The 106,665-nt window shown below is 43.9% G+C and overlaps 4 protein-coding genes and 1 pseudogene across 9 annotated transcripts; 4 read left to right on the forward strand and 1 right to left on the reverse strand.

Moving 5' to 3' along the window:
- The first annotated feature begins 11,968 nt into the window (after positions 1–11,968).
- Positions 11,969–24,298, forward strand: LOC311139381 (extracellular matrix protein 1-like). Its single transcript, XM_084174250.1, has 10 exons — positions 11,969–12,294; positions 13,062–13,118; positions 13,210–13,278; positions 14,050–14,118; positions 14,241–14,578; positions 14,924–15,129; positions 21,344–21,620; positions 21,925–22,136; positions 23,296–23,383; positions 23,609–24,298. Exons 1-10 carry the CDS (start codon positions 12,225–12,227, stop codon positions 23,795–23,797), a joined length of 1,575 nt encoding a protein of 524 aa, XP_084030376.1. The 5' UTR covers positions 11,969–12,224; the 3' UTR covers positions 23,798–24,298.
- Positions 24,299–25,381: 1,083 nt separating this feature from the next.
- LOC311139380 (phosphatidylinositol 4-phosphate 5-kinase type-1 alpha-like) lies at positions 25,382–58,062 on the forward strand. Of its 2 annotated transcripts, XM_084174249.1 has the most exons (16): positions 25,382–25,448; positions 36,661–36,695; positions 46,599–46,682; positions 46,911–47,041; positions 50,409–50,526; positions 50,685–50,837; positions 51,516–51,815; positions 51,908–52,143; positions 52,256–52,339; positions 52,776–52,824; positions 52,979–53,063; positions 53,181–53,351; positions 53,502–53,634; positions 53,746–53,811; positions 53,917–53,954; positions 54,103–58,062. In XM_084174249.1, the coding sequence occupies exons 1-16, from the start codon at positions 25,403–25,405 to the stop codon at positions 54,186–54,188; spliced, it is 1,815 nt and encodes a 604-aa protein (XP_084030375.1). In that variant the 5' UTR covers positions 25,382–25,402; the 3' UTR covers positions 54,189–58,062. The 2 variants fall into 2 exon arrangements, with proteins under 2 accessions (XP_084030375.1, XP_084030374.1); XM_084174248.1 differs by having other exon boundaries at positions 25,399–25,448; positions 53,917–54,189.
- A 541-nt stretch (positions 58,063–58,603) lies between these two features.
- Positions 58,604–62,750, forward strand: LOC311140732 (26S proteasome non-ATPase regulatory subunit 4-like). 2 transcript variants are annotated; one of them, XM_084175939.1, is made up of 10 exons: positions 58,604–58,655; positions 60,109–60,249; positions 60,402–60,516; positions 60,598–60,684; positions 60,815–60,883; positions 60,976–61,191; positions 61,350–61,458; positions 61,997–62,128; positions 62,210–62,262; positions 62,383–62,750. In XM_084175939.1, the coding sequence occupies exons 1-10, from the start codon at positions 58,630–58,632 to the stop codon at positions 62,557–62,559; spliced, it is 1,125 nt and encodes a 374-aa protein (XP_084032065.1). In that variant the 5' UTR covers positions 58,604–58,629; the 3' UTR covers positions 62,560–62,750. The 2 variants fall into 2 exon arrangements, with proteins under 2 accessions (XP_084032065.1, XP_084032066.1); XM_084175940.1 differs by having other exon boundaries at positions 62,213–62,262.
- A 487-nt stretch (positions 62,751–63,237) lies between these two features.
- Positions 63,238–74,635, forward strand: LOC311140680 (zinc finger protein 687a-like). 3 transcript variants are annotated; one of them, XR_014614173.1, is made up of 12 exons: positions 63,238–63,273; positions 64,106–66,212; positions 66,765–67,020; positions 67,314–67,555; positions 67,690–67,874; positions 70,141–70,317; positions 70,400–70,562; positions 70,742–70,999; positions 71,141–71,501; positions 71,592–71,704; positions 72,131–72,224; positions 72,331–74,635. XR_014614173.1 is itself a non-coding variant. In XM_084175856.1 (11 exons), exons 2-11 carry the CDS (start codon positions 64,122–64,124, stop codon positions 72,997–72,999), a joined length of 4,251 nt encoding a protein of 1,416 aa, XP_084031982.1. In that variant the 5' UTR covers positions 63,238–63,273; positions 64,106–64,121; the 3' UTR covers positions 73,000–74,635. The 3 variants fall into 3 exon arrangements, 2 of the variants coding, with proteins under 2 accessions (XP_084031982.1, XP_084031983.1); XM_084175856.1 differs by lacking the exon at positions 71,141–71,501 and having other exon boundaries at positions 72,328–74,635; XM_084175857.1 differs by lacking the exon at positions 71,141–71,501.
- A 15-nt stretch (positions 74,636–74,650) lies between these two features.
- LOC311139334 (otoancorin-like) lies at positions 74,651–84,262 on the reverse strand (annotated as a pseudogene). Its single transcript, XR_014615489.1, has 16 exons — positions 84,037–84,262; positions 82,906–83,030; positions 82,645–82,787; positions 82,008–82,116; positions 80,315–80,539; positions 79,387–79,435; positions 79,038–79,144; positions 78,353–78,495; positions 77,987–78,122; positions 77,113–77,298; positions 76,922–77,012; positions 76,445–76,735; positions 76,038–76,174; positions 75,807–75,904; positions 75,474–75,666; positions 74,651–75,214 (listed from the first exon to the last, which is right to left on the reverse strand). The product of XR_014615489.1 is annotated as an otoancorin-like (transcript).
- Positions 84,263–106,665: the final 22,403 nt, after the last annotated feature.

Raw genomic sequence — 106,665 nt, forward strand, 5'->3', positions numbered from 1 at the left:
GCGTGATCCTCATCCAATACTACTACCACCGACATCACAGACTGAACCCAACCAAGGCGATATAGCACAGTTACAGAGCTCAGCAGGACCCTATGAACACTCAGTCTGGGCCCAGGAGGGGGCGGCAGAGGACAGGACGAACTCTGGAGGTGCCATGATGGAAGACTAGTTGAACAAGCTAGACTCTGCCCAGAACTGTTGAGTGAGGCTCACGGGCCCACACATGAGGGGAAGTTTAAGACCCTCCAAAAGGTTTCATACATCTGGTGGCACCCTCACATGACAGAAACTGTAGACAGGTTTTCAAAATGGGTAGAGGCAATTCCTACAGAAAACTACAGAAATAGAGGATGATAGGTCAGTCATTAAGTGGCTACAAACTAAGTTAATACCCAGATATGGTATACCAAGGCAGATAAGATCTGACAACCACACGTTTTAGTAACAAAACATCTGAGAGAGGTGGAGGTAAGGTTCGGAATCATGCACAGATTCGGTTCAGTAACATCCACAGTCCCAGGGACTCGTGGAACGCGCCAACCTAGCCAAGGGAGGGAGGTCATATGCCCGCCCTTGATATACAACAGATAGAAATGACTGATTATGATATGAAATTGACAGAGCTTTCTGCAGCACTCTCTTCTCAGGTGCGGAAGGTCCAGAAGAGGGGGAGCTGTCAGGAAGTACGCTGCCACTGAAGGTAAAGGTGGGAGACTGGGTGAGGGTAAAAGTCCACAAGAGAAAGTGGCTGGAACCCAGGTGGACTGGACCGTACGAAGTGAAGGAGGTTACTTCACACTCAGTCCAGGTCAGAGGTAAATCAGGCGCACCCTGGCACCATCTAACACATTGCACACCAGCCCCCACTCCTTCTACAACACTGACAAAAGTCAGGGCTGATTTGAGCAGCCAAAACCAATTTGACACCAAAATGAAGGTTCCCTTATGGGTAAAAGAACCTCGACCAGGTAGAAGGAGAAATCTTTTGCCATCGCACCCACTCCAAACGAACAAGCTCAAATCTACCCCCTTTTAGGGGAAGATGAAATAGAATTTGAACAACAGCTTTGATGTATTTAATCGTGCACTAGAGGGGGACTAACATTCTTTAATTAACTAGCCATATAATTAGTATGCTAGAGGGGGATGGTTGAATGTTTTTTTACCATTGCATTATGCGTTATCATGTTTTGTTTTCTTTCCTGCATTATTGTTTTTATTTTAAGACTGATTCAACTATGCTTAATGCCAACATAATTAATGGATCACGTCTGGGAGACGTGAAGAGGGGGATTTGTCGTAGTAAATATAATTGGTCATAGATTGGTCTGACTAAAATGTTGTGCAAAGACCCATTTGGAGCCTGTTTTCAATAAATGCTGTTTTAGGTCAGAGAACAAAGGACAGGGGGGGAACACAATATATCTCACCAGATGACCTAGTCTTGCAGGAATGCGATAATAGGACAACACCCCCTCTCCGGCCATAAACCACCAGATACTCCCCACCATTTTCTTTTGACACACACCAATATTTCATTTCTTACGCACACTCATTCTCAGGCCTCACGAGTTCCCTGGACACACACAAGACATTTCATTTGCACGCACACTCATTCTCAACTCCCCTGTCTACTGGTCGGGTGCCAAGGGCAGAGGACTCTGCCGTGCACCAATGGGGCATCTGCTCTGGACAGAGCAGACCCGCCTCCTACGCCTCGGGAACCAATCAAGGGACTAGAAGAAGGACCCCTTCCTTTATGTTACATTGTATAAAGTAATGCTGTAAACTCTGTTTATTCATCCTTCTCAGCTGACACTAATAGAGTGCTATATGATTAGGTCCATGCATGTTAATTAGCAGGATCCCATGCATGTTAGCTAACAGTAACAGATATCTCTGTGTTTAATAAACTGCCTTTTGCTTAAGCAAATTCCTCTCTGTCTAGCGTCGATGGTTTTGTACTTCCTCTCCTAATTATGTGTTCACCAACACTAGCCACTGGAGGACAACAACACAACAAGATGAAACAATTCAAGTTGTTTCTGTCAATGACATTTGGCTCTGGATGTGTTTGGTGTGACGCCAAATCCAAACTGGCTTCCTTTACACTTTTTTTGGTGTGCCAGGACCATTCATGGTTGTGCTCACTCAGTTTAGCTCAGTTTGGCTATTATTTTATACTTGTTTTATCAAGGGCCAAATGCTTGCTGGCTTCCCTTGCATTTGATGCTACACATACAGAGAGGCGCTGTTTCGCTCCCTCCAATGCTTTTCCAGTGTGATACTTTCAGCCTCTTGCGAAATTAAGGACAATGATGTATTTATTTTATTGGTCCATTTTTGGGAGAAGCCTGGCGTCCATTGTGAGAGATTTATTATTTTTATAATTGATGGGATGACTAACTTAGAAAGAATGCATTCTTGACTGGGCTAATGTAGGTTGTGTCACCTGGCAAGCTGTGATTGATGTGAAGAGCTGTTTTAGGGGGTAATATGAGATAAGGATTTGTGTCTCCAAATGCTAGACTATACTGGTTCTTTGTGATCTGTGAACCATCCTTGGACGTAGGAATGGTGTCTAGGGGAGCTGGCTCTTCTCACTGTGACAGGTTGTTGTGACTGGTTCTTTGTGATCTGTGAACCATCCTTGGACGTAGGAATGGTGTCTAGGGGAGCTAGCTCTTCTCACTATGACAGGTTGTTATGATAAACGTATGCCTGGTAACAGAAGAGGCGGGGAACAGCCGGTGCACCAACGGATTGGCTGAGTAAGTCTAAACCACGCTCAAGTCTCTACTCTGATTGGCCAGCAGAGAGGTGGGAAACTCTCTCTGTAAGAGTATTTGAAGAACAATCTGAAACAATGGATTTAGTTCTCTGTCTGCCCTGCGAGGTTTTTCAGTGAGCCCGTATACGAACCAACATACTTATCATACATACATTTTGCATATAATAAATTTAGCTTGGATTGAAGATCTCTTGATTCTTATTTCAATACCAGATTTGAATTACGCAATTTCTAACAATTGGTGACACCCGACGTGATCTGGTAGTAGAACTTCGCTGGAATTCATCCAGCCAATTGGACAATCGCTGTCTTCGAACCGTGTGTTTCACAAAGTGCCCGGGCTTCTAAAAAGGTAAGCAAACACCTATTGTAATATAACTAAAGTTTTGCACATTGGCTTTATCCAAATTAATTTTGTGAAGCACCTGTTTGATGTAAGTGAACTCTATTACTCTATAAATAACGATTATAGATTGCTAATTCGATTTGATAAAATACCATGCAAATGTTTGATAATTGTGATGGTTAAAACCCATGGGAGGTGCGAGCTATGGTTAGACAACCATAGGAGGTACCTTTAAAAAACGGTGCGAGCTATGGATAGAAAATCCATAGGAGGTACCTTTAAAAAACGGTGCGAGCTATGGATAGAAAATCCATAGGAGGTACCTTTAAAAAACGGTGCGAGCTATGGTTAGAGATCCATAGGAGGTACTTTAAATTAGAGTGTTACTGTATGCATGAGGGTGTGAATGATAATGTACCTTGATGAAAAACCAATTAGGGATAAAAAATAAATTATAAAAACGTATGTGAACTATTCAAACTGTATAATTTGGGGATAACTGTTGGGTTTGTGGTTGCTTAAACCATATAACCCATTAAAAACAATTGGGAACATAAAGCTAAAGTGATGAATTGTGTGACTGAACTGAAACGTTTGAGCTGATATGATTGAAATTTGATGTTTGGTGTTTGACATAGCATAAAACTGCTTTTGAATAGTTGTGTCGAAGCAATTCGGTTTATTATTTGATTTGATGTTTGATGTTTGACATAGCATAATACTGGTTTTAGGTGCTTGGTTTAGGCTATTTGGTTTATTATTTGATTTAACGTATGATGTTTGACCCTGCAAAATACTGGTTAAATAATTAGACCGAAATAATTCGGTTTATCGTTGAGATATAGATATGCACCGACTTTGACTAATTAGGTGGGAATAATTTGATTTGGATGAATGGACTGGAGTACTTTGAATAACGGCAGAATATTGAAAACATTAAAACGAGAAATAGCTCCTCATAAAGCCTGTTCCCCCTGGACAAGAAAAAGGTAGAGTTGCGAGGGGAGGGGCTGGAGAGAGCGAAAGTGTGGCTTTTGGAGCCAGGAAAGACTGGGAGTTGGCTGGGAACGCCACACGGGGTGATTATTTGAGAGGTGCAAGTGGGTTTCTGACGGGAGATGTTCTGAACTTGCTCACCCGAACGTAGACGTGCGTCATGGGTGAGAGAGTAGAGAATATTTACGTTTGCATTTTTGGTAATTTGGCAGACGCTCTTGTCCAGAGCGATTTATGGGAGCAATTGGGGTTGAGTGCCTTGCTCGAGGGCACATCGGCAGATTTTTCGCCTGGTCGGCTCGGGGATTGGAACCGGCGACCTCTCGGTTGTTGGAGCGGCGCTATTGGTCACTAAACTGCCTGCCGCCACATATGAGTTTAAGATTGTGGCGTTGTTGGATCATGTGATGGTGGAATAAACTGACCATAAGTAATGTTGTTTTAGACGTAATGTATAATATAGTACAAACCAAATGGAGGGTTAAATTGAACTAATTATCATGGTAGAGCTAACGTAGTACAGTGAGGGAACTTCATTTTGTGTTAGAGGGTAAGATGAGAAATCATTGTAATATGCTATTGGTGGAAATCTATTTATCATTTCAAGGCATGGAGTAACAATCTGCATTTATGAGTGTAAATTCCACTGCTGATGTGTTGATTGAATGGGTACGATGGAGTATTTGGTTTGGTAATGTTGAATGGACTATTTGTAGCGTGTTTTGGGGTTAAATAGAAAAACTCACTTATTCAATAGGGAATGGGTGGAGAGAGAGTTTTTACGTGTATTAAAAGTTGCATAAGATAGCTTTAGTAATATTCTAGATAGGTCTATGAAAATATGTTACAAGTACGAATGACATTATTTCCTAAGAAGGAAGATTGTAGGGAAGTTTCCCGCGCCTCCCCCATAATGTAGGAAGGAGCAGGAGAGGGGGAGGAGATGTAAGAGACAGGACATAGTTCAGATGGTAGGAATGTCATTAAGTGTATGCTGATCAACGATAGCAAGTATTTGTTTTATTAATTAGGGCCTAATCAGAGAGAACAGTTAAAGAAATTGAATAGCGAACTGAAATGGGTTAGCGGGAAAATACAAAATAGTTGGACAATTTTAGAACGATAATTTATTTTGGTTAGGATGAAAGTATGCATTGGCTGTTGTGCTGGGGAAATAGCGCCAGCCTGTGGTGGGTTCTGGATTGGTGAAATTGGGGGGACAGGAACAAAAGAAGGGGAGACAGATTTTCCTAGGGGGTTGAACAAATAATTGATAATGGATCATTTGAGATGAGATCACATTTAGCAGAGTTAGGGTAATCAATTAAATAATCATTGTATACTCGAGGAATTTTGAGTGGTTTAATGGATTAGTTATGAGGAATTAGATTGATACAAACAATTATTGATGGGTTAAGACTGGGGATATCTGTATCATGTTTTGTGTGTACTACCATCTTTAGATTATAACCAGGAGAAAGAGATTAGCTCATCTCAGTTAGGCAGTATTTAGGTCATAAAAGTGAGCTACCAAATTAAGTGAGGCCTGGCTATTTGTGGTTGTTGTTTTTCAAATTGGGTTAAAATGGGTTCACAGAGCCTGAGGCTGTACAGAGAAAGGTGGAGCCCCCATGTTGCCCTAGTGAAAGAACATTCAGAGGAATGGTTATCACTAGGTAAATGGATAAAACAGGGGGAAAACATTACTGACTGGCAGAATACACCAAATGGGGATCAGTATGGCCACTCCACTGGGAGATATAGAAGAAAGTTAAATTGGAGAGCAAAAACCCTGCCCGGGGTCCACTTGGAGATAAGTTTTAACGGATGACAGGAAGAGATTTTCTTAACTCAGGAACAGGAGGCTGAGTTAGCAGCAATTCCGTTCAAATTATGGTCACAAGGACCAGCCGATGTAGGACTAATTAAGGGGGTAGCTCCAGTACAAGTGATTCCTCGATCCGATAATAGACCATAACAAAAGCAATATCCTATGAAACCAGAAGTAATAAAAGGGATAACACCTACATTTGAGCATTTACTTAAGGGAGGGGTGATAATTCCTGGAGATGAGGCACAATGCAACTCTCCAGTATTTCCTGTTAAAAAGGCGGCACCTAGCGCCGACTGGAGGATGGTCATGGACTTGCAGGGGGTTAATAGAAATATAATTCCCAGCGCTCCATGTGTACCAGATCCACATACATTGCTGAACCAATTGAAACCAGAGAACTCCTATTTTACAGTGATAGATTTAGCTAATGCTTTCTTTAGTATCCCAGTTCATCCGGATAGTCAGGGGTGGTTTGGCTTTACTTTTCAGGGAAGGAAATGGACTTACGCTAGGATGCCTCAAGGCTACTCGGAAAGTCTTACAATCTTAGCCCAGGCTATAACTAGGAATTTGGGAAAGTTTGAACCTAGGGAAGGAAGCCAAATGTTAGTTTATGTAGATGACATTCTATTGGCTAATCCCACTCAGGAGGGATGTAAGAGGGATACAATCCAATTGTTAACCTTCCTGGCAGAACAGGGACACAAAGTGAGCAAAAAGAAACTTCAACTTTGGCAGAGCGAGGTCATTTACCTAGGACACACTATAACTCAGGAGGGGCGAATGTTAAACTCATCCAGGAAAACTGCTATACTTGAAGCGCCAAAACCGTTAAACAAAAAACAAATGATGAGCTTTTTGGTAATGATAAACTGCTGTAAAGCTTGGGTACTCCATTATGTACTGCATACGGGTAAATTAAGTGATCTTATCTATGGGAAGGCAATGGTAGCCCATGGTAAAATAATTTGGAACTCTAAGGAGGCATACATACATCAGGGATGTTATCCAAATGGTAGAGAGTAAAGAGGGATATGACATTGGTCCTGATTTAAAGATGATGAGGGTTTTTTGGTGGGCTATTAGATATAACTGGGTTAATCATGAACATAGATATTTTTATTCTTTGTTGCTAGACAGAAGACTTAGGTGACCTAAATATGGACTTGTCATGTCGTACAATCAGTCTTCAGGTCAAGCCCGGGAGAGCCTGGGTAGAACAGAGTTTGAACTAAACATAAGTGTTTTTACAAGATAAGAGATTGATGATTGGATTACTAATTGATTCTGAACTGGATGAAAGTCGAATTTAGCTGCCATAAAAGACAAAGGAAGTGAGAGGAGCAATAAAGAAGCAAAAGACAATCTCAAAAATGAAAGGCATGGCAATTGGATGATAAATTACCTAAGGGATGATTTAGGAAGGTGGTAATATTGATACATGGGCAAATCATGTGTCAAAAAGGGGGAGTGATAGGATTAAATAATAAATATATATGAAGGAGAGGACAAAATACTTAAAAAAATATATATATAGAAATTGAGAGCTCAACATGTATGTGTGAAGATAGTTTATTAACCACACCCGTATGTCAGAGGTTTTGTGCCCCACAGGTGAACTAAAGGAGAAGGTGACCCACTCTATCTCACCAGGAGACTGGGTGTGGATCCAGTCCCTAAAAGAAGAAAAACTGGAAGCAGGCCTGTTGGGAAGGGCCCTACCAAGTCCTATTAGATCCACCTGGGTGCATGTCACACACTGCAAAAAGGTAAACCCAGTTACACCTGATGAACAAACACAGAGTTAGGAGAAAGAACCGATCACCATTAGGGCTCGGGGGTTGGCTCCTTAACGAAGATTCCCTTACCCTGTCTGATCATCCCTGTGTGAATTCGGTAGAAGGTGAAGCAATGGGTTGGCGTCTGACATGTTCTCAGGGCGAGGGTGGGGATTCACAGGTCTCCTGACGGTAGGTAGCTGTCTGATTGTGGGGGCCATATTCCTAACACACTCAGACCCTCCTGATCAGCCAGAAGTAGTAGTTAACCTAACACAAGTTGATAAAATAATACCTGAGCACAGTCTACGAAGGCATAGGAGACAGCTAGATGTAGGGAAAGGGGAAGTACTAGGGACTTTAGGGAAGGACATCACCATATGTATGTCACCATGTACAGTGAGGAAAAAAAGTATTTAGTCAGCCACCAATTGTGCAAGTTCTCCCACTTAAAAAGATGAGAGGGGCCTGTCATTTTCATCATAGGTACACGTCAACTATGACAGACAAATTGAGAAAAACAAATCCAGAAAATCACATTGTAGGATTTTTTATGAATTTATTTGCAAATTATGGTGGAAAATAAGTATTTGGTCACCTACAAACAAGCAAGATTTCTGGCTCTCACAGACCTGTAACTTCTTCTTTAAGAGGCTCCTCTGTCCTCCACTCGTTACCTGTATTAATGGCACCTGTTTGAACTTGTTATCAGTATAAAAGACACCTGTCCTCAACCTCAAACAGTCACACTCCAAACTCCACTATGGTCAAGACCAAAGAGCTGTCAAGGGACACCAGAAACAAAATTGTAGACCTGCACCAGGCTGGGAAGACTGAATCTGCAATAGGTAAGCAGCTTGGTTTGAAGAAATCAACTGTGGGAGCAATTATTAGGAAATGGAAGACATACAAGACCACTGATAATCTCCCTCGATCTGGGGCTCCACGCAAGATCTCACCCCGTGGGGTCAAAATGATCACAAGAACGGTGAGCAAAAATCCCAGAACCACACGGGGGGACCTCGTGAATGACCTGCAGAGAGCTGGGACCAAAGTAACAAAGCCTACCATCAGTAACACACTACGCCGCCAGGGACTCAAATCCTGCATTGCCAGACGTGTCCCCCTGCTTAAGCCAGTACATGTCCAGGCCCGTCTGAAGTTTGCTAGAGTGCATTTGGATGATCCAGAAGAGGATTGGGAGAATGTCATATGGTCAGATGAAACCAAAATATAACTTTTTGGTAAAAACTCAACTCATCGTGTTTGGAGGACAAAGAATGCTGAGTTGCATCCAAAGAACACCATACCTACTGTGAAGCATGGGGGTGGAAACTTCATGCTTTGGGGCTGTTTTTCTGCAAAGGGACCAGGACGACTGATCCATGTAAAGGAAAGAATGAATGGGGCCATGTATCGTGAGATTTTGAGTGAAAACCTCCTTCCATCAGCAAGGGCATTGAAGATGAAACGTGGCTGGGTCTTTCAGCATGACAATGATCCCAAACACACCGCCCGGGCAACGAAGGAGTGGCTTCGTAAGAAGCATTTCAAGGTCCTGGAGTGGCCTAGCCAGTCTCCAGATCTCAACCCCATAGAAAATCTTTGGAGAGAGTTGAAAGTCCATGTTACCCAGCGACAGCCCCAAAACATCACTGCTCTAGAGGAGATATGCATGGAGGAATGGGCCAAAATACCAGCAACAGTGTGTGAAAACCTTGTGAAGACTTACAGAAAACATTTGACCTGTGTCATTGCCAACAAAGGGTATATAACAAAGTATTGAGAAACTTTGGTTATTGACCAAATACTTATTTTCCACCATAATTTGCAAATAAATTCATAAAAAATCCTACAATGTGATTTTCTGGATTTTTTTTCTCAATTTGTCTTTCATAGTTGACGTGTACCTATGATGAAAATTACAGGCCTCTCTCATCTTTTTAAGTGGGAGAACTTGCACAATTGGTGGCTGACTAAATACTTTTTTTTCCCCACTGTACATCCTGGGACTATGTAGTTGCTCATACCGAGCGGGGGGATATGTTAATCTCCATACACAGTTTAGGGACAGGTGTAGTATTGTGAAAGTAGGGAATTACCAGAAATGGCAGTGCGACCCATAGAAGGGTAGGTACTGTCTGAAAGTCTGAAGTACGCAAAAACAGGTTTATCCTCCATGCAAGCCACCTGGGAATGTGGTGAAAGAGTCTTGTAGTAACTTGAACTATCTGTATCCCCCGATAACAAAGTCATTCCGACCTAGGTTGCCTACGTTTGAAGTCTCAGGGGGTTCTAATTGTTTTTCTAGGACTAGTAAGATAGGATACAGAGTAGGGCATCTTAGCTCCTGCTCCCACACAGAGAATATCACAACTAAAAGAGAACATGACTAATCTCTCCTCTTTGTTGCAGCCAGAGGATTTTAGGAGCCAAAACCAGGCCCGTGCTGACATCTGATGGTTGTGTGGTGATAACTGATTGTGAACTCACCTACATATGTAAACAATCAAACGTGTCAGAGACTGGTGAGTTGTCACATACAAAGTAGGACCTCCTCCCAGGATCCTTTGATGAAAGGATAGATATATTGATGGGATAGGAGTATCTCGAGGGGTTCCAGAACAATTCAAAGCTAGGAATCAGATCGCATCTGAGTTTGAATCAAGTCTTTTTTGGTGGTCAACAATTAATAAAAACGTAGATTGGATGAATTATATTTACTATAACCAGCAAAGATTTATAAACCACACTCTTGATGCAATAAAGGGATTAGCTGAGCAGACAGCGGCAACTAGCTTAATGACATGGCAGAATAGAATAGCTTTAGATATGCTTTTGGCTGAGCGGGGCGGAGTTTGTGTTCTGTTTGGATATATGTGCTGTATTTTCATCCTCAAACAATATAGCACCGGATGGGTCCGTGACAAAAGAGCTTCAGGGGAGTAACTACGCTGACGAACGAACTGGCTGAGAAATCTGGTATTGATAGCTCCATAAACGGTTGGTTTGATAACATATTTGGTAAATGGAAAACTATTGTTGTAACTATTCTGGGTGAAGTTATAGCTTCTATGGGTATACCTGTTCTTTGTGGATGTTGTCTTATTTCCTGTGTCTGAGGTTTGGTGAGAAAGGAGATGGGGAAGGTGGTTTCCCAACAGATGGTGAGATACGGCCCAATCCTGGACTCCAACCAAGGAATGGAGGATATGACCTACCAGGCTTGGTGGAGTGACACTAGAGGGTGTCTAAAGGGGGCCAAAATGTACTTCTCTGTTTGTGTTTTATGTTTTAATAATCGTATGTTTTGTGTTCTATTAATCCTGTGTTTTATGCTTTATTAATCAAGTTAACCATGTGAATGTTTGTCTTTCCTTATGTGATGGTTTGAAGTTCTTTGATGACTGGTAACAATTTGCAAGTTGGGTGTAGATGGACTGAGGGTTTTTATTTTTTAGTATCATTATGGCCTATTAATAAAAGTGTGATTCTTTTTGTTTGTATTGTATTATAATGAATGACACCCTGTGTTTTCTTATTTTTTGAATCACACCCTAGGGGGTGTGAAAAGGGGGATTGTGAGAGATTTATTATTTTTATAATTGATGGGATGACTAACTTAGAAAGAATGCATTCTTGACTGGGCTAATGTAGGTTGTGTCACCTGGCAAGCTGTGGTTGATGTGAAGAGCTGTTTTAGGGGGTAAAATGAGATAAGGATTTGTGTCTCCAAATGCTAGACTATACTGGTTCTTTGTGATCTGTGAACCATCCTTGGACGTAGGAATGGTGTCTAGGGGAGCTAGCTCTTCTCACTATGACAGGTTGTTATGATAAATGTATGCCTGGTAACAGAAGAGGCAGGGAACAGCCAGTGCACCAACGGATTGGCTGAGTAAGTCTAAACCACGCTCAAGTCTCTACTCTGATTGGCCAGCAGAGAGGTGGGAAACTCTCTCTGTAAGAGTATTTGAAGAACAATCTGAAACAATGGATTTAGTTCTCTGTCTGCCCTGCGAGGTTTTTCAGTGAGCCCATATACGAACCAACATACTTATCATACATACATTTTGCATATAATAAATTTAGCTTGGATTGAAGATCTCTTGATTCTTATTTCAATACCAGATTTGAATTACGCAATTTCTAACACCAACCATGAATACACGCCACTGCTGACTCATGGCAGAAAACGTCCCTCCCTTTTTTCCCTCCAATCACAAAAAAACATACATGTATTTATGCCCTCTCACGGCTCTCACACACTCATTCTCTGTTTCATACCACACCAAAAGGACTTAACGGTTTGAAAAGGAAGGACCTTGATTTGACGCTCCAGCTGTCGTTTGTCCAGTCGTTTCCTGAACTTGACGTGGCTTTGGAACGACTTTGCGAAACACAGGGAAAGAGAGTTTGAGGAAACTGTCCTGTGAAAGAGGACAAGGATATCGGACACCTTCCGTGTCAGTACTCGAAATGGGTTGGTCTTGGGTTCTAGCCTGCTCGTGTGTATTAGTGCTGGGGTGCGCGTCCGCGGCATCTGAAGGTTTGTAGCCTACAAGGTTGTTGATTTGCATGTAATCATCTGTTCTTGCTATCCTTGTTTTATGTCCTGGTATGTGTTTATGGCTCCCCTTCTGTTCGTGCATGTTCTGTTAGAAGTGAAGAAAAACATTATTTGTTGGACGTGATACATTCCATTAATCCAGTTTAGTGTGGAACAACTTTGTCCAAGTCTACTAACAGTATAACTATTATTCTAGGCGGAACAAACATCAAGACTAGGGAATTCACACCATGTTAATTAAAGGTGCAATATGCAGAAGTCGTTCGGCAATTTCCTGGTTGCTAAAATTCTAATAGCCTAATTTCAGTTTGTGACAAAACAAGCAATGTATGTATAGTGTACTGTAGATAATCATTGGACCATCGAAACCGCTATGAAATACCTTTTCAATAACCAAAAATATTTGTATTTTCAGCTGTTTGAAGCTGGTATACAAAACCAGAAGCAAAAATGTAACTTAAGAAATAGGAATCATAGAAATAGCGCACATACAACAGATCTTCCGCTTCTTAGACTTGCTTTCAATGAGAATAACAGATCTATAAGTCACATTTCTATGTGAATTGGGTCACCCAAAAAGTTACATATTACCTTTATGTGTTCTGATTTCATGATTTCCAAAAATCTAGGTGGTAGACAACAGTACTGACATCACATGGTCAGAGTTTGATGGCTTATGTAACCAGTGTGTGTGTGCGCCTATCTCTGTTTTTATGTCTGTTTACATTCTCTCATCCCTTCCACAGATAAGCCTGACATGTTACAGAGAGAGGCCACCTTTGACCTAGAGGAGCTCCTGCAAGGTTAGTGTGACATGTACTGTATATATACGTGTGTTTGTGTTTGTGTGTGTTTCAATGCGGTCAAAGTGCTGTGTGTATATCTGTCTTCCAGGGGCGAGTCAGCTGGAGACTGATATGACCCAGAGGGAGGTGGAGTTTGGGGGACCCCAGGAACCCAAAGGTGATTGTATTATAACCATAACTAACTAACCCATAGCTGAGTGTGTATTGTTCTAACCATGACTAACTGAAACCCATAGGTGAGTGTGTTCTAACTGTAATCCATAGGTGTGTGTTCTAACCATTACTAACTGTAACCCATAGGTGAGTGTGTTCTAACTGTAATCCATAGGTGTGTGTTCTAACTGTAACCCATAGGTGAGTGTGTTCTGACCATAACTAACTGTAACCCATAGGTGAGTGTGTTCTAACTGTAACCCATAGGTGTGTGTTCTAACCGTTACTAACTGTAACCCATAGGTGAGTGTGTTTTAACCATAAATACCTGTAACCCATAGGTGAGTGTGTTTTAACCATAAATACCTGTAACCCATAGGTGAGTGTGTTTTAACCATAACTAACTGTAACCCATAGGTGAGTTTGTTCAAACTGTAACCCATAGGTGAGTGTGTTCAAACTGTAACCCATAGGTGAGTGTGTTCAAACTGTAACCCATAGGTGAGTGTGTTCAAACTGTAACCCATAGGTGAGTGTGTTCTAACTGTAACTCATAGGTGAGTGTGTTTTGTTCTATCCAGCCCATTCACGGATCTATCAGTGTTAATGAAAGAAAGGAGAGGAGAGCAGGAAAGTATTCCAAAGTATTTGGGACACATCCTCTCCTATGTCCATGTGTGCCATACCATTCTGCCATGTAATTAATACAGTGTAGGCACATGACATGTTATCAGTGTATGGCTGTCAGTGCTAACCCCTGTCTGTCACTGTGTAGAGTTTCCTGGCATTCTGCAGAGAGAGGTCCATCTGACGCCTCACCTGCTCAAAGTCCTCATGGAGAGAGGTGGGTGGTGATGCCGTCCCTGCTGGTATACTTAATATCACACAGCCAATGGAGTATGGCATGTGTGTGTTGTATCCTGTGTGAGGAGGTACAGTAACAGAAGTGTGTGTGTGTGTTCATAGCTGACTTAGACATGACCCAGAGGGAGGTCACCCTGCACCTGGACACAGACTTTATACCGGGAGATCGGCCAATGGCTGGGCCTCGCTCGTTTGGGGATTCCCGCCCCAGTGTCCTCTTCCCCCCCGGCCAGCCCTCCCCTAATAACCTTCAGGCCATCTGTCTCCATAGCAGCCGTCGTCCCCGGTACCCTATCCACTCCCTCCCCCAGAACGGCTTCGGCTACCTTCGTCGTCAAGGTGATGCCGTCAACCGGGTAGAGTCCTGGTACAGCGCATGTTGCCATGGGAACGGGACACAGCAGGTCCAGGAAGTGACGCTGTGCTGCGTTACACAGGCGGTGAGTGATTCTGTGGCAACGTTGGATTCTATCCTGTCACATTCTGTCCTGTTGTGTTCTGTTTTGGTCCGTTCATTCCTAGTGTACCAACAGAACTTCCTTTTACGTGCACAGATGCAGTAGTGATAAGGACAGAGGATGCCTAGGGAAGATGAGACTCAGGAGAAGGAAAGCTCAGACAGACACAACAGATCAGCCTTGGCTTCTATCTGTGTAGCTGTGTAGAGGGGAAGGCCTTTATGAGTCAGGCCCTTGAAGGCTAAATCTGTACCTTCACCATTTTAGGCCTTCCTTTATCTCTATTTTTCATGTGTGAATTTATGTGTTTGTGTATGTTGCCTACAGTGGGAGCAGACCCTGTCCACATTCTGTGCTGATGAGTTCTCAGTGAAGACAAGCCACTACCACTGCTGCAAGAAAGAGGGCGGGGCCAGACTGCGCTGTTTCCATAGCCAAACCCCAAACCCCAACTACCTGCCGACCACCCAGGGGGCAGGCTCCTCCCCCATACCTGAACCTGGCTTCACCTTTAACCCCAAAACATGTCACAAGTAAGGAGAGAGAGAGAGAGGTTTACTTTAGGTTTAGGGCTGTTATGGTAGCGGTATTACCGCCACACTGGCGGTCACGAGTCATGACTGCAGTCAAATTCCACGTGACCATTTAGTCACGGTAACTAGGCTTCTCTAAAACTGCGCTCTGATGGTGCTGATGGTCATTAATAGCCTAACTGCCTGTTGCTAATGGGCTGGTACTCAGCACTCTATTTCCCCTCTAATCACTCTGACATCAACGCAAATCTAATCGAAAATCTAATCAAACACTTCATGAGTGGCCATGAGCTCATGTTGCGCAACATTCCTATAGGCTATGCAATTGCGTGAGAAAACTAGTTTTGATGGCCTCTATTAAAAAGAGGAGGATCCCATCAACTTTCTATAGGCTAGGCCTACTATATTTATTTCTCAACTTTCCTAATATTAAGCACATTGCTTCGCTTTACATCAGGAGTATAGCCTACCTGGCTGGCATGAAAATGAACCATGGGAAAAGCGTCCTCCATTCGCTATTTAAGTGCATAGATGACATGTATTTTCCCTATTCCGATAGGTGCATGATAATAGTCCATTCTAAATCAAAACTAATTTCACACATATATTATTTAGTATCTCTAAAGACAAGATTAAAATAGTCTGATGGGTGACAATATTATCACTTGTTAATGATGCCCAGCATGTGCAGTAAGGCAAGAAACAGTGCATGCCTTTTTTTGTGTAACTTCAAATCATAGAGGCACACGTCATGTAGCCTAGCCCATAGGCCTATATGTTTTGATAAGGTTTGTATTATAACTAACGTGGTAAAAGAACTCCAAACACAGCCTACAGGCCTAGAACCCCTGGAACGGTAAGAGCACCTACAGCGCGTAGTGAAACGTGTGTTCTTATAAACCCAGTCATTGTGCAGTTGCGTGTGAAAACAGAGTTTTGACTGGCCACTATTTAAAAGAGGATCCCAGCTTTCTTGTGCTGCTATATTTCTGGCTCAATTCTTAATTAAGCACAGTGATCCGCTTTACAACCGTTGTAGCCTAACTGGCATACATAGGCAGTGCGTGATGTTCAAGTTTGGGGAAGATAATTTTCACCATAAAAATGTACCTTTATAATAAAGCATTACATTCTTATGTAAGATAGCCTACTATTGGAAATGTGATGAGTAGATTGGATAGTCATAATTTAGGCTAATAATATAACTCAATCATTGTTTGCAAAAAAATACTGTTCAATGCATGGCTAAGCGTGTATAGCGTAGAGTATGCCTAGGCTAGATCAGATAGGCCTACGTTTCTTCTTTCTTTGAATGGGAAAAATGTGACCTTTTTTATAAACACATTTCATGCAGTTCTACTACACTTTATATATGACTGGAGACATTAGCAGAATCTTTTTTTTAATAGGACAAATGAAAGGGTAGCCTATTCTGTTGACCGTGACAAAAATATCAAATAGAAACGATATTGTCCATATAATAGGCCTACAAGAAGGGGAGACACAAATAGAATATGATGTCCATCTAAACGGGAGGAGGAAATTATTGTCCAAAAACAAACTTTTAATGCACAGTGCGCACTCACCGGGGATATTGCTGATGCTCCCGGCTGGTGCCAATAAGATAGGCTATACTGTTGTTCGCTCAATTAAATTTAGAATTTTGATAACTAAAAGACAGATTATTCCTTTCATTGTCTTCTCTTTACAGCAATAACCATTTGCTTTCCAAACTGTTTTCCCGCAATTGTATTTTGAAATATTGCGATATGCCTGGCTTGGCCTCTACTTTTCACAGATACAGTACCAGTCAAAAGTTTAGACACAACTACTCATTCAAGGGTTTTTCTTTATTTTTACTATTTTCTACATTGTAGAATAATAGTGAAGAGATCAAAACTATGAAATAACACATACGGAATCATGTAGTAACAAAATAAGTGTTAAACAATTCAAAATATATTTAAATTTGAGATTCCTCAAAGTAGCCACCCTTTTCCTTGACAGCTTTGCACACTCTTGGAATTCTCTCAACCAGCTTCATGAGGTAGTCACCTGGAATTCATTTCAATTAACAGGTGTGCCTTGTTAAAAGTTAATTTATGGAATTTCTTTCCTTAATGCGTTTGAGCCAATCAGTTGTGTTGTGACAAGGTAGGGGTGGTATACAGAAGATAGCCCTATTTGGTAAAAGACCAAGTCCATATCATGGCAAGAACAGCTCAAATAAGCAAAGAGAAACGACAGTCCATCATTACTGTAAGACATGAAGGTCAGTCAATCCGGAAAATTTCAAGAACTTTGAAAGTTTCTTCAAGTGCAGTCGCAAAAACCATCAAGCACTATGATGAAACTGGCTCTCATGAGGACCACCACAGGAATGGAAGACCCAGAGTTACCTCTGCTGCAGAGGATAAGTTAATTAGAGTTACCAGCCTCAGAAATTGCAGTCCAAATAAATGCTTCACAGAGATCAACATCAACATCAACTGTTCAGAGGAGACTGTGTGAATCAGGCCTTCATGGTCGAATTGCTGCAAAGAAACCACTACTAAAGGACACCAATAAGAAGAAGAAACACGAGCAACGGACATTAGACCGGTGGAAATCTGTCCTTTGGTCTAATGAGTCCAAATTTGGTTCCAACCGCCGTGTCTTTGTGAGACGCAGAGTAGGTGAACGGATTATCTCTGCATGTGTGGTTCCCACCATGAAGCATCGAGGAGGAGGTGTGATGATGTGGGGGTGCTTTGCTGGTGACACTATCAGTGATTTATTTAGAATTCAAGGCACACGTAACCAGCATGGCTACCACAGCATTCTGCAGTGATATCCCATCTGGTTTGAGCTTAGTGGGACTATCATTTGTTTTTCAACAGGACAATGACCCAACACACCTCCAGGCTGTGTAAGGGCTATTTGACCAAGAAGGAGAGTGATGGAGTGCTGCATCAGATGACCTGGCCTCCACAATCACCTGACCTTAACCCAATTGAGATGGTTTGGGATGAGTTGGACCGCAGAGTGAAGGAAAAGCAGCCAACAAGTGCTCAGCATATGTGGGAACTCCTTCAAGACTGTGGAAAAGCATTCCAGGTGAAGCTGGTTGAGAGAATGCCAAGAGTGTGCAAAGCTGTCATCAAGGCAAAGGGTGGCTAATTTGAAGAATCTCAAATATAAAATATATTTTGATTTGTTTAACACTTTTTTGGTTACTACATGATTCCATATGTGTTATTTAATAGTTTTTATGTTTTCACTATTATTCTACAATGTAGAAAATAGTAAAAATAAGAAACCCTTGAATGAGTAGGTGTGTCCAAACTTTTGACAGGTACTGTAGACGCAACTCAACAATAACCTGCCCAAATTGCGCGCTGCCTTTCCTTCCGACTGTAGGCAATGCTATTTAAAACAATCCACAACTAACTTTTTTTTCAGAAGCTAAATCTCCTCTGTGGCCAAATCATGCTTGAGGAGCCTTTTTTGAATGATTTTAACATATTTCTGTATAGACAGGAGTAGGCTATATAATTTGGGCAATTTAATCCAATTGACTTTAGGAAAAGCTTCCCCTAGCCTTATGGATGCGCTGCCTATGCATTTTAAAAACATAACTGCACGTAACCGCCATTCGTTATTCGAGTGCAGGCTACGGATGACATTCATTTTTTATGTGGACCATTCTAATCAAAAGTAATTTCACACATATATTAGTAGGCTATATGTAAAGACCAGATTAAATTGAGAATAGTCTGATGGGTGAGAATATTATCAAGTGCTTGTCAAATTGTGAATGAGAGACTGATGAAGTGTGTGCAGCCTGCGCAAGAAACAGAGCAGAGCGCATGCCTTTCATGTGACTTTTTTCAAATCATCATTAGTCGCATCATGCAGCCTGTAATCATGCAGAATGTATTAAACATCAAAACATATAGCCTAACATTTGTATCACAACTAAAGTTGCATAAACAACTAATTAAGCATACAGGAGGACCTGTTTCTTAGTTAACCGCTCAACTCAGAATAGCTGCATGTGCACAGTCCCTTGGAAATCGTTTGAAGAAAATATCCTTTCTATTTTATTCAGCTATGTTCAATTGTATTCTTCATACTATAAAATAATGCCACGGAATTCTATACAAATCTTTTCTGCTAAATGAACTAGTGTAGCCCACAGCCATATGGCATAGCCAGATCAGGGCCTAACATGAGGACAACTCAGAGTATGCTATTCTGTTCTTCTGAAATAGACTACATTTTCTTCATATCATGTTTCTTTAAACCTGTCTAAAATAAATAATGGATTTATTGTGATGGATTTATTAGACTTTTTTTTATGTAGATGTTCCAAAGGTCTGCATCAGTGGCTTGTAGGGTATGCGTGGAAGCCAGGAGATGCTAAACGTGTTTATGTACAGTTGAAGTCGGAAGTTTACATACACTTAGGTTGGAGTCATTAAAACTAGTTTTTCAACCACTCCACAAATTTCTTGTTATCAAACTATCGTTTTGGCAAGTCGGTAAGGACATCTACTTTGTGCATGACACAAGTTATTTTTCCAACAATTGTTTACAGACAGATTATTTCACTTATAATTTAATGTATCACAATTCCAGTGGGTGAGAAGTTTACATACACTAAGTTGACTGTGCCTTTAAACAGCTTGGAAAATTCCAGAAAATGATGTCATGGCTTTTGAAGCTTCTGATAGGCTAATTGACATCATTTGAGTCAATTGGATGTGAACCTGTGGATGTATTTCAAGGCCTACCTTCAAACTCAGTGCCTCTTGCTTGACATCATGGGAAAATCAAAAGACATCAGCCAAGACCTCAGAAAATAAATTGTAGACCTCCACAAGTCTGGTTCATCCTTGGGAGCAATTTCCAAACGCCTGAAGGTACCACGTTCATCTGTACAAACAATAGTACGCAAGTATAAACACCATGGGACCACACAGCTGTCATACCGCTCAGGAAGGAGATGCGTTCGGTCTCCTAGAGATGAACGTACTTTGGTGCGAAAAGTGCAAATCAATCCCAGAACAACAGCAAAGGACCTTGTGAAGATGCTGGAGGAAACAGGTACAAAAGTATCTATATTCACAGTAAAACAAGTCCTATATCGACATAACCTGAAAGGCCGCTCAGCAAGGAAGAAGCCACTGCTCCAAAACTGCCATAAAAAACCCAGACTACGGTTTGCAACTGCACATGGGGACAAAGATTGTACCTTTAGGAGAAATGTCTTCTGGTCTGATGAAACAAAAATAGAACTGTTTGGCCATAATGACCATCGTTATGTTTGGAGGAAAAAGGGGTAGGCTTGCAAGCCGAAGAACACCATCCCAACCGTGAAGCACAGGGGTGGCAGCATCATGCTGTGGGGGTGCTTTGCTGCAGGAGGGACTGGTGCACTTCACAAAATAGATGGCATCATAAGGAAGGAAAATTATGTGGATATATTGAAGCAACATCTCAAGACATCAGTCAGGAAGTTAAAACTTGGTCGCAAATGGGTCTTCCAAATGGACAATGACCCCAAGCATACTTCCAAAGTTGTGGCAAAATGGCTTAAGGACAACAAAGTCAAGGTATTGGAGTGGCCATCACAAAGCCCTGACCTCAATCCTATAGAAAATGTGTGGGCAGAACTGAAAAAGCGTGTGCGAGCAAGGAGGCCTACAAACCTGACTCAGTTACACCAGCTCTGTTGGGAGGAATGGGCCAAAATTCACCCAACCTATTGTGGAAGGCTACCCGAAACGTTTGACCCAAGTTAAACAATTTTAAAGGCAATGCTACCAAATACTAATTGAGTATATATAAACTTCTGACCCACTGGGAATGTGATGAAAGAAATAAAAGCTGAAATAAATAATTATCTCTACTATTATTCTGACATTTCACATTCTTAAAATAAAGTGGTGATCCTAACTGACCTAAGACAGTGAATTTTTACTAGGATTAAATGTCAGGAATTGTAAAAGACTGTTGAAATGTATTTGGCTAAGATGTATGTAAACTTCCGACTTCAACTGTAGGCCTAATTAACTGTAAATTACTGTGAGACTGGCAGTTATTTGCATGACAATCACTGGCTGACAAAATTTCATGACCACAACAGCCCTAGTTTAGGGTTAGTGTTAGGTTCAAATTGACCTTATTTATGGCAACTAATGACTAAATGTATTGTGTCCTTTCCTCCCAGGTCCCAGCCCGGTCCGCGTGCTGTCAGAGGGAATAAGTCCCTCCAAGCTACTCCCAGAGACTCTGACATCAGCTTCCCCCCTGGACGCCCCACTTCCGACAACATCGGATTGGTCTGCTGCCTACACAACGACCGCCCCCTCTACACCACCAAGTGCCTGCCACGTACAGGCTATGGCTGGCTGGCCCGTCAATCAAAGACTGTGAACCGGCTGGAGAGAGGGTTCAAGCACTGCTGTAAGGGACAGAAGGATGTGCTACCCTGTGCTGAGGGAAAGGTAAGAAGCATGATGTGTGTGTGATATGGCCTGCCTACCTGCACTTGTCAATGTGGGAAAAATAAGGATCCCATTCATACCTACACTGAAGAAGGCTGCTAAACCAAAACATCTGTATAATCTATCCTCTATACAGTGAAAAATAATACAATGTTTTTTTTTAGGTATCTTTTTGTGTGCATATCTATAATTTTTTTTGCAGGCATTAAGGTTCTCCCCTGGCATTCAGAGTGCAGAACAAGTTTAGATGTACATTACGAGTGTTGATCAAATCAAGTGTTTACATCTCTCCCCTCTCTCTTAGTGGCGTGAGGTGCTTGACAGGTTTTGTGGGGAAGAGCAGAAGGGGAGGCCTCACAACTCCTCCTGTTGTGATGTGGGAGAGGGTGAGGAGAGGTACACCTGTTTCTCCTCCCGTGCCCCTCATCCAGACTATGACCGAGAGCTCCCCTCTGCCACACCACAGACCCACACCCTCGGACACATCTGTGAAACATACAAGATCATCAAGAAGAAGTAAGGGTGTTTGTTTAGGATTATTGTGTGTGAGTGTGTGCTTAATTTGACCTTTTTCCTCCTCAGTCACGTTTATGCTGCCCAGCCTGATTGTTTATCTTTATGGGTGACAGAACCAGAGCTTTCAGAAACGTTTCACTGTAGTTAATGGTGACTAGCTAGGGTTCCATCCAATTGGCGACAGATTAAAAATATGCACATTTTCCAACCAGTGGTGTGTTTCCACCTAACTGACTTGTTGCAGATTTTTGTAGTGCACACTAAATGCATTTTTTCGCATAAGATTTCATGTACCGAATAAAAATCTAAAGTTCAATGTGTTTCCATCCCATTTCCAACTACTGATAGTTTTGTCACAAAAACGGTTGCTGTAAATAGCAAATGTGCCCACTCTGGTCTTGGCACATGCGCTCTAGCCAACAGCTAGCAGATACAATGCGGGTAGGCTAGTCTAGATGATGAGATTATTATGGAGAACAGCGAGAATATTTTTATTTTTCAAACGGCAGTCAAGCATCGATCATCATGTCACCAGAGTAAGACCCTCGATATTTATTGGAAAGGAGCATCAAGCATCACCGTGCACTTTCACCACCCTGTGAAGTTTCATCATAATTTATTTAATCTTTAGCCTAATAAACAGCATAGTTTAGTGAGTCGTAGTGGAAGGACCACACACCATATCATCGCGTGACTACAAGTTAACTTCGATATGATGGTTATTATATCAATATTTGCGCATAAAGGCGTTTCCACTGCCATTTTTCACATAATTAATTTTACAGACAAAAATATCCCACCATGTCAAACGAACAAATTATTTGTCGGTATTTATAAAATGTTACCAAAACTTCCAGTTTCCATCACATCTGTCGTGATTTTGTTTTATACGGTATGACCTTACTTGCATAAAAACTGTGGATGGAAACGTGGTTAATGACATTAAAGTTTCAGAGTTGCATTGTATCAAAGACCATTACCAAAAGTTTAAAAACAATAGTATACAATAACTTTCACAAGTAGCTTATTACAGCAGCTAGTTTGATCCAGGGACGTTTGTACATTTCTGTGTAACAAAGCCTTTTGACTGATTGATTTGATTATGGAGGAAAACAAAGATGTACGCATACTGAGATGATCTCACAATCTGCTCTCTCAGATTCCCTGTGGCTCTCCCTGTCCAGAACATAGTGGACCAATGCTGCCCCCTGCCAGCAGACCAGAGAACTGCATGTGTTAAGGACGAGGTGAGTTCAACGCTTAATAATACAGGTTCACACAGAAAACCCCATATCTCATATTAACCAGGTTGTCCCATTAGGATAAAATTAACATGATTGGCCATCAAGTGTCTACAGGATCTTAGAGTTAAGTTTGTTATAAACTATTTTTTTTTTTTTTAGATTGTAGCTCTAAGCATGTTGCATGCCTTTTGATATTGTTGGTTTCATAACTTCTCTTTGTGAACCCAGCTAGTGATGCTGGCGTTTAGCCGCTGTATTGAGAGGAAGCCCTCCTCCTCCACTGGCTTGCAGACGTCCTTCCCTTCCTCCTCCATCTGCCAGGACGCCCCTATATGCCTCTCCAGCCTGCTCATGAATGCCATTGCCAAGGCAACCAAGTCCCCACACCTCAGAAAGAGGAAATGCCCCCTCGCCTGATTTTCTTTTTTTTACTCTGATGGCAGTGGACCAATCCGAATTGGCGGTCAGGGGATTTGTGCAGTAATCACTAGATGACCATGCTAGAAAGGATATAATTGGCTAATGCTGAAGAACTGTTGAGCAAGTGCATGATTTAGTCAAACAGGGGTTAGTGTGGGTAGAAGTAAGTATAATGCTAGGGTTTGTGGTTAAATAACGTAATTTATAGTCAAAGTGCCATTTATTCCATATTTTCTAGCATGGCCAGATGACAATCAATTAATGTATGCTATCAGAGTGCACATAATATGCCAGTATTACTGTCAGTGTCTGTCATTAAGAGGGTGTTATAATGTTAGAACACCTGGAGAGCTGATATCTGCTTTACGAATCAAATCACTTATTTTTATATTCATGTTTCAGGTTTGTTAGTTGTATTTTTCATATAGCTCCAGAACTGCTAGTCCAGTTCTCCTGTTCTATTTCTAACATTTGAAATAAATATTTGAAGCACTGCCAGTTATTGTAATTTGTAGTCATATGACACTTGCACAACATTGAAAATGTCAAATTATTATTTGAATAAACTGTGAAATGTTGATAGAAGTTAACTTTATGTAATAGTGACTGTTTGACTGACATTTATCCACCAAGTTAGTGCAGTAGAACTTGCATTAATAGAGCAGATAGGGTCGTCACTAGCTGGCACAACCACGAAGTCTATCCCAAAGCCCGGCAGATGGCAATATTGAGTCGTTTCATTTTACCGTCCAAAAGGCATGGTATGAAGCCGTCTATATACACTCGTCTCCCCAGTGGACCGGTTCGTACATTAAACATCCTCCATTCAGGCTGCAAAGGCATCGATTTCCTCCTTAATTTGATTTAATGGCGAGAAGGCAGAAAAAACGGGGAAAATATGTGCTTTCTTTATAAAAAAAAAAACACTATTTTCCACCACCATGTTAGTGGCAAGGAATGCTAGTCCCAGATGTTTCATATTGCGTTCAGCCAATCAGGTTGCAGAAGTCTGTATACCACCACCCTTAGCAGCGTTGGCGGATGTTTCTGGTTTTCAGGGACACGGTTAAAAAATACTAACTTCCGTTTTCCATGAAAAACAGAGGTGGGGACTCCGCTCAGGCGTCTTTTAGGCCTACTATGTTAGTTTACCCCTGGCTGAACTGGGAGCGCAACATCAGGAACTAGCATTAGCTACTCTAGCATGGCGGTGGAAAATGGTGTTTCATAAAGAAAGTATGCATATTTTCCCTGTTTTGTTCTCTCCACCTTCTCGCCATTAACTATATTTAAGGAGGAAATGTATACCTTTGCAGCCTGAATGAGAATGTTTTATCTACGAACCGGTCCACGGGGTATACACAGTCATAAACCCTCATATTTCTACAATTTATCTTCTTAAAATTTTATTTTAAACAACCGTAACCACACTGCTAACCTTATGTCTAACCATAACCTTAAATAAAAACCAAAAAGCACATTTTGATTTTCTAACATTTTTACGATATAGCCAATTTTGACTGCTGCTGGACAATCTACTTGCTGGTAGATACGGATACCAAAGATGTGTTTAATATCTGTTCCGATAACGGCCAATCCAAAATGGCGACCGCCGTTCCAGTTGATTCGGGATCGACTGCTCCAACAGGTATCTACAATAACACATTTACGTCTCTCCGTGAAGTAGTTTGCACGAAAATGCGATCTAATTAACGTAGCTACATATTCAGCACCGCCTGTAACGGAATATGTTTTTTTGTTGTCTTAATTCAACTGACTCAATTTCTCCGTTCTGTTTGAGCTAGCTAGCTAACGTTATCACAGTTTGCTAACGTCAACAATCGGATCAGATGGATTGCGCTATAGCTAGCTAACTAGGTATCTTAACGTTACCAGTTAACGTTGTAAGCTTGAAATTGGGTCCTGGGCGTTATGGTGTTGCTAGTAGTAAGGGCTGCTAGTAGTAAGGGCTTGCGATTTTCAATCAGATGTAGCTAGCTAACGTTAACTATCTCGCTCTTGAATGGGGCAAATTCTCTCCAACTCCAGCAATTATAACTACAGTAGTTAGCTAACTTACTCCCTCTGTTAGCTATTTGCTAACAGTGGGCCTTTGTGTTGATATTTTGTAATATTTGTCGCATCGAGTAGTAGGACAAAACACCTGTTAATTGTTGCAAGTTAGCTAACTAGCCAACCCAAGGAACTGAGACTAGCCAGTAAAGTTGGTTGCTAACTATTGTGTGTTGCCTATTTATTTGTAATGCCAACACAATTGTTTTCGTGGATAGAATGTGGTGGTCGCGTCTATGTTGTTGACGCAGTAATGTTTTTCTGCAGCTTTTGGACTCATGACAACAGGCAGTCACGCACATCCAATCAATTAGGCGAAGTAACGTTAGTTTAGGGTGGAATGGATACAGATTTGGTTTCCATGGGAGATAATGAGCAATAGTCCGAGTAATATAGGCCTATGTGGTTGAGGAAGAACCTACTGTCCTGTCATAATTCCAACACATTTACAGAGAACTTTACTGGAAGTCACAGAGTATAAAAGGAATTCATGGGGCGTCCTGACTAGCGCTGGGCGATAAGGACAAAAATCCATATTGCGATAAATTGCCAGAATTGATGCGAGAACGATACGTTTATAACAATGTTAACCACCGTTTTTTTTGTATCATCATTTAAACTACTACTGCTAGTTTTATGGTTGTAGCCATCAATTGTCCCATTAACAATCACCAATATTAGCTCATTAATTTCATTTAAAACTTAGTTTCTCTATTATAGGCAATTTATCCTAAGGAAAGATATCAGCAAAATGCCTGCGATAAGTGATTATGGTCGGTGTCGATTTTCGGTTTATCGCCCCAGCCCTAGTCCTGACTGAGTTGGTTTTTGGTTGTGGTCACATTATTCACTTGTCCAGAATCAGTTGATATCAGAGGTTATGCTGTGAACAGTGATGCTGGGTCAGGAAAGGAGAGTCTTCTCTATCTTTCTAATCCTGGTCTAGTATAGGCTCTTATCAGCTTTACTATGGTGTTTGTTACAGTTGCTCTTCCCTTGGTACTGTAGTAGCTAGCCAGTTTGAGTCAGGTCATGAGAATAGGTCTGTTTTGGTCCCGCAATAACAAGCCTGATTGCTTTATGGGGATCTAAGTCTGAATACAGGGCTGTGAACTAAGCCAATTAACACAAACGCAAATGATACAGGGTGATCTCTGTCTATATATAAGCTCATAAATTGGGCCAATAACCAGCACATTTACTCTACTTTGTCAGACAAAAATAGGGGAGTGTCCCATATTATTGCTCTACATGCATGCTACAGTGCAGGCTAACAGCCAACATGTGTTGTGAACTGAACTGAGATGTGTTTAGGACACACGCACCCTCATTGTAACTGTGGAAATGTTTGGACACAATGTCGAACTGGGATGTTATCGAAATCCTACTTTTAAAAACAAGCAATTTTTCTTAAACAAAGCGCTGCTTGTTTCTAGATCTCTGTAGCCTATGGTCCATATAGGCTAATTTAGAGGTGAGCAATGTGATTGAAACCTAATTTGGTTGTATGCATGCCTTGTTCATGTGTAACTGGTTGTGGTGGTTCTGTATCTTACTCCACAGACATTAGGACTCAATTCTGGAGGAGAGCCTTGCAGAGAGGTACCTGCATGGGGTTGCAGTGTGTGTGTGAGCGAGTGGCTGAGCGTGTACTTAGTTCCTGTGAGTGCCTCTTCCAGGCATTACAGGACCTTGTGGCATTTGAGCAAGCAAAGGGTGTGTGGACCGAATAGAGGCTTGGTTAAGAGTTGCTTTCTATTGTGTGTGCGTGTGTGCTTTCTATTGTGTGTGCGTGCAATGCATTACGCAGTGAAATGGCTACGACATAGCTTACCAAGACAAGATGCATCTCCACTCCCTGAGCTAACTAATCCTTATGGAGTTTGTTCAAGCAATGTGCATTGGTTTAATTGATTGATTTGATCCATCTCACAATTTGAATAGGCCTAGCCTAATGTCTCAGACAAATAGCATATTAGACTGTTTCCTGTTTCGCTCTCAGTATCCCACCATTACATCACTCGCATTATATATTTTCAGGAGGTCTCCCTCCTCTTGCCTCTCACTGTCCTCAACATTACTCTGACCTGCCCACAATATTACAATAACAGCAGACACGTTTTTTCCCAACTGTTTGTAATATCACTATGTTGAAAGTCAGAAATAGCAGTTGCTATTGGTCATAGGCCTGAAGTTCTCTTGGAGTGGGCGAGAAGGTGAATCTCACACATGCACACAATTTTAGAGGGCGAATCCTTTTGTGAGGAGCACATTTTTCAAGCATTGTTATGACTATGTGAAAACAACATTGAGAAAATTCCAGACATATTTTGCTTCTGGGTTTTTCTATGTTGGCATGTTTGTCGCACAAATAGCAATGTTTTAAAATAGGCTATGGGCTGTTATCTCTTGTGCTGGATAAAGTTGGGCCTGGGGTCTGCAGGGTCGAATTTAATCTTAGATAGGATTGGTAATGAGCACATCCCTACCAAAAAGGAAGATGGCAACTCGGTGAGTCACAGGAAAAGTCCCAAAGCTTAGTTTGGGTGATGGAAAAAGTTTAGTCATTGGCTCTGGTAGAGAGGACCCAGTGGTCTAGACACAGTATTAGACTGGGGTTATGTCTGGCAGAGACCGACGTATAGTGGTCTAGACACAGTATCAGACTGGGGTTATGTCTGGCAGAGACCGACGTATAGTGGTCTAGACACAGTATCAGACTGGGGTTATGTCTGGCAGAGACCGACGTATAGTGGTCTAGACACAGTATCAGACTGGGGTTATGTCTGGCAGAGACCGACGTATAGTGGTCTAGACACAGTATCAGACTGGGGTTATGTCTGGCAGAGACCGACGTACAGTGGTCTAGACACAGTATCAGACTGGGGTTATGTCTGGCAGAGACCGACGTATAGTGGTCTAGACACAGTATCAGACTGGGGTTATGTCTGGCAGAGACCGACGTACAGTGGTCTAGACACAGTATTAGACTGGGGTTATGTCTGGCAGAGACCGACGTATAGTGGTCTAGACACAGTATCAGACTGGGGTTATGTCTGGCAGAGACCGACGTACAGTGGTCTAGACACAGTATCAGACTGGGGTTATGTCTGGCAGAGACCGACGTACAGTGGTCTAGACACAGTATCAGACTGGGGTTATGTCTGGCAGAGACCGACGTATAGTGGTCTAGACACAGTATCAGACTGGGGTTATGTCTGGCAGAGACCGACGTACAGTGGTCTAGACACAGTATCAGACTGGGGTTATGTCTGGCAGAGACCGACGTATAGTGGTCTAGACACAGTATCAGACTGGGGTTATGTCTGGCAGAGACCGACGTACAGTGGTCTAGACACAGTATCAGACTGGGGTTATGTCTGGCAGAGACCGACGTACAGTGGTCTAGACACAGTATCAGACTGGGGTTATGTCTGGCAGAGACCGACGTATAGTGGTCTAGACACAGTATCAGACTGGGGTTATGTCTGGCAGAGACCGACGTATAGTGGTCTAGACACAGTATCAGACTGGGGTTATGTCTGGCAGAGACCGACGTACAGTGGCTTGCGAAAGTATTCACCCCCTTGGCATTTTTCCTATTTTGTTGCCTTACAACCTGTAATTAAAATTGATTTTTGGGGGGTTTGTATAATTTGATTTACACAACATGCCTACCACTTTGAAGATGCAAAATATGCTTTATTGTGAAACAAACAAGAAATAAGACAAAAAAACAGAACTTGAGCGTGCATAACTATTCAACCCCCCCAAAGTCAATACTTTGTAGAGCCTCCTTTTGCAGCAATTACAGCTGCAAGTCTCTTGGGGTATGTCTCTATAAGCTTAGCACATCTAGCTACTGGGATTTTTGCCCTTTCTTCAAGGCAAAACTGCTCCAGCTCCTTCAAGTTGGATGGGTTCCGCTGGTGTACAGCAATCTTTAAGTCATACCACATATTCTCAATTGAATTGAGGTCTGGGCTTTGACTAGGCCATTCCAAGACATTTAAATGTTTAAACCACTCGAGTGTTGCTTTAGCAGTATGCTTAGGGTCATTGTCCTGCTGGAAGGTGAACCTCTGTCCCAGTCTCAAATCTCTGGAAGACTGAAACAGGTTTCCCTCAAGAATTTCCCTGTATTTAGCGCCATCCATCATTCCCTCAATTCTGACCAGTTTCCCAGTCCCTGCTGATGGAAAAACATCCCCACAGCATGATGCTGCCACCACCATGCTTCACTGTGGGGATGGTGTTCTCGGGGTGATGAGAGGTGTTGGGTTTGTGCCAGACATAGCATTTTCCTTGGTGGCCAAAAAGCTCAATTTTAGTGTCATCTGACCAGAGTACCTTCTTCCATATGTTTGGGGAGTCTCCCACATGCCTTTTGGCGAACACCAAACGTGTTTGCTTATTTCTTTCTTTAAGCAATGTTTTTTTTTCTGGCCGCTCTTCTGTAAAGCCCAGCTCTGTGGAGTGAATGGCTTAAAGTGGTCCTATGGACAGATACTCCGATCTCCGCTGTGGAGCTTTGCAGCTCCTTCAGGGTTATCTTTCGTCTCTTTGTTGCCTCTCTTTGTTGCCTCTCCTTGCCTGGTCCGTGAGTTTTGGTGGGCGGCCCTCTCTTGGCAGGTTTGTTGTGGTGCCATATTCTTTCCATTTCTTTAATAATGGATTTAATGGTGCACGGTGGGATGTTCAAAGTTTCAGATATTTTTTTATAACCCAACCCTGATCTGTACTTCTCCACAACTTTGTCCCTGACCTGTTTGGAGAGCTCCTTGGTCTTCATGGTGCCATTTGCTTGGTGGTGCCCCTTGCTTAGTGGTGTTTCAGACTCTGGGGCCTTTCAGAACAGGTGTGTATATATACTGAGATCATGTGACAGATCATGTGACACTTAGATTGCACACAGGTGGACTTTATTTAACTAATTATGTGACTTCTGAAGGTAATTGGTTGCACCAGATCTTATTTAGGGGCTTCATAGCAAAGGGGGTGAATGCATATGCAGTATTTATTTTTTAGAATGTTTTGAAACAAGTTATTCTTTTCATTTCACTTTACCAATTTGGGCTATTTTGTGTATGTCCAGTACATGAAATTCAAATAAAAATCCACATTTACAGGTTGTAATTCAACTAAATAGGAAAAACGTCAAGGGGGATGAATACTTTTGCAAGGCACTGTATGTCCCTGTGTTGATGCCAGGAGTTCTCTCGTAATTTCCTCTCACCACCCTGGTCTTTCCCTGTATCCGGTTTTCCCCATTAAACCTAATTCCAGGCTATGTCCACTCATCGCTCTGTTTGTGTGTCTGTCTTTTTGACTGTGTGTGTGTGGTGTGTTATGCAGCGAGTGGTCAGTTAACTTGTTGCCCTGCAGCTGCTCTATGCTCTCACAGTATTTGCTCTGTGGTAGACTGTCTGGGAGGGAATGTCTGCTGTAATACTATACTGTCTGGAGATGGACCTACATACAGTGCAGAGGTACTAAGTAACAGATAGGCGGTCGGTAACCTTAGTAACTGCAAGCTACAACATTAGCTGTTTTTAGAATTTATGGAGAACCGTCATACAAATGCAATGCATCCTGAGCAGTGACTGAATTGCAGGGGTTCCCCTAGATTGTTTTAGGCTCGAGGCAAAGGCCCCACCGCAACAGCGTCCAGGGCAGGCTGACATGGAAGCAACATTAGAGGGAGAAGTGGTGGGTAAATCTAGAGCAGAATGTGTATTGTGAATGGGAGCAGCAGTTAGCCTAGGCCTAGCCATTCTTGTGGCTGTGTAGGTCTAACCATTAATTTTTAAAAGTTTTTATTTAACCTTTATTTAACTAGGCAAGTCAGTTACAGATGATCTCAAGGCAGCTGGGACCATAGTCACCAAGAAAACAATTGGTAACACACTATGCCGTGAAGGACTGAAATCCTGCAGCGCCCGCAAGGTTCCCCTGCTCAAGAAAGCACATATACAGGCCCGTCTGAAGTTTGCCAATGAACATCTGAATGATTCAGAGGAGAACTGGGTGAAAGTGTTGTGGTCAGATGAGACCAAAATCGAGCTCTTTGGCATCAACTCAACTCGCCGTGTTTGGAGGAGAAGGAATGCTGCCTATGACCCCAAGAACACCATCCCCACTGTCCAACATGGAGGTGGAAACATTATGCTTTGGGGGTGTTTTTCTGCTAAGGGGACAGGACAACTTCACCGCATCAAAGGGACGATGGACGGGGCCATGTACCGTCAAATCTTGGGTGAGAACCTCCTTCCCTCAGCCAGGGCATTGAAAATGGGTTGTGGATGGGTATTCTAGCATGATAATTAAGGCTGAACGATTTTGGAAAATAATCTAATTGCGATTTTTTGCCCCCAATATTGCGATTGCGATTTAATATGCGATTTAATTTATTTATCCTTTTTCCCCTACAAAACATAATGAATGATTTAAATATGACCAACACAATAGTATATACATTTAGTGTGAAATGTTCTTTCCCATAGGCTGGGTCTATTTGTTAGAATTAAATTCAAACATGTATGACTTGAAATAAATGACATTTTTATTGAACTGCTCATTACAGAAACATCTGTGGCTTTGCCACTGTGCATTTAAATAATTTAAACAAAGGCATGAACTTTGTAAACACTGTGTGCAAAAGGTACAGTCTTAAGAAAAAAATAATTTTAAATTGTATGTATCTTACTGCTCCCAAGTCAGTAACATTTCACACAACTGAAACAAGGAATTTGCTTTGAAAATATTTTGTAAAATCAAAGTAAATAAAGTTATAAATAAAAAATGAGAAATGCACTTTTAATTTAGACAAACTATTTTTTATAAACGATTTGAATATTATAATATAAAATAGATGAGCCTCACTTATCTCAAGTACACAACAATAACACACCACACAGACTAAAGTTCACTACGAGTATGGCACTGCCAGCCATACTTATCCAACAGTTCTGTTCTCAGTGGCTCACAGGTTTTTTGCTAAGAAAACCAGAATATTGACTTTTTCTGGCTTCAAGGATGAGCGAGTGCAAGTCACAATATTCCCTCCTGTGCTAAAAAGACGCTCTGAGGGAGCGCTTGTAGCAGGTACACAAAGATACTTGCGTGCCATGGTGCACAACTGTGGGTAGCTGATCTTGTGCACCCTCCACCAAGCCAATGGATCATCTTCTCCATCAATGGTAGGAGTCATCAGGTAATTGTTTATCTCTGCCTCTGCGACATCTTCAAGATTTACAGGCAAAGAAGGAGAGGCTGAACTGGTCTTGAAAAAACTGCCAAGAGACCTCTTCGTCTTTTCCCCCAAGGACTGTGCACTTTGAGGCATCTGAACAGTTTCAGTACGAGACCTCTTCTCCTATTAGATGAAAACAACAGCCATTAGTTTTCCAGTTAGATTTTACAGAAAATTTTTGTTTTTGTGAAATACATAATTATTTACCCAATGATATGTACGTTGTGCCAAGTCTACTATCTCTGTCTTCAGACGAGTCTTGATAGCAGGGATGTTGTCTGTACTGATGTACTGTATTTTGAACCTAGGGTCCAGGAAACAGGCAACATCCAAAAGCTCCTGGATGTTTGGGTCTCCATATTTGTTATTGAGGTATGCTAGGACTTTGGTTTTTATTGATTTAGTCAGGTCAGTGTCCTCAGCATCTTCAGCCAGGACTGATGTGGCAAAAAGGTGGAGAACTGGCTTGAGGTAGGAGATGCTTACATACTCCTCTCCAGAAAGAGCATCAGTAAACTCCAGTAGAGGATGCAGTGCCTTGTGAATCGACTCCAACACGTCAATATCCTGCCAGGTTGGGATAAGGGAGCGTGCATATCGATCTCCAGACAATACCTGAGAAATGGCTTTGGCCTGTTCAAGCACTCTGGCAATCATCATTTCTTTAGAACCCCATCTTGTTGGGCACTCCGTTATGAGGTTGTGCTCAGGGAGTTTGAGCTCTCTCTGTGCCTCCGTCAGGGCTGCTTTCTTCTTCCAACTGTGGGAAAAGTGCCCCACCAGCTTCCTGCACAGTGCTGTTGCCCTTGACACTCTGTCATCTTTGAGTGCATTTTCTAAAAGAAATAAAAAGTAGTGTATTACACACAATTTGAGTTTTGATACAAGGCTCTCACTATTACACACTCAAATTAGCTGTAATTCTGAAATACACACATCCACAACACATCCTCTCTCTCTCTCTCAATTCAAAGGGTCTTTATTTGCATGTCAATTCTCTCTCTCTTTCTCTCTCTCTCTCTCTCATAAACACTAAAAAAACATGTAAAAAACAAAAACAAGAAAAGAAAAAAAATGCAGGTGGGCATTCCACCACAGACAGACATATGATATAAGCAAGTAAAATGAATTTACATATTAGAAAAGGAGTGGAAGTATGAATTTATTTAATCCCATCCGATTTATATAATATCATTTATATATATTTGTATATTCAGCTTTACTAATCGACGCATCTCTCTCTCTCGCACTCGCGCACACACACACACACACACACACACACACACACACACACACACACACACACACGATAACTTACCAATGGCAAGATGTAATCTGTGGCCAAAACATTGGAGCCTCGTCCATTCATTAAGCCGCGCAGCAAGCACCATATTCGACGCGTTGTCCGTCGTGATGCAGACGTGATTCTCCTCGTGGAGATCCCAGCTGACAAGCCCTTCTCTCAGGCCGGCTGCAATATTTTCCCCTGTGTGATCGTCTGGGAAGTAGGTAGTTTGTAGGCAGCGAGCTCGGAGGTTGAAATCTTCATCAATAAAATGGACTGTAAGACTCTGGTACGGCTCAGCTGTGCGGCTTGACCACATATCAGTAGTGCTAGCAAAAAACTCCACCGTTTTAAGTTCCGCGGCGACTTTCTCTTTGCACTTTTTGTACAGCTCCGGTATGGCAGTCTGACTGAAGTATGTGCGGGAGGGTATACTGTAACGTTTATCAAGCGTATGTATTAATGCCATGAACCCAGGCTTGGTCACCGTGCTGAGAGGCATCATATCTTTGGCTATGAACTCGGTTATTGTCCAAGTGATTTCTCCGTGCCGTTTTGAATTACGTTCATACGGAGTGACACTTTCGAACATTTCTGTCAGTGATCCCTGTCTTGAGGTATTTGGCTTGTCTCGCGCACTGATGCTCGGCATTTTGGTCATACAACTGTCATGCATTGATTTGTGGTATTTTTTTAAGTGCTGAAACAGGTTTGTAGTGTTACCCCGTGAAGTAGCAATCGGAGCACGGCATGCTCTGCACAACACCTGACGCTGCTCAGCATCTTCTTTTTTAAAACCAAAATAGTTCCACACCACCGACGTGCTGTTCCTCTTCGATATTAAAGTATCAGCTGTGTCAGTTTCTGACTGTTCCGTCGAGCAAGAGGCCATTGCGCTGGACAGCATGAAAAGTCGCGTCACGTGACCACCTCAAATCGCGCACGTTGCGATTAGAAAATCGCGTTCAGTCAAATCGCGATATTATCGCGAATGCAATTAATCGTTCAGCCCTAATGATAATGACCCAAAACACATGGCCAAGGCAACAAAGGAGTGGCTCAAGAAGAAGCACATTAAGGTCCTGGAGTGGCCTAGCCAGTCTCCAGACCTTATTCCCATAGAAGATCTGTGGAGGGAGCTGAAGGTTCGAGTTGCCAAACGTCAGGCTCGAAACCTTAATGACTTGGAGAAGATCTGCAAAGAGGAGTGGGACAAAATCCCTCCTGAGATGTGTGCAAACCTAGTGGCCAACTACAAGAAACGTCTGACCTCTGTGATTGCCAACAAGGGTTTTGCCACCAAGTACTAAGTCATGTTTTGCAGAGGGATCAAAGACTTATTACCCTCATTAAAATGCAAATCAATTTATAAATTTTTTGACATGTGTTTTTCTGGATTTTTTTGTTGTTATTCTGTCTCTCACTGTTCAAATAAACCTACCATTAAAATTAAAGACTGATCATTTCTTTGTCAGTGGGCAAACGTACAAAATCAGCAGGGGATCAAATACTTTTTTCCCTCACTGTAAGTCCAAATTCTTATTTACAATGATGGCCTACACCGGCCAAACCTGGACGACGCTGAGCCAATTGTTCGTCGCCCTATGGGACTCCCAATCACGGCCGGTTGTGATACAGCCTGGAATCGAACCAGGGGGTCTGTAGTGACGCCTCAAGCACTGAAATGCAGTGCTTTAGACCGCTGCGCCACTTGGGAGCCTGGCAACCATGGCTCGGCATCTGTGGAAAATAACACGAATGACTGCTGTATTTGTAATTAACCAAGAGTGGTTGTCAAGCATTTACTGCGACAAATTTGTATTCAAATCAAAATTACACTGAAGTTTATTAGGTTTTTCTTATGAGCATTTTGTGCATGGAGTGGAAAGACTGCAATTAAGCAATTTGGTCAGACACTAGTTTTGGGGGATTTTACGATTGCATCGTCGATGGTGATGACATCGTGATGTCAAACGATAGTGTCAGTCCAGACATTGCACATCGCTATCAGACACTTTAATACGGGTTCCTTCTTCCATAAACTACTATACTATGTGACGATGAATGAATCACTACAGCTGGCCGACATGACTCCAGCTATGTGAAATTAGCTTGGTTCTGTCGGTAACTGTTAGATTCTAAGAGGAGGACTGAGGTGTGCAAGAATAGGTCCATCACTACTCTCTAATATGTTTTCCTTTCTCCTCCTTTTCTCTCTCTCTCTCCCCCCCCCCCCCCCCCCCCCCCCAGGGTCCAGTGGGTCTCGGAAAATGGCATCTCCAGAGGTAAGACAGACAGACACCATCCCTGACTCACTAAACCACTGATTACAGTACTCTGCTGATGATGCTGGAGCCCTGTTGATAAAACTGTGTTTTCCACTACCTTTAGCTTTAGGGAACAGTGTGTGTATTTACACAACTTTCTAGAACCCGGTGAAGATGTGTTGTATATCACCTGTCTGTCTGTGTCCTCTCCCTAGACACAGGCTATGTGGAAAGGGAGGGGGGAGGGGGAACTGGTTTTGATGGTTTCTGTGTATCAATGGCAGATGTTTACCTTTTTAAGCTGTGTGTCATAAAACCAAACAATGGAGAGAACAATATGACACTGAAACTTGTTTTAATGGAGTCAAACACACACAACTCTACAGTGCATTTTTAGTTTCTTAATACCCTTTATTTCTCCTTATGCTCTCTCTCTCTCTCTTCTTGTCTCTCTCTCTCTCTTCTTGTCTCTCTCTCTCTCTCTTCTTGTCTCTCTCTCTCCTTGTCTCTCTCTCTCTCATTGGAGTGCATGCTGGAAGTGAGTCGTGAAGCAGGAGTGATTTGTGAGAGCGACTGGAATTATTTTCACTCTATTGGGTTTTGGTGTGTGTATATATATATATATATATATATATATATATATAGATAGATAGATAGATAGATAGATAGATAGATAGATAGATAGATAGATAGATAGATATACAGTGGGGGAAAAAAGTATTTAGTCAGCCACACAACAAGCAAGATTTCTGGCTCTCACAGACCTGTAACTTCTTCTTTAAGAGGCTCCTCTGTCCTCCACTCGTTACCTGTATTAATGGCACCTGTTTGAACTTGTTATCAGTATAAAAGACACCTGTCCACAACCTCAAACAGTCACACTCCAAACTCCACTATGGCCAAGACCAAAGAGCTGTCAAAGGACACCAGAAACTAAATTGTAGACCTGCACCAGGCTGGGAAGACTGAATCTGCAATAGGTAAGCAGCTTGGTTTGAAGAAATCAACTGTGGGAGCAATTATTAGGAAATGGAAGACATACAAGACCACTGATAATCTCCCTCGATCTGGGGCTCCACGCAAGATCTCACCCCATGGGGTCAAAATGACCCTGCTTAAGCCAGTACATGTCCAGGCCCGTCTGAAGTTTGCTAGAGTGCATTTGGATGATCCAGAAGAGGATTGGGAGAACGTCATATGGTCAAATGAAACCAAAATATAACTTTTTGGTCAAAACTCAACTCGTCGTGTTTGGAGGACAAAGAATGCTGAGTTGCATCCAAAGAACACCATACCTACTGTGAAGCATGGGGGTGGAAACATGCTTTGGGGCTGTTTTTCTGCAAAGGGACCAGGACGACTGATCCGTGTAAAGCAAAGAATGAATGGGGCTATGTATCGTGAGATTTTGAGTGAAAACCTCCTTCCATCAGCAAGGGCATTGAAGATTAAACGTGGCTGGGTCTTTCAGCATGACAATGATCCCAAACACCCCGCCCGGGCAACGAAGGAGTGGCTTCGTAAGAAGCATTTCAAGGTCCTGGAGTGGCCTAGCCAGTCTCCAGATCTCAACCCCAAAGAAAATCTTTGGAGGGAGTTGAAAGTCCGTGTTGCCCAGCGACAGCCCCAAAACATCACTGCTCTAGAGGAGATCTGCATGGAGGAATGGGCCAAAATACCAGCAACAGTGTGTGAAAACCTTGTGAAGACATACAGAAAACGTTTGACCTGTGTCATTGCCAACAAAGGGTATATAACAAAGTATTGAGAAACTTTAGTTATTGACCAAATACTTATTTTCCACCATAATTTGCAAATAAATTCATAAAAAATCCTACAATGTGATTTTCTGGATTTGTTTTTCTCATTTTGTCTGTCATAGTTGACGTGTACCTATGAAGAAAATTACAGGCCGCTCTCATCTTTTTAAGTGGGAGAACTTGCACAATTGGTGGCTGACTAAATACTTTATTTCCCCACTGTAGATATATAGTTTAGTTTAGTTGTTTTAAGGTTATCTTGTCTAACTATCACTAAGCACGTATATGGGTGGTGGGATCGTTGAGGTTGTTTTTTGCAAGGGCACAACCAGCGGGTGGGGCTGGTTGCAATGGCCACTCGCGGAAGTTTGGAGTTTGAAAAACGTAGTCGCCGGCATGGAGTAAAGATTCCTGCTGCGGCCGGGTGTTCAGTGGAAGAATGTAGCTTGGCAGTGGGTGCTATCATTGGGTATGATAGCATCAAATCAGCCTCAAGGATGAATAGCGCTGTAGTGATATTCTTAGATTCCATTGAAAAGGTGAATACGATAGTTGAGAGTGGTGTTGTGTTGCGGGAGACACAGACACCGGTATTTCCGCTTATGAATCCGGCGAAGAAAGTTATACTTTCTAACGTGCCACCATTTGTTAGAGATGAAGTGTTGGCGCGAGAGTTATCTCGTCATGGTCAAATTGTATCTACAATAAAGAAGGTTAATTTTGGATGCAAATATCCTTTGCTGAAACATGTCGTGTCTCATAGGAGACAAGTGCATATGATTTTAAAGAAGGACACTGACGAATTGAATTTAGCATTCAGTTTTAAGATTGATGGATTTGATTATGTCTTCTACGCTTCTACTGAATCAATGAAATGCTTTGGCTGTGGAAGAGAGGGGCATTTGGTACGTAATTGTCCCGAGAACGAGCGCGCAGTGTCTGGTAGCAGCTCTAGTGCTGGTGCAGCTAATGCACCACCGCGAAGGGATGAACATGCTAAGGGTGCGGGTGCTGGGGAAGGGAGGAGGTGGGCAGATGTGGTTGGAAAAGTAGGAGAGGAAGGCAGTTTGGATACGGGGGCAATTGTGGTAGATCAGAACAAAGGAGAGGAAAAAGTCGGTGAGATTGCGACTGCCGTCGCTGAGGTGGTGCTGGAAAATGAAATTGGAGGTCAAGAGGAGGTTGAAATAATGGAAAAGGAAGCAGCTGTTTTCAAAGTACCAAGGAGTAAGAGGAAGAATGTAAGGGGTGGTGAAGGGTCTAATTCCAAGAGGAAGGTAGAGATTGATAAATCAGTTGAAGATAAATAGGTTGTAGAGATGGTGGAGTTTTCTTCTGGGGAGGATAGCGAGAGTGTGTCATCTGATGCGTCACAACAAAATAGTGAGATAAATGGGGTGGAAGGGAGGTATGGGATTGAGAAGGTACGTCAATTTCTGAAGTTGACAAAAGGGAAGAAATATATGCAGGATTATAATGTAACAGATTTTTTCCCTGAAAGTGAATTGTTTATTGAATCAGCAATTTTTCTGATGTCAAAAATAACAGGGGGAGGTTTGACAAGCCCTGAAATTGCTCAAGAAAGTGGTCACGAGAGTGATAAGTGATGGAAATTCTAAAGAAAATGAAAGAGTTCAGTCGCAGCTTTAACTCTGTAAAGAGATGTGGTTTATGTGTCTTCCTCTGTACTTTTTCCATCCATGAGCAGTTTTAACATTTCTTCTTTAAACGTAAATGGGGCAAGAGACGTTAAAAAAAGAGCCATAGTGTATGAGTTAATTAGGGGAAAGGGAAGTGACATACATTTTCTACAAGAAACGCATAGTAATATGGGAAATTAAGTTATGTGGCAACAGGAGTGGGGGGGGTGGGGGACAGTGGTGTGTAGTCATAAAAACTCCAAAAGTGGGGGTGTGACCACCTTGTTCTCAAAAGGGTTTTTGCCTTTGTCATATGAGGTTGAAGAGGTAGTTGAGGGGAGGTTATTAAAAGTTAGAGCAAGGTATGAAAACATCACTATGTGTCTGATAAAGGTATATGCCCCAGTGGTGGCAGTTGAGAGTGTATGTTTTTTAGAGACATTATCAAATACCATTTGAGAAATGTAATAATGAAGATTATTTATTTATTGCTGGGGATTTTAACTGCACAGTCAGTGATTTAGATAGAAATCACAAAGAACCTCATATAGCCTCAAGGACTTTTTTTAAACGCCTCATTGTAACACATGAACTGTGTGATATTTGGCGGAGTCAACATGGAGGCACGAGAGAGTACACCTGGGCGCATGTGAGAGAACACCATCTCTATGGCCAGGTTAGATAGGTTTTATTGTTTTGAGCATCAATCTCGGGTCTGTAAATCAAGTGTGATAACCCCAGTGGGATTTTCTGATCATTGTTTAATAACAGAGGTGGTGTTCATTAACTATGTAAAACCCAAAAGCGCATACTGGCATTTTAATATAACTTTATTGAGTGATGCTCACTTCTGGAAATGTTTTAGTTTTTTCTGGGAGAGGTGGAGGTCTCAAAAGGCCAGTTTTGTATCCCTTCAACAGTGGCGGGATATAGGGAAAATCCAGATTCAACAATTATGTAATCAATACACGAGGAATGTCACCAAGGATATCACCAGATCAATGAAAGCACTAGAGACTGAAATAGTGGAACTCATGACGTTGGTTGAGACCACAGGAGATCGAGGCCATACTCAGGCCCTGAAGAGGAAAGAAGCTGCATTGGCAGACCTGCTGGGTATCAGAGCACAGGGGGCATTGGTGAGAAGTACGTTTCAGGGAATCTCTGAAATGGATGCCTCATCCACATTTTTCTTTGGTTTAGAGAAAAAGAATGGACAAAGAAGAATTATTCATTGTCTCAAATCAGCTGTTGGACAGGAGCTCACTAGCCCTAGTGAAATTAGAAAGAGGGCAGTAGAGTTCTATGCTGAGCTCTACAAGTGTGAGTACAAAGAGGATAAAACAGTGACACCGCAGTTCCTTGATGTGCTCCCACAGGTGGCTGCAGACGCTCAGGTTGAGCTAGAGCAACCATTGTCTTTGCAGGAGCTATACACTGCATTAAAAGGCATGGAAAATGGAAGGGTACCAGGCATTGATGGGCTTCCCGTTGACGAAGTCTTTTTGGGCTATGTTGGGAGAGGATTGGCTAGGATTGGCTAGCAGAGCTGAATCCAGGCTCTGTCGTAGCCGGTCGCGACCGGGAGACCCATGGGGTGGCGCACAATTGGCCCAGCGTCGTCCAGGGTAGGGGAGGGAATGGCCGGCAGGGATGTAGCTCAGTTGGTAGAGCATGGCGTTTGCAATGCCAGGGTTGTGGGTTCGTTTCCCACGGGGGGCCAGTATAAAAAATTATGTATGCACTCACTAACTGTAAGTCACTCTGGATAAGAGCGTCTGCTAAATGACGTCAATGTAAATGCAGTAGTTAATGATAGTTTAACCGGAGGGTTACTACCAATAAGCTGCAGAAGGGCTGTCCTCACCCTACTGCCCAAAAAGGGTGACCCTAGGGAGGTGAAGAACTGGAGGTCGGTGGCTTTATTGTGCACTGATTATAAGCAAGGGTGCACATAACTGGTACGCAGGTACGCAAGAGCGACAAAAATCAGGAATGCGTAATGCCACTTGTGTTACTACGCGCCTTTGCGTACTTGACCGATCTTCTCATCTAACCTTACACATGACATGTTGCTTGTCAACTACTGTCAGGGATGTCCAAAAAGCAACAGACATTAAGCAAGTCTTTTGCGTTTCGCCACCTACAAAGAAACGCCAACTGGAGCCAGAGCCGAATAATTAATTTTTTGGGAAAAGTGGCTCCAAGATGTGCAGTGGCTTGACGCTAACGATGAGCGCACTGAAATGTGGTGCAAGATTTTCCTCTCAAATCCACATCTAGCAGACAAAACAGGTGCATTTTATAAAGGCTCAAAGAATTTCAACCATCCTTTATTTGACAAACATGAAAAGAGCAAGGAGCACACGAATGTGGCGCAAGCCATTGCTAAACAAGCTAGCCGAGAAGAAATGTCCAGTCGCCCACTTGCCAGATGGCGAGACAAGCTGAATGAAGAACAGCGGCAAGCTCTGTTTAATATTTTTCTCCTCGCCTTCCATAAAGCTAAACACGCACGTCCCATGTCTTCCTATTCTGAGGATGTTCCTTTACTGAAGCGGCTAGGAGTAAATGTTGGAGGTGCATATCATTCACGTGAAGGGGGCACACGGATCATGCAGAGCATCGCTCACACCATCAGCGGGGAGTTACGAGCCAAGTTGCAGTCTGCTGAATTTTGAGGGCTGCTTTTTGATGGATCTGAGGACATCACAAAAACTGAGCAGGAAATCGTTTACATTGTGTCTGTGTCCAGCAACGGAGAGTTTACTTCGTCCAACAACGGCTTCTACCCCAAGCCATAAGACTCCTGAACTGCTAATCATGGCTACCCGGACTATTTGCACTGCCCCCCCCCACCCCATCTTTTTACGCTGCTGCTACTCTGTTAATTATTTATGCATAGTCACTTTAACTCTACCCACATGTACAGTGGGGGAAAAAAGTATTTAGTCAGCCACCAATTGTGCAAGTTCTCCCACTTAAAAATATGAGAGAGGCCTGTAATTTTCATCATAGGTACACGTCAACTATGACAGACAAAATGAGGGGAAAAAATCCAGAAAATCACATTGTAGGATTTTTTATGAATTTATTTGCAAATTATGGTGGAAAATAAGTATTTGGTCACCTACAAACAAGCAAGATTTCTGGCTCTCACAGACCTGTAACGTCTTCTTTAAGAGGCTCCTCTGTCCTCCACTCGTTACATGTATTAATGGCACCTGTTTGAACTTGTTATCAGTATAAAAGACACCTGTCCACAACCTCAAACAGTCACACTCCAAACTCCACTGTGGCCAAGACCAAAGAGCTGTCAAAGGACACCAGAAACAAAATTGTAGACCTGCACCAGGCTGGGAAGACTGAATCTGCAATAGGTAAGCAGCTTGGTTTGAAGAAATCAACTGTGGGAGCAATTATTAGGAAATGGAAGACATACAAGACCACTGATAATCTCCCTCGATCTGGGGCTCCACGCAAGATCTCACCCCGTGGGGTCAAAATGATCACAAGAACGGTGAGCAAAAATCCCAGAACCACACGGGGGAACCTAGTGAATGACCTGCAGAGAGCTGGGACCAAAGTAACAAAGCCTACCATCAGTAACACACTACGCCGCCAGGGACTCAAATCCTGCCGTGCCAGACGTGTCCCCCTGCTTAAGCCAGTACATGTCCAGGCCCGTCTGAAGTTTGCTAGAGTGCATTTGGATGATCCAGAAGAGGATTGGGAGAATGTCATATGGTCAGATGAAACCAAAATATAACTTTTTGGTAAAAACTAAACTCGTCGTGTATGGAGGACAAAGAATGCTGAGTTGAGAACACCACACCTACTGTGAAGCATGGGGGTGGAAACATCATGCTTTGGGGCTGTTTTTCTGCAAAGGGACCAGGACGACTGATCCGTGTAAAGGAAAGAATGAATGGGATTTTGTATCGTGAGATTTTGAGTGAAAACCTCATTCCATCAGCAAGGTCATTGAAGATGAAACGTGGCTGGGTCTTTCAGCATGACAATGATCCCAACACACCGCCCGGGCAACGAAGGAGTGGCTTCGTAAGAAGCATTTCAAGGTCCTGGAGTGGCCTAGCCAGTCTCCAGATCTCAACCCCATAGAAAATCTTTGGAGGGAGTTGAAAGTCTGTGTTGCCCAGCGACAGCCCCAAAACATCACTGCTCTAGAGGAGATCTGCTTGGAGGAATGGGCCAAAATACCAGCAACAGTGTGTGAAAACCTTGTGAAGACTTACAGAAAACGTTTGACCTGTGTCATTGCCAACAAAGGGTATATAACAAAGTATTGAGAATTTTGTTATTGACCAAATACTTATTTTCCACCATAATTTGCAAATAAATTCATTAAAAATCCTACAATGTGATTTTCTGGAATTTCTTTTCTCATTTTGTCTGTCATAGTTGACGTGTACCTATGATGAAAATTACAGGCCTCTCATCTTTTTAAGTGGGAGAATTTGCACAATTGGTGGCTGACTAAATACTTTTTTCCCCCACTGTACATATTACTTCAACTACCTCAACTAGCCGGTGCCCCCACACATTGACTCTGCACCGGTACCCCCTTGTATATATAGCCTCCCTACTGTTATTTTATTTTACTTCTGCTCTTTTTTTCTCAACACTTTTTTGTTGTTTTATTTGACTTTTTTATTAAAAATAAATGCACTGTTGGTTAAGGGCTGTAAGTAAGCATTTCACTGTAATGTCTGCACCTGTTGTATTCGGCGCATGTGGCCAATAAAATTTGATTTGATTTGAAATGGTGGAAGTGAGGATGAGGAGATGGCGTTGGTTGTTATCTCGTATGTCATATAGGGGGCGCACTATTATAGTAAACAATGTGATTGCCTCTGCACTGTGGCATCTGTTGTCAGTTTTAGAGCCACCATCTGGCCTTCTGGCTAAGATACTGGCGATTGTTGTAGATTTCTTTTGGGATAAATATCATTGGGTTCCACAAAGTGTTTTGTATTTGTCAAAAGAGGAGGGGGGACAAGGTCTTGTACATCTTGCTAGTAGGGCTGCTGCTTTCCGGTTTCAGTTTATTCAAAGGTTGCTTTATGGACCGGAAAATGTGGTTTGGAGAGGGGTGGCAGGTCTTGTATTACAGCAGGTTGGGGGATTAGGTTTAAAGAAGGCTTTATTTTTGGTTGATAGTAGCCAGATTTCTAGGGAGGGAGTACCTCCGTTTTACAGAGGCCTTCTTAGGGTGTGGAGCATAATGAAGGTGTCCAGATGAACTTCAGCGGAGTCAGTGCAATGGCTGTTGGAGGAACCTCTGGTGTATGGGGCAAGACTGGATTGTACAACTGCAGCTGTTCCACATTTCTCCAAGATTCTGGTGAAGGGCAAAATCATCACCTTAAAACTGTTAATGGCCATGGCTGGGCCCGCCTTAATGGATGGAAGACGGGTGGCTGAACATTTGGGGGTGAGGTCAGAAAGGATTGTCGGACAACTGCTGGGAAGCTGCAGGAAGGCTCTGTCAGCAGAAGAGTGGGGTATGCTGAATAGTCACAAGAAGAAGGTACAAGATGAAAACGTCTCATTTCCAAAACTAGGGAATTACACCCAATATCCCAGAGTCAGAAAGAAAGGCGTTATTATTGGATTTGAGAGGGTTGGAAGAGGTGGGTTTGGATGAGGTGAATGGGAAAGACTTAAATAGGGGGTGTGTCAAGGTGTTGAATAAAGATACATTAGAAAAAACAAAAGACACACCATGGAGGGTAAAATTGGGCATTGATGACAAGGTAAAGCCAGCATGGAGAGCACTGTACAAGCCACCGTTACAAAAGGGTACTGGGGATATGCAATGGAGGGTTTTGCATGGCATCATTGCAGTTAATGCTTTTGTATCTGTTATTAACTCAGATGTTGGAGATGGATGTCCTTTTTGTAATTTAAGAGAAACAATTTTTCACTGTTTTATGGAGTGTGAGAGGATAAAAGCTCTCTTGGAAATGCTGGAGTCTTTGTTTAAAGCTGTAGGGGATATTTTCAATAACACTGTTTTTATTTTGGGGTTTCAATATAGTAAGCAACAGAAAAGAAAATGTCAACTGTTACATTTTATTTTGGGACAAGCTAAGATGTCAATTTTTCTGAGTAGGAAACATAAGATAGAAACGGGATATGGGCAGGATGTAAGATGTGTTTTTTAAAGGATTAGTGAAAGCGAGAATAAAAGTGGATTTTTAGTTCTTCTCGGCTGTGAAAGATCGCCCATTGTTTTTTTTTTTTATTTTTTATTTAGGAATTACATTTGTTGTTTCATTTCTGAAAAGGCATTGTGCCATTATTAATGTTAACACTTGAGTATAAAATAAAGGTTTTATAAAAACTCAACTCTCTCTCTCTCTCTCTCTCTCTCTCTCTCTCTCTCTCTCTCTCTCTCTCTCTCTCTCTCTCTCTCTCTCTCTCTCTCTCTCTCTCTCTCTCTCTTCCTGTCTGTCTCTCTGTGTGTGTCTCTCTCTCTCTCTCTCTCTCTCTCTCAGATGCCTGGATCCAGTCAGAGTATGAAGAAGACCATTGGACACAGAGGAGTTGAGACTAACACTGGAGAGACCACCTATAAAAAGGTCAGTATGGGGTCAACACACACAAACCCACTGTGTGTGCTAAAATTACCCGTAGCCTGAAACCCTTCCCCGTCCACGCCTAATGATGAATCGCAGAATGTAATGTACACAAGCATTTGAGAGTCATAGATTAATTATATAATGAGAATTCCTCAGACACAATTAATTTATCAATCTCTCTTGACAACCATCCATTTCTCCATTTATCTCTTCCACTTGCCCCTCCAGACCACGTCGTCAGCCCTGAAAGGAGCCATCCAGCTGGGCATCACTCACACTGTGGGCAGTCTGAGTCAGAAGGCAGAGAGGGACGTTCTCATGCAGGACTTTGTGGTGGTCGAGAGCATCTTCTTCCCCAGGTTAGACGTGTGTGTGTCTGTGTCACTGGCGTAGTACACATCCTTTTCCCCCTCATCAATCTACACACAATACCCCATAATGACAAAGCAAAAACAGGTTTTTAGAAATGTTTGCAAATTTATAAAAAAAATAAAAAACTGAAATCACATTTACGTAAGTATTCAGACCCTTTACTCAGTACTTTGTTGAAGCACCTTTGGCAGCGATTACAGCCTCGAGTCTTCTTGGGTACAACGCTACAAGCTTGGCACATCTGTATTTTGGGAGTTTCTCCAATTCTTCTCTGCAGATCCTCTCAAGCTCTGTCAGGTTGGATGGGGAGTGTCGCTACACAGCTATTTTCAGGTCTCTCCAGAAATGTTAGATCGGGTTCAAGTCCGGACTCTGGCTGGGCCACTCACGGCCATTCAGAGACTTGTCCTGAAGGCACTCCTGCGTTGTCTTGGCTGTGTGCTTAGGGTCGTTGTCCTGTTGGAAGGTGAACCTTCGCCCCAGTCTGAGGTCCTGAGTGCTCTGGAGCAGGTTTTCATCAAGGATCTCGCTGTACTTTGCTCCGTTCATCTTTGCCTTGATCCTGACTAGTCTCCCAGTCCCTGCCGCTGAAAGACATCCCCACAGCATGATGCTGCCACCACCATGCTTCACCGTAGGGGTGGTGCCAGGTTTCCTCCAGATGTGATGCTTGGCATTCAGGCCAAAAAGTTCAATCTTGGTTTCATCAGACCAGAGAATCTTGTTTCTCATGGTCTGAGAGTCTTTAGGTGCCTTTTGGCAAACTCCAAGCGGGCTTTCATGTGCGTTTTACTGAGGAGTGGCTTCCGTCTGGCCACTCTACCATAAAGGCCTGATTGGTGGAGTGCTGCAGAGATGGTTGTCCTTCTGGAATATTCTCCCATCTCTACAGAGGAACTCTGGAGCTCTGACCAAGGCCCTTCTCCCCCAATTGCTCAGTTTGGCTGGGGTGGCCAGCTCTAGGAAGAGTCTTGGTGGTTCCAAACTTCTTCCATTTAAGAATGATGGAGGCCACTGTTCTTGGGGACCTTCAATGCTGCAGAAATGTGTTGGTACCCTTCCCCAGATCTGTGCCTCGACACAATCCTGCCTTGGAGCTCTACGGACAATTCCTTCGAGCTCATGGCTTTGTTTTTTGCACTGACATGCACTGTCAACTGTGGGACCTTATATAGACAGGTGTGTGCCTTTCCAAATCATGTCCAATCAATTGAATTTACCACAGGTGGACTCCAATCAATTTGTAGAAACATCTCAAGGATGATCAATGTAAACAGGATGCACCTGAGCTCAATTTAGAGTCTCATAGCTTACAGTGGGGAAAAAATGTATTTAGTCAGCCACCAATTGTGCAAGTTCTCCCACTTAAAAAGATGAGAGAGGCCTGTAATTTTCATCATAGGTACACGTCAACTATGACAGACAAATTTAAGAAAATGTTTTCCAGAAAATCACATTGTAGGATTTTTAATGAATTTATTTGCAAATTATGGTGGAAAATAAGTATTTGGTCACCTACAAACAAGCAAGATTTCTGGCTCTCACAGACCTGTAACGTCTTCTTTAAGAGGCTCCTCTGTCCTCCAGTCGTTACCTGTATTAATGGCACCTGTTTGAACTTGTTATCAGTATAAAATACACCTGTCCACAACCTCAAACAGTCACACTCCAAACTCCACTATGGCCAAGACCGTAGAGCTGTCAAAGGACACCAGAAACAAAATTGTAGACCTGCACCAGGCTGGGAAGACTGAATCTGCAATAGGTAAGCAGCTTGGTTTGAAGAAATCAACTGTGGGAGCAATTATTAGGAAATGGAAGACATACAAGACCACTGATAATCTCCCTCGATCTGGGGCTCCACGCAAGATCTCACCCCGTGGGGTCAAAATGATCACAAGAACGGTGAGCAAAAATCCCAGAACCACACGGGGGGACCTAGTGAATGACCTGCAGAGAGCTGTGACCAAAGTAACAAAGCCTACCATCAGTAACACACTACGCCGCTAGGGACTCAAATCCTGCAGTGCCAGACGTGTCCCCCTGCTTAAGCCAGTACATGTCCAGGCCCGTCTGAAGTTTGCTAGAGTGCATTTGGATGATCCAGAAGAGGATTGGGAGAATGTCATATGGTCAGATGAAACCAAAATATAACTTTTTGGTAAAAACTCAACTCGTCGTGTTTGGAGGACAAAGAATGCTGAGTTGCATCCAAAGAACACCATACCTACTGTGAAGCATGGGGGTGGAAACATCATGCTTTGGGGCTGTTTTTCTGCAAAGGGACCAGGACGACTGATCCGTGTAAAGGAAAGAATGAATGGGGCCATGTATCGTGAGATTTTGAGTGAAAACCTCCTTCCATCAGCAAGGGCATTGAAGATGAAACGTGGCTGGGTCTTTCAGCATGACAATGATCCCAAACACACCGCCCGGGCAACGAAGGAGTGGCTTCGTAAGAAGCATTTCAAGGTCCTGGAGTGGCCTAGCCAGTCTCCAGATCTCAACCCCATAGAAAATATTTGGAGGGAGTTGAAAGTCCGTGTTGCCCAGCGACAGCCCCAAAACATCACTGCTCTAGAGGAGATCTGCATGGAGGAATGGGCCAAAATACCAGCAACAGTGTGTGAAAACCTTGTGAAGACTTACAGAAAACGTTTGACCTGTGTCATTGCCAACAAAGGGTATATAACAAAGTATTGAGAAACTTTTGTTATTGACCAAATACTTATTTCCCACCATAATTTGCAAATAAATTCATTAAAAATCCTACTATGTGATTTTCAGGATTTTTTTTCTCATTTTGTCTGTCATAGTTGACGTGTACCTATGATGAAAATTACAGGCCTCTCTCATCTTTTTAAGTGGGAGAACTTGCACAATTGGTGGCTGACTAAATACTTTTTTTCCCCACTGTATGTAAATACGTTTTTTTTTTTACTTTTTAGAAATGTGCAAAAATTTATAAAAACCTGTTTTTCGCTTTGTCGTTATGGGGTATTGTGTGAGGGGAAAAAAATATATTATATCAATTTTAGAATAAGGCTGTAACGTAACACAATTTGGAAGAAGTCAAGGGGTCTGAATACTTTCTGGAGGGGGTCCCCCTAGATAGTATATGAACAAGTCATAAACCATGAAATAAATTGTTATAATTACAGGAAACTAAAACATTTTCTCTCAGCCTCATGGCAAAATGTGTAAAATAGCATAAGATTAGCTAGAAAATGGAAAAAAATTCTAAACTGTTGGACACCATTGGTCTGGGTGTGTCCATCTTGCATCTATGCTTGAGAGAAGTCTTCCTGTATTCAGCGCTCATTAACCCCCCCCCTCTCGCTCTGTCTGTCTCAGTGAGGGCAGTAACCTGACACCTGCCCACCACTACAGTGACTTCAGGTTTAAGACATACGCCCCCATCGCCTTCCGCTACTTCAGAGAACTCTTTGGCATCCGGCCAGACGACTACCTGGTCAGTAGACTACAAAGATTTCCTTAATTGAATCTGGTTGGGTTGGTTTGGTTTTGATTGGTTGTGTCTGGTTGTAGTTCTCTATGGTCAGGATGGTTGATTGGTCTTGTCTGGTTGTAGTTCTGTGGTCAGGATGCTAACTAACTCCTATCCTACAGTACTCTCTGTGTAACGATGGCCTGATAGAGCTGTCTAACTCCGGGGCCAGTGGCTCTCTCTTCTACGTGTCCAGTGATGATGAGTTCATTATCAAGACGGTGCAGCACAAAGAGGCTGAGTTTCTCCAGAAGCTACTACCAGGATACTTCATGGTGAGATATTGAAGGAGCAGGGGGAGGATACTTCATGGTGAGATATTGAAGGGGGGGTAATACTTAATGGTGAGATATTGAAGGGGGGGGGTGTAATACTTCATGGTGAGATGTTGAAGGAGGAGGATACTTCATGGAGAGATATTGAAGGAGGGGGGAAGGATACTTAATGGAGAGATATTGATGGGGGGTAATACTTCATGGTGAGATATTGAGGGGGGGAGGACACTTCATGGTGAGATATTGAAGGAGGAGGATACTTCATGGAGCGATATTGAAGGAGGAGGATACTTAATGGAGAGATATTATAGGGGGGAGGATACTTCGTGTAGAGATTGAAGGAGGAGGATACTTCATGGAGAGATATTGAAGGAGGGAGAGGATACTTCATGTAGAGATATTGAAGGAGGAGGATACTTCATGGAGAGATATTGAAGGAGGAGGATACTTCATGGAAAGATATTGAAGGAGGAGGATACTTAATGGAAAGATATTGAAGGAGGAGAGGGAAGATACTGTCTGTGGTGGCCTGTGTGTTTTAGTGTTTATATAATACCTAACTGTCTTGTCTTTTCCTCTCTCCCCCCCAATCTCTCCTCACTTCTCCTTTCTACCCCTCCCTTCTTTCCCCGCTTTCCACCCTCCCCCCTTCTCTCCCTCCATCCAACCCCTCTGTAGAACCTGAATCAGAACAAGCGGACCCTGCTTCCTAAGTTCTACGGTCTGTACTGCATCCAGGCGGGAGGGAAGAACATCCGCCTGGTGGTGATGAACAACCTGCTGCCCCGCGTGGTCCACATGCACCTCAAGTACGACATGAAGGGTTCCACCTATAAGAGACGGGCCTCAGCCAAGGAGAGGGAGAAGACTTTTCCTACCTATAAAGACCTGGACTTCATCCAGGACCTGCCTGATGGAATGCTGCTGGAGCCGGACAACTACAACGCCCTTAGCAAGACCATCCAGAGAGACTGCCTGGTGGGAGGGAGGGAGGGTGTGTGTGTTCTGTTTGTGTATGTGCTGTTTGGGTGTACTGTATAGTAACTCTTATGCGTTTGTGTGTTCTCCAGCTCCTGCAGAGTTTTAAGATCATGGACTACAGTCTGCTGGTGGGGATCCATAACCTGGAGCAGGCTAGTAGGGAGCGGGAGCGAGGAGGGGGGCAGGTGGGGGACAGTGGTGGGTCAGAGGGGGCGGTGACCCCAGACCAGCGACGACCCCAGGCCCAGAAGAGTCTATACTGCACAGCCATGGAGTCTATACAGGGAGAGGCCCGCGGGAAGGGGGCCCTGGAGTCTGAGGACCAGTGAGTCAATCAATACATCACACGATATTACTTTGGGAAAAGTGCCAACTTTCACATAAAATTATGATTTGTTGATGGTGATTGGTTGGTGTGGTGTATGATGTCATTTCAGTATGGGCGGGATCCCAGCCAGGAACTCTAAAGGAGAGAGGTTGCTGGTCTTTATCGGCATCATCGACATTCTGCAGTCCTACAGGTAGGTGCTTGTTTCTTTGTTTGTGTGTGCGTTCTTGTGTACAGACTACATACAATTTCACATAGTTAATATAATGATACAGTACTCAATGTATTGGGACAGTGACACATTTCTTGTTTTACTCTAGCACTTTGGATTTGAAATGATACAATGTAAGTACCCTCAAAATAAAGTTGACAGTCTGCACTTTAACCTCATAGTCATTGTATCATTTCTAATGCAAAGTGCTGGAGTACAGAGCCTAAACAACAACAAAATGGTCAATGTCCCAATACTTTTGGAGCTCACTGTATATACCATTAGCAGATGAATTTATCCAATGCGACTTAGTCATGCGTGCTTATATTTTACGTATGGATGGTCCCAGGAGTCGAACCAACTATCCTGGCGCCATGCTTTACCAACTGAGCTGTGTTCACCAAGACTGTTTTTTCAGGTTCATCAAGAAGTTGGAGCACTCATGGAAGGCCCTCGTCCATGATGGGGTAAGATCCTACACACACACACACACACACACACACACACACACTATACCTGTAGTACATTATGAAAGATGCCACAGATGCAGGTGTCAGATCTGCCACTGCTTATGTCAGGCCTATGTCAGGTTATAGCTGGTTTATTCCTTTTCCTCTGTAGGATACAGTGTCGGTGCACAGACCAGGCTTCTACGCTGAGCGCTTCCAACAATTCATGTGTAACACAGTGTTCAAGAAGATCCCATGTAAGACTGCTGTGTGCTTGTGTATTTTCTGTTTCAATATTGACTTTTATGATATAACGTGCTGTCGTTATTTATTGTTATATTGTTCTCTCCACCCCCCCCATCCCCACCCCTCAGTGAAGCTCTCCCCGTCTAAGAAGTCTCGTGGTGGGGGTCCGGGGGGTCTGAGGAGAGCTCCTACCCTGGGAGGCCCCACCCCCCACTCCCACGCTGCTGGACAGTCTGTGGTGGACCCCCGACTCGTCTACCACTCCCACTTCAACAGGGCTGACGCAGATGGAGACAGCGGTGAGTGAACAGTTAACACAAACATGGATTGTATGTTTGATCAGAGGTCAAGGTGGACCAGAGCTACATGAAGTGCCTATGGACAAGGGGTTAGGGGTGGACTTGGAATTGGGCTATTAGTTTCCCTCTTTACTCCCTCTTTCTGTTCAGGCATGCAGTCGGGCAGGCCAGACCTGGTGCCAAGAACCCCTCCCCTGGCGGGAGGGTCAGGGGATGCAGAGGCCAACCTCTCTACGTCCTCATTAGGAAGCACAGGACTCACCACCTCCTCTCCTCCGCTACGGTAACACATCCCTCCATCACCTCTCCTCTCTTCCCCTCTCCTCCACAAAGTAAGTCCTCCTCCTCAAGTCACCCAGTTCATGTGTTTCTCTCTCTCTCTCTCTCTCTGTAGGTCAGTAGGGGTTGAGGTGCATAGAGCAGTAACAAGCACAGACCAAGACCACGGTGCCTCCCACAGGTACACAAAGGAATTACACCATTGACTCGCATGTATTCCCATTTACATGAACACACACTATACACACACATACCCTTATCAATCTTCTCTCTCTCTGTCTCTCAGTATGGGGGCGGAAGTGAAAGAATCAGGTGATCAGTCAGGTAATGAAGATGCCATCTCACTATCAGACATCGTCCCAGAGACCAACATCTGCTAAATCTGGCCCAATCCTCTTCCTCCTCTTCTTAAGATCTTCACTATGGTGTTTCCCATAGCTCACTGGCCTCCCTCCCTGTCTGTCCCCAACAGTAACAACTGATCTGGAGTCATCTGAGGAAAAGGTGATTTTGGAACCAAGGAGGTGGGTGGAAGAGAGAGCGAGAGGGGGAGAGTAATCCTCCATCCTGACTCCTCTTTCGATCCATCCCTCGAGGTTTGGAATGTACTTCAGGCTGGCTGAACGGGATGGGGGGGTTGAGAAGTGAAAGAGGGAGAGGGTGAGTGACTGACTGAGTGCCAGCGAGAGGAGCAAAGAGAAAGAGAGAGTGTGTATGTGTGAGGTGGGGGTGGTTGTCTGAAGGCTTGGTCAGCCAGACAGACACAGTGCTGCTAGAAACCCATCTCTAACTAAGTTACAGGAGTCTCTGTGTCACTAAACCCACTTAAACTGTCCCACCGATCACAAAGTCTGAAGGGGAGAGGGATGTGGGCTCAGACACCCCTGTATCGACAGTGTGGAGGAGGAACACCATGCTCTATATCACACTCTGGTTTTTACATTTTAGTCATTTTTAGCAGACGCTCTTATCCAGAGCGACTTACAGTTAGTGAGTGCATACATTTTCATACTGGCCCCCCGTGGGAAACGAACCCACAACCCTGGCGTTGCAAACGCCAAGCTCTACCAACTGAGCTACACAGGGTTGTTCTGTGTTACTGTGTGCATTCCTTCTTGTGGAAAGTCTAAGTGGGTTCAGTTTTCAGTGACTCAGAGCATAATATCTCATATATTATCATTCTACATCTCTCCACCCCCTCCTCTCTCCACACAGCCAGGAGATGGGAGGGAAACAGGAGAATCATCTCTATGTAGTGTTTTATACTTTTTATTATGACTACACTTTTACTGCTATGGACAGAACATATGTTTTCATCACACAGACCTTCTATTCATTTAGATTATGGATGTATACAGTGGCTGACTGACTGAATTTGGGAGCTGGAATGTACAGGCCAGAGCTATAGGTAGGCTATACTCCACAGGAGGTTGGTGGCACTTTAATTGGGGAGGACGGGTTCGTGGTAATGGCTGGAGCGGAATGAGTGGGATGGTATCAAATACATCAAACACATGGTTTGATGCCATTCCATTCTCACCGTTCCAGCCATTATTATGAGCCGTCCTCCCCTCAGCAGCCTCCACTGCTATACACAGTGTTGTATATGTGTCTATTGCTCTGGTACTGTCTGATGGGGAGGCTCTGTCTGTCACTCTGTCTCCATGGTTATCCTGGAATCTTCCTATCTGATGAGACCACATGTGCTATAGTGATCAAGGTTTAAAGAGGACATAAAATAAGGTTTAAAAAACACCAGCAAATCAGCGCCAAGTGATTTTAATTTGAGAAATCTGTTCCAAAGTATTCCTATGCATAATAGAGAGATATGTGATTGTAAGCAAGGTTTGAAATTGTTTTAGTCAAATATTATCTCTTTGGGCTTCTTGCAGTCAATTTGCACTCAACACATTATTTGTAATTATGTTCTGGCCCCCTGACCATCCGCTCAAGAAAGAAATTGGCCCACGGCTGAATCTAGTTGATGATTCCTTGAATAGAGGCTCCCCACACCAGAGAAGAGACAGCGAGGAGTAGTAACAGAAGGACAGGACAGTGACATGACCACACTAACACTAGCTGCCTCTCACTCACCGTCTTCCTTTTTATATCTGTGCCTTTGTGTCTGTCTGGTGCTAGTCTTGCTGAGCTGTGAGACGTGTTTGTGTCTCTCTTGTGTTTTTGTTTTCTTTAATGTCCCGTTACACACACATTCAAACTCTTGTTTGAGTCTGTTGTTTTTATATTCACACTGCCAATCAAAAGTATCTTTGAAAGAAAATTTGACCAATCAACCGGCAGGGTTGAAAGGAATAAGCGAGCGTTTATTGCACACTCCACACTCATGCCTTTTTCGGTCTTCGTATGGCGGTTCACAGTTCCATCACATTCATTCACATCCAGCCATTTAGACTGTTTTGTACACATAATGATTATATTAAGTGATCTTCAAGCAATGGTAATTTTACCACTGTCATTCAACCACTTTGGATATGCTGGTTACAGAAATCCCTGCTGCAGTCCACTGAGTATGAGACTCACCACGTGTGTATGACTAATGGAGTTTGCGTGTCTGTAGTACACCTCTTGTACATTAACGTTTATATAAACATTATGGTTTTGTTCTTTTTTTCCCCCATTTGCTCAATCATTGTGTAGAATACTAACACAAGCTCCGGTTGGCAGCTCATACTATTTATCCTGTAGTAGGATATTTCAGACACAGCGATACATATCACTGCCTAGTGGTTATGCTGGATCTTGTATTTGACACCCAACACAGTGTGGTTTAAAGGGCCACAAGGCCTGATTGTGAGGACACATTTCTAAGTAGATGAGAGCACATGTGGTCCAAAGCAGAGAGGGAGATGAGGGTGAGATGGACAAACTGGGGGATATCGGCCTGTGGTGGAAATTATTCATGTTCATTGATGCACCATGAGACAATAGGGAATGTTTAAAGGGGAGGGGGGGAGTACAAGAACACAGCCATGTCCTGAAGAAACTAGAGGCTGGAAGTGGAGCTCTGTCTGATCAACTGTCATGACAAATTGGAAAAGCAATCAAAATGATATGGACTTGAACATATGAACACACTGCATATGGAAACTACATGGAGGAGACCTATGCTTCAGAACTTGAGTTTTGATGAACTTGATGTTTTCCCAACAGATCTGAGTTTGACCCTTCAAACAGAGTTGCAGCACACAGTTTGAGAGGAGCTGTCCTGCATGATAACTAGACATGTTAAATAATAATAATAATAATATGCCATGTTCTAAAGCACACAGGAAGGAAGGGCACAAGAGTGGGTGGTATTGGATCCACAATGAGTTATTTACACAAATAATTGAATTACTACATAGTTTGATTCATTTCAAGATCTTGCGTTCACTACTTTTCCTCCCTAACCTGTCTTTGTAAAAAGCTCATATGGTATTCCTGGTTAAGGTTATTTCCAACCATGGCCCTCAATTAGAAGTTGTGCTCTTTTGAATGTTTCGACCTTTGACGCTGATAACCCTGCTCAGCTTCCCCATCATTTCAAAGAGCTCAGTTCAAAGTCTTGTGCTGTTCGTTTGAGAACAGTTGGCCACCAAAGAAAACACTCCAAGCCCCATGTTCCCAAGTTTTGAATCACATTTTTGATAGATGGTATTGTATCTTATTATAACAAGCCTTAGTGCGACAACAGGGTCTGGATTTGAATCCATGAACACTGATCATGACTTTTAGCGTATGCTTAACTTTACAAACTAACATCTGACAGTCTCAGAACAATGTTGTTTTAAAGCCTGTGTGGTTCTGTGTAGATGCTGGATTTAACCCGTTGCAGTGTCTGGTGACTTGACTGGACCACGGCACAACAGACACATCACCCTTTGGTGCTCAAAGGGCGGTACACTTGCAACACAGACACTACAGAACATATGAACTAATGCAATATGAACAAGTCTGCCATCTTAAAGTTTGAAGAATTGTATTTATTGTATTTGTATTATTATTATGACCTTGTAGCCTGAAATTATTCATAAGTTGTACATGTACCGTAGATGATTGTACGTATAATAATGTATTCTTCTGACAGGAAATGTCAGAGACTTAAGTAGTGTATTGGATATGGAAGGGGATTATTTGACAATTTCACTTTTTATATTTCATGTTTGATTTTGATATATTCTCCATCATTATTCTGGGGCAATGATCTCCCATGCTTTTCTACGTTGAATGTTTCACACAGCCTCCTAGCCAACGTTGCTGGTTACCATCTATGCTTCAATTACTCTATTTTTACTCTACCTGTATAAAATGTGTATATGTATATAGTAGTCACGGAAATGCCTTCTCATGCTGCCTGTTCCTTCTACCATCTTTCAGTGATGTGGTGGTGATGTTTTTCATATTTTATCTGATTTTAGAATTAAACATATTTTCTAAATGTTGGTTCTTGTCTTTATTCCTGAACATGATACAACAGTTTAGGGATTGGAAGGGTAGGTCTACACTACAGTAGATCCACAAATTCATATTACTTTATTTGTGAGTGGGAGAGTCTTGTCCATGACATGGCATTTTACATTATATTCACTTTTAGGTTTTTGTTTGCAGGAGAGGCAAAGCAGGGCCCCCAAAAATTTAATATTAAGTGTTTGTGGCAGTGGCTAAGTAAACCAAACCAAAATGTGGATTGCAGTCTCTCTTGGTCCATAATGTCAGTGGAGGCTGCTGAGGGGAGGACTGCTCATAATAATAGCTATAACAGCGCAAATGGAATGGCATCAAACACATGGAAACCATGTTTGATCTATTTGATACCATTCCACTAATTCCGCTCCAGCCATTACCATGAGCCCGTCCTCCCCAATTAAGGTGCCACCAACCACCTGTGATATGTGTAAGTCATGGTAAAATTTATGCCCAGGTATTTTTGGCCCGAAGAACTGTATTTCCCATCGACCATCAGTTTTGGTGACGTAGATAGCAACGCAAAGATTACAAGATGGGGCTCGAAAGTACTATGGTCTGGTAAGGGAAAGAAAAAATATAAATTGTCATCATATGTATTATTCTTTAAACGAAGTAAGAGGTAGAGTTTGTTTAGTTTATTGTGAACGTGCATCTGAGTAATTTTTTTAATCCTGAAATTTCCGCTAACATGAGTTTTATGTAAACACTGGCAATCCTAGTTAGCCATTTCCCTGAGTCATTTTTGGCTTGCTAATGCTAGCTTCGCTATGACATGCAACGGTTCTGATTGCAATTTAGAGCAGTTTAGCTAGTAAGATGTTCCCTGAAAAGTTGTTTCAAGTCAGTTCGTGAGGGATTTTGCAAATGTAACAAGCATTTAATCCTGAAACTGCTAACGTTAACTAGCTTCCTTGTTATTTTGTGAACAAGGGGAACAAGGCAGTGGTTTAGACATTGTTGTTTTACTAAGGTTCAGTAAACGATGACCTCAGTCTTTGTTTCTGCAAGTTGCTCTGGATAAAAACTACCTATGTCAACATCGACAACATTCGCTAGCTAGGCACTCCAATATGTCCCCTACTAGCAGTCTGTCTAGGGATTAGCAGCATGTGGGAAGGGGGGTGAATCCTCGTCCTGGTTGGGGAAAAAGAAGGGTTGCCAGTTAAGTGAAGTGCACACTTAAAGATGCACTTTGCAGAACTCGCTCCGCCATTTCCTGGTTGCTAAAATGCGAATAGTTATGCACATTTCCATTTGTGACAAAAAAAGCAAGGATAGTGTAGAGAATCATTGTACCATCTAAACGCTGTGAAATATATTTTCCATAACCAAACATATTGTATTTTCAGTTGTTTGAAGCTGGTGTACAAAACCGAAAGTAAAATACTTGCTTTCAATGAGAATTACATATAACTCACATTTCTATGTGAATTTGGTCGGGTCGCCCAAAAAGATATTTATGGCGGCATTAACTAACTTATGCAACACTGTTCTTAATATAGATCTAAATATAGGTCTAATACTGGGTTTTTGCCCTAGCACTACACAGCTGATTCAAATAACCCACTCGTCAAGCTTTGATTGTTTGAATCAGCTGTGTAGTGCTAGGGGAAAAAACCAAAATGGGGCCCCAGGACCAAGTTTGGGAAACCCTGCTCTGGTAGGCCTACATCAGGGATGGGCAACTCCAGTCCTCAGGAGCCTGGATGGTGTCACACTTTTGCCCCAGCAACACACCTGAGTCCAATAATCAACCTATCATGATCTTCAGTTTAGAATGCAATTAGTTTAAATCAGCTGTGTTTGCTAGGGATGGGGGAAAAGTGACATCAAATAAAATGTTATTGGTCACATATTTAGCAGATGTTATTGCGGGTGTAGTGAAATGCTTGTGTTCCTAGCTCCAACAGTCCAGAAGGACTCTTATCCTACTGGACTGGAGTTGCCCCTCCCTGGCTTACATGCTCCACTGGGTAACTTATGTATGTACTGTGTTGTCCATGTGCCTCAGTGTGGACAACAGTGAGTACATGAGGAATGGAGACTTCCTCCCCACCAGACTGCAGGCCCAGCAAGATGCTGTCAACATTGTGTGTCACTCCAAGACGCGCAGCAACCCTGAGAACAATGTGGGCCTCATCACCATGGCCAAGTATGGAGCTACGTGTGTGTCCGTGTGTGTGTCGTCTTTGTGGTCCCAACAAAGTTGTTCAACATTTAGATATTACAGGATGCCTGGATACTTGTGATTCTTTTTAGTGATTTAGTGTAAGAAATGTGTAGTAACTGTTGTTTTCTGTGCAGTAACTGTGAGGTGTTGACCACGTTGACTGCAGACGCAGGGAGGATCCTGTCTAAACTGCACGCTGTCCAGCCCCGTGGAAACATCAGCTTCTGCACAGGCATCAGAGTGGCACATGTATGTATACTACACAATAATACAATACACTTTATTGCACTTATCATATGTCACTACACTGAACCCTGTCTCCTCTCACAGTTGGCTCTGAAGCACAGACAGGGGAAGAACCACAAGATGCGCATTATTGCCTTCGTGGGCAGCCCAGTGGAGGACAACGAGAAGGATGTAAGTGTTCTGTCAATGCAGTTTGTGTGTGTGGCGTGTGTTGATAACTGAATGAATGGGCACATCTGTGTCTTTAAAAACATGAAAGTGATGTTACCTCTGACAGCATTTCCTGTCACATTCTCTCTAGCTGGTGAAAATGGCGAAGCGTCTAAAGAAAGAGAAAGTCAGTGTGGACATCATTAACTTTGGAGAGGAGGTACCAAATATTAAACCTAATATTGCTCTGGTCTCATTATTTCTTTATAGCCATCACTGTCTCCCTTACATAAAAAAACATTTGGTCTCCAGGAGGTGAACACAGAGAAGCTGACAGCCTTCATCAACACTCTGAATGGGAAGGAAGGAGCAGGGTCCCACCTTGTGACAGTGCCTCCAGGTCCCAGTCTGGCTGATGCCCTGCTGTCCTCTCCTATCCTTGCTGGGGAGGGAGGAGCCATGCTGGGCCTGGGTTCCAGTGACTTTGAGTTTGGAGTGGACCCCAGCGCGGACCCAGAGCTGGCACTGGTGAGAGGGGGAGGACTAGATGGGTTGATCATTCTCTCTCTCTTGTTTTTACGCTTTCTCGTGTTCTCTCTCTCTCATTGCCTTTTTTTGGGATGATTTTTATCGTATGCTACAATCTTCCTCCTTTGAACTTTTTCTGCGCTCCGTGCCTTCTCCAGGCTCTGAGGGTGTCTATGGAGGAGCAGAGACAGAGGCAGGAGGATGAGACTCGCAGGGCAGCAGTGGTGTCTGCTGCTGAGGCCGGGGTTCCCTCGCCTACCGCTGACGGTGAGACAGATACACAACCCTCCATCTACACCCTGTACACATAACTAGAACCCTCCACCTACAAACAAATCACTCCACTACAACTGGCAACCAACCAATGCCCATACACCATTATCTCTCTTGTATCCCGAGTGGCGCAGTGGTCTAAGGCACTGTATTGCAGTGCTAGCTCTGCCACTAGAGATCCTGGTTCGAATCCAGGCTCTGTCGTAGCTGGCCGTGACCGGGAGACCCATGGGGCGGCGCACAATTGGCCCAGCGTCGTCCAGGATAGGGGAGGGAATGGCCGGCAGGGATGTAGCTCAGTTGGTTGAGCATGGCGTTTGCAACGCCAGGGTTGTGGGTTCAATTCCCACGGGGGGCCAGTAAAAAATATATAGATATATTTATAAAAAATAAAAGATTCACTCACTAACTGTAAGTCGCTCTGGATAAGAGCGTCTGCTAAATGACTAAAATGTAAATGTACTCTGATCTTCCCTGGAGGGAGACACTGCATATGGGGGACTGAACTGTTAACCCCCCCTCCCCCCTCCAGAGTCAGACGATGCTCTGCTGAAGATGTCAGTCCCCCAGGCTGACACGGCCACGCCCGCTATGCCTGACTTCAGCCGCATGACGGAGGACGAGCAGATCGCCTACGCCCTGCAGATGTCCATGCAGGGTGGAGGTCAGTGACATACATAGCCAGTTTTAGCCAGTTATAACGTGGCATAATCGGTCCGTAACATCTCTGTCCTGTCCTACACAGCAGAGTCGATGGACATGGACACAGGAGCCCCCGTGGACTCGGAGGGTGGTAAGGTACGGCCAACTCTCACACACCACTGAGATGAAACTGCGGATGTTACACATGCTCAAAGGCTCTTGTGTTTCTAGCATATGTTAATCTCTCTGCCCTGCCTCCCTCCTCTCTCTCTGCAGGATGAGGAGGACTATGATGTGATGCAGGACCCAGAGTTCCTCCAGAGCGTCCTGGAGAACCTACCGGGTGTCGACCCCAACAACGAGGCCATCCGTAACGCCATGGGCTCCCTGGCCTCACAGACAGGATCCAAACCTGACAGCAAGAAAGACAAAGAGGATGAGAAGAAGAAATGAACATTTACACACTAAACATAATAGATAATAATGACTGATTTTTTTCTTTTGTTGTGTCAAGGTTAATGATGAATGTTGCCTTTAAAAAACAACATTTGTACTAAATTGGGATCTTATATCAACCCAAGGACATTCAGTAAGTGTACATTGTGTACTGATAATAATAAATACATTTACATAATTCAAGAGAACACCTCGGCTGGTTGTGGAATTTTGTGCCAATGTTGACATGCTGTACACATACTCCTTCCATGGAGGGGATTGACTACTATGGACTTGACCTTTAGTATAAAAATGTCAGATAAATACTGATTTTATTGCAAACTATCCCTGTGTAACTGTAGGTCTTTCTGAAAAGCCATGCTTTGTGAAACAGACATTGTCTAAATTTAGTCCCTGCAGGACCACAAATGCAACAAAAGCATGCCCTTGGCTCTGGAGGACATTGTGCTATAAAGGTTATTTGATTGTACCACTGTCAAATGACAATGTCCTCAACCATTTTTAGGAATTGATTGCCAACACTCGCCAGAACAAGGCATTACAATGTAAAACGTATGTACATCATATGTGCGGAAGACAGCTGGCAAATTGCATACACATTAGCGTCCAAAGGTGACCACTTTATGAACCTGGCAGGACCTATCTCCCCCGTCGTCTCTGGTGACGAACAACCCATGCGTCAAAAAGGAAAGTCGGGAACCCAAGAGCGAGGTAAACAAACCAAAATTTCCTTCACAGATTTAAAACTATATATACATTTCTGCCTGTCACGGATATACCATTATAAACCACTGCTTCATATGAATGTCCTGGAATAATTTCCAAATGTAAGGTTTAAATACCTGAAAAGCAGGCGTTAAAATGCTTCCTTGCGCTGACGACGACGTAAATTCTAGCTAGCTAAGTGATGTTAGCTACGCTAGCTGTTCAGCGCAATGCTAGTAGGGAACGTAGCTAGTTAGTGTATGTGTGTCGAGATTGTCGACAGTTCAGTGTGGTAGCTAAATAGCTAAATGAACTTTGTCAAATAAAGTAACGCTAAAATATCCACATTTTGTGTTCTCGCAAACTCAGCGAGAATAGGTAACTAGCTAATACAGCTGCACTGCATAAAGCATGTGCAACAACAACAAAAAATGCTGTCTGAAAACTAGGCCTAGCTATCGGTCTTGCTAGCTGTCTTTGCTGTACTAGCTTGCTAGCTCAGTAGCCAGTTCACACTAGGGCAGTTGGGGAACTTGAACTTCCAAATAAGTTCCTAACTTCCAAATACAGTGGTTGCTTCTAACTGCTAACTCATTCAATAAGTTCGCCAGGTTTGAGGTTTATTGGGTTCTAGTAATTTACTTACATAGCTACCTGAAATATAGGCTATTCAACATTGCAATTCAACATTATGATGATGCACGTTCAAAACAGGAAGTCACATCTATGTTTGTCATGATTTATCATCATTCATAGTATTCGGTCCTGCCTCAGGGACTTAAGTTGGGTTGGGGACAACACAGTGTTTATTTCTCACTCCTGTGTGTCTGTCCTGCAGGTTTCGTAATCCGGGAATGGGGGACATGAAAACCCCAGATTTCGATGACTTGTTGGCAGCCTTCGACATTCCAGACATCGATGCCAAAGAGGCCATCCAGTCTGCGCCAGAAGAGGGTGGGGAGGGGTCAGGGAAGGCTGGGGGCAGCGTGTCTGTGGCCGGGGGTCCCTCGCCAAGACCTTCCAGCCCCACTGATTCCCCTCCCAACCCCCAGAGTGAGCCTCCAGTGGTCAGTGTGATTGTTAAGAACAGGGTGAGGCCTGACTCCTATGAGGATACTGAGGGGTCAGATGAAGAGGATGGAGACAGCCCTGGGGGCAGTGGGACAGACCCAGACCCTGAGGTGGAGACTGGGATGGGAGTCAAGGGGAGCCTGCTGAATTCACGACTGGCTCCTAGGATGCCTAGTCTGGTCTCCTCAGAACCTCTCCTCCAGAATGGGTTTGAGGGGTCCACAGCCACGCTGGAGCCCAGTGTGAGAGGCCAGGGGATGGGCCAGGCCAACAGGGAGCTCTGGTCAACCTGCTCCCCTTCCACTGCGAGTGAAGGAAGGGGCAGCAGTGGGGGTGCGGGGGGGTCGGCCAGCACAACCAAACATACAGTTAATATTCTCAACAGACTGAAACCTCTCCCCTCCCCTCACACCTCTGCTGGTCCTATAACCTCCACATCCTCCTCCTCATCGTCATCTTCACTCTCCGTCAACCCACACCTCTCTCCTCCCTCCATCCTGAGTGAGGACACTCCGCGCCCTCCCAGGCATCTCTCCTCCCCCCCTCCCTCCAATGGAAGGATGAGGCGCATCATGGACTCGGATGAGGACGACTCTGAACCGGATTTAGGAAGCCCGCTAGTGATCCAAGAGAGCCCAGATTCTCCCATGTGCTCTCCTCCCAAATTTCCACGCAGACACCGCCAAGTGTCCTCTTCAGAGCTGTTCAGCTCCCCAACTCCCTCCTCCCCTCCTCTCCTCTCGTGCCCCCCTCCTCTCTCCTCCAAACCCCCTCCCTCCATCACTCTGACATCCTCCAACTCTAAACCCCCCCCTCCAGATGAAGTACCCTCCACCCCCAGGTCTCCCTCCCCTCCTCCTGCCCAGCCCCGGGCCAGTCAGTCCTGGCTGGCTGCCGCCCTGAGTAACCCCAGACCCATCTCTAGCCCTGTGATGGAGGAAAGAAACCCGGAACATGTGATCGAGGAGAGGGACTCACCAGAGAGTCCCCCGCCTGACCAGACAGGTTCTGCTATGTCCACTGTGCCCAAGATGAGCTCCAGCCCTGCACCAGCCTCAGCTTCAACTCCACAGGGGGCTAGAGAGGAAGAGGAGCCCATGGAGAGTGAGCCTACCCTGGTGAGCAGGTCAGAGGACAGTGAGAAGATGGAGGTTGTGGATGGAAGACAAACAGGAGATACGGAGACGGCTCCGGCCAACGCTATGACGACACCAACAGCCCCTGTTCGCCCGCTCAAAGTCCGAATCAAAACGGTCAAGACCCCTACAGGCAGCATCACCAGGACAGTGACGCGAGTAGCATCTAAAGGGGCAGGGGGGACCCCCTCAAAGGGCACAGACAGCTCCAAACCCTCCCCAGGGGGTCGTAAGGTCCTCAGCCGGCCCAAGAGGGTGGCATCTCAGCAGCCTCCGCAGCAGAAGTCAAAGGGTGGCAGCCTCCTGCCTGTGTCTACACTCCAGGATGCAAGTACCGCCATGTTGATGGCCGCCAGCAAGGCCCAAAACAAGATGGCCGCCGACAGCAACAAGCCCAAAGTGTCAGCTACGGCTGTCAGCATCACCAAGTCAGCAGCCCTCCCCTCCGTCTCTTCCGCCTCCCCCAGATTCAGCCCAGGGGGGGCCAGCGTGCGCAGCCTGGGCCAGAAGACCTTGAATGGGGGTGTGTCTGTGTCCCCCTCCCCCCTCCTCCCCCCTCAGGGGGGCAGTAGACCGGCCTCCATAGTGAACAGTACAGGAGCCATCATCTCCAGGAGCCAGTCCAGTTTGGTGGAGGCCTTCAACAAGATCCTCAACAGCAAGAACCTGCTGCCCAGCTACAGACCAGACCTCTCTACACCACTACCACCGGAGTGGGACCTGCCTCTGCCTGCACAGGTAACAGACATAGGTCTATATCAGGGGTATTCAACTCTTACCCAACGAGGTCTGGAGCCGGCTGGTTTTCTGTTCTACCTGATAATGAATTGCACCCACCTGATGTCCCAGGTCTAAATCAGTCCCTCATTAGAGGCGAACAATGAAAAAACGCAGTGGAACCGGCTTCAAGGTCCAGAGATGACTTTGAGGGGTCTATATCAGCATGGATCCAGTATTGCACTAGTAGCACTTAAAAGCGGAAGTCAAATTTCAGTTAGACCTTGTGTTCAGTAGACCAATAAATCGCTCTTGTTTATGTAGTTTTTTTATGGTCATACACCGGATAGGTGCAGTGAAATGTGTTGTTTTACAGGGTCAGCCATAGTAGTGCGGCGCACCTGGAGCAAATTAGGGTTAAGTGCCTCGCTCAAGGGCGCTTATTAATCCCCAAAGGGGAAATTTGATTGCACCAGCCAATACATACAACACCAATGAATACGCATTGTATCGAGAGACATGTCATCAACATAGGTATTGTATTCATGTTGTTCTTCCTTCTTTGCGTCGCAGGGCTACCGCTGTCTGGAGTGTGGCGATGCGTTTGCCCTGGAGCGCAGCCTGGCTCGCCACTACGACCGGCGGTCCCTGAGGATCGAGGTGACCTGTAACCACTGTGCCAAGCGGCTGGCCTTCTTCAACAAGTGCAGCCTGCTGCTCCACGCCAGGGAACACAAGGAGAGGGGACTGGTCATGCAGTGTTCCCACTTGGTCATGAGACCTGTCACTGTGGAGCAGATGATAGGACAACAGGACACCACTCCCATCGGTGAGAGAGAGACTGTGTGCTATTACCTTCATATCTGACCTAGGACTCTATACATAAAGCATCTCAGAGTAGGAGTGCTGATCTAGCATCAGATTTGACTTTGAGATCATAATGAATCATATTATATGAACGGGGGGTGACCTGATCCTAGATCAGATCTCCTACTCTGAGACGCTTTATGACTACGGGTGCATCGCTGTTTAACAGTGCCTGTCTAACCCACCTCTCTTTAACTTTCACTCCCCTTCCCCTATCTATCTCCCCGTCTCTCTCTCTCTCTATGCCTCCTTTAGGCATGCTCTCTCCCTCCCTCTCCACCTCCTCTGTCCTAGCGTCGTCTTCTCCGGCTGTGACTTCAGCAGTGACCCCTGCGACCCTGAGCCCCGCCCCCCAGCTGCAGCAGCCAGTCCCCAATAAGAAGGCGGCAGAGCCGGTGCTGTACACCAATAACAAGTGTCCTGAGTGTAAGGTGCAGTTCTGCAGCAAGGCCGAGGTGGCTGCCCACTTCCAGGAGGTCAAACCAGCCCTTAACACTGTGAGTAGAGCAGTGTGTGTGTTTCCACATCTTTTACATTCTAGACACTATATGAATAGCTTGTCATGGCTTTAGGAGTACCTGCCTTACTGACCTGTGGTCCCTCCTTTCCCCGTCTCCCTCTCTCCCTCCAGTCCTGTACGGAGTGTTCTCCCCCCATGCTCCTTCCTAACGGCTGCAGTGCCTCTGCTCACGCTCGCATCCACAACCCCCGCCCCCCCTACGTCTGCCCAGAGTGTGGGGGTGTGGCCAAGCAGCCAGCCTTCCAATCCCATCTGGAGGAGGCCTGTCTCCACTTCACACGACGCATCGGATACAGGTGACCTTTCACCCCTCACTCCCTCTGTAATTGAAACGAACCTAGTTACTCCCCTAGACACTGATCTAGGATCAGATTACCTTACCACCAACTAGGGCTGTGGCGGTCATGACATTTTGTCAGCTGGTTATTGTCATGCAAAAGTCTGCTGGGCTCACGGTAATTGACCGTTAATTAACATAAACATGTTTAGCATCTCCAGGCCTCCACGCATACAAGCCGCCTATGAGCGTTTTTGGAACATCTACATTTAAAAAAAGTATAATAAATCAATTTAATATACACCATCACAATAAGTCCATAATTTATTTGAGTCAGGTCTAAAGAAACATGATATGAAGAACAAAATAACATAGGCCTACAGTAGGCCAACTCATATCTGGCTGTCCTCCATGCCACAGGCTGTAGGCTTGTTCATTTAGCATTTAGCTGACAAGCTATGTCATCACTTTATTTTATATGATTATATAGTAAGAATAATATAATTGAACTTAGGATATTTTTCCCATAACGGAGTGTTTGCGTATATGAAGTGGCTATGTTGAGCATAAAAGTGAACATTTGAAACAGGTCCTATATGCTAGATTTGGAGTTATTTGACAACTTTAGTTGTGAATGATACAAAAATGTCTTAGAAATCAAAGCATAAATGGGCTGCATGGTGCGACTATAGGCTATTGATGATTTTGAGAAAGTAGCAAAACAAGTTTGCGCTCTGTTTCTTGCCTCAGGCTGCACAGATGTTCTCTCATCAAGTGATCATATTTTCACCCTTCAGACGATTCTCAGTTTAATCTAGTCTAATATGTAAAATTAGTTTTGATTTAGAATGTCCCATTATCAATGAACAGGGGCAGGGGAAAATACATGTCATCTGTATGCACTGGAATAGCGAATGGATGCCGCGCACTTACCCTCAGGTCCGTTTTGTTGGCTACTTCTGTTTTATAGCGGAGCATGTGCTTAATATGAGCAGCTGAGAAATAAATATAAGAACACTCATTTCACTCCACGCATCAACCACTGTTTGAGGAGCATGCTCTCGCTGCCCTGCAGGTGATATTCCGCCCAAACTCTGTATGCCATGGGCTCTCCAACCCCGTTCCTGCAGCTACCCAGTGCTTCATTTGGGAAAACAAGTGAAATCTGTTTGGAAACATTGATAGTGACATGTTTTCGCAACGAAACATATTTCACAAAACTGTTGACAGCCCGTCTGCGCGCTCGAGAAAGGAATAAAGGAGAGAGAGGAGGAGATGGACACGCATGGTGGTGAGATATTCTGTATAGCTAAAGGTAATGTCACCCAATTAATAAAAAATGCCCTATTACTAGGCTATTCAAAATCAAATACAAATTCACTAATTGTAGGCTAACTGTAAGCTGCCCTGCACAATCAATGAACCAACAGCATCGCCTAGGGCTATACGTTCTCTCCCAGACTCATGGATAGACATGTTGGAGCGTAGCATAAGGTAACCAGTCCAGTATGCATAATAATACAGCTCACACGTAAAGGCGATTTACTCAAATTTGTTTAATTTTGGAGAATAGGCTAGATCAATTATGTACCAAAGACATCTTAAATCAGTTTTGTTATTCTGCCGTGCGTAGTATTATGCTGTAGGCTATGAATTGTATAACGGTACAATCATCATTTTAATTCTGTTTTTTTGGGGGAGGGGGGTTCATAAGCCTACGTACATGCATAAGCTGTAATATGCTTATGTTTTGAATGAATCATCACCTTAGAAAGCGCTGTCCATTTCGTTGTGTTAGGCTTTGAAACAACATCCACAACAACCATGTTTTACACTGTTTCAACCTGCTGTTGAACTTCTTTCTTCAAATTGATCATCACAGTGAGGTGAGTTTTAAAAGTCTGATAGGCCAACTGTTTTGATGATAAGTGTTTGATGTGATTTTCGATTGCATTTGCATTGATGTCAGAGTGGTTAGAGGGACAGTAGAGCCCTGAGTACCAGGCCATTGGCGACCTGATGTTCATTAGCGAGTTGGGTACTACTAACACATGTCCAGAGCTCATAAGAGGAGATTACCGTGACTCAACGGTTACATGGAATTTCACTGTGGTCATGACTCATGACTGCTGGTGTGTCGGTAATACGGTCACCGCAACAGCCCTACCACCAACCCATGCTTTAACCATTAGGAGGATGAAGAAATATCTGACCCTGAATCAGTGTTTAGGGACAACATCTACAATTATATTTATCTCTCTCTCTCTCTCTCTCTCTTTCTGCAGGTGTTCTAGTTGTCAGGTGGTGTTTGGAGGGTTAAACTCGGTCAAGTCCCACATCCAGACGGCTCACTGTGAGGTGTTCCATAAGTGTCCCAGCTGCCCCATGGCCTTCAAGTCCTCCCCCAGTGCCCAGAGCCACATCAACACCCAGCACCCCACACTCACTGGAGGACAGGCCAAGTGCGCACACACACACACGCACACACACACACGCACACTGATTTTGTTCTCTGATTTTATACCCTTCTCTTCTTCCTTACAGGATGATCTACAAGTGTGTGATGTGTGACACAGTATTTACCCAGAAGCCACTGCTGTACGTCCACTTTGACACCCACCTAGTCAAGCAGAAGGTGCACGTGTTCAAGTGTCCTGAGTGCACCAAACTCTACGCTCAGAGAAGTTCCATGCTGGAGCACATCAAGGTACATCTATGGGTTCACCTCTCACACAGTCCTTCTCAAGACTGGGTTTGGGTCAGTCAGTTTTTTTACATTCATAAAATATTCTGTTGATGTGTAGCTTAACTCTCTTCCATCTCTCTATCTGCTCTGTTCCTTTCTCCTTTTCTCTTCTCTCCTCTCCTCCCCCTTCCCTCGCTCAGACTACTCACAGATGCCCCGCAGTCAAACAGGAAGTTCCCGTTGCCATGGCGCCCTCTCCTGCCCCTCTCCCTCGGGTGCGGAGCTCGGCGAAGACGGAGAGCTCTGACGGGGAGGAGTGGGGAAGGGAGGAGGAGGAGGAGGAAGAGAAGGATGGAGAGAGCAGTAAGACGAGTCCAGGGTGGAGCTGTGCTCCCTGCCACGCCCGCTACGCTGACAGAGAGGACTACATTACCCATATGGCAGAGCAGCATGGCAAGGTCAGGAACACAGACTGCACATAAAGACTGCACATAAAGACTACACATAAAGACAGTTTCATGTTTGATGTGCAGTACAGTAGATTGATTCTGAATCGGTTCTAACTGATCAGTGATCCATTGTATCTTCTGACCCTCTAGGTCAGGCCTACTCTACTGCCTGCCCACGGGCCCAGTCCTGCCCAAAATTAACCCCTAACTGGCCCTTAAACTAATCACCTAATCGCCACGGGCCCAGTCCTCACTTGAGAAAAGTTATGCTTAATACTTCACTTACGTTCTTCCAAATAAGATCAGAGTTTATTTAGACTCAACTTTGAGCTCCCCAGGTGTTTGTCAAGTTAGGATTGGACCCGATCATATAGGTTCTGAAGCCGTATATCATATCTATCTCTAAAGTTGTGGAGCACAGTCACCTCTCACATGAAGTGGAGGGATCCAGGAAAGTTTCCCCTCTTTTTTTATTTTTCTTTGAAGAACAGATTTTCAGCAGTTTTTCTCAGTAAGCATCATTGTCTTTAGTAGCCTTTCTGTTTTTAAACTAGGGGAGCTGAGGGGACTGTTTATTGTAAGGTACCTGTGTTTTGTGTAGATCCTGAAGAAGTTCCCGTGTAGTCTGTGTGAGAGCTCCTTCTCCTCCACGTCCAGCCTCAGACGCCACATCAGAGTCAAACACAAGGGCATCAAACGAGCCTTCCACTGCCGGTGAGTATGCACACTACACCCTAACCCCTACATACTATACCCTACCCCCCACATCAGAGTCAAACACAAGGGCATCAAACGAGCCTTCCACTGCCGGTGAGTATGCACACTACACCCTAACCCCTACATACTATACCCTACCCCCCACATCAGAGTCAAACACAAGGGCATCAAACGAGCCTTCCACTGCCAGTGAGTATGCACACTGCACCCTAACCCCTACATACTATACCCTACCCCCCACATCAGAGTCAAACACAAGGGCATCAAACGAGCCTTCCACTGCCATTGAGTATGCACACTGCACCCTAACCCCTATATACTATACCCAACCCTCACATGAACCCCTATACTACCCTATTACATCTTTATCTCACCCTACCCCCTACACTAAACCCTAACCTGTGTGTGTGCTTGTGTGTGTAGGTTGTGTACTGAGGGGAAGAGGACGTTCAGCAGTAGGCTGGTGTTGGAGAGACATGTCCAGCTGAGACACAGCATGTCAGCTCTAGACACAAAGGTATAGTTCCACTTTCTCTCACAACTACCGATTGCAGCCTTTATATAGGAAGACAGGTTATTAATGCTAAATGTCATTAACTCTAATTCTCTCTGTCTGTCAGAAGCGAGGGAGGGGTGCAGAGGGGGCAGACAGTTCCTCAGAGCAGGACGGAGGCTCCAACCCTCCGTTCACTGTTTCAGCTGAGGAAGATGGAGGAGGAGGGGTGAAGACTGAGGAGGAAGAGGAGGATGTGACCGAGGGCATCATCCCCGCTAAGAGACCTCGCGTCACCTCCTCGGCCCCCCCTCCCCAGCCAGAGTCTGGGTTCCACTGTGCTCCGTGTGGCTTCACCACCGAGGACCGCGCCGTCTTCCTGGAGCACATCCCCCAGCACCGCTCCGAGGCCCTGGGGGGAGGAGTCAGCCTGCAGTGTCTGCAGTGTGGAGCCTGCTTTGCCTCCGCCCCCTCCCTCTCCCGCCACCGCTTCATCAGCCACCGGGTCCGAGACACGCCCCCTGACAACCACAGCCGCCACGCCCATAATGACCGCTCCCTGACATCGTCACCCGGCAACGGCGGTAACCACGGTGACGGGAGTCCCAGAGGGGGTTCCCTGCCGGGATCTCCCTCTTCCTCGTCTCACCCCCCCACGCCGCTGGGGGAGGATGGGGAGGGCAGGGTGGGGTGTAAGGTGTGTGGGAAACGCTTTGACAAGGTGTCGGATCTGAACACACACTTCAGGACTCACGGCATGGCCTTCATCACCGCACGCAAGACAGACAAACCTGTCTGAGAGAAAAAAATAGTGAGGGAGGGGAAGGTAGAGAAGGAGGGGGGAGAGAGAAGAGAGAATATTTTGGAGGAAAGGAGGGTGAGAGAGTACCATAAACTGCAGATATTTTAGTAAGAGAGAGGAGGTTTAGGAAGGAAAGTAAAACTCTTCACTGTAAACCGTTCTTCAGCAGTGTGTTCCTGTCATCACTTATCCAACACACAAGCACATTGTGATAACAGTTGTTGTTGTTTTCATTTAATTTTTTCTTATTTAAATTTCTGGCACATTTCTCATATGGCAGCCAGAACCTGTGTGTGTCAGTGTCTGACTGATTCAGGACGCAGTACCTCAGGTGCTGTACCTGTCTGACTGAGGTAGTATTAACATATTCTTACTGAGTTTTAAACAGTGGAGGCTGCTGAGGGGAGAACGGCTCATAATAATGGCTGGAACAGAGCAAATGGAATGGCATCAAACACATGGAAACCATGTGTTTCATACCATTCCACCGAAGTCATTACCACGAGCCCATTCTCCCCAATTAAGGTGCCACCAACCTCCTGTGGTTGTAAATGAGTTATAAAACACATTATTCCAGGTTATATTACCAAATAACACTTCCATTCAGAAGTGTACTTTTCAAAATGGTAACCACCAGTCAGTCTACAGTTGAGTTCTGTTAGGTTTCTGTTGTCTGTCATCAACTGAGAATGTGACTGGTGTTGAAAGAGACTAGACAACATGGAGATGTGATTAGCTTATTGATTTGAATGTTTCAGTTTTCTATGGCTCATCCAAGCACAGAATCTCACAGTGGATTGGTGACAGCCCCCACTGGCCTCTTCTCTGTGTAGAGCCAGTCCCAGTTCTTTTTGACTATTGCATCGATTTTCTTATAGTTTTTTCATAGGCTTTGATTTCTGGGTTTGTGTATGTGCAGGTATTTGTTTTTCATTGTGAGTAAGCTCTGGATTGGCTTGGTCTCTTGAATGTTCTCCATTCTCATCCCCGTCCGTCTAACCATATAGTATGATCAGGGATGAGATTGGCTCCACAGAGACGTCAGGCAGAGTATTCCTGTTGTTCCGGCCTTGTAACATCAGGAATTCCAGATGAATCAGGAAACATCCCATCTCAAGATGACCCTCTATTACCTGAAGGGGTTGGGTTGGACCCTTCCATTACTGAAGTGTGGTTGTACTTCACCAGAACTGAACCATAACCATGTAAATATGAGTACATGATAGCTAGACAGCTATTCTCTCTTTCTCTCTCTGAGGGGAAGGGAGCAATGGAGGGGGAGAGAGATGGATGGCGTGATAGTGAAGCTTCTGGTGTAGGAGGAGAGGCGTGAGGGGTTGAGGACAGTGATTGTATGCTAAAGAAAACCATGTAAGGCGTGTTTAATTACTGTAAAAAAAAAAATTTGCCTAAAGATTAGTCACCCAATCAGCGGTGTTGATAACTGTTCTCTCTTCTGCTCTTTTGATAAAGCGAGTGTGTGTCTCCAGCTAGAGTTTCTTCTCAATCTTCCCAGATTACAGTGCTGACGCACAGCCCTCTTTTCCCCCTGTAACCCAATTTTCTGTTGTTTTCTTTCTTGCGTAGAGCGTTTCTAATAAAATACCCAGAGATAAATAAAGTGATTATTATATTCTGAGTCTCAACAACTAACAATCCATAGTGTAAGTGACTGTAGGTTCATAATCTTTATTATTAAGTTACAGTCTTCCATTTCCAATCTTGTCAGCACTCGGTTAACACCCATAATCCTCATTTTATGATCCCAACTCTCAGAACACCGACTCACACATCACGTTCCAGCATTATCCTACAATAGAGACAAAGATATAGAAAGATAAATATTTATTAGATTTCTTTAACAAATAGAATAAAAATATCTTAAGCGCTTTCACATTTTTGTCACAGGTATCTGTATCTGCTTTGATGTGCTCAAGGCCTGCTTTGGCTTAATCTAGAATAGGTATTTTTAATTTAAAAAAGCTGGATATACTCTTATGACAGAAATACAAGTTATATTTGTTACTGTTAAAATATGCAAATTGTATCAACAATCTCTATTCTTGTTCGACACACGCATGAGCAGTTCCATATAGATATTCATGCGTGCCTAAGGGATGTGTAGTTTATCACTACAGGACAAACCCCAGCAGTAGGAACAAGAAGGGTTGCATAAATACTTCAACTCCAAGAGTTCCCAGCATAGATGCTCCTGGTGGAGGAAAAAAGGCATTACACTATGTTTTACACCACTTGACTTCTCTCTCCTGCCTATCCATCCTCATTTCTGTTTCTTCCTCTCATAATCTAATCAACTCTTTATCTCTTACCTGACTGGGAGCATTCCTTTATCTCTCCCTATCTCCATCTCTCACTCCTGCTGTGTTCATAACATCTTGGAAATTTGTAAATACCAGCATATGACTGGGAAAAATCATCTCTCCCCGCCCAGTCCCCTCCCTTCCTCTCACCTGAGCGTTGAGGCAGGTTGCTGGGTGGGTTTGTAGTCGGTTCTGCACGGTCGTAGGCCACGCGGTTGTAGGCCACACCCAGAGCGTTGCCAAGAGCGGCCCGTTGCGCCTCCCCCAGTACCACCATCTGTGCAGCAGTTACCATGGCAGCATTGTCAGGACCCAGGGCCTTCAGCTGGCTGGTTGAGAGTGCCTGATCAGAAATGAGAAGAGAATACAGCGTTATGGGAGCGCTGGGTTCCAATGTCACCAATTTTTTCCCTTACACCTAGTAATTAGAAAACCTCAGTGGAACACAGCAGAGAGAGAGAGGGAGGGAGAGAGTGTACTCACAGCGAGGCGGTCTGGGGGGATGAGAGGAATGCTGGTCGGACTGAGGAACGAGAGGGCAGAGGGACTGAGAGAAGGAAACTCTGACAAACTCAAACCAGCTGGAGAAAAGTGAGATGAAAAAGAGAGAGGGGGAGGAGGGATGAGAAATGGCTTACATTTGTAAATGTATTTCACAAAATAAGAGAGAGCAATAGAGCGAGAGAGAGAGGGGAACCGAGGAGTGTATCTGACCCATGATGTTGCCCAGAGAGTTGACCTGAGCCTCGGTCCAGCCCTGTGGTTCTCCAAACACAGCCACGGCACGCTGCTTCAGAAGCTCTGTTACTGCCAGGGGGCACTGCACCTGACCCACCGACTGTACTGCCACCCTATAGAGATACACAACACATTATAAAACACGCACCCACACACACACACACGGTCCATGTCTGACCTGAAGGCGTCAGTGTTGAGCTGACCAGTCTCCTCAGCTTTCATACCACAGATGAACTGGTTCAGTCCCACCAGCTCCCAGTTCTCCCACTGTCTTATTAATACGCTCCACAAAACCCCTCCACACAGCCTCCCTCTGCCAGGGACCAGATATGATCATCATTAGAGTCTAGTATTTTGTGTGTGAGAGTGCATATATACAGTACCTGTTATTGTGTCCAGGAGCAGCGGGAAAGTGTGTCCAGTGAGGAGAAGGGGAGGCTGGGCAGCTCAGTGAGGTTGAACCCCTGAGAGACACAGCCCAGCTGGAGCACCTGGCTCTCATTCAGACCTGACACTGGACCCCAGGCCTGTAGTACAATATAGTACAGTTCAGAAAGACACTCAACAGCGGAACAAAAAAAGATGATGCTCACCCCAGCACTCGAGATTCTTCTAACTTCTGTGGAGTTGGGTAGGCTGTCCAACAGGTCAGACAGAGTCTCTTTCAGCCATGACTAGAGGGGGGCCAGGGTAGAAAGTAAAAGAGCAGAGATTATCTTCATTTTAAAAAATTCACAGAAACATGACAGATTATGAAAGCTTAATTTTTTTCACAAGCGTAGACAACATCAGGGAGAGACTAGTCAAGAGCCTTTGATCTGTGGTTGTCAGGGAGATCATGGTGGTAGAGAGTCACTGACCTTAAAGCGCAGTGAGCGGACAGCAGAATCATCCAACAGAAGGAGAGGACCCAGGGATTTCATGGTGTCAGCTGTCCAATCAGATGGGTCACTTTCAGAGGAAAGAAACAATAATAATTTGATATTTGTCAAATGTTCTTTTGGCAGTAGCAGTTATATCTAGAAAGGTGAGATGATGTGCTTGTTCGTACCTGTATGTATCATTGAGCAGCTGGAAGAGCGCCCTCCAGTGGCGTGGAGGTATCTGTGTGCAGGAGGCCAGGGCCTGCACCGTGGAGTTGAGGACCTCAGGGGCCAGGAGGGGCATCTGAGAGGGGGCTAGCTCACACAGCAGCTCTGACATGTTCCTCACTGGACAACTCTGACATGTTCCTCCCCTGGGGACACAGGGGTGCACAGGGCTCTGTAACTCATTGCAGTGTGTGTGTGTGTGTGTGTGTGTGTGTTTGTGATTTCCACTAAGATTAGGGTTACGGTTGGGGTTGAGGCTAGGGTTAAGGTTGAACCAGGATGTGGACATGAAGTTGGGTTAGGGTTAGGGTTGAACTGGGATGTGGACATGAAGCTAGGGTTAGGGTTGAACTGGGATGTGTACATGAAGTTAGGGTTAGGATTGAACTGGGATGTGTACATGAAGTTAGGGTTAGGGTAAGGATGAACTGGAATGTGGACATGAAGTTAGGGTTCGGATTGAACTGGGATGTGGACATGAAGTTAGGGTTAGGATTGAACTGGGATGTGGACATGAAGCTACAGATGTAGGATCTTAATTTGAGCCAGTCTGCTACAGTAAGAAAAGAATCATTCAGGAACAGGAAATGTGAATTATTATGTGGATTATAATCAATTGATTTTTTTTTGTAGGGGTTGATACATTTTTTGTTACGGTAAATCAAGTCTGACATTTTTAAGTAGAAATTACAAACTAGAAGCCTTTTTTAAACCTTGAATACACTACAAGTTTCCATTTCCTACTGTGCAGGAAAATCCTCAGCCACAAAAGTGTGATCAAATTAAGATCCTACATCTGTAGGGTTAGGGCTATAGTTAGAGTTGTGTGTTTACCAGGCAGCTCAGGGCTCTGTTGATCAGTGTGGGGCGAGAGCGAGAGGTGAGAGGCAAAGAACTCAGGTTGGCCTCTTTCATCTTCTTCATGAACACAGCACATACAGAGGCAGGCAGACTGGCTATCTTCTCAGCCCTGAGAGAGAGAGAGAGAGAGAGAATGAAAAAGAGTATGTGTGTATGATTGCGTGTGTGTGCTTGTGTGTGTTAGTGTGCGTCTGTGTGTTTGGGCCCCCCACCCCCAAAAGGGCAATTTTCCATGGATATTACCTGCTGATTGATTCTTAATTTACTATCCTACAATTGAAAATATTTATTTCATGTATGTTTTTAATTTCAGGAAATTATGAAATATATAGGCTATACACTGTCAGTGTGAAACCCCTGAAACACAGGTGAAGCAGCAGCAGTGTGGGGATCTCCTCCAGCTCTGTGTCTGTAATGTTGTTGAAGTAGCCTGCTCTCTTTTTCTCCAAACCTGCAAACAGACTCTGTGCAGTACAGCACACCTGACAGACAAAGAGAGAGTGAGAGGGAGGGAGATAAAACAGTGTCTCAAAATCAATGTAAAAATACCCCCTAAGCCTGTAATAACCAGCATGGCCTCAGAGCTATATGAAACAAACTTGTATGTATTTCTGAGCACCTCCAAGACGTATTAATTAATCTAGGGAGGTTGGTCGGAGAGGATGGGTGGGCGTAATCCGCGACCATCTAACAATCCAAAGGTGTCGTGTCGGGGACAATTGTAGCATTCTAGCTAACCCTTATTCTAAACTTCACCTAACTGGCTACGCAAATTATCCTAACTTTTGTCGTTAGTTCACCTAACCACCAACATAAATTCTCCCCATAATTCTCCTTTGTTGGTATGACGCAACAAGCAACCTGGTCTCAGAGAAAGACATATAATACTATACGTCCTCTAATTCGTATGATGTTCAATGATCGCTACTCCATAACCTAACATATGTAACATATCAGTTGTCACAGATTTACATACAGTATAATATGAATTGCAGTCATAACGTGTGTGTGTGTGTGTGTGTACCTGTGTCTTAGAGAGCCAGCGTGGAGTCTTTGTTACAGCTTGGGCCATCTCCATGACGCCACTTTCAGCCACCTTTTCAATCATCTTACAGGCCACGCCCTGCATCGCTGATCCCAGCTTCCTGTCATCATCATCATCATCATCATCATCATTTACATTTGCACATTTACATTTGAGTTATTTAGCAGACGCGCTTATCCAGAGCAACTAGGGTTAAGTGCCTTCCTCACCATCATCATCATCCTCATCATCATCATCCTCATCATCATCATCCTCATCATCCTCATCATCCTCATCATCATCATCATCATCACCATCAAAAACTGTGTGTGTGTGTGTATGTTCTCACCTGTAAGTGTCATCTTCTTGCCTAGGATCTTTCTGACCAGAAAGGCCGACTGCAAGACAGAGGACAGTGTGTCACACCAGTGGCTGTAGTCACCAGAGTTATGTTCAGAAGACACACACACACACACACACACCTGTGCGCGTGTCCACTGCTTGCCCTCCAGTTGGTTGAGGGAGGTCAGGTTAGCCTTGTCCAGGGTGGTCAGGGATAGGCTGGACAGCAGGGAGGCAGGGACTTTCTGGATCAGCTCTGAGGCATTCACATCCCCACGCAGCCACACACACACACACACACACACACACACACACAAGCAAGCACGCAGACATACGGATTACTTTAGGATCAACCTGAACCATCTTTGCTACACATCTAATTTTCTTCTATGACGTCTCCCTCCCTCTCTCACCCCTCCCTCCCTCTCTCACCCCTCCCTCCCTCTCTCACCCCTCCCTCCCTCCCTCCCTCTCTCACCCCTCCCTCCCTCTCTCACCCCTCCCTCCCTCTCTCACCCCTCCCTCCCTCTCTCACCCCTCCCTTCCCCTCTCACCCCTCCCTCCTGCTCTTACCCCCTCCAGCAGTGCTTTTCTCTGTAGCCTGGTCATCTTTTGAGTCATTATGTCCAGACCCTCATTACCCAGAAGCCCCTGGGATTTGATCTTCCTGAGGACAGAGGAGGCCACGCCCGTCAGAGAGAGAGAGAGAGAGAGAGAGAGAGAGAGAGAAGAAGGGAGAGTGGAGATACAGAAAGGATCGTTTTTAGAGCTGCTCTCTATTTTACCATTAGTTCCTAACTTGGCCCCTCATACAATAGAAGAGGACCACCTAAACATTCCAGTTGAGAAGCCTGTTAATAGTACTGATTGAGACACACAGAGATATTGATAAGAGTAACACCTGCAAGACTGCATAGCCATGGCAGCTCTCTTACCTGCTTCCCCTGCAGTAGTTTATTGGCCAGTGTTTTGGCCTGGGTCAGACCCCACTTCACCTCTGATCCCAGTGACATTAGGGTGTCCTTGAGGGCGTCCGGGGAGAACTGGGAGAGACGGAAGGGGGAAAGCACCATAACACCAGGACCCAGCGCATGCAGCAGCTCAGGACTGGAATCGTCTACAGATGATGACATCACAGTGTTGGCAAGCTTCTTCTTCAGCTGGAAGCCGGAGGAGGATGGGGGAGGAAGAGGAGGGGAGAAGAGATGGGGGAGAAAGAAGAGGGTTAAAAATAAACACCACAGATTATTCTCATAATTGTTCTCTGTAAAATCCCTACTTTAGGGATTCCTGATTTATAAACTATAAACTACAACAACTTTGGAAAGAGTGAGAGGGAGAGAGAGAGAGAGAGAGAGAGAGAGAGAGAGAGAGAGAGAGAGAGAGAGAGAGAGAGAGAGAGAGAGAGAGAGAGAGAGAGAGAGAGAGAGAGAGAGAGAGAGAGAGAGAGAGAGAGAGAGAGAAGAGAGAAAGAGAGAGAGAGAGAGAGAGAGAGAGAGAGAGAGAGAGAGAGAGAGAGAGAGATAGAGATGTATGACCATATTAAAGACACATATTTCCCTCCGGGTAGTGCGTACGGCCCAGTACATCACTGGGGCAAAGCTCCCTGCCATCCAGGACCTCTATACCAGGCGGTGTCAGAGGAAGGCCCTCAAAATTGTCAAAGACTCCAGTCACCCTAGTCATAGACTGTTCTCTCTGCTACCGCACGGCAAGCGGTACCGGAGTGCCAAGTCTAGGTCCAAAAGACTTCTCAACAGCTTCTACCCCCAAGCCATAAGACTCCTGAACAGCTAATCATGGCTACCCGGACTATTTGCACTGCCCCCCCACCCCATCCCTTTTACGCTGCTGCTACTCTGTTAAGTATTTATGCATAGTCACTTTAACTCTACCCACATGCACATATTACCTCAACTAGCCGGTGCCCCCGCACATTGACTATGCAACGGTACCCCCCTGTATATATAGCCTCCCTACTGTCACTTTATTCTATTGTATATATAGCCTCCCTACTGTCACTTTATTTTTTACTTCTGCTCTTTTTTTCTCAACACTTTTTTGTTGTTGTTTTATTCTTACTTTTTTGTTTAAAATAAATGCACTGTTGGTTAAGGGCTGTAAGTAAGCATTTCACTGTAATGTCTGCACCTGTTGTATTCGGCGCATGTGACCAATAAAATTTGATTTGATTTGATTTGATTTGATTACAGAGATCCACAAAAAATTCGAAAACAAACCCAATTTTGATAAATTCCCTTATCTACTGGGTGAAAAACCACAGTGTGCCATCACAGCAGCAAGATTTGCGACTTGTTGCCACAAGAAAAGGGCAACCAGTGAAGAACAAACACCATTGTAAATACAACCCATATTTGTGTTTATTTATTTTCCTTTAACTATTTGCACATTGTTACGACACTGTATATAGACATAATATGACATTTGAAATGTCTTTATTCTTTTGGAACTTCTGAGTGTAATGTTTACTGTTAATATTTATTGTTTATTTCACTTTTGTTTACTATCTACTTCACTTGCTTTGGCAATGTTAACATGTTTCCCATGCCAATAAAGCCCTTAAATTGAATTGAGAGCGAGAGAGAGAGAGAGAGACTGGGGGGATACCTTGGCGATTCCAGAGTTGCTACAGTCGTCGAGCTGAGAGAGGAGGAGCTGGCTCATGGAGGAGTTTAGGGTTGGGGCGTCGTCATAGAAACATGCCAGCGAGCCCAGTCTGGATAGGAAAGGGTCAGAGGTCATAGGTCAGAGTTAAGTAATATACCCTACTGGCTATTCAGTACCGTGTTTGGTCACCCAACATCTGTTATTTTCTCTCCTCCCTTGTTTGTTTGTCAAATGTCTGTGACTAAGCACTCGTTCATGCTCAAGGTAGATGTACTGTAGCTCTGGCTAATTCAGGAAAAATGCTAATCTAACCGTTGATACCTATTTTGTTTAGTAAAGTAAATATGTAACTTCAGGATGGTCTGAATAATTGGCAAAATGAAGGGTCATTTGCATGTCCAGCACTGGAGATTGGTGGCACCTTTATTGGGGAGGACGGGCTCATAGTAATGGCTGGAACGGAATCAATGGAATGGAATTGAACTCATCAAACACATGGTTTCTATGTGTTTGATACCATTCCATTCACTCCATTCCAGCGATTATTATGAGCCGTCCTCCCCTCAGCAGCCTCCTGTGATGTCCAGGAGATGCACCACTCCTTCTCTTTCTCTCATACGTGCACGAACGTACGCACCTGTCCAGGTTTTGGACCAAGTCCTCTCTCTTCTGGGAACATTCTCTGATCTTCTGCAGTATCTTTCTGCCCTGGAGAGGAGGGAGTCCCCCTACACCTCTGAAGGAGGACGGGAACTGGGGTGAATGGAAGAATTGACACAACTAGGGAAAGAGAGAGGTAGATTAAAATAGCAGTTGTAAAATAGTGGACTGTGATTTGTTTGAGTTTTGATGTGATCCATGAAAAAGCAGAGTGGGGAGAACTACAACACACACAGACCTGGTCGTTGGGGATAGTTTGGATGTCATCCATGGGCAGCCCGGAGAGGAAGGGCCCCATCATCTTCATCACCTCAATCTTCAGCCACACCAGACTGGGAGGACAGGGGCTGGGCCAGGGCATCACTGGAGAGAGAGAAGGGTGGCACACACACACACACACACACACACACATTCACAGTCCCCCCCCCACACACACACACACACAGTCACACACACACACACACACACACACACACACACACACACAGGGCAGAGTAGTACTTGAACACACACATGATGTCACAACAGTGGTTGTAGTCACCAGAGTTGTGTTCAGCAGACACACGCACATGCACGCACACATACACACACGCAGGCAGGGCCGAGTATTACTTGAACACACATGAAATAGCATGGGTACTTGAACACACACATGCAGATGTAACACATATAAACACACTGCAGAGTGAAGATCTGTGTGACACACACACGCAGATCAGGTGTTGTGTCTCGAATAAACACACACCTCTCCACTGTCCTTTGGACACAACTCACTCTCTCCCTTTTCATAGGGAAGTAGTTTGGGGGTGATTTTTCACGGGGTGCTGCAGCACCCTCAGGACCCCTACTTCCCACGTCTATGTCCCTTTTCATCCCTCTCCTCCTCTTCCTCATCCTCATCCTCCTTTCCTCCCTCCTTTCTTCACTCTGCTTCGGTCCTTCTCTCCTTCCTCCCTGCTCTCCTCCTCTTCTTCAAGCTTGTTTGCTGTATTTTCTCATCATTTCTTTCCATTTGTTTTCCTTCAGGTTTCCCACCTTTCAATGGTTTTTCCTCCTTCTCCTCTCCTCCTCTTTCCCTTCCCTTCTCCCCCTCTTTACTTGGGTCCCTCTCCTCCTCTCTATCTTTCTCTTTCTCCGGTTTGACTTGAAGAGATTGATCATTAGTATTTGGGTCATAAGGTACCAAACAAGACTGTTTCTAAAAGCTTGATAAATCAAAGATACAAAACAAGACTGTTTCTAAGAGCTTGATAAATCAAAGGTTGTTCTAACATCTAAAATCTCAACTAAACATATTTGTATCAGTATTTAGTTTAATTCTAATAATGAACAATGTAACATATTCTACCTCTGCAGAGGTGGTTCTCACTTGTCATATCAGGCTGTGGTGGTCTAGCAGGCCATTTCTGTACTCCTTCTGGACTGTGTGTCTGTCCTGGTTCCTGTTCTGGTCTGTGTGTCTGTCCTGGTTCCTGTTCTGGTCTGTGTGTCTGTCCTAGTTTCTGTTCTGGTCTGTGTGTCTGTCCTGGTTTCTGTTCTGGTCTGTGTGTCTGTCCTGGTTCCTGTTCTGGTGGGGGGGTTAACTTGTAGATCCATTAATTTGCACACACAAGGGTCACCTTACCTGTTATTAAAGGGGTTGTCCATCATCATGGGTATCAGGTGTCCTGTAACATAGCAACCACGAATTAAGAAACACACAGGGACTTGGAAAACTAAGATGATTTAATCAGCATCATCAAACTGTTTTAATGTATGCAACAATATACCAAGTGTGTTGTGCTGTTACCACCATGTTGTTCATAAGCAATATTATTACAATGATACATTAGTAATACCCTCTGTGTTTACTAGGTTGGGGAGGTGTGTGCTGTGTCCTCACCTATTTGCAGGCATCTCATCATCTGTGGGGACAGAGGGACACCAAAATGAACTACGGAAATGTTACTTTTATAGATTTTATATGTATAATGTAATACCACGTTACAGTGAGGTGTGAGACAGCCTCGCCAGTCAGCCTTCTAGGGTGTCACAATACATATAGCTGGTGAATGAGTCTGTATATGGCTTAAACTACAGGTGGGGATGGTGTAACTGTAACATGAACATAGGCCAACTGTGTGTGTACTGATCAGTACTGTAGTAACAGCTCCCAGAGGTGTGTGTTTGAACAAGGTGGAGGGAGTAGCAAGTGTCCTTCAGGTGAAAGCAGTGAAATAGATCCTCCAGTCACATGGTTCTGTGTTTGGTGGCCACAGTTTACAGACACCTCTGGTGAGGGAGGTCACACCTGGTCAGGTGAGGCAGGCCATATGATAGATTATTGATTGATTTATTGGTTGGTTGATTGATTGACTGGTTGTTTGATTGGTTGTTTGTTTGATTGATTGGTTACCAGTTTCTTGGCCATGTCTTGGAAGCGAGCGGGTGGAGATGGGAAGCCTGGGGTCACGGGGTCAGGGTTGAGCATCATGGAAGACATCAAATCTGGGTGCAGGGCTGAGAGGGGCATATCGCATGCACAGACACATGCACACGCACAAGCACGGACACGCACGCGCACACGCCCACAAATTGTCAACATGTTAAGTGTGTATGCTACACTTGTTTCCTGTTTGGATCTAACTGTAATTTAGGAATGATCCACTGTTGCAAATTGGAAGGGGGTTGCTGCTTACCTGAGACTACATGGACTAGGAAGAGGAGGAGGAGAGCCTTCTCCCCTGGTGAAGCCATGGTGAAACAGTCCACCAATCTGCTTTAGAGAGGAGGCGGAGAGAGGTGATGTCAGCAATTGTAAACATAAATTCTAAAACGTGGAATCATTCTAATTTCCCACCTTTCACTAAACCTAATTCTAATATTTTTTCTATCTATCGTGCTTCCCTTCGTTCTCAGTAAAAGACAACTTTTATTGTCAGAAAATGTCAGTTGGACATATGAGCCAGGTCTCAGGGATACTAGAGTATTTTTTTATTTATTTTTTTATTTCACCTTTATTTAACCAGGTAAGCCAGTTGAGAACAGGTTCTCATTTACAACTGTGACATGGCCAAGATAAAGCAAAGCAGTGCAATAAAAACAACACAGAGTTACATATGGGGTAAAAAAACATAAAGTCAAAAATACAACAGAAAATATATATACAGTGTGTGCAAATGTAGCAAGTTATGGAGGTAAGGCAATAAATAGGCTATAGTGCAAAATAATTACAATAGTATTAACACTGGAATGCTAGATGTGCAAGAGATTATGTGCAAATAGAGATACTGGGGTGCAAAAGAGCAAAATAAATAACAATATAGGGATGAGGTAGTTGGGTGGGCTAATTTCAGATGGGCTGTGTACAGGTGCAGTGATCGGTAAGGTGCTCTGACAACTGATACTTAAAGTTATTGAGGGAGATAAGAGTCTCCAGCTTCAGAGATTTTTGCAATTCGTTCCAGTCATTGGCAGCAGAGAACTGGAAGGAATGGCAGCCAAAGGAGGTGTTGGCTTTAGGAATGACCAGTGAGATATACCTGCTGGAGCGCAGACTACGGGTGGGTGCTGCTATGGTGACCAATGAGCTAAGATAAGGCGGGGATTTGCCTAGCAGTGATTTATAGATGGCCTGGAGCCAGTGTGTTTGACGACGAACATGTAGTGAGGACCAGCCAACAAGAGCATACAGGTCACAGTGGTGGGTAGTGTATGGGGCTTTGGAGACAAAACGGATGGCACTGTGATAGACTACATCCAATTTGCTGAGTAGAGTGTTGGAGGCTATTTTGTAAATGACATCGCCGAAGTCAAGGATCGGTAGGATAGTCAGTTTTACGAGGGCATGTTTGGCAGCATGAGTGAAGGAGGCTTTGTTGCGAAATAGGAAGCCGATTCTAGATTTAACTTTGGATTGGAGATTCTTTATGTGAGTCTGGAAGTTGAGTTTACAGTCTAACCAGACACCTAGGTATTTGTAGTTGTCCACATACTCTAGGTCAGACCCGTCGAGAGTGGTGATTCTAGTCGGGTGGGCGGGTGCCAGCAGCGTTCGATTGAAAAGCATGCATTTAGTTTTACTAGTGTTTAAGAGCAGTTGGAGTCTACTGAAGGAGTGTTGTATGGCATTGAAGCTCGTTTGGAGGTTTGTTAACACAGTGTCCAATGAAGGGCCAGATGTATACAAAATGGTGTCGTCTGCGTAGAGGTGGATCTGAGAGTCACCAGCAGCAAGAGCGACATCATTGATATACACGGAGAAAAGTGTCGGCCCAAGAATTGAACCCTGTGGCACCCCCATAGAGACTGCCATAGGTCCAGACAACAGGCCCTCCGATTTGACACACTGAACTCTATCTGAGAAGTAGTTGGTGAACCAGGCGAGGCAGTCATTTGAGAAACCAAGGCTATTTAGTCTGCCAATAAGAATGCGGTGGTTGACAGAGTCGAAAGCCTTGGCCAGGTCGATGAAGACGGCTGCACAGTACTGTCTATTATCAATCACGGTTATAATATCGTTTAGGACCTTGAGCGTGGCTGAAGTGCACCCATGACCAGCTCGGAAACCGGATTGCATAGCGGTACGGTGGTATTCGAAATGGTCGGTGATCTGTTTGTTAACTTGGCTTTCAAATACTTTCGAAAGGCAGGGCAGGATGGATATAGGTCTGTAGCAGTTTGGATCTAGAGTGTCACCCCCTTTGAAGAGGGGGATGACCGCGGCAGCTTTCCAATCTCTGGGGATCTCAGACGTTATGAAAGAGAGGTTGAACAGACTAGTAATAGGGGTTGCGACAATTTCGGCGGCTAGTTTTAGAAAGAAAGGGTCCAGATTGTCTAGCCCAGCTGATTTGTAGGGATCCAGATTTTGCAGCGCTTTCAAAACATCAGCTGTCTGAATTTGTGTGAAGGAGAAGCGGGGGGGGCATGGGCAAGTTGCAGCAGAGGGTGCAGAGTTGGTGGCCGGGGTAGTGGTAGCCAGATGGAAAGCATGGCCAGCTGTAGCAAAATGCTTGTTGAAATTCTCGATTATTGTAGATTTATCGGTGGTGATAGTGTTTCCTAGCCTCACATATCCAAGATGGCGTAGTAGTGCAGTTCTGTTTTTGTCGTGTGTCTGTAAATAGCCTGTAAATACCCTGTTTTTTTGTATTTTTCGTACATATTTCCCTATCAGACTTTTCATCCTTCTACAAAATATACTTTCCTGCAATCCGCCTCACTCAATGTGGAACGGATTCTATTATTGACTTACCTTTATCTGGAGTCTCCAGTTGAAACTAGCTAGCCAGCTGACTGGCTACTTGCTATTAGCCACAGCTGGCGGTATTTCACCCAGAGCATTGGATTTTTTTTTTCTGCGGGATTGATTTGGTCACTGGACATTAATCACCGGATATTCGGCCAGTCTGCACAGTGCGTTGTCGACCCAGAACATATCGGTTTTTCCGCCGGAATCACTGAATCACTGGACCTTTAACTCCGGATTCATCGCTACCAGCTAGCTGCAACGGAATGGACGCTGTGGTCTGGCTAATCATCCTGAGCTAGGCCCATCTCCCGGCTATCTACCTCTCTGTCAACCGGACGGGACCACCTAGTGTTGACACGGAGCCCCGCCGATCCTACACGACTGGTCTGCCGACGAAATCGTCTGATGTGGTTACGACGTTAACCACGAAGATTCCATCTGCTAGCCCCGGCCCGCTAGCACACGCTAGCCGTGGCCTCTTACTCGAACTATCCTATTGCTGTTCACCGGACCTTATGATAACTCAGCTATACAGCTGATGTCTGCTGGACTGTTCCTTTTTACGGTACTACATCCTGTTTATGTTTAGCCTCAGCCCAAACATGGTTAGCTTATTGTTGTTTCGGTTATTTCTAATTGTACTATTTCACTGTAGACCCCCCAGCCCAGCTAAACCTGCCTCAGATAGCTCCTTTGTCCCACCCCCTATACACGCGGAGACCGACTCAATTGATGCCTCCAGCGATGCTATCTCTTTCATTGTTACCCAACGCTTAGGTTTACCTCCACTTTACTCATATCCTTCCATATCCTTGTCTGTACATAATGCCCTGAATCTTTTCTATAACACCTGGAAATCTGCCCGCTTTATTCTATGTACCCAACGCACTAGAAGACCAGTTCTTAAAGCCTTTAGCCGTATCCTTATTCTAGTCCTCCTCTGTTCCTCTGGTGATGTAGAGGCTAACCCAGGCCCTGCAGCCCTCAGTATCACTCCTACTCCCCAGGCGCTATCATTTGCTGACTTCTGTAATCGCAAAGGTCTTGGTTTCTTGCACATAAATATCAGAAGTCTACTTCCTAAGTTTGAGTTATTCACTGCGTTAGCACACTCCGCCAACCCTGACGTTCTAGCAGTGTCTGAATCCTGGCTCAGGAAGGCCACCAAAAATTCTGAAATTTCCATCCCCAACTATAACATTTTCCGTCTAGATAGAACTGCCAAAGGGGGTGGAGTTGCAATCTACTGTAGAGATAGCCTGCAGAGCTCTATCATACTATCCAGGTCTGTGCCCAAACAGTTTGAGCTTCTACTTCTAAAAATCCACCTTTCCAGAAATAAGTCTCTCACTGTTGCCGCTTGCTACAGACCCCCCTCAGCCCCCAGCTGTGCCCTGGACACCATATGTGAATTGATTGCCCCCCATTTATCCTCAGAGTTCGTACTGCTTGGTGACCTAAATTGGGATATGCTTAATCCCCCAGCCATCCTACAATCCAAACTAGATGCCCTCAACCTCACGCAAATTATCAACGAACCTACCAGGTACAACCCTAAATCCGTAAACATGGGTACCCTCATAGATATCATCCTGACTAACATACCCTCTAAATACACCTCCGCTGTCTTCAACCAGGATCTCAGCGATCACTGCCTTATTGCCTGCGTCCGTAACGGGCCCGCGGTCAAACGACCACCCCTCATCACTGTCAAACGCTCCCTAAAACACTTTAGCGAGCAGGCCTTCCTAATTGACCTGGCCCAGGTATCCTGGATGGATATAGATCTCATTCCGTCAGTAGAAGATGCCTGGTTGTTCCTTAAAAGTAATTTCCTCTCAATCTTAAATAAACATGCCCCATTCAAAAAATACAGAACTAAGAACCGATATAGCCCCTGGTTCTCCTCAGACTTGACTGCCCTTGACCAGCACAAAAACATCCTGTGGCGTACAGCATTAGCATCAAATAGCCCCCGCGATATGCAACTTTTCAGGGAAGTTAGGAACCAATATACACAAGCAGTCAGGAAAGCAAAGGCTAACTTTTTCAAACAGAAATTTGCATCCTGTAGCACTAACTCCAAAAAGTTTTGGGACACTGTAAAGTCCATGGAGAATAAGAGCACTTCCTCCCAGCTGCCCACTGCACTGAGGCTAGGAAACACTATCACCACCGATAAATCAGTAATCAGTATATTCTTTAAGACTTCCTCCTCTGAGGCTGTGAGCTCACAGCTGCCTAGCTACCGCCCTAGTTACCCACCTAGTTACCCACCCAGTTACCCGCCCCATGGAGTAAGCCCACTGGGGGTAAAGAAGAACATGAAGAGAAAAACATGCACTTTAATCGATATGTTATGTCACGCTCTTTCTCTACCTCTCTATCTTTCTCTCGGTTATATTTGCCTTTCTAGTGTACTCTTTTCCTCCTCTCTCTCCCTCCTCCTCTCTTTCCATGTCTCTCTTTCAAAACCACTGCTTTCCTATTATTGCTTCTGTAAAAGACTTTCCCCTTTAAGTCATTTGCATGACTTCTGAAGTTTTGACTTCTCATTTGGGTTTGGCCTTGGGGCATGTCATGCAATCTGCTTGTCTGAGTGCGGTGATTCTGGGGTTTATGGTATTAATAACCACTCACATAATTATTTGACTATATGAATATACATTGGTTACAAATTCCAGGGACTGTCTCCTCTAAATACACTCCTGTCTATTCTGAATATCTTGTTAATTTGAATTAGTTCATTAGTCCATTTTTAATACTCTGTCCTTGCACATTAGTGATGTAACAGTTGTTCTGCCTGTTTTCACCGTAGTACTGTAAAGACAAAGAGCAGAACCTAACTTCCTAAAATCCCAGGCTTATAGTATAACACATAAACCTAACCACCACATTACATTTAGCAAAATACTCATAAGAGCAGAGATACAGAGATATGACGGATTAAATTTGGGAATAAGTTATATTTAATGTCTGTAACTAGGTTTAGATAGATTTTTGACCAGTGTCTATTCATAGAGTGAAAATAGTGCCTTTATGAAGTATTATAAGTATCCTTCTTCTACGAGACAGATCATTGTTTACTTTTTAAAAGCACAACACTGTCAATCCTTATTAGATAATGATGCAATTGACAGAGAAACAACACAATCAACACAGTTCTAACCATTATGGAGGCCACAACCAAACCAAAGATAAACGTACTTACTGAAAGTTGTTTTCTTCTTGGATGTAGAGTATGTAACAGCAGTATGTTCACCAGGTACGCATCACACAAGGAGAAGAGTGTATGTGTTCTCTCTCTCTCTCTCGGTTCCCTGTACAGGTGTCAGAGCAGGTGCATACGCTCTGTGTGTCTCATGTGTGGGTATGGAGCTTGCACGCTATGTTGGCAATGTTACAGTAATCAGGCCTTAGTTCACAGTCATTTTATGTAAAACATAATCATCATCATATCAGAGAAAAATACATTCTCAGAGAATACATGTTTGTGTCTTGTAAAAAGACTTGAAATCTCTTTTATGTCATCTTTTCAAATGCCTCAAACACAGGTGAACTTTAAAATACACATTAACATGAAAACATCAAACCCTGAACCAGTGGTTAGTTGCAACTTGTTCCGACTCAAACATGAGAGACATGTTCTTTGTATATCTGTGAGTAGGCACACCGGTCAAGGCCCTGTTATTGTACGTCCATTCCACACAATTACCTTTAACTCACCTTTATGGAAGTTTAGACCCTTGGGATTACCCTATGACATCATATCAACCTTGGAACATGGTCAAAAAAACAACCTTGTAGTGAGGTTTAGTGTTGTTTCATATCTTTGTGCTTATGAAACACTACATAGGGCAGAAGCTCTCTCCATTCAGTGCTCTCTCCGTTCAGTGCTCTCTCCATTCAGTCTTCTTTCCATTCAGTGAGGGAGGGGAATGTTTGCACAGATGACAATGACAGTGAGATGCGGGTAAACAAATATTTGTATTTCTGAAGACGAAGAGATTGGGCAATGGGTGGAAAATTCCAGAATGACTAGGCCCTATATTCAATCAAGTAGCCTCACAGTAATATAAGTAATGCTACCGTCTTTCCCTGTAACAGCGTGGCAGGCCAAAGGACACACAATGACTGGAGTTTGGGAGACAGCTGTGGCCATATTTCACTAAACATTACATAACAATATGAACACAATGGCATATTAATAACAAAGAGATCAAATGTTGTTCCTCACTGCACTGTTCCTTGTTAGAAATATGACAGGCTGAAACTGTTGACTTTATAAGCCGGTACTGAACATTTGACCTTTAGTTGATGATCCATACAGATTTGTATGCCAGAGGGTTGAGTTTCCTCAGACAGAGCCTCAACCATTACTGTGTATAAAATAAACAACTTATAGAGATTGGAAACCCACATAAAACGTCTATCAATGAGGAACTCTTTAGGAGTAGTGAGTGGGTGATGAACCTCAACCAATGGAAACGTCAACAGACACAGCGGACCCAGATAGTGACACTGTTATGTACACAGCATGAGACCTATACATTATAGAAACATCTAACATAGCCTACCCTCAATATGAGAAGGATATTACCACCCTATAGGGCTGGGGTGAAATATGAGCAGCTTAATATCAACACATAGAGGCCAAATTCAATAGGCTGTCATTGTTCACAATGCAGATATACAGTATGTTTACTCTGAAAACAGGAAAAATCTATCTGTGAAGGGAGTCTTTTTTTTTTTTTTGTATACTACTGTGTAAATAGTGAAATGTGAATAATTGAATTGGACCTCTATTGAGTTAGCCAATGGCATTATTTAAGATGAACTGGACACACAGCGACAACAAAAGCCAACCCCTATCTCAAAGATATAATCATCATGACTGGACATTAGGTGTACCATCAACTTTGACACACCAATAGTACTTTCCCTGCCTCACAGTTACATATGGCTAGACACGCAGCAGACTATGGGACTGTAGGTTACCACACAGAGAGGCCAGTTGTAAGGTTCTGTTCCTAAACGTAGCAGCAGATACAGTGGTCTACCCTCCCATGGAGCATGCTGCCTGATAAACAACAAGCCAGCTCACTGTAATCCCCTAGGACCCCTTTCTAATTAGCAGTAATAATGACACTCATTAGGAAAAGGAACAGTACATGTAGCACGATTACCTGCTTTTTCCTGCTTTAAATACTTATTTGGCATTGTCATTGTCATGGAAGGGCGCAACTTTTTCTGTGGATGGGAGGAGGGACATTTTGAAATTGCATTTTTGTCCCCCCCCCCTAGTTTTATCATTAGAATGTGATACAAAACGCGGCGACGGTGCGCTTTAGGACCAAGCGGACGTCTCCAAGCGGTCAGGTAGGCTGTTTGGAGTGTTTATCCGACTGGATAACAAACAAAAAAATTAAAAATTATAAAATATGTACTCCCCACTTCTAAAACCAAAGTTGCGCCCCTGTTGTCATGCATGATGAGTTGCTGGCTAAAGCAGAAACAGAAAGGCTACCAAGCTACATGCAAGGTGCAGTGGCCTGCTTCTGAATATGGACAGCAATAGTTGAGTATCTGTCCCATGTAGCTAAATAATGGGTGCACACTACAGAGTCTGCAGCAATGGCGTTACAGGACAAGCCACCACCTGCAGGCAGAGCCAGAGCCAGAGCCAGGACATCTCTGTTTATTTTTCAAACGATCAACTGACCAGAAGGTGGAGGCAGAACCAAAGAAGCTAAAACCACCTGTCAGGACTCCTGAGCTATGCAACATGGGACAACAGACAGTAGAATAGAATAGTCACAACATCGGTCCGTCCATTCTAGGTAAAAAAAAACAAAAAACAGATCCAACCACATAATGGCTCTGGTCCAACCATTTCATCTCAATCATGACCCTTTTGGAAGCAAACAGTTATCTACATGTCTATTTTATGTTTGTGCTGTAGCTTTATGCCTATCTATGCTGCAACTAATTATATGAGACTATATATACGGCGCTTTCACACATCCCCTTATGATTTGGTTCCTAGTGCCTTTGGTACCCTGATCCACGCTATAAACTATGTGAGAAACGCAAACAAACCCTGGCTGAAACGAATCCTGCACCTGCGTGAGTAGTACAGTCGTGGTCAAAAGTTTTGAGAATGACACAAGTATTGGTCTTCACAAAGTTCGCTGCTTCAGTGTTATGAGATATTTTTGTCAGATGTTACTATGGTATACTGAAGTATAATTACAAGCATTCCATAAGTGTCAAAGGCTTTTATTGACAATTACATTAAGTTTATGCAAAGAGTCAATATTTGCAGTGTTGACCCTTCTTTTTCAAGACCTCTGCAATCTGCCCTGGCATGTTGTCAATTAACTTCTTGGCCACATCCTGACTGATGGCAGCCCATTCTTGCATAATCAATGCTTGGAGTTTGTCAGACTTTGTGGGTTTTTGTTTGTCCACCCGCCTCTTGAGGATCGACCACAAGTTCTCAATGGGATTAAGGTCTGGGGAGTTTCCTGGCCATGGACCCAAAATTTCGATGTTTTGTTCCCCGAGCCGCTTAGTTATCACTTTTGCCTTATGGGAAGGTGCTCCATCATGCTGGAAAAGGCATTGTTCGTCACCAAACTGTTCTTGGATGGTTGGGAGAAGTTGCTCTCGGAGGATGTGTTGGTACCATTCTTTATTCATGGCTGTGTTCTTAGGCAAAATTGTGAGTGAGCCCACTCCCTTGGCTGAGAAGCAACCCCACACATGAATGGTCTCAGGATGCTTTACTGTTGGCATGACATAGGACTGATGGTAGCGCTCACCTTGTCTTCTCCGGACAAGGTGTTTTCCGGATGCCCCAAACAATCGGAAAGGGGATTCATCAGAGAAAATGACTTTACCCCAGTCCTCAGCAGTCAAATCTGTACCTTTTGCAGAATATCAGTCTGTCCCTGATGTTTTTCCTGGAGAGAAGTGGCTTCTTTGCTGCCCTTCTTGACACCATCCTCCAAAAGTCTTCGCCTCACTGTGCGTGCAGATGCACTCACACCTGCCTGCTGCCATTCCTGAGCAAGCTCTGCACTGGTGGTGCCCCGATCCCGCAGCTGAATCAACTTTAGGAGACGGTCCTGGCGCTTGCTGGAAAAAGCCATACCTCAGACTGGCCAATAAAAATAAAATATTAAGATGGGCAGTCTGAAATATGGCTTTTTCTTTGCAACTCTGCCTAGAAGGTCAGCATCCCGGAGTCGCCTCTTCACTGTTGACGTTGAGACTGGTGTTTTTGCGGGTACTATTTAATTAAGCTGCCAGTTGAGGACCTGTAAGGCGCCTGTTTCTCAAACTAGACACTCTAATGTATTTGTCCTCTTGCTCAGTTGTGCACTGGGGCCTCCCACTCCTCTTTCTATTCTGGTTAGAGACAGTTTGCGCTGTTCTGTGAAGGGAGTAGCCTTCATTTCTCAGAACAAGAATAGACTGACGAGTTTCAGAAGAAAGTTCTTTGTTTCTGGCCATTTTGATTCTGTAATCGAACCCCCAATTGCTGATGCTCGAAGGTACTCAACTAGTCTCAAGAAGGCTAGTTTTATTGCTTCTTTAATCAGCACAACAGTTTTCAGCTGTGCTAACATAATTGTAAAAGGGTTTTCTAATGATCAATTAGCCTTTTAAAATGATAAACTTGGATTAGCAAACACAATGTGCCATTGGAACACAGGACTGATGGTTGCTGATAATGGGCCTCTGTACGCCTATGTAGATATTCCATAAAAAATCAGCCGTTTCCAGCTACAATAGCCATTTACAACATTAACAATGTCTACACTGTATTTCTGATCAATTTGACGTTATTTTAATGGACCAAAAGATTTGCTTTTCTTTCGAAAACAATGACATTTCTAAAATAGAACTTTGTTGTACTTGTGATGCTTGACGCGCTGCAAGTCCAGCCTCTCCCATCTCATTGTTTTTTTAGGAGCATATATCCACGTGGGTGATTGAAAGATTAACTGAGGTCCACACTCCAGTCTAGTTGGTAGTGGTAATGCACTTTAAAGTTGGTTGCCAACTGCCATATAATGTCCAAAGAAGAAGAAGAAGCCTGAAGGAGGAGAGATTACTAGAAACAAACTCGGTTTACCCATTTATCTGTGGATTAATTGTTGGAGTAGAGGACCTTGTGCATTTCAGGTAAAATAACAACCCAATGTTTATATCCCAGGACAAATGAGCTAGCAACAGCAAGCTAAATTGCCACATGTTTAATGCTTTTCGACCTGTCCCCAAGTTAATATACTTGGTTCAGAGTTCTTTTTGATATTTCAACCTGCGTTTTGATTTTTCAACCTGCATGTCCTGATCGCATCTGGTGTGGGTGGACAAAATCAACATCTGCGTGATAGCATGTAAGCATCTTATTTTGTATGGAATATAAGAACTATATATATGAACTATAAGAGCCATATTTTGCCTATATAGCCTATTTAGTTGGTATATCCTACTGCTCTGAAAGCCTCTACATTGTTTTTGGCTGGACGATTGTCTGACCCATCTCTTTAACTCCGTCGGGGTTTCACATAGACTACTCGCCGGATAGGGAGCATGTTGGCGTTTGTCCTGGAGGCAGAACTGAGCGATTTCCGCTAGCTGTTCCAGCTGCAACGTCAAAAATGTCTATATCGTAATAATTCGTGAAAATAAAAATGTGCTTTTTGGTCTTAATTTAAGGTTAGGCATTAGGGTTAGTGGTGTGGTTAAGATTAGGGTTAGGTTTAAAATCCGATTTTATGACTTTGTGGCTGTGCCAGCTAGTGACCACTCTGCAGAGCTAGTGACCACCCTCCAGGGTAAGATTCATGACAATAAATGCCAACCTGCGGATAGGGACAGTAATGCTTCAAACGACGTATTCCGGCCGGTAGGTTCTAATTTAGATCCCACGCCTCCGACCAACTGAGAGACAATCATGCTGTTTGTTGATTTTTCTGCTATTCTGCCAGACTGGAATTATTCTATTATGTTACGCTACCCTCCAAATGCCAACAGATCAGTAAAAAACAGGAAGGACGAGCTTTATTCCTGTTAGGAATTTCATGAATTTAAGAATGTCCTAAAACTCATACTTGAAGAGATGGGATCACAAATGGCTGCTTTGTAGTGTATGAGTTAGACTAATATTCCTGGTCCATTATTTCACAGGTTGGTTTCGAAACATCAGGATTAAAAAAGGTAGGTATGTCAACACACTCTCCCTCATTCATCAGTATTAATGCCTCACATGATACAAATGTCACCCCCCCAGCTATAGAATGATCTTTACATTGAATGATCTATACATATACACTACCAGTCAAAAGTTTGGACACACCTACCCATTCAAGGGTTTTTCTTTATTTTTACAATTTTTTACATTGTAGAAACTATGAAATAACACATATGGAATTATGTAGTAACCAAAAGTGTTAAACAAATCAAAATAGATGTTATATTTGAGATTCTTGAAATAGCCACCCTTTGCCTTGATGACAGCTTTGCACACTCTTGGCATTCTCTCAACCAGCTTCATGAGGTAGTCACCTGGAATGCATTTCAATTAACAGGTGTGCCTTTTTAAAAGCTAATTTGTGGAATTTCTTTCCTTAATGCGTTTGAGCCAATCAGTTGTGTTGTGACAAGGTAGGGGTGATATACAGAAGATAGCCCTATTTGGTAAAAGACCAAGTCCATATTATGGCATGCATAACAGCTCAAATAATCAAAGAGAAACGACAGTCCATCATTACTTTAAGACATGAAGGTCAGTCAATCCGGAACATTTCAAGAACTTTGAAAGTTTCTTCAAGTGCAGTCGCAAAAACCATCAAGCGCTATGATGAAATTGGCTCTCATGAGGACCGCCACAGGAATGGAAGACCCAGAGTTACCTCTGCTGCAGTTCGAGTTACCAGCCTCGGAAATTGCAGCCCAAATAAAGGCATCACAGAGTTCAAATAACAGACACATCTCAACATCAACTGTTCAGAGGAGAATCAGGCCTTCATGGTTGAATTGCTGCAAAGAAACTACTACTAAAGGACACCAATAAGAAGAAGAGATGTGCTTGGGCCAAGAAACACAAGCAATGGACATTAGACCGGTAGAAATGTGTCCTTTGGTCTGGAGTCCAAATGTGAGATTTTTGGTTCCAACCGCCGTGCCTTAGTGAGACGCGGTGTGGGTGAACGGATGATCTCCGCATGTGTAGTTCCCACCGTAAAGCATGGAGGAGGAGGTGTTATGGTTTGGGGGTGCTTTGCTGGTGACACTGTTTGTGATTTACACTTAACCAGCATGGCTACCACAGCATTCTGCAGCGATACACCATCCCATCTGGTTTGGGCTTAGTGGGACAATCATTTGTTTTTCAACAGGACAATGACCCAACACACCTCCAGGGTGTGTAAGGGCTATTTTACCAAGAAGGAGAGTGATGGAGTGCTGCATCAGATGACCTGGCTTCCACAATCCCCCAACTTCAACCCAATTGAGATGGTTTGGGATGAGGAAAAGCAGCCAACAAGTGCTCAGCATATGTGGGAACACCTTCAAGACTATTGGAAAAGCATTCCAGGTGAAGCTGGTTGAGAGAATGCCAAGAGTGTGCAAAGCTGTCATCAAGGCAAAGGGTGGCTTTTTGAAGAATCTCAAATATAAAATATATTTTGATTTGTTTAACACTTTTTTGGTTACTACATGATTCCATATGTGTTGTTTCATAGTTTTGATGTCTTCACTATTATTCTACAATGTAGAAAATAGTAAAAATAATAACCCTTGAATGAGTGTGTCCAAACTTTTGACCCGTACTGTATACAAACACTATACGTTATTATAACCCAAGATTAAAACCAAGATAACCCATTATACTGGTATCTTTTTGTCTCTATTCCACTGGATGGCTGTTGTGATGAGTTGTCTGTTCTGGCCAGCAGTGTAATCCTCCTCTGCCTGTTTGTGTGAATACATCTCTCGCTTTCTCTCAGTTGCAATGACGGACGTGTGTTTCCAGTGTAATGACTCAATGTGCTCAAAATTGAACACAATTTATGATCATGGAGATCAGAACACAAGTCTGCTGGTTCCAGGTCCTATCCAGCAATGCACCTCCAATCCCGAAACTTCCCGCTTGGATAAATTGTATTATGTTTGGTGCAGAAATGTCTCAGCGAGCTTCCAGCCTGCCCTGGAGGCCAACAGCACAGCCATTACCAACTATGAACAAGCCAGTGAGTGTCTCTGTGAAGGCCCAAGATAGTACAACGTGGAAGAAATGCTAGTGGGTAGTGAACAAAGCGATGGTCCTTGATGTCAATAATCCCAAGGGGCTATAGGAAGTTACCAGTAGCCTATAATATGGAGCAGGGTTCTTCAATTCCGGTCCTGGAGGGCCGAAACACCTCTGTTTTTCATCCTCTCCTTCTAATCAGGGGCTAATTCAGACCTGGGACACCAGGTGAGTGCAATTAACTACCAGGTAGAAATAAAAAACAGAAGTGTTTCGGCCCTCCAGGACCGGAATTGAAGAACCCTGATATAGAGTATGACAAAACTCTACTAACCACACCAAACCAAAAACTAATTTCTATATGTGATCCATCAGTCAGTTGCATGTAGGTTAATCAACCGTTCTGCTATTTCAGATTGCACTGTCATTGGCATCGCGCCAACTACTGTGAATGGTGAGTGTGTCATTGATTCAAACATTCTGTATTATTTTCACAAACTCTCTGTAGAGAATCTTATGGTAATTTTACACAGCACTATTTATGCAGTGTCCCTTGCTGAATTGAACACTAAGGCGAGGATTCAGTCTGATTGCGCTTTGTCCACAATGCACGTTTTAAAGGCAATGTTCCTGCGTTCGCAGAGACTACATTCAGTGTGCCGCATTGTCCAAATTCACAATCGGATTGAATCCCATCCTAACTTTGTCGGCGAGACTTATTGTAATTGGCCTGTGTACAATTCAGTGAATCCCTAACAAAGACATCTGCAGTCTGGATGTTATGAGTTGTTTGTCTTGGTGACAGGTTCAGACTTCACTGGAGCTGGTGATCAATATGGACATCCTGGTGAGTGCAGAAATACACAGAGCAGCAATGCTCAGCTCAACACTGACAATTACACTCTGACACAGACTAATATACTCAGTGGTTTAGCAAATGTTACTTTCTTTTGTAATTTTATTAATCTGTTGATTGCTTAATGCCTCATGCTTTATGATTCCTCCTCATTGTAAATAACTAGTCCTCCAAATGTAATATAATACATACTTATTGAATCATTTTGTGTTCCTTTATCTGTTGTTCTTAAGGGGATGAACTGTGGTGGGTTTTACTGATCCCTGTCCTGGTCGTTTGCATTGGCATTGCTTGCTGGTGTATCAAGAAGCGCAACAGAAGTAGAAACTATGTCATATAAGGGTGAGTGTGTTCTGCATCAGGCTGTTACGGTCTCCTGAGTGGCGCAGTGGTCTAAGGCACTGCATCGCAGTGCTAACTGTGCCACTAGAGATCCTGGTTCGAATCCAGGCTCTGTCGCAGCCGGCCGCGACCGGGAGACTCATGGGTGGCGCACAATTGGCCCAGCGTCGTCCAGGGTAGGGGAGGGAATGGCCGGCAGGGATGTAGCTCAGTTGATAGAGCATGGCGTTTGCAACGCCAGGGTTGTGGGTTCGATTCCCACGGGGGGCCAGTATAAAATTAAATATATATATATGTATTCACTAACTGTAAGTCGCTCTGGATAAGAGCGTCTGCTAAATGAGTAAAATGTAACGACAGACTTGCATATACAGTGGGGAGAACAAGTATTTGATACACTGCTGATTTTGCAGGTTTTCCTACTTACAAAGCATGTAGAGGTCTGTAATTTTTATCATAGGTACACTTCAACTGTGAGAGACGGAATCTAAAACAAAAATCCAGAAAATCACATTGTATGATTTTTAAGTAATTAATTTGCATTTTATTGCATGACATAAGTATTTGATCACCTACCAACCAGTAAGAATTCCGGCTCTCACAGACCTGTTAGTTTTTCTTTAAGAAGCCCTCCTGTTCTCCACTCATTACCTTGAAATCGTTACCTGTATAAAAGACACCTGTCCACACACTCAATCAAACAGACTCCAACCTCTCCACAATGGCCAAGACCAGAGAGCTGTGTAAGGACATCAGGGATACAATTGTAGACCTGCACAAGGCTGGGATGGGCTACAGGACAATACATTTACATTTTAGTCATTTAGCATAGGCAAGCAGCTTGGTGAGAAGGCAACAACTGTTGGCGCAATTATTAGAAAATGGAAGAAATTCAAGATGATGGACAATCACCCTCGGTCTGGGGCTCCATGCAAGATCTCACCTCGTGGGGCATCAATGATCATGAGGAAGGTGAGGGATCAGCCCAGAACTACACGGCAGGACCTGGTCAATGACCTGAAGAGAGCTGGGACCACAGTCTCAAAGAAAACCATTAGTAACACACTACGCCGTCATGGATTAAAATCCTGCAGCGCACGCAAGGTCCCCCTGCTCAAGCCAGCGCATGTCCAGGCCCGTCTGAAGTTTGCCAATGACCATCTGGATGATCCAGAGGAGGAATGGGAGAAGGTCATGTGGTCTGATGAGACAAAAATTGAGCTTTTTGGTCTAAACTCCACTCGCCGTGTTTGGAGGAAGAAGAAGGATGAGTACAACCCCAAGAACACCATCCCAACCGTGAAGCATGGAGGTGGAAACATCATTCTTTGGGGATGCTTTTCTGCAAAGGGGACAGGACGACTGCACCGTATTGAGGGGAGGATGGATGGGGCCATGTATCGCGAGATCTTGGCCAACAACCTCCTTCCCTCAGTAAGAGCATTGAAGATGGGTCGTGGCTGGGTCTTCCATCATGACAACGACCCGAAACACACAGCCAGGGCAACTAAGGAGTGGCTCCGTAAGAAGCATCTCAAGGTCCTGGAGTGGCCTAGCCAGTCTCCAGACCTGAACCCAATAGAACATCTTTGGAGGGAGCTGAAAGTCCGTATTTCCCAGCGACAGCCCCGAAACCTGAAGGATCTGGAGAAGGTCTGTATGGAGGAGTGGGCCAAAATCCCTGCTGCAGTGTGTGCAAACCTGGTCAAGACCTACAGGAAACGTATGATCTCTGTAATTGCAAACAAAGGTTTCTGTACCAAATATTAAGTTCTGCTTTTCTGATGTATCAAATACTTATGTCATGCAATAAAATGCAAATTAATTACTTAAAAATCATACAATGTGATTTTCTGGATTTTTGTTTTAGATTCCGTCTCTCACAGTTGAAGTGTACCTATGATAAAAATTACAGACCTCTACATGCTTTGTAAGTAGGAAAACCTGCAAAATCGGCAGTGTATCAAATACTTGTTCTCCCCACTGTAGCTTATGATTATAATGTCACTGAGGACCTGACCACCAGACATTCGTAGAGACTGTGATTATAATGTCACTGAGGACCTGACCACCAGACATTCGTAGATACTGTGATTATAATGTGACTGAGGACCTGACCACCAGACCAGATACTGTGATTATAATGTCACTGAGGACCTGACCACCAGACCAGATACTGTGATTATAATGTCACTGAGGACCTGACCACCAGACCAGATACTGCTGCTTGCTACATCCTTTTCATTCTCGCTTCCCTCTCTTTCCATTTTTTTCTGTATGAGAAAGTGACAGGGACAGCTCTCAGGACTACCCATCCCTTAACCAAGCTGTTTGGACCAAACCCCCAGATCAGGATGCTGCTGCATAATCTCTGCCTTCATTCCATCTCTTTAACTCTTCTTCGTAAAGTTTCATATTCAGATTATTGTATAACAGTACTGGTAAACCAATGCCTTGCATAAGTTTTACTCAATTGTACTGACATCAGCCGGCTGAAGCGTAGTCTTAGGAGTGCTGATGGGAATAAATCAGGTTTAGGAAAATGTCATGCCACGCAAAGTAAATTGTCTAATTCACTATGTACTGTACCGTGGGTTTCATAAATTATTCTTGATATGCTTGACATTGGCATAGACTAAGGAGTTGTTCATGATAAAAATAAATGGGATGGAGCTAAGCACAGGCCAAATCCTAGAGTAAAAACGGCTTCAGTCTGCTATACACCAGACACTAGGAGCGGAATTCACCTTTCAGCAGGACAATAACCTATAACACAAGGCCAAATTGACTTTGGAGTTGCTTACCAAGAAGACAGTGAATGTTCCTGAGTGGCCAAGTTACAGTTTTGACTTAAATCCGCTTGAAAACCTAGGGCAAGACTTAAATATTGCTGCCTAGCCATGATCCCCAACATCTTGACAGAGCTTGAAGAATTTGTAAAAGAATGACGGGAAAATATTGCACAATCCAGGTGTGCATAGCTCTTACAGATGTACCCAAGAAGACTAACAGTTGTAATCCCTGCAAAAGGTGTTTCTAACATGTATTGACTCAGGGGGGTGAATACTTCTCTAATCAAGGTATATTAGTGTAAATTGTTTTTATAATCTTAAAATGTTTTGGCATTACAGAGTATTTTGTGTGGATCATTGAAAAAAAAAGACAATTAAATCAATTTTAATCCCATATGTGAAGAAATCCAAGGGGGTTGAATGATGCTGTATTATTATAGTACTGTACTCAAGTGTTGGAGATGCAGTGTGTCAGAAAATGATTATGAAATATTTCTCTTTTTAACTTTCTCAAATAAATTGCTATATAAATGAATGTATATTTTGTGTTGCATTTATTGCCATCTTTCTGGTGTCACGTAATGTATCTGGGTATACACATTTTTCAGCTGCGTGTATCTGTCATGTGTGATACTCTACTTCCAATGAAACAATGAATATTAATGAGCACCAGTGAAATTGTTTATTACACATTTGCTAGAACAGTGGTTCCCAACCTGGTCTATTGGGACCCCAGGAGTTCTTGGCCTATCTACAGGGGGTACTTGGGAACACGCATGAGGCCTACTGGTAAAATGCACATTAGGGGATACTTCAGGGGTACTCCTGGCAGAGCAACATTCGGTTGGTGGTACAGTAACCTAAAAGAGTTGAGAACCACTGCCCTAAAGGACTACATTTCTCCTTCATAGACCTGCGTGACAGGGCATGGATTTACATTATTTAGTGGTCTGAATAATATAAATCCAGGTCTGTTGGCCTGGTAAACTTGCCTTTTCAAGTGCTTTGCTTCCTCAGTTCTGATACGAAATGACTATGAATGATATGACCGAACACAACAGTTACAGTAACAACATGAATGCCACATTCAGTAGTATTAACTAAGTGGCTCCAACTTTAACTCATGATTGAAATAGGATGCTAAGCCACTAAGGGCAGTTTACCAGGCCAACAGACCACAAATGGCAGGGAAGGTAAGCCACAGCCTTCCTTCCCACTGCTCTGCTCAGACAGCTCAAGGAGGAGTGAGAAATGGTGGCAGCCAGGAAGCAACTGTTGTGTCAGCCCAGCTCTGTTTTCTCTCTGTAGTTAGTAAGAGTTAGCCTGGTGCTTGTTGACTAATGACTAAATGAGACTGTTATATCCTCAGATGACCTCAATGAAAAATGTGAACTGTAGTAACCTCTGAGCATTCAGGTACCTTGGGATAGTTCCCCTACCCTCTCAACCAACCACCTTTCCTGTTGACCTTCCTGACTCCAGTATGACATGATACCATAATATATTCACAGTCTGGGGTAAATACAGTGGGGAGAACAAGTATTTGATACACTGCCGATTTTGCAGGTTTTCCTACTTACAAAGCATGTAGAGGTCTGTAATTTGTATCATAGGTACACTTCAACTGTGAGAGACGGAATCTAAAACAAAAATCCAGAAAATCACATTGCATGATTTTTAAGTAATTAATTTGCATTTTATTGCATGACATATTTGATCACCTACCAACCAGTAAGAATTCCGGCTCTCACAGACCTGTTAGTTTTTCTTTAAGAAGCCCTCCTGTTCTCCACTCATTACCTGTATTAACTGCACCTGTTTGAACTCGTTACCTGTATAAAAGACATCTGTCCACACACTCAATCAAACAGACTCCAACCTCTCCACAATGGCCAAGACCAGAGAGCTGTGTAAGGACATCAGGGATACAATTGTAGACCTGCACAAGGCTGGGATGGGCTACAGGACAATAGGCAAGCAGCTTGGTGAGAAGGCAACAACTGTTGGCGCAATTATTAGAAAATGGAAGAAGTTCAAGATGACGGTCAATCACCCTCGGTCTGGGGCTCCATGCAAGATCTCACCTCGTGGGGCATCAATGATCATGAGGAAGGTGGGGGATCAGCCCAGAACTACACGACAGGACCTGGTCAATGACCTGAAGAGAGCTGGGACCACAGTCTCAAAGAAAACCATTAGTAACACACTACGCCGTCATGGATTAAAATCCTGCAGCGCACGCAAGGTCCCCCTGCTCAAGCCAGCGCATGTCCAGGCCCGTCTGAAGTTTGCCAATGACTATCTGGATGATCCAGAGGAGGAATGGGAGAAGGTCATGTGGTCTGATGAGACAAAAATAGAGCTTTTTGGTCTAAACTCCACTCGCCATGTTTGGAGGAAGAAGAAGGACGAGTACAACTCCAAGAACACCATCCCAACCGTGAAGCATGGAGGTGGAAACATCATTCTTTGGGGATGCTTTTCTGCAAAGGGGACAGGACGACTGCACCGTATTGAGGGGAGGATGGATGGGGCCATGTATCGCGAGATCTTGGCCAACAACCTCCTTCCCTCAGTAAGAGCATTGAAGATGGGTCGTGGCTGGGTCTTCCAGCATGACAACGACCCGAAACACACAGCCAGGGCAACTAAGGAGTGGCTCCGTAAGAAGCATCTCAAGGTCCTGTAGTGGCCTAGCCAGTCTCCAGACCTGAACCCAATAGAACATCTTTGGAGGGAGCTGAAAGTCCATATTGCCCAGTGACAGCCCCGAAACCTGAAGGATCTGGAGAAGGTCTGTATGGAGGAGTGGGCCAAAATCCCTGCTGCAGTGTGTGCAAACCTGGTCAAGACCTACAGGAAACGTATGATCTCTTCTCCACATTGATGCCACACGCTCAGTTCTCTCCCACACTAACTATGAACTTCATCTGATCATTCTATCCTGTACCTTTACAGCTCAAAAAAAAGGAAACCACAGTGATCAGCTTTGCAACACAAATTGCAGAACAAGTCAATCACACCAGACTGTTTAGTTAAATTGAAGGTTATGGATCACAGTGCTGTCCCTCTCTGATACCAGTTTGAAACATGACACCTCACTGTACCTACAGTCTGAGCTAAATGCATGACCATTACTAAAGAAGAATAAACACTCTTCACTACTCTAATCTAAAACATTAGACTCACAACTTTCACTTTGCCAGAGACTTTGGAGAACAATGAGCAGATAGGTGTGGATAACAGACTACTGTTAGATATGAGGGTAAATAAACAGGGTTATAGCCTGACAGGGTAGCCTATAAGGAGGGTTAGGAGTCAGTTAGGAATCAGACAAGTTGTAATAACCTTCATGATTAAATGTTTTTGTCCTGCTTGGACAAAACACACACACAGAGACAGAGACAGAGACAGAGACAGAGACAGAGACAGAGACAGAGACAGAGACAGAGACAGAGACAGAGACAGAGACAGAGAGACAGAGAGACAGAGAGACAGAGAGAGAGAGA

Source organism: Coregonus lavaretus, assembly GCF_964263955.1.
Source record: "Coregonus lavaretus genome assembly, chromosome: 13".
In the NCBI taxonomy this organism is placed as follows: Eukaryota; Metazoa; Chordata; class Actinopteri; order Salmoniformes; family Salmonidae; genus Coregonus; species Coregonus lavaretus.

What these genes read in the sequence shown, in the direction of transcription:
- LOC311139381 (XM_084174250.1), top strand. Translation starts at nt 12,225, where the DNA reads ATGGGTTGGTCTTGGGTTCTAGCCTGCTCGTGTGTATTAGTGCTGGGG. An exon ending in CGCGTCCGCGGCATCTGAAG is followed by an intron (nt 12,295 to 13,061) that starts GTTTGTAGCCTA and finishes TCCCTTCCACAG; the next exon opens with ATAAGCCTGACATGTTACAG. An exon ending in TACAAGATCATCAAGAAGAA is followed by an intron (nt 22,137 to 23,295) that starts GTAAGGGTGTTT and finishes CTGCTCTCTCAG; the next exon opens with ATTCCCTGTGGCTCTCCCTG.
- LOC311139380 (XM_084174249.1), top strand. Translation starts at nt 25,403, where the DNA reads ATGGCGACCGCCGTTCCAGTTGATTCGGGATCGACTGCTCCAACAG. An exon ending in ACCTCCTCTCCTCCGCTACG is followed by an intron (nt 53,635 to 53,745) that starts GTAACACATCCC and finishes CTCTCTCTGTAG; the next exon opens with GTCAGTAGGGGTTGAGGTGC. An exon ending in AGAATCAGGTGATCAGTCAG is followed by an intron (nt 53,955 to 54,102) that starts GTAATGAAGATG and finishes TGTCCCCAACAG; the next exon opens with TAACAACTGATCTGGAGTCA.
- LOC311140732 (XM_084175939.1), top strand. Translation starts at nt 58,630, where the DNA reads ATGGGGCTCGAAAGTACTATGGTCTG. An exon ending in CGGACCCAGAGCTGGCACTG is followed by an intron (nt 61,192 to 61,349) that starts GTGAGAGGGGGA and finishes TGCCTTCTCCAG; the next exon opens with GCTCTGAGGGTGTCTATGGA. An exon ending in TCCCTCGCCTACCGCTGACG is followed by an intron (nt 61,459 to 61,996) that starts GTGAGACAGATA and finishes TCCCCCCTCCAG; the next exon opens with AGTCAGACGATGCTCTGCTG.
- LOC311140680 (XM_084175856.1), top strand. Translation starts at nt 64,122, where the DNA reads ATGGGGGACATGAAAACCCCAGATTTCGATGACTTGTTGGCAGCCTTC. An exon ending in AAACGAGCCTTCCACTGCCG is followed by an intron (nt 71,705 to 72,130) that starts GTGAGTATGCAC and finishes TTGTGTGTGTAG; the next exon opens with GTTGTGTACTGAGGGGAAGA. An exon ending in TGTCAGCTCTAGACACAAAG is followed by an intron (nt 72,225 to 72,327) that starts GTATAGTTCCAC and finishes TCTGTCTGTCAG; the next exon opens with AAGCGAGGGAGGGGTGCAGA.